This window comes from Gymnogyps californianus, chromosome 1 (assembly GCF_018139145.2).
Source record: "Gymnogyps californianus isolate 813 chromosome 1, ASM1813914v2, whole genome shotgun sequence".
Lineage (NCBI taxonomy): Eukaryota > Metazoa > Chordata > Aves > Accipitriformes > Cathartidae > Gymnogyps > Gymnogyps californianus.
The window spans coordinates 6576340-6699564 of NC_059471.1; the positions used below are offsets into that span (position 1 = coordinate 6576340).

Below are 123225 nucleotides of genomic sequence, written 5' to 3' on the forward strand. Positions count from 1 at the left end.
CCATGGAACGTCTCCAAATAGCAACTTGAAGTGGGGTGTTGAAATCCTGGTCCTAGCTGAAGTTAGCATAAAAAATACCAGCAGTGTCGAAATTATTTATATCTCTGATTTACAGTATAATTTGGAAACAATACAAAAAGATGATGTATTCACAGTGATATGTGCTGCTGGATCAATAGCCTATAGCAGTCTCAGTGTTTTCATGGTGCGAAGCTTTGTGCTAAAGCTGCCTTATCTCAGAGTCCGCTGCTGTATACATCAGTGATTTATTTCCCCAGCATGGATATGTGGGACTCCAGAAGCAGTTCAGAAGGAGCCAAGAAATACAAACACGACCGTATCTTCAAAGAGCCTGGCATTATGAAGGAAGCAAGTTCTACATGTGCAAGTGCTCCTTCCACACACACAGCAATGGCATTATTCGGGTTCAGCTTTCGCCAGATGTCCTTCCTCTGACACTGATTTTCCTTACGCATTATAAACAGATAATCCTACTTATATATCCTGTCAAGCAGACAGAGCCGAGTATCATTTGTATACCGCTTCTGTTAAAGTTGCCTAATAAATATTTCAGTGGCTTCACGGATGAGGGACAGTTCCAAGACAACTTCTCAGGAGGCACTTCTGGGAGAGGAAGAACATTTGTCTGCTGGAATCCTGTGGTTTCGCTGCATTATTTGCTGCTGTGTGTTTGGGAAGGAGGAGAAGAGCCCTGTTCTAACAAGCAATGAAAGTTGCAGATAGCTGGGAGGCTGTGACTGCACTTCGGCAATGCACAGCAGGAGGGAACAACTCCAGTAGCTGCTCCTCGTTGTCCGCCACTGCGTCTGGGTCATATAGGTAACCAGGCTTACAGAAGGCACGTTAAGGAATAGCTAGCCAACTTTCATGAACAGAAACATTAAGTAACTTCGTACAAAATCCCAACAAGCCAAGGACACAGCCACCGACTAAGTCCAAGAGACCTGAGAAGCATTAGCTGAGTCGCGAAACAGTGGGAGGCTGATCTTGAAAGACCTGAACACCACCAATTTTTTGTGCTTGCCGTGATGTACGTTTGAGAAATTTTTGGCAAGCTTTCAAATAAAAATAACTGCGAGGAGAAGCACGATCGCAGCAGCTGCGCAGCACCAAACTCCTCGTTCCCTGTGAACAGATCTTTCCTTCACACTTCCATTGTCTAAGGTGACACTGAAGGGGTTTCCACAAAACTTTCCAAGCTGAGAAATACCTCCTTCAGGGCGCAGACACCCCGCTTGCTCCACGCGATTTTACACAGCGCTTTAACCCGCCCTGCTGAACCCGAACAGGGGCCCACCAACCCTCCCACCCCACCCACCGCTGCCCGCCCAGGGGGAAGCGATACCAGCCCCCCCCCCCCTCCGGCATCGCCCAGCTTCGGCGGGCCGTGCCTGTCCTCCTCCCCTTCGCCCCCTCCGAGGCCCTCGGCGCTGAGGGGACGGAGCTGTCGCCAGCTCCCGCCCCGACGCTGGCCCCGCAACGGTCCCAGCCCGCCACACCCGCGCAGGGGCGCGCGCCGCGCCACGTGACATATCCCCCCCCCCTCTCCTTCCCGGCCTTGTTGCACCGAGGAGCTTCGCGCGGGGCGCGCCGGCGAGGAGGGGCGGTGCGTGTCACGTGGGCGGGGCGCCGGGGAGGAGGAGGGGGGGGTGTGTGTCACGTGATGCGGGCGGCCCGGAAAGATCCGAGGAGGAGCTCCGCCGCCGCCATTTTCCTGCGGCGCCCAGCGTGTGTCCCCTGTCCCCGGCCGAGCGGAAGGCGCGCAGGGGGAGGGGACGGCGGCTGGGGGAGGGGGGTGGGAGGAGGAGGGGTCCCTGCTCGGGTGACAGGTCCGTCCCTGAGGGCGGAGCGGGGGCCGCCTGCGGCACGGCGGGGTGAAGAGTCCGTGCAGCTCCATCCCCTGGCTAGTCCTCCCGTCCCGGCCCCTGAGGAGGGAGCGGAGCCGCTCTCGGTTCCAGCGCCGCCAGCAACCCGCCATGTCCGGCCAAAGCCTCACCGACCGCATCACGGCGGCGCAGCACAGCGTGACCGGCTCGGCGGTCTCGAAGACCGTCTGCAAGGCCACGACCCACGAGGTCATGGGGCCCAAGAAGAAGCACCTGGACTGTGAGTACCGGGGAGGGATGGCGGCCGAAGGGCTTTCCCCGCGCGTCCCGCCGGGCTCCCCCCTGTCCCGGGCTCCTGTGGAGCGGCTGTGGGGCTGCCTCCTTTCCCATCGGCCTCGCAGGGACGTGAAGCCTCTTCAGGCGGAGGAGCTCTGTGTGTTTCAGCATAGGACATTCTCCTGGAGGGGGTGGGGGGGTGGGATCGGGGACGTGGCGATGGAGAGCTTGGAGCGGCAGTTCGGTGTATCTGCTCTCCAGAAGGGGCCTTAGTAGCTCTTCCCTATGCACAGGGCCCTGGAGAATGTGAGCTCCTGAAGGACAGGACTTGTCCCATAACCCTTGGAGAGAGAGAACCACGAAGGCCAAGCAGAGGAATGGGCTGTAATTTTCTTACTAATTGATCTCATTTGTATTTTGCTAGGGCAGCACTCCCCTATTCTGTAGAGGAGGTGCAGGAGTTTTAAGATGGAATAGCTGATCAGTTATCTTAATTCTTTCCCAGATAGTCTACTAGGAAAAAAAAAAAAAAGCAGCTTCTCTATCATTCTTGTAATTCTTCCACAAAGAAGAATATGTGAAATGAGTGCTTGAGGGGCTGATCTCTCTCAGTAAGGGTGTTCTTGTTAGTCTTACCTTTCTAGTCTGTCTCCTTCACTTGGGAAGATGGGCCTCAGAGGAATTCTTTAGACCGTCAGTACCTGAGCTTAACATCCCGTACAGGGACTGGCCATTTTTCAGCTTCTATTAAAAACAGATCCAAGGTGGGAAGGCTTAAAAGGTTTTCTATCAACTCTGTTCCATCCAGGTGATTATGAAGAGAATGATGAGCACTGAAGTTCCTATTAGTGTGTCCCCCACTAAGCTGTAAGGTCACAGGACTGAGGATGTTCTTGGCTTGAATACCTGATTATCTTGCATCTATTTATTCTAGGCCTTTTAAGGACCCTTCTCTCCCCTCCTCTCCCCCCCCTTCACTTCCCCCAATATGTAACGAAAGATACTGGAGAGAGATGTGTGGCTATGCCTTCTGTATGCGTGCTTTCTCCTTTCCTCCCACCCACGTCTGTGAGGAGAAGGTTGGGTCTTCATGTGTCTTGAATTTGTGCCTTCTGAGTTGCTCCATATCCAAACGAGGAGACCAGATGATAGTACTAGGATTAATTGTACTGTAGTTATTTCTTCCTTCCACCAAAACATGTCTGACTTAAAGGTTTAAGAAATTCTTGTTCTTTGAGTACCCAAGAGGGATGTGATCAATTTTTTAGGGTAGCCCCAGAACAGCTGCCTCAGTTTCTTTCTGGTGTTTCCTCTTCCATTTCATCTCTTGCCTGAAAACTGAGTAGCAGCTTTATTATTTTTGGTCAGCCCAGGGTGTCAGAAGGCTGAGGAAATCTTTGGGCTTTAAGTAACTTAGTCTCAGGTAGAGAAAACACCTTGTCATATGGCTTATGTATGAAGTCGTGGTGTACTGGATTTCACACAACAGAAGGGAGGCTTTCTGGAAAAAAAACTTTGTCAGGTTTAGCCTGGAATAGTGCTAAAAGTACAGTTACAGTAATAGGGCATTTAGCAGCTGAATTATTTCATGGTATAAGCTTTATGAAAAAGAACATCAAACTGACCAGACAACTGCTCTTCAGACTGGCGTGTGTATACAAGGGTGGTGTTCTGAACACAGTTGCTAGGGGCCATCCTAATTGAGACCTATAGGATGCTGCTGTAGAAGGATGCTTGAACTTCCTTAGAAAGCTATCTGGTAGTTGCTGGATGAGGAGACCATTTCTGTATTTCTCTTGTCTACTCTAGACTGTCAAAAGTCCCAGTTCCTGCCTCTTTCTCAGAGAATTCTTTTATCAGAGCAAAGCAAACTTGGTTTTTTAATTGGTTTTACTACTAGTCACTTTTTTTAGTGGTTAAAATAGATTATGGGTAGATAAGTTTTGCATGCTGCCCCTAATATGTTTGTTAGGAGTCTCTGTTCCTGGCATCAGGAAATGACACACAGTTTCGTATTTTGAAAGTTTTCTTTGTTCATACCGTTTATGGTTATATGTTTAAAAATGAATGCTTTTTGCACAAGCTGTGACTCAAGCCCCACCTCTGAATTATTTGCACATATCTTCCTTTTACAACAAACAGTTAACCACTAGGTAAGTCCTATGAACTGACATCTCACTGTGAATGACAATTAATATACCAGCCTTCATAGGTGGCATGCTTCTTAAATGTTTTTCTAGTTAGTGCTTTTTGTGATAATGACAGTTAAAACTTACTTTGTTAAAGGTTGTGTCCTGGATGAGTTGATGAGCTGAGTTTTCTAATACTGTTCTGATATGAAGTCTTAGTTTTGTAGCATTTTCTGTGACCATGACATACATTCTTGTTAATGTGGTATTTGTGTTGCTTGCACAGATCTCAATATCTCTGACTGTCTGGTTTCTGAAATTTTTTATTAAGCCTGAGCCATCATGAACACATTTAAGTAGCTCAGCCTCATGTTAACTCGTACAAATGTGGGAAATCCAACATAGGTACCCGTGCACATGATTATTCCTATCCTTATTTATCTTGCCGTTGACTGTCTATGGAGTTCCAAAACTGAAGTGCTCCCCATCCTAGGCTTGTATATTCCCTCTGTATTTCCCTCAGTGACCGTTACCTTAATAATCAAAGAATGTAAAAAGGCATTCTTAGCCAATAATGATAAAAATATAATCTACTCCAAAGAACATTCTTTTTCTTCTGTTACAAAACTTAGTTGCTTGTTGGGTTTGAGGAAGAAAGAATTACAATTCTAATTTACAAGTGGACATGGCTTATGATAGGTAGCAACAATCATCTAATGGTCATGCTCTTGCACTCAGGATATGCTTTTTCTCCTGTTTTGGAGGTCCAGTCTTACAGCTGGGATAAGGATTCTCTGTTTTGTAATCTAGGTGCTGCTTTTGTAATGATGGATTACTTGTTTTACAGTAATCAGACAGGTTTAATAGTCTTGAAACCCTCAAAGCATAGTTCATGAAATTTCTTTTACAGAAAACCTAGTTTCACTAGGACTTTGTCCTAGTTTTCACACCTCTGAGCAGCGATAGCTCAAAACTGGTTCGTGGATTTAATGTGTACACTGAGATTTATACAACCCTTTTTTGTGTTTAGCTTTTGGTTGCTGTGTTCGGTACTGTATAGTGGTGCTAAGAACAAGTGCTTTAGGTGCTGGAAACTTGTTGCCAGGTTTCACTCTTTTTTTACGTGATTCTAATAGGAGGAGTGTGTGTGCTTGCATATGTATGTATGGTGGATAATTCATATTAGGAAAACCAGAAGATACATAGTTAATGCCAAGTCAGAAGTTTCACTAGGTCAGTTCAGTGAAACTGCTGTAGCAGTGATATCTCAGTAGCATAAAAGTGTGTACGTGTGCATGTTGTGGAGTGTAGTTAAAACAGCTTTGATGTGAAACACATTTAGGGTTGGGTTCTTGAATGAGTATGGCATAGTAACCCTATCTGCTTGTAGCTAATGGAGTAGTGCTCTTTAAAGGAGAATGTGGATGGATGGCTTGGAAGGAAGTTGCAATGCTGTAATTATCCATTCTTAACAGGAAATCTCTCTATAGTTATGCCAGAGTGTAACTTCCTTGACTTCTTATTGTGAAGAAAAGTCTGTGTTTTTAAGGAAGATGGTAAACCAGCACTCTGCCCTGTGTTGTGTAGATGTTTGTGAGAAGCTATGTAAGTGAAAGTAAACTTAATTGAGCTTGTTGGGAACTTATTTCCCATGTCCCTGGTGTCAGCTGTTTTGTTTTTTTCTAGAGGCTACTATTAGTACAAATAAAAGTCCAGCCAAAGACTTGCTTTATGTCTGTGCTGGGGACAGCTTCCATTTCCAAATGAGACAGTACGCAGAGGGTGTCTTGCAGAACTGAGGGACGAGGATCATTGCCTTTCCTTGTATCTCACAAGAGATTTGTAGTAAAGCATTTTAAGTGCTTGCCTGCCTTTACATACTGAAGTGTAAGTGGGTTGTTTCAGTGATGCGGTGAGTTAACTCCTGATGTCTGTGGATACTACTGTGTTCTCCAATAGAAATAGATTATCCACGTTCCTTTTATGGTATTGTAGTACTTCACCAAATTCATATTTTCTTTCTGGTTTTGGCAGGATTACCTGAAGTTTCTCGTGGCTTTGCTTCCCATTTTATAGTTGACTTAAATTTCCGGAGGCAATCTATTGTTATTTTTGCTTAGAACTGTTCTGTGTAACTGCAATTATTTCAAATACAGATAATTGCATTATTACAACTTTCTTTTGAAGTATTCATTTTTCTCTCTGAGTTCTTCCATGATTCCTTTATCATTTCTTCCTTAGCCAACTTTTCCTAACTTCTTACTAGAATTCCTTTGGAATATTTGTTTGTGCCTTTTAGTAGAGTACAAGAACTATGATACTGCTCTAGACTGCCAGAGGGCCAATTTTCTACCACAGCTGCTCATTTGCAGAAAGAATAGCCATTTAGTTCTGCAGCTGTTGTTTTATTTTACTTAGCCTGAAGCAGTATTCTACTTCGGATGAAGTAAGAGGCAGGAACTAAGGAGGAGAAGCTGTAGGACACCTGCAGTCAGCTTACTGTGAATCTTCATACTGCCATTGTCTCCCATCAGCTGTGGTTATTCAGGTGTCATGTAACTTTGGGCTATAGCTCTAGTTGTGATTTTTTTTTTAATCTTTTTTTTTTTCTTTTTAATGGTGCCGTCATCTCTCATATCTTCTAAAAGTGATGCTTGGAAGAGGCATTCTTTTGCAGTTCAGCCTGTGACCTAATGATCTATTTCAGTCTTTAGTTCCTAATCCTGAGGTCAGTTTTTGATCTGTAGATGTGAAAGTTTTAAGCTGTTCCTAGTGACTTGGCTCACAAAGTAACACTAGTTTGCATAATAATACAAAAGAGATGACTTATCCAACATGGAATTTAAAGCTTCCCTTTTTTGCTTTGTGTATGTTGCCTTATGTAAAGTACATGATCACTAAGCTACTGATGATGTTGGGAAAGTTCACTTATAAAATGTTACTGACATCTTGCTCTCCCTGGAAAATGCAACACATTTTCTGAAGCAGACACACCTTTTGTATTTGAAAGCTTAATTTTTTTAACAGCCTTCTTTAAATTTAAAGTTTCTCAATATCTTTAAAATCTTTCCATTCACTAATTCTCAAACATCAATTACTTCTTTAAAATTAGCCCACTGGTCTACTACTGGTCGGATATGCGCACTTTTATTTTCTGTAAAACGTGCAGAAGTGGTTCCTCAAGCATGACAGAAGAAGTCAGGTAAGTATTGTAAATGACTTGTTTATAAAATCTTGAAGTCCTGTAGTGGGACAGTTATTAAACATTTCCAAATAGTTCATAATACAAGTATAAAACGATAATCTCAAGTATGTGTTCTTACTTCTGAGTACTTTAGCAAACTCTTCTGCTGCAGCAATGAAAACTTTTCCTTGTGTCAAAGAACTGGGGTTTTTTGTCCGTCAGTATTTGAGTTTAACCATTTAGATTTCCTGCTGGTTGAAGTCTTAATGCTAGAAGTAGTTGTAATTTGGAGCTGAATGTTATCTTGCAAAGGCTTAGGTAGGAGAGAGATTTTATTACTGATTACGTCTGCACCGGATTAGAAGTAAACAAGAAATAACTGGCCAAAAAGCTGCAACCAAGTGGAAAGGAAAGAAGCTGATGTTGATATAAAATTGTTGGTTTTTGTATTTTTCTTGCTCTTCTAGCTGTTTTCTCCATTGTGAAATGTGATCGTGAGCAGGCAGGGTACGAACTTTTGTTAACTAAGTATCCTTCTAAACTCGAAGTAGAAATACTGTTGTACTTTGGATTTCACCCCTAGCTTTGCATCAGAGCTTTATCAATTAGCTGGTAGTTTCTAAACCTCAAAATAATGTTCATAAATTCAGTGCTAACTCGTGGTACTCTCAAGTCTACTAATGGCAAATCCAAGTTATATGTGACAAATCAGGTATTGAGGTTTGAGAAATTAGGGAAATAAGCTGTATTTGTGTGAAAATAACTTAAGGAAGTTAAGCGTTTCATAAAGACTTAACAAATACACTGGATTTTCTGATTGTGACTAAACATCTCCTGTGTTATTTTGCTAAAGGAGCTTTATTAAAGTAAAGCTTATCTGGATCATTTGCAGTATTAAACATGAGTGAATTAGGCTTTTGTAAGTTTTACCTCAAAACAGAGGGTGTAAAATAACAAGATCTACACCAAAATTTAACTTGGGAGTCTCAATTCTTAGCATGGAGCATCAGAAAATTTACTGAACAGTGGTGGCATAAAGGGAAATCCTGTGGTTTTATTTTAATTCATGTCATGACATATACATGGTCTATAAAATAAAAAATACAAAAGGTGGGTTTTATACTTATTCTGAGCTCTCCTATATAATTTCCTTCAGACCTATGTTAGTTTACTGAGGAAGAGCTCTCCACATCAACCCCTTTTTCCCTTTCTCCTGAAAAGACACTTTTGAAATCTTCACTTAATGTTCTTTATTGCTTCTTCCCAAGCAAGCAGTCCTTCAGTCACAACATCCGTATGCTCTAGCAGCGATGCCATTCTAGCAGCAGTGATTCTTTTGCTTATGTAGGAAGTGATAAGTTTGCACAGGTTGAAACTGCTCTGGTATTTCACATATTTACTCTACATATGGTACTTGCAATAGCATGTAGCTCAGCTATTCCAGTTGCCAACCGTGTACTATGACATCAACAAAGTATCTCTATTGTTTGTAACTTTTGTCAATTTTTAATAGTTCATTTAATACAATTTAAAGCACAAATTATGAATCCTTAATAACACTGTTTCCTAGACAAATATTTAGTGTATAAAAAAAGTTTTTCCACATTAATAGCTTGTAAAAACTGATTTTTTTGTTTATCCTGTTGAAAAAGGTGATAATGAAATTCATATCATTCCTCAATTATAGTTTTGTTCAAAAAAAACCCCAACAAAACAAAAACAACCCACTGGTATTCAGTTGCGTGGCATAAGTTTCTAAAATTACAATAGTAAACTGGATTTCAAGATCCAGAGTGGATAACATACAAAGTTTTAGACTAAACTAAGGTTACAAACAGAAGTAAACATGTTTTAAATTTTTTTTTTTTTTTTTTTTTAGATTTTTCTATGCCTTTAATCTGGCAGTAAATCCACTCAGAGGAGCAATGTGATTTGTTGCTCTATCTGCCAAATCAGAAGGTTGAGTGTCTTGGCTATCAAAAGGTAGAAGTAGGTGTCTTCATGTTCTTTGGTATTCTTATGGGCTGCTTGTAACTTGCTTTGCTCTTGGCGATGTTTGGATTCTTTTGGGGTGGATAATGAGCTGTAATGCGATATGGCCATTTTTCTGTACCTGTCTCTTGCTTTTCAGGTGTGTGCTTTTTTGTTTTGGGTTTAGTTTTGTTACGTAGTGTTGTTGTCCCTCTTTTCACCCCTTCGCCCCCTATGTTCAGAAATCACATCAGCATTTTACCTACATTTGTTTGCGGTCGCACTTGGTTTATTTAGCTGATATCTCCGCTCTTGCTGACAAATGGGTTGATATTTAATTGGAAATCGGGTCACACTTGAATTTGATTTATCCACTTCCCTTCCCTGCGCCCCCCCCCAGTATTGCCATCATAGTTGCAGCCATCATTGCAACCTATTTCCAACTTTATGAATTTTTCTGATCCACAACTCTGTGTATTCTTGACCTGACCTCATTTTGATATGAAATGTTAAAAGTTATTTAAACTATTGTGATGGTTAAGTCACCATACTGAGAATGGTGGTGTAATTTGATTGGATTTAATTGCCTGTCCCTTTTTCTATTTGCCAGAAACCATTGGTGTTCATTATTTAGCAAATATACTGTTATGAAGAGATTAAAAATAACTTTCATTTAAAAATCAGTCTGTTAGGAATATTTACTTCATTACGTATAGCAGCTACATACAGCTGTAGTTCACAAAGCAATTCTTCATTTCTGTGTTGATGTAAAGCTAGCTTCATAGAGTCTAGCTTACTCCTGAAAAGTCTTCATCTTTTTCTTCTGTCTTACAAGAGGTACTTAAGTTTAATATTTACATAAGTGATTATGTCAATTTGTAAGTTTTAGGGGTGAAATTCAGGTGTTTTACTTGCAATTACTTCTTACTCATCATGAGCTACAACTAGTGCTGTTCAAATCATAGGTGCAGATAAACAGGAAAAAATGCCTTTCTGAACAACATCCTTGTGTTCTTTTGTCCTCTTGACAAACCGAGTTTGTTTACTATTTAGAAATAGACTGTAATCCTTAGGTAAATTTTAATTTTGAATTAATTCTTAGGGTGACAGTCCATGTCACTTTGCTTTCATTGATATAGACATGCTCTAATTAGCTGGTTTTTATTCAAATTACTGAATTTGGATTTATTATCCTTTTAAGAAAATTTTCTGTAACTTATCAATAACCTGTGTTAAATTCAATAGGAGTTATTTCTCCCTGGAGTGCTTGCATTTCAGTCATGAGTGTCACAGTACAGCATTGCAGAACAAAATTTAGAGTATCAAAAATACACATGAAATGGATTTTAATCATAGGAATGAAAGAAAAGTCAATGGAAACCAAATATGAATATTTTTGCATTCCTGAGCTGTAGTTATTTATAATAAGGATATGAAATGCATAGTAACTTGCTGCATTTGATTAGCTGTCTGGTGGAAAAGCTCAAGATGCACAACTCCTAGCTGTAAACTGTTTGGAACACAGGGACTAGCACACTACGTTGTGCTTTGGGGGAAAATGATGGTCTGGATACAGACTTTTATATTTAAGTTCATGATAGTTAATAGAGAGCTAGCTCAAACTTTCTTCCAGACCTGTTCAATTGGAATGCTTTGCCACAACAGTAGCATCATTAAGCCTATCAAATGTAATTGAAGCTAAAACATAAATTAAGTAAACTTCCTAGCAGATTACTTTGCATTAAAAATATGGAATACTTGTAGTTTGTTTCAGTGCTGAATTTGGCATGTAAGTGGATGGAAATCCAGAGGAGCTTTTGTGTTAGTTCTCAAATACCAGGGAACAGCACAGTTAGTTCAACCTCTGATGTTTGGAATTGCATTGTTATGAATTTGAAGCTCTTGCATTTCCAGGGGCTGATTTTCTGTTTTGTTTTGTTGTTTTTTTGCTTTTTGTTTACACACAGTTATTTTATGAGGAGACTTTCTTCAGATTTAATTATCTGTGAGTAAAATACGGTGCATTAGAAGAGATACTTTTGTCCTTATTTTAAACTGTTAATGAGGAGCCTTTGTAGAGCGGAATGTGGTCAGCCTCTTGGTATGTAGTAGGGCTGACACAAGATGTTATAACACCTAGTTTTACTATAGCTCCATATTCTTTTTAGCTCTCTGAGGTTTTAACCAGTGAACAAATCTTACTTTGAAGCAAATGGAATAACTATATTTTGCATTGTTAGAGCTTTTCTTTATGAAACAATTCCATTTTAAAGATAGAATCTGGCTGAAGTCATCTTTCCTTTTACTGAGGACCAAAAGGCAGATGTTATTTACTTCTGCGCTTGGCTTTAGTTTATCTTAGAGGCTGTTTGTGATAGGGACCTGTCTTTGTGCATGGTAAATACAGAAATTCCTGTCTGAAAGCTGTGGGATACGGAGGAGTTCTTTCTGTGTACAACTTCCCTTACCGGTCCAGTTTCAAACTTACAGGTTTGAAGCTCCATGTTTGCTCTTAACTTTGTGAAACTTGATAACCACATGGTCACTAATAAAGTGCTCATGAACGATGTCTAAAACTGGGGGATGATGGGAAGAGCTGATCTGGATTTATGAAACTCAGACATAACAGCATTGTTGTAAGAGGGTGAGTTCCCCTTTGTAAGGTCCTTTGCTTTATCTACTGAAAATAAGTAAAGCTTAATGTATGGTGCTGGAAAATACAACTTCATTTTCACTCTCCATGTTCAGTGAAGACCATTCCTGCTCCACCCTAACCTGTGTCACAGTATATTTTAAAACTTTCGCTCTGAGCAGCTTTGACATGGGCTGTAAAGGATGGTTTTGATCCTTTAGCTGTTGTGCCCTTGTAAAAGGGTGCTATTCAAATGTGCGTTGAAGCTGTACTTGGGATCAGCTAGGATGAGTTTTGCTTGCTCAGGGAGCTCCAAATATCTCATGGGAGATGTTATTCTAAATTAAAGAAGGAAGTAAAAGCTAAATTAGGCAGGCATTTCTAACATTTCTATTAATAGCATGGAGGATTTTAGCTGTTCCTTTACTTGACTGCCTCCCTTCATGGGAAGAGCTGCACACTTACAGTACATGAGTGTCAGTTGAAACAGTTCTGTGAACATACCTGTGTTTTGATGGGGGAGAAGTGATTTTTTTTAATTTTTTTTTTTCCTTTGAGCTCCGGTGCTCTGTTTTATCCAGTTTGCTAATATTTCATGTCAAAATCTGATCCTTTTTTGGCCAAAAGAAAAGGTATGAAAGTGGCTGTTAGTGACAAATCTCCTTTAACAAGTTCACTTTAAGTGCAAAATGTGAAAGAGATGATATGGAATTGATGGGGCTTACATTAAAATGGCTGCAAGAAGTATGCTAGATCCCAGGTATCTTGAATTTTAGTTGCTTAGAAAAAAAATGGTAATTTAGAAAGTGGTGACACTTTTTTAACGAAAATTACTAGACTTTTGATGTCACCAAATATGTTAGCATGGAAGGAGCAGCTTCATGTTTTTTGTTATGCTGCTTTCTCCTGTTCCTTCTGGGAAAACTGAAGATTAGTCCCACTTAAGAGTAGACAGAAGTCATATAGAGATGGCTGGTATGTAGAAGGCCTTTCACATAAAGAAATCACTTGTGAGATTTAGGGGAAAGAGCAAGGAATAGAAGGAAAGCAACACAATTTCATAATTTCATGTCTAGAATTCATTTCAGACTTTATACTATCATCTCAGTCCGCATGCTTTGTTACGAAGCCGACTATTTTTCTTTCAGTTTTTCAGCATAGAGAAAGATAAATCTCAGACACATTCTGCAAAACTGTGTATTCAAACTGTTTTGTATAACATCAGGGACTACAAAACTTAGCCTGTTTGATCTCTGAGATACTAGCCCAAGTACCCGACTGTGTAAACCTGTGCTGTCTTGTGTGATTTTCTGCCAGTCACTTTGTAGGAGAAGGTTGGTATTTGATTTTTCATTCAATGATAAATATTTGAAGTTTGAGGATTTGCTGCTTTGCACAATGGCATAATTTGTTAGGAATTTTTTTTCTTTAAGAAAACGCTTTGTATGATAAGATAGGCAAATAATTTAAATTGCTTGCCTCCTTGGTCTGTTAACTGAGATTTGGTAAGGAAAGCTTTGCAGCAAGCTTTGGGCAAGTGTTTTTGTTGCCCCTGCATTGTCAGTGGGGAGAGAACTCTTATGGTAAAATCTTGAGGGTTACTAGTTTGGGGTTGACCAGCTTCTTTTATAGAAACTACAGAAAAAAAAATGCGTTCCTCAGCAAAACTCCCCCATGAAATCTGTGTTTTGTTGCTTATTAGCAGCCTGATTTTCTTGACTTTGCCTTATTTTCCCCCCTTTTCCCCTTTTCCCACTTTTGTTGGGCTACTTATGTCATGGTTTATAAGCTCTTCAATCAGAGCTACAGTTTTCATTAAGACCTGTTAAGCTCCGTTTAGTCAGCTAAAACAGTAAGCGATCATCTGACAGGGCACTGCTGTAGGTATTTCCTGAGAGATCAACAGAAAAGTAAGATACACAGATTTTTCCACACAGAATAGGAAATTTTGCATAGCTGGATTGTGGCATGATGTGTGTAAAGTTTATTCATAGTAAGAATCTGGGCTGAAGCCTACTATCTGAGGAGTTTTACTCCAGTGGGTGAACATCGTGCTATTTATAAGGAAAAGCATATAGCACTGTCTTGTAATAAATAGTACTAATTAAAAACAAAAAAATCTAAATAATTTGGACTTCCTTCTGTTTCTTATGTGCCAGAAAATGCACCACTTATGTACTGGGCTTTTGATACTTCCTATATTAAAATGAACTCAAATTACTTCAAATCATTTTTGCATCTTTATGGTGTTGGAAGAGCATGATTTAATAATCATACCCTTTTAGGATATGGCTTAAACTTCTTTGGTGTTAGGTGCAAAAGTTTCCCAGATTTTTCCCTTTATCAGGTTAAACTCCCAATTTTTGCTACTCTGTGTGAATATAGGAAAAAGCAGTTAAATGTGGTGTATTGGTTTTTTTAACCAATATACTGCAGGGCCTATAATAGATACTGTTGCACCGTTAGAATCTCTTTGACAGTGCAGCTTATTTTGTACAACAAGCTAGCATGAACTCTTGACAAAAGAAGGCGTATTTCCACAAAATGATATGTCTGGGGTTTTTTTTGCCAGTAATTAACCAGACAGCCCTTTACTGTAGGTGAAGCTGTAGAGGACGGTATCTGCCAAGAAATATGTCCTACCGTGCATTTAAATGTTTTTACAATTACATTGAATTTATTGTCCTATATAATTTCTGGTTTGCTGGGGACAACAGTACCATTAGTGTGCTGCAGACATTACACAGTCTGGGAGGCTGCATAGTAGGAGATGTGTTTTGACATGAGTGCTTTCCAGAAACTGGAAGACCTTTGATGTAGAGGAGGTCGTAGTCCGACCAGAAGACTTCGCTGTGTTGAGGTGGATATACACATCTTCATCTGCAGTTTCAGCACTGATAGAGGTAGGCGAGTACAGAGGCATAACTCCTTTAACTCTAATACGTTTCCTGACAGCTCCCAAAGGCATTCAGGAAAAATGTGCTATTCTTGCTCTGAATTAGATTCTGTTTAGAAGGAAATCTAATTTCCAAAGTCTTATTTTAAAATGGGAGAGAATAACAGATACTACAAACAACTTTGCTAGAGTAAGACTTTTGAGCTAGTGAAATGAGACAAGTATTGAAGTAGGAAAACCTCAGATCAGGCGGCTTTGGTTATTTCTTTGGTTTTGTCTATTAAACTGTCTAATTAAAGATGCAGCACTGCCGTTCAAAGGGAAAAAATGTGAATTACATGTGTATGATTAGTTCTAAAATAACAAAGATCGTGAGAATTTTTTTGGCTTGAAAATCTGTTTAGTGAGGTGTGGTGGCAGGAGGTCAGACTGGTGTTAACGCTTGATGGTGGTTTCAGTTTCACTGCGCTGTAGAATAATGGTACACCACTACTACAAAATTACTTTCTGATGCATCTTTTAGAATAAAGTGATGTGGAAGTTAAACATCTAAGGAACACCTAAATTACACTTATGTGAATACTTTGTATATTTAGAAGATACATATATTTAGATTTAGAAACTGTGCTAGAGGTGTTCACTGACAAAATGTGCTGTGCATGATGTCAGGTGTGTTTTCTCTGTTTGTTTTTCTGTAATGCAGGATTAAGGAAGTCACAGATGTTGGAAGGTGGCATAGGCACTTTGGCTGCCTTTGGGTACACTTTCTGACAGGTTTGATCTGAATCCCATATGGACCAGGTGAGCTCTGGGACTGGAAGCTTTGAAGACAGGCCATTTAGCTTTATCACAAACGGTGGCATCAACAACTATGGGACTTTCTCCCACTAGTTGAGATCAGGAGTTCTTTGCAGGACTGAGGAGGGTTAGATACTGAAGTGAACTCTAGTTACGTTGAAGGCCCACCTTCTTCAAAAAAAAAAAAAAGCCGTCTTGCTGCAAAACAACTGTAGAGTTGTGCTCATTGAGGATTTTTTGTTCTGCAGTGTCTGCTGTTGACAAAATGGTTTCTGTGTTCCAATAGGCTGGGCTATAATAATGTTACTGTACCACTGCTAGCAAGCTGCCAGGTAAGGGCGTTTGTTAGTACTTTGCATGAGTCTAGGAGGTATTCCAGAGCAATCTGCAAGGATTGGTTGCATGCTATTGGCAGTACAACAGCGGCTTGTACAGGTGTTTCACAAGTCTTGTTTTTAGCACACGTCCATTAGCACAACTTCTTTTTATTGTATGGAGGTGTAACAGCTATGGAGTATTTACAGACTAAGTTCCTTTGGAGCAGAAGGAAAGGGCTATAAGTGCATACTATAACCAAAAATTTGCAGTATGCAAAGGCAGATGGCTTGGGCACTATTCTTGTCAGAGAGAAACATAGAGAACAGCATGATAACATATTCAATGTGTACATGGTGATGAAGAGACCTGAGGGTCAGTGTCTTTGGCGTCACATACTGATCTCTCTCAGCTATCTATAAACCATGTTATGTGCCTTCTCAGTGCACCTTAAGGTAAAATTACAGGATAAACTTGCACGTATGCAGACTGTTTGCTTGAAATAGCTTCATGTTTGCAGTAGGAGATAAAAGTGGTGTTAAAGCTATACAATTGTCGAAGTAATTAGTCTTCATCAAAATAGAAACATTCCACCTAATGCAGCTCACTGTGCTTCCATCCATCCACTGTGTATGACTATCCACACTATAAATATTATATTGGTTACTTAAATATTTATTATAATATTTAATATAGTAATTTAATATTATACTCTAATATATTAAACTTAAATATTTATTTCAATATTGAATCAGATGGCTGTCATTCAAAATCAAAGCCTGCCCGGCCACCTGTCCTAATGTAGTCTCAAACAGCGCTGCTCATACAGAACCCTTAAGGTATGTACCTGCTTTCTAGCTCGTTAGAACCTAAAGAAGTGGATGCATCCTTAAGTGTTTGCAGTTGTGTGTTCTGAAAATACTGACTTAATGTTGAACAAATAACTGTGCATAATTTTATTCATGAATGCATTGAAACTAGCATATGATCAGTGAAAAAGAATATTTGTTTCTCCCTGGTTTAAACAGGCCAATGGGTTAAATACTCAGATTGAATGTACTGCTTGTGCAAGAATTGTCATGTTAGTTGGCTGATACAGGCATTTTTCATCTTGTAATCAAGAATCACCTTTAGAATATGATTCATAGGCTCATTATTAAGCACGTTTGTAAAGATAGGATCAAGGCTCTAAGTTTACAGATATTTTTCAGTGGGAATAATGTGCTAGTGTATGTGTGGGAGCTAATACTTATTTTGGACTAGATTTCATGATAAGATGCTTTTAAAAGGTACTATAGGAATTGAATGTAGAGCAAAAGTGTTCAGTAGTTTTAGCATGTCTTGCATATTTCTCAGCCTTAGGGTGCTGAAGCATTAGTTGATTTGTTGTCTGGTTTAGAGGAAGAACTTAAAGTCTTCTCTTAAGAGTAATGCAGTGTTGATAAAACTTGGAACTTTGCAAGGATAATGCTTTAGCAGAAGAAGAATACTTTGCTACCTGAAAAGCTGTCATAAGAAGTGTTACTTAAATTAGAGGGGGAGAAAAATCTTACCTGTATAAGTAATCTTATACATCCATCTCTTCTTCATATGAAATACAGGCAATTAGAAGTTCACAAACTTTTTGAAAATTGCAAACAATGTATACATGGTGTGCAGGAAGAAAAGTTTGACAACAGTGTTTGGCAGAAAATTGTTTATCTTTGTGACCTGGATCATTCATGCTGATAGGTCCCCCCCTAGTTTAAATTTGTTAAACTTGGTATACATGTTTCAGTTAAATAATAGTGTTGCATGTGGGAGATTGTAATTTTTGAGAGGTCTTTCAAACTGCTACCGTGGTATGTAGAAGAACAATGTTATCGCTTTGAAGTATGAAAGAATTCAAAGTCAGGCTTTCACATCCTCAGCCAAGACAGTTCTAGTGAGCCATGGATTATCTGGTGTAGGCTGAGCTGACAGAAACCTCCACTGGTATGACCATTAGTTGGGGATCGCTGTTCACGTTTTGTGCCCAGTATAGCTGTGGACTCCTTTTCTTTGGACTTTTTAGCTTATATTCATTGAGCATGACTTCACCGTATATAAACAACATCACTATATAGATGTGCTTAAAAACTGTCTCTGCATGCTGGATTTGTAATAAAAATGTGGGGGTTTTTGTCCTGGAAAGAGCTTATAACTCTTTAAAATGGCATACCAAGAAAGCTGTGATGAGAAAAACACCAGCAAAAATCCCTAGTGGAGACGTAGCTCATTGTGTCAGAACACTTCTTTTGCAGAAAGATGTGGAATCACTGATGGTTATTAATCTAAAGAATTTTTTGCCAGTGTGCTGCATCCACTCCAGAGATCCATAACCTTTAATTTCATAATAATTAACTTAAAAACATGCCTGTCTAAAAGGGGTGAAAATTATACTGGGATGGCTCAAACATTAACAGGCCTTTTTTCTTTAAGCTTCACAAGAGAGGTAATTGTGACCAGATATTTAGTACAGTTATTCTTTACAAGAGGAAAGGAATGCTTTTTTTTAAATGAAAACTGTGCTAAGGAATATTTGCTTACATTAGTTGAATTCAAATTGGCAGGACCTGGTAAACATCTTCTAAAATGAAATTTCTTATTCTAGCTTAAATAATCCCTTAAATTTTTGGCAGCTGTGTAAGAAAATGTGAATACTGAAGCACAGCAGACAAAATGGAATTGTAGGGAGAGGAGAGGACCTGGAAAATTAATCTTTAGACAGATATCTAATATCTTTTAGATACTTTTGTATTGAGTAATATTTTAAGATTTTAACAAGGATAATTCTCTCCTGTTACAACAACTGATCTTGATCGGTGCAGGTAACAAGCGTGTTTTTTCACGTGTTTTTTCTGCATGACTCTCAAACTAAGTAGTGCATGGGAGAACTGCTTCAATACAGGCTGCTTACATCATTTTGCCATCAAATTGGAGGATATTTAAAGTGGAGAATATGTCCGTATCTGGTTCTAATGATGCTTTTTATTAATATGTTATTCCAACATAATAGTATGTTGGAATACACCATGTGTTAACAGAGAATAGCATTGTGCTGGGAATGTTTGCAGCTGCTCTTCTGACCAAGATTAGAAGACAAAGTTACGCTGATAAATTGGAGTAGTACTCCTTGAATGCTTGCAAGTGCAAAGTTCTAAATGGGTTAGGAAAGTGTCAAAGTTGAGTATAAAAGGATTATCTGAAAGTGCGGGAGCACTACAAAAGGCTTTGGCTCATTTCATTTTCATTATAAACCACCAATGTGAGGCTGCAGGAAAGATGGACGTCCTTCCATCTGTCTATAGAAGAATGTATTCTGAGCCAGAAAGTTGTTTCCATTATATTTGGTGCTGGGGAGCTTCAGTATCCAGCTTGGGACACTATTTTTTTTTTTAAAATATATTAGTGAAACTGTAGAGAATCCAGAGGAGATCAACTGATTTAAGAAGACTGGAAAATTAGGAAATATTGAAAGAAAAATATTTATTTTGTTAAGAAAGTAGATAAGAGAATAGCGTTTTGCCATTGTGTTGATGGCTTTTATGCAGAGGGCAGATATTCTGTCTCCACTGAGAAGGACAAGAGGAAGTTCCTTTTTTAATCTGCACCATAACATCAGGCTTTTGGGATATAAGGTAGGTCTAAGGAAACTTGGAATTATGGACATGTGGAGTAACCACTGAAGGCCAAGGCAGACATCTTTGGAGAACAGCGGATGACTGTAGTTGGACAGTTGAGTAATATAATAGCTCATTGTTGCTGAAAGTGGGAGGACTTGTCCACTTCCCTTTTTCCTCTTCTTTTGCATGTCATAATCTCCTCTTCTGTAGGGGCTTTTGCCAGTTTTGGTCTTCTGTGAGCCATTTTTTATCTTGTAGGACAATGGAAAAACTATGCGGGGTTGCGTTCCCTCGTGTATTGTTCCCTGTCATCCCACCCACCACCACTTAAGTTAGGTTTTTTTTTTTCTTTTCTGAGCAATTAATATGGTTCGGAGAGAGGTACAACAGTGCTGGCATAACATAAGCAATGGAAGTGTGTGGCTGTTAGCAGGTAGAGACGGGAATGGGACCACCCTGTTTTGTGTCAGTGAGCTGTCATGAAAACATACCCTTTGGGTAATTATGTCTAAGATGAAGCAGGGGAATTACATGTTAACTGAGGTCCTTTCCAAATTTTATTGATTTCTGTGATTTGATAGCGATTGAGATATGGTAGGCTGAACCTAGGTTATGAGGGACTTTGAAAATAAAGTAGCTGGTGTTTGAAATAATATAAAGGGTAGTTAGCTGAGAGAGTCAGAAGGAAAGTGTAATTTAAGGCTCACTCTTGCTTCCCCATCGATGGTTCTCCTAGACTGTTCATGTAACCGTCCTCACCTGTTCTTATGAATTTGTGTTGGTCTAAAAAACTAACTTACGTGATGATGTGTTAAACTTGCATCAAGATCTAGGTGAATTAAGCTGTGGTTTGTATTCAACTTGAAGAGTAGAAATGTTGGGGGAACGAAGGAATGAGTTAGCTTGTAGCAGTAGCCACATAAGCCAGATCCATTAGCTCCAAGTTTGTTCAGTCGTGAGCTTGATAGCCTTTTCCTTATACAAAAAGGGAGACAAAGAGTCGTAAAACTGAAAAAGCTGGTTGTCACTGATACTGGTTCCACAATTGGATGTCTTTGAGAATTTGTTCCTCAGAGGGATCCAGGCTCCAACAACCTATAAGTTTAGTCAAGACTATGCAGTAGCTGAGCAGAGTTTAGCAAACCTGGTTGGTCTAAATGGACCCATTTCAGATATGGGATTAGAGTAGATGACTTCCAGAGGTTCTGCCCAACATGAATTATTTTATAACTCAGTGATCCTAAATATATATAACTTATTTTATTTATTCTGCTATGATGATGTGACAATTCAGATTACTTTCTTAAACTGAGTTTAACAGAATACCAGCAACTCCTTTTGTCTGAAAGTGTAATGTGATGATGCTTGCAGGATGAATGGAACAGCTTAAAACTGTCATTTTTTCCAAGGAGAAATGTATCTGATTAGATGAGCAGATAAGAGGAAGGATCATGGTGTTGGTATATTCAGTTTCTAAACTGCTCTAACTTGTTTATGTGCCGTCATGGTACACTTAACACTTGTGTAATTGTGCCTGTAACTGTTTCTGGATTAATGAGACGAAAGTAGTTGCAATTAGAGTATTGTATTTACAATATGTGGCTGGAGCTTTTGAGACAAAATTTAGCAGTATTTTAATGTTAGCCTTTAAAGTGTGATGGGGGTACTCAGCAAGTTTAAAGGTAAGAAATGATTTGGGAAACAATGTTCTGCTATGTCTTGAGAAATTGATTCTGTAAAGGTAGCTTAGCCAGACTTGTCATTTCCGCAGTATTTGTAACTGTGGAGAACTTTGAATAATCATTATGAATGGTGGATCAAAATGGTAATTTGGCACCTACCTGTATGTGGGAATTAAGATAAAAAAATTAAAAAAAAGAAATCTTGTTTATCAGTGTGACTTGCTTATTGGTTTTTGAGTTGCACTTCCCTTGTTTTTAATTTCTTTTACTGTTTTGTTTATTGATGCTTTGTTTGCTGATGAGTTTTGGTAGACAATCCTAATGTTACTCAGAGAAGTCTTCGTTGAAGCAGTTGTCCAGCTGAACCTGTTCTTACTCTGTTTTTCACAGAATGTATCTTAATTGTTTTTTACAGTTCTCAAACATAAGAAGTAAAGGTTAGTCAAAGAGTTGCCGTAAATCTAGACAGTTAGAGATACCTGAGGCAATAATACTGAGTTCACAGGGTTACTGATAGAGATTTAAAGTAGTTTCGAAGAGTTGCAATTAGAAATTGCAGTTTTGGGTAGGAGAGAGAACATGATAGTCTTATTTGAATTGGAAGAAGAAGACAAGATGCAACTTGATGAAATGAAAATATAAATTGTTGGCTGTAGTACAAGTTATTCTACATTATATTAAACCTGCCTTCTGCCTTTTTTATCCTACTTATCTAATATAAATAAGATTAAATCACATTCCTTTTTAAACATGGAAAGCCCTGAACAGAGTGGGTCTTCTCAGATTTCTTTAACTCTTCCATAAATTATTTCCTGAGTCACTGTATCTAGCTCTTCGAATAATGTTGTATGCAGAGGAAGAATTTTCAGCTGGAATTTTTATTGTTAATTCTAAGAAATGTGTGGTCCAGATTTCCCTGTCCCCCTTTTGAGGCGGCTTGAGTGAAGCCACCGGGAAGTCTGCTGTAGAAAATTCCTTCTAGTAAAGCAGTTTGGTACAAATGGGTTTATTCAGAAGAGAAACAAAACTAAATTTAGAACAAATATTGTTTCTGGCATATTTTGTTTTGAACTGCAAATGTAGGTATTTTCTGGTAATTGTGAAAACATTTAAGTATCACTCAGTTTTCAAATACATGCTGGTTATATAATATTCTTCTGTCAGATTAAATGTCATTTACTGGCTCAGACTGAAATTTAACATCACTCTCTTTCTAGCTTAATCACTTAAGTATGCCATTTGGGGTTCTTTGTTTTGGCACAGGCTTCATTTGCAGTTACCAAATGTATCTCATTGAGGAAGAAATAAATTTTTAAAAATTATCAATTTTGCATTCTTGAATTTGTGTTCAAAACTACTTTGATTATTGTTTTTAGAGAGATTGTTTGGTTCTCTAATGAAAATTACTTATTTACATCTGGGAACTTTCTAATCCTATTTTCCATATTTAAATAAGGACATCACCTGTGGAAGAGGTGGGAAATTATTTAGAAATTTACCATCTGCATGCATTAAGTTATCTGGGTTTAAAATGTCGGTTGGAATGTGTAGAATCAGATTTGAATGTGTCAGGGTTCACAGTCATCAGCACTGTTAATCTGTAGAAGTAGATTTTAATATTAGATTTTACAGCCGACCTCTGTATTTTGTTCTTGTTTTAGTGTTTCTGATTTCTTGTGTTTTTTATGGCACAGCTAAATCCTCTAGTGTTTAAATATTGAAAAAGAGTACCTGTTAAATGTTCTCTAAACTTTTTCAAGGGGTTTTGCTAGAATTCATAAACTTTTCAAATAAAACTGGTATGTATTTGTGAAGTAATTTCAAGTTTTGGAAGTTTTTTTGAAAAATATATTTTTGAAACTGGATAAAATTAGAATAAGAAATATCTTAAGTGCTTGTTACCTTTGTAATCAGCTTGTCAAGGTGAGTGGAAAAAATAACCACCGTAATCCAAAATATTTGTTGTCATCAGCAGCCAGCTGAAAAACTCTTCTCCTTGATACTTGATATTGGACATTTGAAAACAAGGGGCTATCTTGACTTGCCTTCTGTTCAGGGTAGGAAGATGATCTGTTATGGAAATTGGAGGAAAACAACACTACTAGAAAAAATATCTAATATAGAGAGATTAGGTAATTCTAATCTTTCATGTTAGACTTCACACAAACCACCCAGGCTAAAAAGAAATTTTTAGTTCAGCAAATGACACAATAAAAACTGACCATGGAAAACTCTGCAGCTGCTGCAGTGTGTGCCTAAATTCAGTTTCTGCTTCATTTGAGATTTGCTGTCAAATGTTCCATTAACTTAACTGGAGTGTCTGTTTGTTTGTTTGTTTTTTCCTCAATAACACCTATTTTCCCTATTGCACAACACTTTTCCATGTCCTCCTGGAAAGGAAAGATGTGGCGGGCATGTGTGCCTTGCCAGAACCTGTGATGGGACTATTTAAAATCAATGTGGTTACATAGATCGTGTTAGCTGTTTTGGGGGGTGGGGGGAAGTTAATCCCGAACCCGTAAAATTTCTTTAGAAGTAGTAAATTAAACTTTACACCACCACTAGTGCTTGCTGTAACTGTATTCCTAACACAAAATCGAAGGAGGGAGTTTTTTGTCTAGCAGCAAACTTCCTATCGGTATAAACGCCATCACTTCAGATCGTTAACCAATTTGGTGCAAATTTGCTGACTTCTGATCTTTGAAATTTTTCACCAAATTCTTAAAGACAGTTGACAGCGTTAGCTGCTGCTGCACTGTGTGTCATTATGTGGAAAACAGTTGTGTCTCTGCTAACATTTTCATCCACCCCTTGGTAATGCCTTACCTGTGGAACTGTCTAACAGATGTTTATATTCAGCGTTTGCATTTCAGTTAAGATTACTTGCCAAATGAGGGAACACTTCACATTTGTTGCTCTGTTCCAGTGATCAAATATTGGTCTAGAGTGAGAAGTATTAACACAAGAAAATGAGACCCTAACATAGTGGAAAGTGGTATAACTTGGGAGTTATAAGATATGAATTGAAATCTAGACAGCTCAAGAAGGGAATTGAACTTGAGTCTTAGCAGAGCAGATGCCTATATGGTGGTTTTATGTTTTGGGTTTTTTTGTTTGTTTTGTTTCAGCTATTGGGTTAAGTGGAGACACCAAAATTTTCCTCACTGTACGTGATTTTCTGAAGTGTAATAAAATGAAAGTGTTTCAGCTTTCAATGTTCGGTCTTGTGGAGAAACTGCTCCCCTAGAGGGAAAAAAAAAAATCCTGTATCAATAGCTTTTTAAATCTCAAGAGCTTTACTGAAATCCTTTTGTGTGGCTGTAGGTGAAAGGGGAAAAGATTGATCATAAGCAAATGCACACTCTTGGGTAGAATTAAATATAGACACTGTCCCATATTCCACCATTAATGATTAGCCACAATGTTCCCTTGTGCAAGTGGAATGTCAGTCACTAGCATGTTATCTCTTCAGTTTGAAAGCTAATCCATACGCTAAATGGATTGTGTTTTATTGAACTTCTCTATGTGGACATAATTTCATAAGAATAATTACTCAACTCATTCAATAAATGTTTTATATTTCCTTTTATATTTAAAAAAGAAATGGCTTTGCTATGTGTTTTGGCTTCAGTTATAAATTTACCAATTAGGTAAACTTGATCTGATGCATACTTGGCTTATACTTTGGATCCATCAGTATGTATTTAAATTCTAATAATAATTTTTGGCTTTCATCCTGTGAAGAAAAGACGAAGTGTTAAGGCAAATGAGAGCTTCCTGACGACTTCATAGAGTTTGTTGGGTAACTTCACTTCTCCTCCTGGCATGCTGAACTTTTGGTAGTTTGTATTTTAGAGTATTTAGATGCTGACTATTCTGGAAGAGTAGGGTATTAAGAATTTTTTGTGAAAGTTTTAATTTGTGTGTGATTATATATGTATCTCTTATAGTATTTTTCTTGTGTGGACATTGAGTTTATCTGAAATAAAGCAGAACGTGCTATCTGAAAAGTGTGTAGTCTATTCGGAATGACCTTTAAGCTTTGACAATACCTTGTGGTAGGGCAGAGATACGTAACATGCACATCTGCCCAAAGGTAATGATACAAAGAAATTAGCTATTTGCTTAATTTAATAGGATGGTACTTTAATAATACTTTAAAAAAAAATAATCAAAGAACTATTCATCTATAGGGCTTGTTATTGGGTATAGCTGTCTAAATGTGTGTTTGTGGAAGATCACAGAATAAATTGGAGACTGGACCTGGAGCTAAGTATGTGCATATTCTGAATATATAAGCTCAGGCTGTTAACATATGGTTTACTTGATTAATCATCTGTCGTGTCTTTTGTATGTTGATTTTATGCTGGCTTGGGAGAAATCAAATATTTGTTTAACGTGGTGAAGGTATACATGCCTGTCTTTAATCATGCCTTGTACTTTTAGTGTTTGTTAGTTTCTGAAGTTAAAATATACATTAAGGCAAATTTTGCCTCTTTTGTTGTTCAGATGGCCATTTCCATCTTGAATCTTGCACTAAATTGCAATACTACATTTGTGACACCAATTTCTGTGACCATAGGTGGATGTCAAACACAGGCCTGACTCCTGTAAGAAGCTGTTTTGGGGGACACTGAGGTTTTTATAACAGTAGTAACTCTAGCAGGTATCAAAAGAAAACATGCCATCCGAGCAAAGCCACTCACACATTGGATAGCTTCAGTGTGAAAACTGGATCCTTTAAACAGGAGCAGTAGTAAACTGATATGCTTGTCTTGTGGAGCTCTTCTTTTTGAGCTCTGTTTTTAGTATCTTCTTAAAAATAAATAAATTGGGCTAATTCTTAGAATGCAAACTTATTTAGTTTCTGGCAGGACCTGTGACTTATTTTTGTTCTAGTTGTAGTTAGTCTGAATATTGTATATGAGCTGCGTCCCAGGATTGCAGTACTTGTTTCCTAATTATTTTCCAGTCAAATTCATAAAACTGCAATATCCACAAAAGTGTGAATGAAGAGCAGAGTGCTCTTATTCTGAAGATTTTTTTTTGGTCCTGTTTTAGACCAAATTTAGCCAATCTGGAAGAACTATATATTGCCATATTTTCACTTAATTTTTTTCATCAACACTGAGGTAATGAGTTCCTTCATTGCAACTGTTGACTTGGAGATGCTGTTCCATAGGTCACTCATTCTGCTGTAGCTTCCCAACTTATGAAGGCATTATGTAGTCTAGAATAATTTCTATTCCCAAATAATTTCCACATAAGTGTTTAAAAAACCTTATTTTGCAGCAGTTCATCCGGGGCAAGCTCAACTGCTGAATCTTGTGCCAGAATTGTCTTATGTGTTTAGTTGTTTTAGCAAACATGAATTCAGATTCAGTGAGATATAGAAAATGGGCAGGTGACTACTGGACAAAGCAGTTTAGCTGTTTCAAGCTTTTTGGTGTTTGGCTAAAACTTATTATATGAGAGGTTGAAAGAATTTCATCTGTATCTGAGGGAATATATGAATAAAGAATTAGCTAAATGGGATGTCATTTACCTTACTCTCCCTTTATGTTTTTGGTTTTTTATTTCGTTTTGTTTACTGAAGAACATAATGTGTTTAACTCTTGGCAGTGTCTGTGCCTACTGATGTTGGATGATTAATATTTCAGTTACCTGCTTACTGAATGGATACTGTCTCTCGCATTACTAAAAAAACCACAAACAAAAAACCCAAACAAACACCCAAACCACCCCACCCCCGACTATCAGCATGTTGGAGAATATAACCAATTATGTGCTCACTCTAGATAGCATTTTTGGTATGATAGATGAAAAAGCAATAGTTACCAAGACGGGAGTCTGTCACAGTTGCTTGACCTATTTTGGAGTAACTAGGGGTGTGGGGCACACTTTCTTGCCTGGAAGATTTGATTCTTGTAAATATTTTCAGGTTGATACTTATGAATAGAAACATTGTTCAAAATGAGAGGTGCAGGTAAACCATTGGAAATAATCAGATACTGTATGTATGTGAAGTATGTAATTCTGGTTTATGTTCAGTCTGCTTGTCAAGTTACTGCAAATGATACAGTCTGAGTTAGTGAAGGCTATTTTCAAGCCAAATTTTTATAATCTTACTGTGAATTAATATGGGTAAGATTCTGGGAAAAAAAAATATTAAAAACTTGTTCAGGTTACCCAGTGGTTCTGTTTGTGGGAAAGTAAACCAGTTTTTCGTAGCTTTGTCTTAGGAGGCTGCTTAGTGCAGAATGAGGTTCTGCACAAGGAGTTAGGTCACAGGCACATGTTGAAAGCACACGTGTTCTCTAGGATAATTTGTGGCAGATGCCTTTGATGCTTTATTATCTAGCCTGCCTGCTTCATGTTTGCCATGGGTCAAGACTCACATGATCACTTACTATGGGTTGGCTAATCCACATCTATATGCCTAGTGTCGAGTAGATGCTGTACTTCAAATCAACATCATAGCTTTGTAGTAGCTGCTTTGTGTAGATGATCGCTGCTTGTTTCTTGGGTATGAATCTTCAGTCTTGCTGTACTTTTACTATACTTCTCACCTTTAGACTTCTCTCACCTAAGAACCATCAATTGTGTAAAGCAATGAATCACTTGGTTCTTTAATGAAGGCCGAACGGTTGTAAAGACTGTAGATATCTTGGTTGGGAGTGCAAATAATTCTTTTTCTTACCCAGAGTATTATACAGTATTTTACTGCGCATTTTGTACTAGTTAACTTCAACAGGGTTAGGCAATACAATTGCTGTGGTACAGGTGCAATTGCAAATCTTCAGTGTTACTGAAATATCTATAGACCAAACCTTTGTTATGATTCCTTGCAAGATCTTTGCTTTGTTGGAAAAAAGCCATAAATCCAAACAGAACTGAATTATGTGAAAGTCATTTAGCGGTAAAAAAATTTAACTGTTATAACAAAAATAGAAGAAACTAAACAATATTTAAAAACAAACGAGAACTGTTTTCTAGGAAAATCTAGCTTTGACATCTCTGCTGAAGTTTGGTTTGTGATTTAATGTAGGTAGGTAAATGGAGTTCTTCAAAGCATAAGTCGTATCACTTAAATAGGTCTAAGGTTTTGGAATCTTTAGAAATACGCTCCTGTTGGACTACTCTTTTGGACTTTAACTTACTTTTTAAGTCACTTTGGTTTTGCCTGTCTCCATTTTCTCATTCTCTTTCCATAGACAGTACATAAAATTGTAGATTACTTTAGGTTGGAAGGGACCTCAGAAGGTTGTCTAATCAACCGCCTGCTTAAACCATGTCAAACTTTAAAAGATCTGGTCTCTTACGGGCTCTAGTGCCTGACCACTTTCATTGTGGAGGTTTTTAATTTCTTCATCTGATAAGAATTTCCCTTGTGTGCAGCATGACTGCTACCTCTCATCCCTTTGCTGTGAACCTCCAAGAAACATCTGACTGTGAAGGTATTGTTTATATTCCCACTCCCTGCCTTCTGTTCTGCAGATGGAATAAACCCACCTCCTTCAACCGCTTCTTGTGCATCATATGCTCTAAGCCCTGGCCATCCTGATGGCCTTTCTCTGGGCTGTCTCCAGCTACATCCGTGGATATGACTGCGTATTCATTGCTGTCTAAGCTTCTCTCGTACAACTCTCGCAGCCAGCTGTAAGCTTAATTTAAAATTCTTGTTGCTAACTGCTGCCTTCTTTGAAACAATGATCAACATTTATTATTTAATATCTGGATGCTGTGTGTCTTATGCTGTGGAAGTTTTAGCAGCTTATAGGTGGTTTGTACTTCCGAGGAGAGTTTCTTTTTCAGCTGTGAGGTGTTGTGGGCATTAATGCAGAAGGTCAATAGAAAGAGTGACTTTCCTTTCTCTAGTATTGATGGGGGTAAGTATTCAATCCTCCTCCTTCTCTCCTATGACAAGAAGATCAAAGATGAAACAGTCGTCACACTTTCACCAAGGGTTATCCTTTTTTGTTTGCTTGATTTTTGGGGGAGGTTTGGGGGTTTTTTTTGTTCTTTTCTAAGGTTAAAGCTATTCCCCTTAGTGCTATGCCCTTTGGTTATATACCTGCCTGTGGTATTGCTCATACCATACCCAGTAACTAGCAGTCTTGAGATATGTTGCTTTGGGCACTTAGGTTTCAAAATACATAGCTAGTATTTTCATAGGTGGGTGTGACATGAGTTGTGTAAAGTGTAGGATGTGAAAATAATTATATATTTGTTCCTCTCCCTTAATGAAGGGTGTCTGTGGAAATAGGATAAATAAGCAAGAACACTGTATGTGACAGTCTTCCTGAACAGGCAGTGCAGCAGTGTGGGATGCAGGGTACTGTCTTCTCTTCTGCTGTGTCTGTACTATGCTTCTTATGCTATGGTTAGCACAAAAATTGCTGATCTAATTTGGATTTAACTGTGCAAATATTTCTTTATTTAGCATTGCTCATGCAAATACTTTCAAAGAAGCTTTTAGATAGATGTAACTTTTCTGAAATATATGATGTAGGCACTTTCGGGTATCAGGACATAGCAGATTATTAAGCATCTGTGTTGTTCAACCTGCATTTTGTAGACAAAGAAACTTCATGTTTTGCTAAACTTAGTTTGTAGTAACTGGTATCGCAGTGACTCTTTCCCTTGTTTGCATTTGCAAATTTACTTCCTTCCATTCAAGGCTAGACTTGACTGTGCACTTCTCTTCTTGCCTATGTTCTCTCCCAGTTGGCTACTAGTTCTCCTTCCTAGTGTGCCTGCCCTCTCTCCCCCTGCCCCCCAAGTTCATTCATATGCGTTTCACATAAACATCAGTTCTGTGAGGGATGATTTTCTGCTGGGTTACAGAGCCTGTTTTCTTTTACACACTGCAACAGATACCAAAACATGATTTGAAAGTCCAGTGGCGTTTCAGAAAACACCTCTTCTGGCACAAAATATCATCTAGAATGGATATAACTTTTTTAGTAATGTTAGATAGCGGATTTTCAAGTGGTACCTCTTTCTTTGTTACTGTTGACTGTTTGGCAAATGTTGCATTTAAGAATAGAAGTTCTCACTTTCTAATATGCACTTGCACCTCTTATGCCAAAATGTATGACTTGACATCCTGTGATGCATATACCTTTGTATTTAATAAGGATTCCTGCCGGATAGCCTTGCACAAAACTGCTTGTGTTATTACTTCGGTGGGAAGACCTGAAGATCAAGAAGCTGCAGGGCTTGGTTTTAATGATCCAGTTCAGAGCATGTCTCTTGCTGACTAATATCCTAGCATTGTCTTAACAGCCCCAAAGCATCATCCAATAATAGATAACCGTGTCTTAAAAATGAGGTCATGAATGCCTGTAGTCATCACAGTTTTACCTGTAGATAAAGGAATGGCTAATCTCTCCATCTTATTACATTTTGAATGTGGAAATCATTTCCTGCTTGCTTCCTTTAATACTTAAACTTGTAAATAGCAGCTTTTTCAGTTCTCGCTATACTAGTTCTGAGTTTGTGGTAGCCATGCTTACCTGCTTCTCTGGCTGAAGGGAGGGTCCTGTCTTTCAAGAGTCCTTCGTGATGCATGATTGTTCATAGCAAGATATAAAACTGTCTTCAAAGGTTAAACGTTTCAGATTAAACGGATGTTTCCAGTTAGTCTTAGTAGCCTGTAGACAGGCAGGCATCGGGCTTACTCGGGTCTTGATCCTTACTGAGCTACGGCCTTTGTCAGGGCTGTCAGTTTGAGGGGAAATTACTGTCTTTTTTTGGGGGGTGGTAATAGTAGAAAAATGTCATCAGTACTATGTTGCATTAAGTTAAGCTTCATATTAAATGCTAGTAAGCTGTGTTATATCACATTTGAATGTTAATATAGTTGCTCCTGTTGTATTTGTCACTATAGCATCATGATCTTAAGTCATCGTTTCCTTCATCGGCATTTGGAAATAAGTTACTGCATTATTATATATTATTGTATTGGTTGTATTGTAAGTATGGCTCCTCATGGTTATACAGTTGTGATGGTAGCAAATCTAGAAGAAAGATAGACAAGGTAACTTTTTTTAACAACTCTTTGAAGAGTCACTAGATCTTGCCTACTGGAAGTGCAGGTTGAACAAAAATTGGATAGCTTTGTTTTAGCTAGCCAACCTTGTGTTTTGCTGTGCTCCTAACCATCTTTTCAGTTAACAACCCACTTTGTTTTAACTAAATTAATCTGTCAGCTTCTGGCATTGTAGCTAGAGGCTCCTTTTTTCACTTAACATTTCCTCTGCCCTTCTGAAGGTGTTGATTGCATTCTATCAAGACTAAGCAGTATTTGAATCTTTTATTACTCACATTGAACCAATGTCTAGAAGGGTTTACTGGTCCATTAAGAGGCCAGAAATCTGAGGTTACAGTTAATTCTAGTCATAATCTTCCAGTAAAACTTGATTAAATGGTAGCATGTAAGAATTATTTTGCTGTTTAATGCTTTAGATGTTTGAAAGCTGGGAGTTGTTAGTCAGAGATAGTGTAAGTCATTATGGTACTTCTATTCCAGGACCTTCTAGGGCAACTGCAAAAGCAATTGAGGACCAGGGATCTTGGCAGTGAGCAGAGTGGAGTTTGTATTACAAGGTTCTGGTAGACCAGTGCCACGGTGCTTTTCAAGAAATTATTTATTTTACTGGAAAGCCCCTCAGTTTTCATAGAAAATATTACTATATAAAATGAGTGTACTGATATTTTTTTTGTATGTTATTGATCTTCCTTCACACAACTCATAATAATAACAAAAATTTCTGTGTTGCAGATTTAATCCAGTGCACAAATGAGATGAATGTGAACATCCCACAACTGGCAGACAGTTTGTTTGAAAGAACTACCAACAGCAGCTGGGTAGTGGTCTTCAAATCTCTCATCACAACCCATCATCTAATGGTGTATGGAAATGAGGTAATACAAAAAATGAATTGTCTGAGAACAGTTACAGCACTTCATTCCTAGAAATGTCAGCTAAATGCTTCCACTAATTATCTTTGTAAGAAAACCTTTATTTTTACCTTTTTGTGTCTAACTCTGCATGAACACAGGTCTCATTATATGTTTGTCTACTTAGTTTGTTTCTACTTTAAAGTTTGTAATTCTAGAATCAAAAGTAAGTGTCCTGAATGCTGGAGGTACCTTTTTTCTGTGGTGTTATTCTAATAATAAAACGAACAAACAAAATCAACAGAAATTAACTTGAATGGGATTCTGAAAGCTGAAAATGGAAGCATTTTTAGGTTCATGCTCTAGCTACTCCTGATGGTCTTTTCTCCCAGATAACTCGATTCTGAACTGATTTCCACCATCACTTCCTAACCTTTTGCAGTGGAGACAAATGTGTGCCTGTGAGCTGGCTTTAAGTGTGAACATCTAAATAATGCCGAATACTGTAGAACAATTAAACAAACCCCCAATTTACACAAAAAGGAATAAGCTCATTTTGTTCCACAACTTGAATTCCTATGGGGCCTTATTTTTCGAAATACCAAGCCAAGCATAGCAGCAGCTTGAATCTTCTGCATTTAAAAAATCAAAATTATACTTTTAAGGCTTTCTTAGAAAGTGTTTGTAAACATTCCTTTATACTGCGAACAGTCAGTATAATGTAAGCTATATGAATTTTTGAATTAAGAGGGATACCTTTAGAAAATTACAAGTAGGATTTTGTAGAGAGGACCAAAACTCTCCATTTCAGGTTGCATTCAGAGTTCTTACAGGTCACATAACTGCTTCCTCTGGCTGACTGGCTGGATTGTGGGGGGTTTTAAGTTTTAAAAAAAAATAATATATGTGTGTATATATATACACACTGGTTTCTCTTGCAGATTAGCTGCAGACTATTTCTGGTCTTGGTGAAAATCTATTCTTTGAAGCTGAGTAAGCCACAAGAGGGCAAACTCCTCATGTTGACTTTAAGCATTATCACTGGGATAATTGACACTTTCCAAAATAGAGTCTATACACTTTTGCTGTGCTTGCACTTTGAGTCATACAAATTTTAAACTGATGCCAATACACTTCATAGTAATTAAAGGTATTTCATGGGACCACTGTCTGAAATACTTTCCATTTTAAGAATAAAACTGCCAAACAAATTTTGCATGCCAGATGTGTTACAGAAGTAATGAGGGTAAGATTGCTGCTCAAGATGAAACTTTTCGCAGCTAGAAATAGTACTTGAACAATTAACATGGAAATTGAGTGCTTATGAAAATGTCTAGAAGTCTATAGAGAATCTGTAAATCCCTTTGTAAAAAAACTGAAAAGTGTTTGGTCCTCCAGCTTTTGCTTAATTCATTTATGGCTAAGTACTGAGTGCCTTTATTCTTCTCCAGTCTTTTTTCTATGTAGCCTATGTATCTGTGCTAATGAAAATAATTCAGGAGCACATGTTACACTAATTGGAACTGTTTTTCCTCTGTCAAAACGTTATTGCAAGTGAATGATTGGTTTATTTTTGTAGAAGCTCTCTATACAATGGTTTGTAAGGCAAAATTATTTTTCCTACTAAATTAAGATGTGGTGCCAGTGATCTGAAATGTGTCTTTACAGGATGAAAATAGCATCATTCCTTTTGTGAAACATAATTCGGAATTATGTGTAACTAATGAGATGTACTAAGTGTGATATTGTGTTAATGTTTTATATGGATTCTTATGTTTATTTAACGTTTGATTTATAAGCAAACTAACATTTACATTACCTTATTTTCATATTTAAGCTAAGTACCGTTACAATTGTATGCTGAGCAAAGATACTTTGGCTAATTCGTAAAATGAAATCAACTGTTATAAAATTGAAGTTAGTGAAACAATTGTGAGCGTGTAAAATGAGAACGTATTTGGGCAGATTTCTTCAGAAGTTTCCAGTTCCATATTCTGGCTTAAAATAAACAAAGTCTTTCGGTCAGAGGCCTTTATGCAGTATCTATGTGACTTTGCTTTGTTCACAAATTTTTGCATAAAAAATAGTAAGTAGCTTCATTTGAAAGTTTAGCTGAGTTTTTGTAATAGTTTCTGGATTTGAAATCAATCTTAAAGTATAAAAGCTGAATTTCATAAGCTGGATAAAAAGCGTTTCTAGTACTGTTACCTCAGTTCCAGCTCATTGGTAATATAGTAAAAGCATTCCAATTTTTCCTTTCATCTAGCGTTTTATCCAGTATCTGGCGTCCAGAAACACGTTGTTTAATTTGAGCAATTTCCTAGACAAAAGTGGATTGCAAGGTAAGGCGTCTTTTTCATTAAAAGTTAGTAGTGTGCCAGGGGACAGTAAATACAACTTCGTAACTCTAATGGACTGTGTCATTTAAGAAGTAATTTTTCTGTCTGTTTTACCCCAGACTGCATTTCTTAATTTAAAATGCTGTTGTGGCATGGCAGAAGCTGTCTGCTGGAGGAATTTGTTGCATCCTTTAGGAAAGGCTTGCTTATAAATGCTTCTAACTTTCTTAGCTAAACAGATCTGACTTAGTATTCCTGCTAATTCTGAAGAGATTTCTCTGTTTGGAGAGGTATATTTTGATTAGTAAGTTAAATTTCAAAAAAATCCATCATATGTACATCAGATACGGCATGTCAGCGAGACAAGAACTGTGTCTAAAAAATAAAAATAAATTAACTTTTTGGGAAATTGCTTGAAGATCTTTCCATCCATCTTTGAGACTAATTCTATGGGCAAATAAGTTTTTGTCTGCTTCGGATTTTTCAACTGAAATACCCTTCCAAACTGTTACGCTGCAGTTCAGTGCAGTTCTGGTCATACATGTAGCTGTCGTCTTTTTTCCTCCTGAGGTGGTTTTTTACTTTCTGCATTACTTTGTATATAGGTGCTTCTACTTTTTGCCACAAGTGTACTAAAACAGGCACACAGAGTGGCTGCCTGGGCACAGAAACCTTCTCAGTGATAACCAAGGGTCTACCAAATTGCCTCATTTTATTGAGTCTTAACTTCCATGGTCTCAGTACAGATTATGAACAGATCTTTTTCTTGGTCTGTATCCTTAGACTGACAGTTGTCAAAATATTTCCTCTCGCCACTGTCTTAACCTAGGAAAATTTCTGTCATGTCTTAATCTTTCCTTCAGTGCCTTTTTTTTCCTATTCAGTTGTAAATGAGAGCATGTGTTGTGAAGTTGACGCAAATGTCTTCGTGAATGCATCATGTGACTTTTTTGGTAATAATTTCTAACAGAGTATGAGAGAACTTGCATAAAAATACTTTGTTTTGCTTTGTAAGTAATTTCCTTAGGAAGCGAAGCGTAAACTTCTACATAGTTCAGGTCTTCTAGATATTTGCAGTATTGTCTGATTTAGATGGTGAACACTATGACATACGTGGTTCTTTGTAACACAGATTAAGTACAAAATCAGGCACAAATACAATGAAGCTGTCTTGTGCTAATATCTTGCACTTTATTTAGAGTAAGGTTCTTGATATTTAATTGACTAAGTAAGTAATAAGCTTCTGAAACTTGTTTTTTAGGTTATGACATGTCAACGTTTATCAGACGGTATAGTAGATATCTGAATGAAAAGGCAGTTTCCTATAGACAAGTGGCTTTTGACTTCACAAAAGTAAAAAGAGGGTAAGGACTGTATTTTGTTTTGCTCATCTTGAGGTTTTGTCTTATGTCCTGTAACTGAAGTGGAAAATACCAGTGTTGGCTCCAGCTTAGTACAAGACAGTAATGTCTGCTTTTCTCAATTGAGTATCTCCCGTGACACGCAAAGGCTTAACTGCCAATTTATGTATATTGCAAAAATATTTTACTTCAGTTGTTGTAATTTTGCTTCTTTAAACATTGACAGTTTAATATAAAGGAATGAAAAATGGTATGCATCAAATTATATATCACAAAAGTGGCAGTTTGGACAAATCTTCCACGATACATCACAAAGTTACTTTGTCTTGCATGTAGTATAGGGGACTATGCAATTTACTTGTGCTTCTAGCTCTGGAATGTTTAAGTGACAGATGTTCTGTGAAACACCTTGCAGTCCTTCCTGGTGTTTCTCTGTTCTTGTCCCAAAACGTCTGTATGAAGTTTACTACCTTTGTAAAGGCAGTGCAATTCATGCTTTTAACGGAACATTGTAGTAGATGCTATTCTGAGTTTGTCTACAGGAATTAAACTTTCCCCTGGAAAGTGAGGTCCTTTAAGAGAAATCGGTTGTTTGAGACTAGGTACCTGTTTACATGTAAAATAACACAGTGCAGAGCACCAGTAATTGCGTAAATTGCATGTTATAGTGAACGATGGAATTAATCTGGAGATCTCTGCCATCAGGAAGGCTGGAGAGCGTGTACTGGTCATGGCTGAGAATCTTTCCATCTTTCTCCATCATCTTTGTATGCAGTGCTTTTTTAAAGTTTAAAAACATAATTTTAGTTTTACATTTGGGCATCCTTTATCATCCATACACAGGATAATTTATATTGATGCTAAAAACTTAATTCTTAACCCACAAAAATCTCAACTTTAAACTGTTAAATGAGTTAACTGCAGTAGTGGGCTGTCTAATGGTATCTGGCATTAGTATTACAAAGGCATTTGAAATTGGCCTGAGATCACTGTCCAGATCTCTTATGCCTCCTTGCTAATACTGTACAGTCCATTTGGTTTTGAAATGTGAAGCTAAAGTAAAGTGGAATGCTTGGGTTCCTTTTGCTCTTTCTGCCTTTGGAGATGGTTGGAGTCCCAACAACACCAAACACTTAGTCTTTTCCACATATAGGATGTGTGTGTGGTAAGGTGGCTGCAGGTACACCAGAGATACACACAATTGTTTTATAATCAGGTGGTTTAGGCCTCATGAGGTGAATTATTTAGCTCACAGCATGTGCCTGGAGGTCCTTCTGTGAGCCAGCAGGAATAACTGTTCTGGTGGCCGCAATCTACCTTTTCCACACCTCAGTTTTTCTTAGGGGCTCTGCACGCATGCCCTGCCACTTTAGGTTTATTGCAGTTGCTGTTTGCTGTTAGGAGGGAGTATGCAGCACGAGTAGAAAGCTGGAAGCAGCGTTCTCCCCATTGCCTTCAAGCCTGGAGAACAGCCACAGCCTTCTCTGTGCAGATGCACTGTGAGATTTGCACTTGCAGGAAACATTTGGTTTGCTGTGTGCATGCTGATGAACTGCAAGGCTGTCTGATTTGTCTTACAGAAAGCAGTTGTTTCTTGTCACTGAGGTGATTTAAACTCTTCCTTGGTTGTTGCTTTTCTTGGATATTTTTGGTCTTAGTCTATTTAATCTGGACAATTAATAAATCAAATATTGGTAGTCAGCTATTAAAAGGAATTGTCATGTAGTCCTTGTAATCTTTCTGAAAAAGCTTGAAAAACATATTGCCACAGTTGTTCATTCTTTCTTACTGCTTTTAGTTGAAAATCATCCAAGCTAACACAAAATAATAATCAAGTGATTGGAAAAAGCATAGGTAAAAATTTGCTTCGGAAATAACCTTCAGAGCACTTTTTTGGTTCCCTGATGCATCATAGCTCTGCTATATTTCTGAGCACTATCAGTTTCATTTCCTCTGAATAAAAATTCATCTTGGATTCATATTTTGGCGAAATAAGTTGTTGCTTTTGTACACTGCAGTTATTACAGTTGTATTGGCTAGACAGCGTTCTTAAACACCAAAATGCCTGCTTTGAATGGCAATGATTTAAATGTTTTCTCTGACCTATTTTATTTTCTACATTATGTTTCTCACTAACAATTGCCTTCAAGATTCAGGTGAAGAATTCTCTTTTGTTTTGCACAACAGGGCTGATGGAGTGATGAGAACAATGAGCACAGAAAAACTCCTAAAAACTGTACCAATTATACAAAATCAAATGGATGCACTTCTTGACTTCAATGTAAGTTTAGCAGCATGTACATGCCAACATGCTATTGACTTTGTTGTACAAACCTGCACAAGCTTGTAAAATAGGTCAAGATTAAAGGTCTTGAACTTGGTTCCATGTTATCTGCACAGCTTAAAGAGCGCAAATTTTGTTCATGGGTATACCCCCAAGAAAGCAGCAAAAAGAAATACGATGCTCACTGGAGAGAATGCTTTGTGCTAAATTACTGTTGTTTGTGTACATTGAGTAAGAATAGTTTGTTCCTTTAGAAGTTGATTATTTCTGCCCTCTGTCTTCAGTTATGTTAGTTAACGTTAACATTAGTTAACAAAAATGTCTGCCAAAATGATTTGATTTAATTCTGTGCTGAGAGATTCTGTGTTGATTTGCTATGCTGCTACTTTCCACTAATAGCCAGTGAGAGCATTGGAAAGCGTGCCTTGGGACAGAGTACTGGAGTTCAACTAGAAGTTTTCCAATAAGGGATCAATTCAGTTAAATTAACTTTTTTCTGATCTTCCTAGGTCAATAGCAATGAACTTACAAATGGTGTAATTAATGCTGCCTTCATGCTCCTCTTCAAAGATGCCATTAGACTGTTTGCGGCATATAACGAAGGGATTATTAACCTCTTGGGTAAATATAACTGCTTTCTGCAATGTTAAACTTTGGGGAGGGAGCTCAGTAAACAAGCGCAAAGAGCTGCTCTTTTTTGAGAAGTTGAAATAGTCTTACTGTAAAACATCAAAATATTTCTGTTATTTCCAATTCAGATTTATTTCCAAGGTTTTTCTATCCAATTGCATTTTCCATTGCATTGTATACAGAGATGGATAAATTTCTGAAAGCAAAGCCCATTCAAGATTTTCTTCACTTCATTTTTTTTGCACTGCTTTGTTGGGTTTTTTGGGGTTTTGTTTTTTGTTTTTGTTTTTTTTGTCTCATTGAACTGCATGTTATTGATGGGTTTTTTTCTTTAAGAAACAAGACCAGGTTTTGTTTGTTTTTAAGTGGAATAAGTTATGGTCAGTTACAAATTTGCAGTCACAGCATCTGTGATTGCTTGGCTATTGAAACTTTAATGTTGCTTGGTTTTAATGATTGGTTGGTTTATGTTTCTAGAGCATATCTTATATTTTAAGGGGAATTACAAATTCAGGGTTCCAAGCCCTTTCACTTGCACACACTGGAGATGCAGGGGAGCCTAAATTTGGGAAATAATTGAGTTGAAAGTAATCTGTTGATTTGCTTGGTTTGGTTGTATTCTGTGATTGGATCAAGCTACCTGGTTGCTGTTATTACCCAATGCTTGCAAAATAGAGAGCAAAATCCAGAATTAGTCAGTAAAGGACAGTCATGCTTCCAGTCTGAAGCCCCTGTCTACTACTTTTCCCTCAGTAAGAAGAACTTGCAGTTGCTTTCACTCATGTTTTGAGTGAAGCTTAATATAGAAACAGGCCTTGAAAGCGCCATTTCAAGGAGGGTGGGACCCTCTCGCTTTCAGCACTGGTGTTTTGTAATCAGTTGCACCTCATTGTAGATCACACCGTAACAAGAGGCATCAGTCTGGCAGAGAATATCAAAATCTTGCCTGATATGTGGCCACTGGAATAGAGTAGACGTTTGACTGCCAGATTGTAAAATTGCCTTTTTTTTTTTTGTCCCCAAGAGGATGAATTTACATTTCTCTAGGTGACCTATTCTTAAACTTGATTGTCCTCTTCAGGGTGGTTATGCTTTTGTGAGATCTAGTACCTGCAAGGTAAGGTGTAATTGCATGCATGCGATCATTAGCTCATGTTCAACGGAGCTTTTGTCATTTGGTGCAAGTTAGGCATAGTGACTTCTGCAGTTAACATAATAAAACAGATCTGCAGGCATTTTCTGTTTGTCTTGTTTTATATGCTTTTACTTTGCATATCCTTTGCACAATGCTTGATTTCTTATTTAATGCAAGTATTCTTACTGTTTATAGAAAAATACTTTGATATGAAAAAGAACCAGTGCAAAGAAGGCCTTGATATATATAAGAAGTTCCTCACTAGAATGACACGGATCTCAGAGTTCCTTAAAGTTGCAGAGGTAAACTTTAGTCAGCCAAGCTTTGCCCTTTATTTGAAACAGCTTATAAAGTGCTTATTTTCTCGTAAAGCAGATACTTATTCCTTCCAGCCTAATTGCAGTTCCATCAAGGGTCATCTCATCAGTCTCTACCCTGGTGATTAGTTCATTTGAAGACTATATTGAAAAACCTGACTACAAAATACTTACTGGTTTACCTTTTACTTAAGGAGGGTGTATAAATATGCATTTTAAAATTTCCTCAGTTACATAATAATTGTGAGCTTTCTTTGAAGACAAACCTTGCTTTAAACAAATAAAGTAACTTCATGATGATCTGGTGCTTTCTATGATTCTAGCTGTATTCTAGTTTGAAACCCACAATTCTGCCATAAGTTTTAGATGAAATAACAGCTTCACAAATAAGAAATTGAGACAAGTAGATGAACATGTGATTATTTTTTTATAGATGTCTTGGCTATAGGTGCCTTTATAGAGGAAAAAGCAGTTACCTTGCAAAATGTTTTGTTTGTGGTTTTTTTAAATGTATTTAGTCTGTTGCATTCTTGTATCTGAAGCATTGCTGAATTGATGTCCTAGTATTATAGAATTCCTCAGTTGAGATGTGCTCCTGTTCTTGTTTTGCTTTCCTTCACTATTCATATCTCTCTTAAAAAAATTAAGCCATAAAGCTTGGCTTGCTGTCTGTCCTGACAGAATACCTTCAGCCGTCTTTGGTTGAAAGCACTGTCAACTGAAGTTGAGAGTATTAATCTTTCTATTGTAACAATATATATCCTGCTGCAGAACATCTTAAGTTTGATCTGCATTTTAAAAAACGGTTTCTTTATAAAACTTTGAAGGTGCTTTGTTTTAGCAAATATATGCTCTATATCAGTAGGTCTGAGAATTTACCACATAAATTGTGGGAAACTTCTCTAGCCTTAAAATTCTGAAACATTTGATTCTTACTCTGTTTTATTTCTAAGGTTGTATCTGTTAAAATGTCTCTTTAACATGCCTACTTCAAATGTGTATACATTTAACAGAAGAATTTATTATAACCAACCATTATAGAGTTCAGATTGTAGAGATTTAAAATGTATATGGACAGGTTTGTGCTTTTTACATGACTTCATCTTAATGTTGTTTGCTTTTTGAGCATCTCTGCCTTTAACAAAAGCAAACAGGTTCTGAAGCTCATTTGTTTTTATTACAGCAAGTTGGAATTGACAGAGGAGACATACCAGATCTCTCCCAGGTAGATAAACCTATTATGTATTTGCCAGTACATGTCTGTTTTGGGGTTGCGTAATCAGAAAAACTTGGCATCATGGCATTCACTTATGCTTTCTTGCATACGTTGTCACCAGGTTATTTCCAAGTTTGTGATTAAATCCAACCTCTGTCAGAGTCTGGCTTTTATATGCAGTGATCCTATTGTAAAATATTATAGATCACTTCTGTCATACTCTAATTGAGTTTTAAGACAACCTTATTTCTATCATGCTTGAAGACGCAATTTAGATCTGTGAGTTCACATAATGAAACTTTTACATGATATTATGAAGCTGTGGGTTTTAGCAGGCTTGCTTTTGGCTACATGCCCATTTAAATCATTGTGAAGGCTTGCAGAGCATGCACATAGAAATGACTTTAGGTACAATTTTCTTCTTAGTGTCTCTTGAAATACTGGCTGCTTCCGATTGTCTGCTTGCTGTTTCCTAGCTGTTAATTTTAACGTCTCTTGACATATTTCAGTACTTACTGGTGAGTCATTATGACAGAGTAATGTAGTGAGGAGAGTACATCACCTGATACTTTAAGTAATTAAATATGTACAGGATGCCAAGATGCAGTATAAGTATTCTGAGCTGTTGTACCAGTTGCCCTACAGTTGCATTTTCTGAAAGTCTTTTAACTACTGATTTGCTTTGCCTTAGATTCTTCAAATCTGTTCCCGAATGTCTCTTTTTGCAGGCACCGAGTAGCCTTCTTGATGCTTTGGAACAACATTTAGCTTCTCTAGAAGGGAAGAAAATCAAAGATTCCACAGCTGCAAGCAGGTGCTTATGCCCTTGTCCTTTGAAACAATCATTCAATCGAATGTTAAATCCATTATTTTCGATTTCATTATAAACTAAGGTTTGTGTAGGCTATGTATTAGCAGTGATAGAATAGCAAGTTATTGTATCTTTTGCTGAGTACTTAAGACAGCTTCTTCCAGGTCAACAGAACTACAGTCTAAGGAGCTGCAAGCACTTGCTGTAGGATCCCTTGTGTAGTAGTTATACTTTCAACATCTAATCTTGAACTTCTGAAGAGAAACTAAGGGTTTTTTCACTTACTGCCTGCAAATGTTCATGTTATGTTAATAATAAGACTTCTGTAAGGTACGCAACATTTATTTATTAATGTCCTTAGACTCTTCTATATCAACTTTAATCCCTTTTTTGTCAAAAGCAAGGAAATGCTTCCAGAAGGCCTTACATTAAGAATGGATTTTTAAAGTAATTGGGGATTAAAGCCATAATGTATATGGTAAAAGGCATTCACTGATTTTGAGTGCTTGCTAAAACACAAAGTGCAATTTAGAGAAGTCCTCTAGGCAACTAACTTCATTGTTTAAATTCTAAAAAACTTAATATTGGGGGCGAAGACTTGCAAAATTAAATAGCATTTCTTTATTGCACATTCAAAAAATAAGGCAGTAATATTTTATATGTTCTTTTTTTATGGTAGTGACAATATGAGGGCTTAGCACCATTTTGTTAGCTACTTCTCAGAATACTTGCTTTCTTTTGTAAGATTAGTTTGTTTTAAAAGTTCAGTATTTGTGTTAAATCTTTTTGCACACTCTTAAACATGATGATAAATTGCAAACTTTTCCTCTGGGATATACTAGTTGCATTGATAGTTTCTTAACTAAACCTGTTAAATTAGCAACAATTTGAGTTGGAGCCCAGATTATTGGAGACTCCCGTGTATCTACAAATAATGCCATCTTAGGCAAACAGGAAAAGAGCAAAGGCTTCAAACATGAATTCTGTGATGCCGTTTGGAGGGGAAACATTTAAGGAGGAAAATCCAGAATCTAGTGTACAAGAGTAGATGGCATGATTTCCAGGAGTTTTCATTTTGCAGTTCATATGGCGTATCTTTCTAAACTTACCACTTTGTATTGTACAGTGTAAGATATAACCAATGGTATGAAGAGTTCAGAAGGAGACTGGGAGGATACAAGCAAAGTGTTCTCTAGGTGATCTTATCACGTGTCACCTATTAACAGCCAGCTTTTCTCCGGTCCAATTACTTTAGGGCTACCACCCTTTCCAATGCAGTCTCTTCCCTTGCAAGCACTGGCCTGTCCCTCACAAAAGTTGATGAAAGGGAAAAACAAGCCGCGTTAGAGGAAGAACAGGCTCGCTTAAAAGCTTTAAAGGTAGGCATACAGAATTTTTAATTGAAAACACTTTTCCTGTGTTCCTGTTGATAGCTTATTAAGGTTCCTAAAGGAGCAAAGGGAAAAAAGTTATTAATACTGAACACGTACTGTTGGCAGAGTGCTGGAAGTAGAATCTTATATACATATACCATACAACTTGTGGAGGGTTTGTTAAAATCGTTTCTGAAGGATTTGTGGCAGCACTGACTCTTGTAATTATAAGTAGCTGACACTAGTGTGTGGAATAAATGAAAATAATTCTTTAGTTCTGCTTTACTTACCTCCAAAGTCATATACACAAATGTTGTTTCTGGATTTCTTATGCCAGCTCACTTTCCCAACAGGAGCAACGTCTAAAAGAACTTGCAAAGAAACCTCATACCTCTTTAACAACTGCAGCTTCTCCTGTGTCAACTGCAGCAGGAAGCATAATGACTACACCAGCCATTGATATTTTTTCTACCCCTAGCTCTTCAAACAGGTATGCTTAATGGTGTTGCTTCACTGTCAGATGCGCTGCAGCTAGGATTTCCTCTAAATTTCTGCTGCAGAGTGTACGTTGCAGAAGGTTGGTTGGATGTAGAGTTCATTAGTGATATGATAAGAAATGATGTTTTGGGTAAAGTTGATGGGAAAATAACCTATTGCCATAAATAACATAAAGTGTGCGTTTTCATCATCCATTTGTGGAATAGTTTCTGATACGAACCAACTGCTGACAGCCCTTGTAGCTGCTGTTAGTGAGCCAGACAGTTGGAACTGTAAAACACACACACTTTGTACCCAAAGAACCTTACAAGTTGGAAAAATCAAATAAAAATTCAGTTTGGGAGGTCATAAAGATAATACTGAATTTAATGTTGCATTTCTAGATCTTTAAAAGTAGAGTGGTAACAAATTTTCTCGGTAGATTTTCAGAAAAAGGAAAGCCTGAAACACGGTTCAAAAGGAGAGGCAGGTTTTGCAGTCTTGAGTTGTATCTTAAACATCTCTGTCTGCAAGGAATTGCAAGGATAGTGCAAGACTACTCACTGTACACTAATCCTGATCTTTGACTAGCAGGAACTGTTGGTATGAGTAGGTGTGTGATCTTCATTCTGTAAAATACCTGTCAAATCAAGCAGTAGCAGAAGGTACAGTGCTTTTATCAGTATAGAAGGAAATAGCTCTCTGAAGGCATGTTTTTGCTTTGAGTGTGATCCTAAACATAAAGGATTGCTTAGTTCTTCTGTTAGAACAGTAGAATCTTATGTGAGCTCTTTTAAAGTAGTCAGCACTTTGACAGCCGTCTTTCCCCATTAGAAAGCTATTGCAGGAAACTACTTGATACCAGATATGTGGAGAAGAGCTGAACCACATATAAGCTCCATATAAGGAGCTAGAGAATCTGTCAGTGTTGGTAACTGAAAGACTTCCTTGAAAAAATATTTTCTTTTAAATTGCTTTTTAGAGGCCAAAATCTTTGAAATGGGCATAAGCTTTGAACTAGTAACTTGAATATCTGATCTTGCTTCTTAAGAGGTCTGAAACATAGAAACATCTGATAAAGCTTCTTCAAACAGCCAGAAACGCTACATAGTGAAAACAAGAGCATTTCCTTCTAAAAAAACAAATGCTAGTTTGTCTTCATGTTTAAATTCAGTTGCTGGCAGTATGACTATGAGCAAAGAGCAGATTTTACAGCAGGAGCTGCCATGAAGGGGATATGTTGGGTCATAAGTTCCGTTGCTTGCTGTTAGATGCAACGTGTCTGATTAATCCCTATCATTAACTTGAACAAGCTTTACCTTGAAAATTATCTTGGTTCTGCTGCTCACATTAGAGCTGTGCCAGACCATGCTGCTTTTTAATAGGAGCAGTAGTGGCAAAATGTGATTTCAATCACTGTTGAAACAAAATAGTAAAAACTGAATGATACAAGTGGTTGGGTCAGCAAGAGAATATACAGAGATCTAGGATGTTGCTACTAGCCTTTAAACTCTTGTGCCAGTCTCATTTCAAAAGATGCTTGGATGCCATAGTGACTTAGCTTCTGTCCGTAGTAGCAGCCGTACGTGCAAATTTTGGTTCATTTTGTGTGCTAAAAAGTTCTGAGTGAACACCAGTACCCCATTTTTTTTTCAAGAGTAATTTAAAGTGTGAAATGAACTCTCTGCAAGAGGGTGAATTTTACTGTTCCTGTTTGACTCTTGAATTCATTGCAGCAGTTGTATTTAAGACTTCACTCTTCATTTCCATGTGATGTTCTTAGGTCTCAGTTTGGTTTTGAATAGTCTGAAATGTGCATTTAAATGAGCTTTCATTCACACGACTGTGTGATCAAGTGTTTCAAGGCTGCTTATATTTTGCTTTCCTCAAAGTTCTTTAATAGCTCATAGATGTAAGCCACTTTCTCAGCAGTGGTTGAAAGTGGAAAGATAAGAATTGTGGACTTTAGATGTAACATTTTGGTGGTGCAGCCCGTTAGAGTTCATTCTGTCAGTCTGCCTTTGTCATACTGTAGGGCTTTCATGAGGTTATTTTAAAAGCTGCTGAAGATTGCTGAACATAACATGTTCTAGCCCTGATGTAGGGCTGTGAGGAAGATGAGAAGACTGGTTGTCTTCCTGTCTTAGACAGCTTTGACAAGTCACGTGGTATAACAGAACTTAGCTTGCTAAATTAACACTTTTCCACAGAACTGAAAATGTGGAGTTCACCAGACTTTCTGATTTTGGCTTAGTTCTATCCATTTTGTAACAACCAATTTGTAACAAAGCTTTCCTTACTGTTGACAGTCGGTAGCATTTGCCTTGTATTGAAAACTGTGATGTAGTTCAAACAGTTGTATTAATTTATCTTTGTAGCACTTCAAAGCTGCCAAATGATCTGCTTGATTTGCAGCCAACATTTCATCCGTCTGTCCATCCTATATCTGCTGCTCCACAAGTAGGAAGTACCTGGGGAGGTAAGAATTCTGAATTGGATTAAGGTTCTAATTGCTGTGGCCAGATTCCTGTAAATGTTTCCCCTAGTCTGTGGGCTGTTTCTTCCCTAAAGACAGAGATCTTGCAAAGACAAGCTACAAGCAGATGAAGAGAGTGGAAAAAGTCAAATCTGGGTATGGATTAAAATAATGTAGGAGCATGTGGTGATTACAAAGAATTCTGATACAAGAGTTCTTAGTAGCAAAGTTACTTTAATTGTTGACCAGCTCTGTCAGCCTCGTAACTGCTGTCTTCAAGAGTCACATAGCAAGCTACAGAAACTTAGCTGTGAGAAGTCAGTTCTGTGAAGATGTCTGCCAGATAGCCCATGTTGCATACACGGGAACTTGAGTACAGAATTTTTTTAATACACGTTTTAAATTTTGTCTAATGTTAAATCAAATTTGCGGGTGATAATAGAGCAGAACTATCCATAGTTGTCACAACTGCCTCCTTTCAGGCCTCATCCAAGAAGGCAAGAAAAGCCATAGTTCTTGAAAACAAAATAAGGCATCTCTTTACAAATTCTCTGCTGTATTTCATTTAACTACAAAGGCAAATTAGCAAAAGCTGTCGTTGGATCTCTTTAAGTGAAGAGACAAAATTTATAAGGAACTCTTCCCTCTGGAATTTACTTCGGAGTAGCCAAATTATGGTTCTGCCCAGTTGCTAGGGTGGGCTGAATGAGATGTTAGATTATCGTATTGATACAGGCAAGTTCTTAAACCAAGGAGGTAAGCAAGAGCGTTCTAGAAAGTCATGAATGTTACTTCAAGATTAGTTTGAGTGTTAAAGCATTTACTCATTTACTCAAAGCTGTTTTTCTCTTTGCTGCTTTGCAGTGTTCCAGAATACTTCTGATATAGGTAACATATTGCCTGCTTGCACTGTTGGTTATACTGGTGGAGGATTAAAAATCTCTTATAAAGATGTTTCTTTTTACTTTTCTACATAAATGACACTCAATAAAATAGTAAACTCCTGAGCTATGTGGCTATTTGCAGATTTTTTTTTTTTTTTAGAAATCAGATGCTTGCAAAAATGCTTTCTTTTATGATGTGAAAAATTGGGAGTTGCTGCTTCAGAAAGTTTTGTAGGCATCGGAATAATCCTGTTCTGAAATTTTACTTCACTATTTCTTTTTATGAGCTATAGCTTTTCCTAAACATCTTTCCAGTTATCTAATATATCTTCATAATAAGCAGTGTATGTATTCTACTTTCCTGTTTACTTTTTGCTGTGTACTTTGCGTTTTGTGTACCTTCTCACATTTGTTTGTAGGGAAATAACACACAATTTTGAGTGACAGAGGCAATACTAATATATGTGGTAGCTTCAAAAATAAATAAAAGTAGTTTACTTGTCCTTTAGTTTTGCTGAGCAGAGCATCTTTTGAGAAAGTTGCAGTGAGGAGTGTATTGAGTTATGCATACAAATTCCGATGTTTAATAGGCTTAGCATTTAGAAATGGAGAAATATGTTTTGGCTCATCTTGTTTGCTTTCTGGAAAATATCTTCTCTTTCAGCTTGTCCTATTTGTTTCATGGGTGAGAGATAAAAGGGGAAATTATCTTCCTCTTGAAGGTCACATCACAGTCTAGCATTTCTTTATTAACCTGAAAATTGATTCTCAACATCTGTGTTTGTTCAATGTTGTGTTACTCCTGGTGAGAGTGTTCAGTAATAGTCATCGATATATCTGCTTACTATTGACACATTTCTAAATACTTCTAAGATTTAATTAACTGTGAAGATTTCAGATTGTCTGCTAAAATTTTAGGCTAAAATTCTGGGATCACCATTTTTTGTGTTACCTTTCATAAAAAAAAACAAAACCTCTTCAGCTTTACAGACATGAACACTCACTTCACATAGGTGAGGTAGATAAGAAGTGCTTTCCACATTTTACAGATGGGGAAATCTGAGCAATTAACTGACTTGTCTGAAGTCATACGGCAAGTCAGTGGCAGAGCCAAGAATGGAACCTGAACTATTTCCAGTCCTGTGCTCTAACCACTGCACGGCATCCCTCCCTTAGGTAATTTTCTGACATGATGATGTTTGTATTTGGTGTATATGGTGACTTTGAGAAAAGTATCAAACCAGCTACAAGTTGCAATGGACTAACATCAGGTGCTGTTAAAAATTTTATGCAGCGGCTCTTAGGTGTGTAATAAAAGGATAAATGGTTACAAAGGCGTTATAGTTGGGTTGCTGCCTTTTTGTCTTGAGCTTCCAAAAATGTTAAACATAACAGGGTTAAAAACTCCTGGAGGACGGGTTCTGTAATTTTATGTTTTCAGTTTACTTTTTTCAAACTGTAAGAGGTGTCGCTGAAAAGCCTTTGTCACTGTTCTCTCAGGTAAAATACTTCTAGTTGGGTAACTTAAAGGTAGAAGTTTGCAAAATTCAAATTACTCTCTTTCAAATGCACCTGAATCATTAATGCCTAATGATAGCCTGAAGGTGCAGAGTGATTCCACTGACACAAACAGATGCCATGTGTATTCAAGGATGAAATTGGGCTTTGGAAACATTGAGGTGTTGCTGTCAGGAGAGACAGCAATTTTTAAAATCTGAATATGCAAGGATATAAATTACCCAAACCCAATTAATTTTCAGTTACCTTTGTCACTAGCATTGGCAAGTTTTGAGACTTGGACAAGATTGAACACACTGGCTAGAATTAGAATGAGGCAGATGAGCGAAGAGTGTGAGAACAGATTACATTTCTGAGAAAATCTTGATAATCTAAAGTTGTATTGTGTTGTCTTACTAGTCAAAATACATGAAGCTCCATATACAATGCTGGGATTTGGGAACAGAAAGTAGTATGTAGTAACTTTCCTGTTGAGTGCATGTGTAAAAATAATTCCAATGAACAGCAGTTTCAAACAATTATGGTTAAAACCTTTTTGTCCTCTTTAGCTTCTTTCATATTGTTCTATCTGAGCTGTTTATTGGGATTGTTCGGAGACCATCCCAGCTGTGTCTGGTATATTTGTCAGCTATCAATTTGTACCTAAACTTCAGAAGCAAAACAAATGTATCAGGTCAAACTGATTATTTCCACACTATCTGTTTGATTTTTTTTTTTTTTCCAATTACAAGGAGAACCAATAGAATCAGAAGAATGTGAAGCAGCAACACAAAAAGCAAGCAGGAGCTGATCAAAGGATAATCTGACCTGTTTTACTGTCAGATCTGTTTGTTCTAGAGCTTCTAGAATAGCATTCAAAGCAGACAACAGTTCTAAGCAGTACCTGAAAGCAAGGACTCGGTTTCAGGTGACTGGCTGATTGGCATCTCCACAAGTGCATTAGGTGGTAATATTACTATCTAAAACATAGATAAGACAATGCAAAGTTTTGTGTTACTTTTATATATGACAAATACTATATTAGCTTATTCTGCTTATCCTTTATTTAGTGTTTGACACTGTCATTTTGCTGACTGAATGACTTAGGAAAAGGCTTTTTAAGGTACTTCCCTCATTCTTGCAACACAGCCAAGCAATTTCGGAGAGAAGTCAGGTCTTACTGAGTAAGATATCTGGAGTTCGCAGGAAATGAAAGCGTGTATTAAGCCTGCAAAGAATAATGCAGTTATGGGTTTAAAATTTAATTTTCCTTAGGACTTGCATGTGACTGAAATCTACATGTTATCAAGTGATGTGGGTTTTATAGCTAAGAATCAGGGGGTCAGATTCAGGGAGAGAAAATAACTTACACTTTGAAGCTGCTGCACACATCATGGTAGTATTTACAAGAGTTGTGGATAAATCTGTAATCTAACCAGGTTTTTAAAAAAAAAAAAAAAAAAAAAAGCCAGAAACTGAAGTACTCAAGAAATTTCTCCTATAATTATTATTCAGACATTTCTCTAGTGGTTTTGCCTAGAAGAGTAAGTTGCAGTTCTAGGCACTGTGATAAAACAAATAGGGCTAGATGCAACTCTGGCTGATCTCACTAGTGAGTTCTTGAGTTTTCCATCAAGGATTTGTGTGCTTTGAAGCCAGGCAGCTAAACCACAATACTTGCTGACAGAAGGAGCTGTAGTTGCCTTGCCTATGCTGTTTATCTGTTGGATCCTGGAGTACAGGAGAATTTTAGCTTGGCAATTGTATCCGTCCTCAGGGAACCTCGAACTCTCCTATGTGCCTCGGGAAGTGACTCACATAGATCCACGTTTCCTTCATTCCCTAGTACAGTCCAACAGTGTTTTTTAATAAGGGACGTTTTCCTCGTTGCTGCTCACTGACTGTTGTCCCTCAAAGCAGAGCAGGATTTTGCTTGCTTGCAGCTAATGGCATATCCACAACAAGTTTGTTGCTCCTCATGCCCCAGGTAGTAAGGAGAGTGCTTTTGTCATAGAATCGTAGAATGGGTTGGAAGGGACCTTAAAGTTCATCCAGTTCCAACCCCCCTGCCATGGGCAGGGACACCTTCCACTAGACCAGATTGCTCAAAGCCCCATCCAGCCTGGCCTTGAACACTTGCAGGAACGGGGCACTCGCAATCTCTCTGGGCAACCTGTTCCAGTGCCTCACCACCCTCATAGTAAAGAATTTCTTCTTTACATCTAATTGAAATCTACCCTTGTTCAGTTTAAAGCCATTCCCCATTGTTCTATCACTACACAGCCTTGTAAAAAGTCCCTCTCTGGTTTTCTCATAGGCCCCCTTTAGGTACTGGATGCTACCTTGTCCTGTATGCTACCTTGGTGTATTCATAGCTCTTGAAAATTTCATGATGCCCAGTAACAAAAAAAAAAATCCATAAACACAGTTTGAAGAAGAAGGAAAAGTACAGCTCTGTTGGCTTTGTTTGTTTGGGTTTTTAAAGCTATCCTCAGGATGGTATTGCATTGAATCCTTGCTTAGCACCTGGGGCTCTGTTATGCCAAGAGGCAGTCTCCGCTCCAGAGAATTTGTTGCAAGCGTCAGGACATGACTAAGTGAAGCAAAAAGTGATCGTGTTCAAAGAAGAATACCATACTGATTTTCAGTATAAAACACACTATGGAAGAAGCACATTTTATAAGACCAAGATGGTATTAATTTAAAAAAAAAAAAGTAAATGTGTAGCTAATATCTGTAATATTTTTCTTGAGCAGAGAATCAATAATTCTGGACAATTTGAAAATTAAACAATTAGCTAGGTCATCCCAAGTTTAGAGATGTCAGGAGAAAACTATACTTCCTGGACTCTTCTTAACTCTTACTCTTCTATACCTAGGAAGCAGCATGTAACTAAATCCATCTCCCTTTTCTTCTTTCTCTTGCTCTCTGGAATCGAACAGATCCTTTTTCTGCTACTGTTGATAGTGTTGATGATGCCCTTCCAAACCTAAATCCTTTCCTTACAAAAACTAATGATGCTGCTCATCTGTCTGTGTCTTCTGATGTATCTACTTTCACCAGTAGGACACCCACACATGAAATGTTTGTTGGTAAAGTACCATTTTAAACTCATTTCCTATTTCCTAAAAATTTTAACATTATTTCAGTTTCTAAAGTATATTTGTGGGGCCTTTCAGAAACTAAAAGCTGGTCATTTGGGACGGATTTTGTGCTATGTTAGAACTTGATTTAGTAATTGTGCCATGAAAATGGCGTTAAAATGCTTGCTTGGCTGCCTAGATGGGATTCTACCTGATGTAAAGGAACTTAGTTATAGTTAAAGCAGTTGTTTGAGTGCAGTTTTACACAAAGTCTCTTATGCTTAGGAATTTTAAGGTAAAATACTACGTATGCCTGAGAATGAAAAGAAAATGCTGCTATTTTGTTCCTCAGGTTGAAATGTTCTTTTTAATCATAGAAGCTTAATCTAATTTTTTTGGTAGTGGATGTTTTTCCCCCAGTCGTGTTGACATTAACCAAACCGGTAAAGCGAAGCACATTCTGGTGCATGGTCTACTCAGACTGTTTACCTACTAGGCAATAAACTAATGACTCACCTTTTTAAAACTGTTGAAGTCTTACTTTGGAGGTGATTCAGCATGGCTGTCATATTAGAAATCCTTCTAACATTTCTGTGGGTGCAGCTACATAGTAATTTGATTACTTTTCAATAGGAAGAATTAAGTTAGCTTTCCCAGACTAAAAAAATCAATTAATTACATGTCAGTTCTGCTCTTAAGCAAAGCTAAGTTTAAAGATAATCATGCTGCACCAACAGGGCTTTCTTTTTGCAGTTTGAACCCCACTAGAATTGATCACAGAAGAATCCAGACTCTTATAACAAAGAGCTCTTTGATATCTCTGATACTTGTTAACAGAGATAAAACAAAGGGATCTCTTCAGAGATATTCATTCCCCCTACACTTTGTCACCTTAGCTAACTAGTTTCCTAGCTTGTGTTTGGTTAGTGGAGAGAGAAAGCAAGCAAGATCAAGCACGAGAACTCTTGCTGTGAACTTCTCTCCACAAGTCCCAGGGTGGATTAGTTGGCTGAGGCAGTAGTATACAAATACTTCAAGCTAGTACTACTGCGTAATAACCTGGCCTATGCTTCTAATCAGTCTTTCTCATGCTTCCAATAAAATTTGTATGGTTCATGTGAATGTAGAATGATTATTTGAGATACAGCTTTTTTTTTTTTAGTAGGGTTATTATTCAATCAGATTGGTTTCCTCTGTATAATTTGTTCTGCAGTCGTACAAAAAGTTGCGGCAGCGCAGGGCTGTGAACAAAGAGCCTGGTGGGTTTTTGTGGCACTCGCTGGTTTGTGTAGCATTCATCACACGACAGTCCTGAAGTCACTGGAGATGGGTGGCATTGATACATTGCATTCCCTTCCAGTGTCTCATTCTCTAAAGATATATTTAGAACCAAAGTGCGACCTCCTGACAGATTGATATGTGAAATGTAAATGCAGTTTTAGCTGTAGCACAAACAAGGTGCTACGATAACGTGAATGTGGATTTAAAATAACTCTTTCTGGTTCTTTAGATCATTACAATCCATTTACTGAACTAAATCCCTTTGTGGCAACCAAATACGAATCCACTATTGGGCTGTATCCTTATACTTCAGGTATAAGAAAAATGCCTTGAAGCTTTTACACTCACTTTTTCCAAGCGTGTAAAACATGGCATTTGCTTGAAGAAGAAGAAAAAAAAGTATTTATCCTAATGTAGCTGTAACTTTGAAACTGTGCTTTCCCCTTTTGTGTTATAGATAATGTAAACTTGTTTCTTACTGTATGTCTGATGTGTATTGATTTCATTCCATTGGTTCTATGTTGTTAGAGTATATGTGGATTTATAGACTGACCTGAAATTAAGTTTTTGAATAGCAGATAAACAGTATATCTTGGTTCTCTTTCTGTAACTCTCCCTCTTCTCCTTTCCTGGCTTTCTCTCTTGTGTGATATGCCTTATCAGATTCTTTTTGTGGTCCTCAAGCTTACCCTAATGCTTCTCATTTCCGCAATGAGCCTTCTTCTGTAGCTGGTCTATTTGGAGGTAGGTAATGGGATACAGCCTTACCACAAACACAGACATTTGAATGTGTTGTGTGCCTAGAACTAGTAGGTATGTTACTGGCTACAGAAGCGTGTTGTTATAGCGGCTCCAGCTTTCATTCATGTGCTTGTGCTAGGTGTGTTGTCACAAATGGTATATATTTTTTTCAGTTTGTGCTAAACTAAGGCTTATTTAGTCTAAACATGAAATGAGTATCTCCCCATTTCAGGATCTCTTGTAGCTTACATGTTGCTGCATACCACACAAAAGGCTTGCATGTTATAAGTGTCTTCTCATCTTATTCTACCTCATTGCTTTTAAGATAAAGGGATTGGGATGTTCTTGCTGCTTACGGCATTTTTGTTGATATATTACTCTTAAACAGTGCACTAAACTAGTACAAAGCTTTGCAACAGAACATGAGAAAGAGGTATCCGCTGCATTAAATTACTGGCTGATCATTTGTGCAGCTGTGTAATGTCTGTAGGGTAACCCAGTACTGATGCCGGTTCTGGAATACCATCCTGACAGTTGCTAGACAGGCTGTGGATTGTGACAGATGATAATCTATCTAAACCAGACTGACTAGGGAGCGTTAACATTGTTGCTATGCAAGGTTTAGGAATACCTTCAATAAATGGTTTGTGGAAGAGTTAGTTCTTAAAAGCACCATAAAGTGACATTTTGGTTTAGTGTCTTTGAACAGAAGTCAGCTAGAGTCATTTAACGAAAGGTTAAATACTACATATGACTCTGTCTCCTTTGTTCGATACCCAAAAAGCAGGATGATTAGTTTCTGTCAAGTCTTGTTGGTTTATTCCCTCAAAGGAACTCCATTAAAAATACTGACCTTTGCACCTTTCAAAACATCCATGTTAGACCAAATGCCCTGGGCTGGTGGTTGAAACCGGGAGTAGGATTTGATCTTTTTCAGAGGCTGATTCAAAGGAGTCCTATGTATTGTTTTGTCTTCTGGCTCGTCTCGTCTCGTTAGCTTCATACAGCTTGAAACTTCCTAAAATGTGAGAGCAGGAAACTCAGCTTGTTTCAGTTAAGGCCGTTTTCTAAACAAAAATATGAACTATTGTAAGTCAAGTTTTCTATTGGTACAGGCACGGTTTTAAGAGTTGCAGGACATCCCATCAAAGGAATTCCTATCCGCAGTTCAGAGTCTCTGAAATGGCTTATTACAACTTGACGGTATACTTGTCATAAAGATACTCATTTTGTTTTGTTGTTTATTTACTCCCTATCTTTTCCCACATTACTGCTTCCCATGTTTTGCTGTATGCTGTTTCTTTGATTTGTTTTTAATGAAAAGTACATTGTTTAAATTCTTAGAGATGGATGCTTTTGAGTTATGAGTTGTATGTTCCTTTAAGACAAATAGGAAGGAACGGGTAATCCAAATTTCTGTGAAGTTTATGTTCAAGGATAGGTTCCTCTAGTTATTAATTTTTTAGGTGAAATGTGACTTATTTCAGGAAAACAGTAAGATTGAAATGAGGTGCTGTCACAGCAAGCTAAATGAAATCCAAGAAGTATTCTTGGTCAGCTATTTCTGCTCACTGCTTTACTGCTGAAGTATTTGTGATCCTTTTGTTTCTCTGTATCATCAAAATTTCTGTTAGAAACCAGAAGAGCTAGTTTTCAAGACGGCATCGCATTTTTTTGGTGCTTTTCAAATAAAGTAATAATTACTTCTGTAATTGCCTGAATATCAAGATGATGTACATGCACACTTGCGTGCATGATCATATATAACATTAAAAAATACAATTTTAGAAACAAATCAGTATTCACTTCCATGTTACTGAACTATCAACTTCATACTGTCGAATACTGTCATACACAATGCTTTGTACTGCAATAAATTTTCACAGTATTGAAAAAATTGTGTATTTGGAGAACACTGCTTTACAGATATATAGAAGGAGACAAATGGAGTGAGTTCAGATAGGAATAGGAGTTGAAACTTGGCTTTAACTCCCCATAGCTTGCCATAATTACTAGAAACTTACCTGCAAGACGTGGTTGCCTGCAAAATGTATGTCCAAAAATAACTAAGCGCTATAAAAATTATTAGTATTAAGAGTGTCTAATCGAAGGCATTGTTAATCGGACACCTTGGGATGGTTTGGCTCTTGCTCCAGTTGTATCTAAGAGAGCTGCTTAACTAATATAAAACATGGAGGGGATAATCTTCAGGCAGGTAATCTTGAAACAGATTCTGTACCCAGCCAGCTTCCTTTCCTGGAGAAGCATGGTGATTATTTCCTCAATAATTTTATTGTAAATATTTGGTAAAAGAATAAGGAAGGTGTGTGAATAGTGAGTTCAGAGATGTAGCAGCTGCGGGGAGGAGGAGTGTCTTTTATGGCCTGTCTGTCCAGTTTTTGAGACAAAACCTTTCTTTGGAGGAGTAACTCCAAATAAACTTCAAATAAACTGCTTCCAGCTCTTTCTCTTACATGCTTCTTGGTGTCAGGGTGTAATCTGGACCTTTGAGGTATTCCTAGTCTTTCTGTGGTACTTAAATAATCTACATATTTATTTGGTTTGTCTTGCATAAAGAAGGTGGATTCATGGGAAATGCTGTCTAAAAACATTCAACTTCTTTCTTTTTACCCACAGGGTTCACTCCATCTCCTGTTGCTCAACCACAGCCATCAGCTGGCCTTAATGTTGACTTTGAGTCTGTGTTTGGAAACAAATCTTCTAATGTTGTCCTAGATTCTGGTGGTAAGACATTTACTAAAATAGATGATGTATGTCCTTTAACTTTTTTTTTATTCTTGAGGTATAAATCTCTGAATCTGTATTTACTCATACTGCTGTGACAGTGTTCCAGCTGAAGAAAAGAAAGCTGTCTTTAAAAGGTCAATAGCAGCATACTTCATCCAGTTTTTCTTTATTAATCAAATAGTTTTCCCTTACACACTATTTCTATGTGCACCCTGCTGAAATGTTCACATTGATTTCCTTCACTTAAATATTTTGTGCGTTAAAACTTCACACAGTGAACAGCCTTCATTTTTACATGCTGTCAACTGAAATTAAGTCTGTATTTGTACAGTGTGGTCAGAAGAGGTAAAGTTGCGTCTTAAGTTTATATATCTGTGCAACACATTTTTGGCACTTCTTTGCCTACGTGTTACTCTTTCGATGTTAAGATTACTTCAGAAAATGATAAATTATCAAAACATACACAGTTAATTTGGATTGTAGTCATAGTTAGTACTCTTTCTGCTCTTGTGAGCATCTGGAAAGTAAATACTTTCTGGTCTCCTGACATTGGACTGTTGACATCAGATTGTTTTTGGGCAAACCAGTGATCCACTAAAAGCAAATACATATGCGTTTTTATAACATTGAAATACTTTAGGTATTCTTTATTTTGTTTTATGTTTTGATTGCTTTGCAGTCATTGTGAATCCATTTCATGTCAAATTGATGTCATGTAGGTTAAACTAGTAAAGTGAAATCTCCTTTCTGTAGTAAATATCTCCTTTATCAAGAGGCATAAGTTTTATCCTTCTTGTATAGTGTAGCATCACTAGGTTAAATTTTATATTTGAGCCATTGTGTTGAACTTGCTGTCTATTTAATTGAATGTCACGACATTCACAGGAGGCCTGTGATTCAAATCACTTCTTTTATGCTTATCGTTCCAAGGCTTTGATGAACTAGGTGGTCTCCTAAAACCAACAGTGGCCTCTCAAAACCAGAGTCTTCCAGTTGCCAAAGTACCACCTAACAAATTAGTGTCAGATGATCTGGATTCATCTTTAGCCAATCTTGTAGGCAGTAAGTATTGAACCACTAACGTATAAATACTTCATTCTTTTAAATGAATAGAATTTCAATAGTATCTTTTTCTACTTTGTGACAGATTTGGGCATTGGAAATGGAACTACTAAAAAGTGAGTATGCTTAATCAAAAGTTGAGTGTTTTGATTTTCTTGATAGTAAATTTTTATGAAAGTACAGGTTCAAACCTGTGCTTAACAACATAACATTAACCTTCAGAGCACGTTTGGGATTGTACTTTGTTTCTCATACAAAGTATAATGAATTGCTGAGAGCTCTTGGAAGGTGACTGTAGACTGAGTGGTAGTGACAGTGATAACAGCAGGCAAGATGTCCTCCTGTCTCTGATTCCTTTCAGGCTTTGTGTATATTTAGGAAATGAGTTCATCAAAATGTTTCTTTGTAGTTGTAGGTAATCTCAGCACACTTTATACATACTTTGTGTGATCTGAGTGTGTGCAGAGCTGTATTAAAGACTGTGAAACTACAACCTCTGACTTGTGGTTGACCTTTAGACAAGTGAATTTTGAAGCAGGGCGTATTCTACAATAGAGACCATCTGCTCTAGCAGCAAAGTTGAGAATAGGATTAGCAAATTTCAGGCTTATGGGGACCATCTGTTCCAACTCTGAAATCATTCAGAAATCTAGCATGCAGTTGCTTCTAACTAAACTATCTTGACCTAAGGAAAGTCAGCGAGGCTAACTTACCTATATTGGGGAACTTGACTGACATTAGGTAAAGCTGAGGTGGCTCGTTTTGAACATCTTACCTTACTTTTCCTAGCCAAAACAAGCTGTCATGAGACCTTTTATCAACTCCTTTGCTAAATGCGTTTCTTCGCTAAGAAAAGAAGCCACATTTTCAAGAGGAAACAGTGTTTACCTGAGGGAGTTCTGTAAGAAAATCCAATGTTTTCTAACAATTGTTTAAAAAATTTATTTGAAGTGATGTGAACTGGACTCAGCCAGGTGAAAAGAAACTAACAGGTGGTTCCAACTGGCAACCCAAGATTGCACCTACAACTGCGTGGAATGCTCCGACATTGGTAAGCAAATACTAATTTTGAAATAGTGAGTTGCCTGCAACTTAGATATGCAGGCTGGTGTATAACAGAGAAATTTGAAAGTGATCTATAGTTGCAGTAAAAGAGCAGTAGAAAATTGAAGAAGCGGTCAGTTTGAGATGTGTGCTGCTTGGATTTGTTTTTCTTAGCTGTGCGGTTCTAGTAAATAGTTTGTGATGTGACATGGGCAGGTTTAGCATAAACTTTCAGTAGTGTTTGACCAGCCTCTCTCATGGCAAGATAGCAGCCTTTGTGTTTCACTCAACTGACATAAAACCGTGAATTCCAGTGGGGGGGTGGGGGGGCACTTTGCAGTCTAGAAAAGTAGAAGTGTGAAAAGTATGTTCTTCAGGTGCACTGGTACGTCAAGGATGTATACATTACAACTCAGCCTGCTCTGGGGGCCGAGAGATTAATCCTCTTGATACTTGTAGAGGTGTCTGTGCAGTGATGTGGGCTATAGCTTTCTTAATGTACGTAACTACTGCTTTCCTGCCCCGATGTGTGCAATTGTTTTTAATGCATGTCAGTTTTGGTGATCAACTTCATAGTGTCTATTGTAGCAGGTAGTATTGGCAAGGATTTTGGGGTAGCGTGTAGAGCGAGGGCTCTTAATTACATGTCAAAAAAAAAAAAAAAGAGGTTAAGAGTTTACGTGAGTAGTTTTCACAATGCTAACAGAACATTTTTGCGTGTGAATCCTACTCACCCTTTCACCAATGTCCTGGAGAACTGTACGTGGACAGAACAGGTAACAAACCGCCCCCAAGGATTTATTGCATCTGACTCTCTAACTGACTGGGAGAGGTTGAATCCGCAGTGTAATAATACAACGTTGTGGATTTGGAAAGAGAGAGTTTGTCTCCCTGGATCCACCACCTCTTCCCTACTGGCTGTCCCTTATCAACTCCCTACATTTATGTAGGGAGGAATGTTTGTGGACCTTACCGGAGGGTGTGTAAATATTGAAGAAACCGTAACTACTCACCTGCTTTAATGACTAGTGGTTTGAGTTTACTTGTGTGCTTGAATCTGTTTAATAACTCATGTCTTGTAGATACATCTTCTTGTGATAAAGTCATTACGTTTAACAGCTTTTATTATTTAGAGATACTGTTGAGACACTTCTCTTCCTGTGAAACTGTTCTATTAACATAAAGATCTTGAAACAGAAATCTAGGGGGAAAAAAAGTTTGTTTTCCTCTGCTGGCCTATTTATTGTGGAGTTGCTGCTGCTTGCTAAACAAATATGCTTTTGAAAATAAGGCTTTCTTGTCTTTGGAAAAAAGGCATATACCAAATAAATGGACTATGCGAAACAATTACAAACCTACTAACGGTGACAGTATCACAGGTGTACGTTGTCTCAGTAAATGACTTGGATTACAAGAATGTGTTGGGGTAAACATTTAATGTATTTGTGAACTAAAATGCTATCTGTGTATATTCCGTTGTGTAAGTATTTGCTTCTAATCCAGTGTTATTGCATTATGTAATTGTTCTCCCTGGGAAATACAGAATGGCATGCATTTTCCACAATACGTAAGTGAAACAACCCACAGCCTTTTTGCAATCGACTGGCATGCTGATATTAACCACTGCTGTTGCAGAATCTCATAACCTTCTTGCTATTTACACATTTCTCATTTAAAAATCTTTGGTGTGCCAAAAATTGAGCTTTTCCTAGCATACACGAACTTCATAGGTGGTCTGCAGGCTCTTGACTCGAATGATGGCATGGGAAATACCAAGATTATTTTTCCTTGCTTTAAACTGTACCATTTGCTGCCAGAGAGCTGGGGTGTGTGTCTGTGCTGCCTTTAATGCACTTGGTGAATTTTGAATGAAGATAAAAATGTTTGTGTTTGAATAACTGCATGAAACCTCACGGGCTTCTGTTATACTTGGCACTTTATCCATGTTTACGGTAGATCTTGATTTTTTTAATTTATTTTTTTTTTTAGCGGGGAGAGACCAATATGTCATTAATGCTCATATGAAAAAAGAAAATCCATGCTGACAGTTTACAAAGGGCAAGCAATAACCTGTGCTTGCTGTCTGAGGAATGCAGTCTTTCATTTCAAAGGACTTTTTTTTCTTTATGTCAACAGTAATATTGGTCTTTCCCTGTATTCTGTTTTTATTGCAGGGTAACTCTGTAACTAAAGGATGGTAGGTCCATACTTGAGCAATCAAAAATAAATTTAGTCAGCATGTTTGTGTGTGTATAGGTGTGGATACACAAGCAAAACAAAAAAAAAAAGTAATTTTCAGGGTAGCTTTGCCAGCTGTGTGAAATATGGATAGTACACAGTCTAGATAATTCTCCATCGGGGAAATCTGTTCTGATGGCAATTGAAATGCCAGTGACACTGGCTACTATCTATGAAAAGGCAGCTGATACCTTAGAACTGAATTGAGAAGCATCTTTGCTGATGTCCTGTTCTTGATGTTACAATTTATCTGCTTTAATTAATCCAGTATTCTGAGTATTTTGTCACTTCCCTCTTTTCTGTATCAATCATCTGTGTACCGAGAAACGTATATGGTCTTTGTCTTGTCATGAATAGTAATCCCCACAGCAATGGCATGAAAATTAGACTGTTTTTTCTTAAAGGAGAGACTAACAGGAGGTGGAGTGGATAGATAGCAATTTATCTGAATACTTCTAAGCACCAATTTATAGTCTGGGGAGAAAAAAAATGTTTTTTTGTCCTTGTAAGAGTTAATACTAATTTAGAAAGTGGATAATGAAACTGTAGAACAAAGAACATGGTTAGGATATGAAGAACTGTCTTTATATTTTTGTTTCTAAGAGTTATCAGCTGTTTTTTTATGTATATGTTGCCAAGTTGTTTACAAAATGTAGCTTCACCTCAGGTTTTGTCTGTTGACAGCAATCTTACTGTAACTTCATAAAAGTTAGGTTAAGGGTAATATAGACATATCTGCAAAGTACTAAGAGGACTTTTAACCTGTTCAAATTCACTGTACTAAGTGGGTGAGTGAGAGGGAATGCAAGGTGGATGTTCATGTTAGAGCTAAATTTATATTGAAGCATGGTAGGAGAATCCCCATAGCATGTACATCCTGGCTAAAGAGAAGAGAATTCCTGTAATGTCGGCAGAAGCAATGGTAATTTGGTCTTGCAGTCTCTAAAATTCTCTCTTAAGGCTCCTTGTGCACCGTTACTTCTGATCTTGAAATATAAGTATACGCTTCATGGGATTAAAAAAAAAAAGCTTCTGCTTCCTGAATTTTCTCTCTCAAACTTCTCTGTGTCTCATACTGTGTTCTTTAAACAGGATGCTGAGAGAACGGTAGCTTGCAGTTTAGTTTAGTCAGCCAGAATCCTAACAGGTTAAAAGCAAATGTGTAATTACAGGTTTGCCAAGATTGCCTAGAAACTTCATCTTAGGTGTTGTATTCCATCTGAAATAATTTGGATACGCTCTTAACGCAAGACTGCAAATCCTAGTCATTCTTTGCTATATTCATAATCAGCTAAGTGCTGCAGTTGACCCTTAGAAAGCAATGTCTTACCGGTATGCAGCTGCTCTCTTCTCCTCTCAGTTCACCACTGTTTCTCACACCAGGCACCACCTGTAATGGCATATCCCGCCACAACGCCAACGGGAATGATGGGCTATGGGATGGTGAGTGGAACTCCTGCAACTCAAAGAAGCCAGATGCTGTATATCATGTGATTGCTGATAGTTTGGTAGCAGTCGTTTTTCTGAACTATTTCACTGAAGACTGAATTTCAGCTCCTGTTGGTTTATTCTTCACCAAATCATTAAATCCTGGTTTTCTGAACTGCTTCAGTCGTTTTTGTCTGAAATTAAGTCTGCCCTTTCTTAACTCAGTTTTTCGTCAACTTTTTAAAATTAAAAGTGTCTGTTCTTGGTGGGCTTTATTGGTGTAGAAATAAGTGTATCATAGAAATAAGCGTATCATGTGAATATAGATAGCTACATTCACAACAGGAATGTTTTATCGGTGAAGTGAAACCTTCCCTAAACACTTGCTCCCAGCCTGAGCAAAAGGTATCTGTAATGATCAAAGCTACAAAACTGCAAGTTTGTGACACTGCTGTGTGTTGTGGTGTTGGCTGAGAATTGAATCTCTTAGTGACACACCGGTACTGGAAGACTTTCGACATAAACCTGACCTTGCTGCTTGTTGCTCTGAAAAGTTGTTCAAATTTTTGTTCTTATCTCAAATTTTAAAATATTTCTGAAATGATACACCTTAACTCTTTATTAGTATGGTTTTGATGTAGCACAGCTTTTCTGAGTGAATAAAAGGGGAGAGAACTTCATTAGAACAGTTATTCTGTTAAATGGCTCACAGATTAGTATACTACAAAGAAGCTAAATGTTTCATCATATACTCAAATTAGATTAATGATTTCTAACTTGTATATGCTCAGTGAGTGAACTGCAGAAGTGGCCAACTGTGTTCTTAAGGGTCTTTTGGGAGAGTCTCATGTTCCCCGTTACCCATCCATGAACTCCTGTAGTAAGTTCTTGTGCAAAGTTGTCGTGGTTAAGCTACCGTTAGTGTTGATTCAGGCTTGATCTACACAACTTTGTGCTGATGGTACTGGAAGCATTTTCTTAGTTATTTTAATTTAGCAGCTGGGGAAGGTAACATATTTAGTGTATAGAAAGTAATCTCGCATGTTTCATAAAGCAGCTTTCATCGTGGGGTTTAAATGCCAATGTGAAATGGAAACTGGAATTAATAGGAGCCGTCGCTCTGTTATCCTGAGTTGCTGTTACCTGTTCAAAGGCGTGCAACGTCTGAGCAGATGGGTGAGATGGGCCGTTACAGAATGACCAGTAGGCTTTATAACGCATCCTGAAAACTGTCCTGGCTCATTCAAACTTTACTCAGGACACTTACTGCTAGGAATCTCTGAAATGTTGGCCCGTTTTACAACCCTTGTCTTTAATTTTTCCTAAAAGCTGTAGTAGGTACCAGGGTTCTGAGCGTGGCCATTTCTAAGTGGCAATCTAGTAGCAGGCTTTTCCCTTGGTGAGGGCATACTGGGACAGGCAATTTCGTTAATACCTTAGCGTTCCCTGGCCGCTGGTGCCTGTGTCTTCATTGCGGCAGCAGTTATTTTTAACTTTTTTGTAGGGTGTTTTCATCAGGGGCAGCTTCTTGAACGGCTTCACCATGTGATTGCCCAACAGCTGGTTGGCACGATAGGAGGAGTACCAGGATTAGTCAAGGAAAAGCTGCTTGGAATGGGGATTGCTTCAGTAGGACTGCTGCTGGGTATCAACCCAAGCCTGAGGGGAGTGCCAAAAGCAGTGCCAGAGATGGGTGTCAACATAAAATAAATAAAACCTGACTTCTAAGACCATTAATATATGTTAAAGTCTTAATTTGGCTCAGCCAGAGTGTCAGTAACACTTTAGACTTTGATTGCATAATGACTTAATGTTAATTGTACATATAGCTCTCATTTTCAATTTTTCTTAAACTGTCAGCTCTGCGTTGGTATCTGTAAAACTGTTCTTGTGCTGTCAAAGGCAGCCAGGGAAGTGTTGTCAGACCTCAGTTTTGGGAGCAAGAGGACCAGCACAAATGCTTGCGCTTAAACAAGTATTTTAGTGTTTCAGATCTCTGCAGCAAGAGATTAAACGGGCTCAGTTGTTATTGAGAGTATTCCTTGAAAAGGCTCTAATGTTCCTTTCTAGTAACCTTTATTTGCAGAATATTGTAGAAAGATCTTATACGATTGCATATTTCAAATATGACCGAGACTTTTCACCCATTTACTGTTTTCCTTTCTTTCCTTAAATACTTGCAATGGATTAATGCTATGTGTCATTTGATGTTGTCTGGATTTTTTTTTTTAGCCATCACAGATGGGAGGCATACCAGTAATGACACAGCCAACTTTAATATACAGTCAGCCAGTCATGAGACCACCAAACCCTTTTGGCCCTGTACCGGGAGCACAGGTGTGTATATTCAGAATCGTTGGTGCTAGGAACAAATTACAGCTGGGTCAGTTTCTTTAAAAGTATTTTAATATTTTCGTGGGTTGGACAAACGTATTGCACAAGCTCAGGACTTCATGTAAGGATTGCTGCCTAGCTTCTTATATCCAGGTTGGCAGCACCAAGTTTCTTTTGCAGAAGCAAAGAGGATAGAGTTTTAAGGCATTGTTTTTCTGGGAATGTGTCTGAGATTATCCTCAATGCTTTAGTGAAAGGATAAGAATAGTTAATGTCTGTGCTGTTTGCCGAAGACAGGCTTCTTCCCCAAAGTTTGTGTTCTCTGCTGCTTTACCTCTAAGCGAGGCTTTGTGAGATTGTGCTATTACAGCTTTTTCCTAAGTATATGTGGCGCTGTTCTTTGACCTGTTACACTTAAAAGTATTAGATTAGAAAGTAACCAAGTCTGGCAGTAGCTGTAAACTTTTTTTAAGGGTAAGCTGCATGCTTATATGACACCATTTTGCAGGGGACAAACGGTGTCTATAGCCTTTTAAGTCTCTGAATGTTATAGACGGGTTTGAAAAGAACACGGTCTCAAACCTGGTGAAACTTCAGCCCAGCACCTGGTTGTTAGTACTGACTACTGTCAGTGGGAGGCACATGGCACGTTCATCTAGTTTTAACCATTGTATTCTCCACAGGTCTTTGTATTCCTCCATGTTTTTGCGAAAGACAGTATTTACAGCATAGTGAAGATACTCAATAGCTATACAAATCTGTCTGGCCTTTCCATGTTAAGTGTTACATTCAATGGAGTGTTCCTTACATTGCCTGGGTTTCTGCTTCTCGTGATATGTTGTGTATAGATTCGTTACCTAACGTCGTGAAATAAGTGTGCTGAAGGGTTACTCTGAACGTTAAGAACTGACTTTATTAATACTGGAGTTAAATACGTACCTTTTATTGTTTGTTTTGCAAACTTCTGTCACTGGGAAGATTCTATCTGAACTCACTTTTTTAACCCAATAACCATCTGAAGATAGTTTTTTGCAGTAGGAAAAACATTAAAAAACAACAGGGGGGGAGGGAGGATGGACAACCTTGAACCCCTTCATGCTACTTTCAGAAAATATTGAGATTGTTAAGACTTTGTTGTGTTTGTAAACTGTAGTCGGGGCAGAGCCAAGTTTAGCCGGCAGATTGGAACTCCAGTGTTAACAGTGTCTTTTTACTTACTAGTCCAATGTTTCTTTGTCAAAGTTCACGCTGTACATCGTGACTCTATTAGAAACATGTAATATATTGGGACTGTATTTTGATCTTACTGTAAAGAGCTCTGTCTTTATGGGTGACTGTTTAAAAACATGCGTGTATAACTTCACTTAGGTATACGTTGGTGTATGTGTGGGTTTTGGGACTAGAGTGCGGAGGGAAGAGAATTCAGCGGTAGGTTGGAAGGGAAAAGACCCTCAAACCTTTTCCAACGCCTGAATCTGATCCTTTAACAGGAGAGGCTATGCTGGGTGCTGCCAGTGGGCGCTATGTCTGCTGTCGTCTTTAAAACAGAGCCTTGAGGATAGATTTTTTTTTTTTTTTAATTTTTTTAAAGGCGTTATCTGAAAGGGATGCTGCTAGACTTCTTTAGCTAGAAATGCAGTTTTCAATTGACTTTCTCTTGGACTTCTGAGAGCTGCTTTGCACATTCACTGTCGCTTAAGTGATTCGGTGTCTTTCACATGGGTTTTATACTATTTCAAGGGGAAAAAATGTGTGTATGACCCTTCTTAAATAGAGAACAAGTTAAAGGATCCTCAAGGATAAGAGGTTTTTTCTGCAAGTCCCAAAAATCAATTTTGAAATGTCCCTTTAAAAAAAATATATCTGCCTACCTGCCTGATTCAGTTATAAACAGGTGGGTAGGTCTGAATTAGCTAGGTGAGCCTTTCTGCTTCGTTTGACACTGCAGGGCTTGGTCTAGGTTGAATCCCAGCTCGCTGTCATAACAGGAGAAAGGAATTAGTCACCAGTGAGGGGTGGAGAGCTATATTTATTGTGCTCATCTGACAACATGTTTGGCTCCTGTGAGAATTAATTTGATAGAAAACACACCCTTTGAATCAGCATTTGCTGTGTGACCGGGACGGGTTTTCCCTGAGACACACAGTCGGCGTTGCTCGCAGGTGTTGAGTTTTCAGAAGTCTGACGTCAATAAAGCAACTTAAACGAAACAAAGGCTGCATGCGAGAGCTGCTTCCCTATATACGGCAGAGATGGCCTTTACTAATGTATAGCCATGGAGGGGAATTACAATATTATTACACTAAATTTACTGTATGCTTAGTCTTGAGGTTCTTCTGAGAGCGTATTTGTCTGTTTAGGTTTAGCTAATAGTCCTGTTGTGCCAGAAATAGAAATAGGAAAATAAAGAAATAAAAATGTGTGTTCTTGGGGTAAGTAAACAAATCTTAAAGAATGAATAATGGTTGTCTGAAAGGCACACAATTCAAACTGCCTACGTCCCACGTGGGTCACTCTGAACACCATTATTCTAACACAAGTTTTGTCCACGGTGTCATCACTGCCAAAAAGTAAATTGTTTTTAATATTTAAATTGAAAGCACCAGATTATATCACTTAGCTCTAGTCTGCTGATAGATTTTGGTTGCTGTCTACAGTAAAGAAACTTGAAGGTACTTAAAAGCATAATGACAGATATGAAGTTGTTGCCGAAAAACTATATTGCCAAGTTGTAGCGTGTTGGGAACTCCTCCTGCTTTGTACACGGACTGGTAAAATAGGCATCTCAACATTGTCCAGCTTCCTTATAATTTAAACTGGTGTTCCTAACTTGATACTCTTAAGGATTTGTCTTAATAAATATACTTTTCCTACCTCTAGACATAGCTATTTTGCCTCGCTTTCAAATGTTCTGTTTACATGTATGCAACTTTATTTCTAATTCTTGCTATCAAAAGCAAGAGTAGTTTGGTATTTTAAAGGCAAAATAATTTGAAACTGTTGAGAATGAGAATAGAACAGTTGCTTCTTTGAAAATCTAGGTGCAGAAGATATTTGTAGTTTTAAAAGAAACTGGTGTGTACCTTTCTTCTTTGAAATCGCTTCCCTTGCATTAGGGTCAGTATTTCCCACTTGAGAAAGAAAATAATAGTTTTCATCATGATAAAATAGCAGGCTTTTCTCCCTGCAAAATATTATATCATGCTACCCAGAACAGTGAGAATGGTCGGAGCTGTTTGATTAAATTTTAGCTGGCGGGGGGGGGGGTGGTGGGGGGAGAGTGTGTGTGTGTGTGAGGAAGGGACAGGCTGAATCAATGGTCCACCCAAGGTTAAAGAGTAGCCAGAGTGATGGCAGACGTGATGCAGTACAGCAAATGCAGACTATCTCAGACAAGCCAGATCTGAGTGATGTACCATTAACTGGAGTGTAACTACCCATTGTAAGACCTGAGTGTCCTAATGCGCGACAGCAGGGCTTGAATGTTCACCGCCACCAAAAACAGGATCGTGTTGGCTCATATAAAATGGTACAGTACTGACAAATCAGCGGTGTGCCTTTAAGCGTTACATATTCTGGTCTGATTTACCCCTAAAAGGACATAGCCTTAGGAGGGGAAGCAGCTGGGTAGTGAAAATTTTAAGATTTAAAATAGAATAAAGAAATTTCTCAGCCTACTGCTGGCATCTGTGTGAATTGGAACACTGCAGTTGTTAACGTCGCTGAATTGTACAGATAAAGTAGTAGGAGTGATCGCCTGGTGGTGATGAAGAAAAGGTAAATGTGCAAATGAGTACGTTGGTTCTGTGTTGTTTTTTTTTTTGTTGTTTGGGTGGTGGTGGTTGTGTTTTGGTTTGGTGGTGGCTTTTTTTTTTTTTTTTTTTTTTGAAACTCGAAGAACAGGGTATGAAGTTCAGGACAGACTTATGCCAGAAAGTAGTCTTTACAGATGCTCCTTTTGGCACATTAATCCTAAAATATATGCTAAACCAGCTTGACAGACTTGTTTAATGAGAAACCAGTATCTAGCTAACGATGGGAATCAGCACAAGACTTACTTGCGGATGGGTGGTTCTGTGTTGCTGTGACTCCGGGGAGTTTCTGTCTTTGTTGCAAGCAGTGAGAAGTGACGGCTGCTGTTGGAGGTGAGGCTGAGCTTTGGGTCGGATCCAGCACAGTACATTGCACTTCAGATTGCACAAGCGCTGGGCAGTAAGGAGGCTAAATCCACAGTTCTAGACGTATTAGTGCTAGAGAAACTGATGGCCAGTGCTGCTGTTTTAAATGCTTCTCCTTAGAAACTGCTAAGGCAGCTTCTAGTTTTGAGATATATTTATAAGCAGTATTCTGGATAGATGCAAGGTAGGAAACTGTCTAACTATACTTTCCACTTTTTTTTTTAGGCCTCCTTTTTAATAATTAGAGGAATCTTGTTAAAATATGTATTTACTGTAAGATGCTGTGTCTTGTCTGAATTTGGCTGTGGCATCTAGGAAGTACCATTGTCAAGTTTTTTCCCAGTATTTAACCTGAACAGGCTTCCTGAAATTCCACCTCTGTTTCTGGTTACACGCTGATGTTGCACAAATAACAGAGCTCTGAACCTACCGGTCTTCCACACTGCTTTCAAACTGGGACATTACTTTGGACTTGAGATCAATTGGAGATTTGCCAGCTCAATTTAACAGGACTTTTAGCATGTGACTTGAAGCCATTTGACCGTGAAGAGGAAGAGTGTCTCATGAAATCAAGTTGCAGCAGGCATGCCTTGCTGAAGTTATGACCCCGTTGGACTTTAGTCTAACATTAACTAATCATTAGCCTGGCTTAAATCCTGGAGAGTGGTGGGGTGTGTTGAGCTACAGCTTTCCAAAGGGAAGAACTGAGTTTAAGAGGGGAACTTCTGACATCCTGAAACTGCTTCTCAAGCACTTCCCATTCTGTCTCATGACTCTTCCATAATCTGTTTATGGGGACTGGATCCGAGTGCCCCATTGGGAGTGGCGTTTCGGGACGGAGATAAAGATTCCGACCCAGACAGAGAGTACTGGTCCTGAAAGAACTTCGCCTCATGCGGTTTCTGAGATAGACATTAACGTGAAAAATTGAAATTTGCAATGGCAATATTTACACTCTGGGCACTTCTGCAAGCAGTTCCCATAAGCATGTTCCCTGTCACGCGTCGGTTGGCAGGCATTCGGTGTTTCCAAAGGAAATAACGTCTTCATACGGTTTTTTGCAACGGGCATGAAGTGCAAGTATGCACTGGCGATTAGTGACTCGATTCTGAGTGAACTGTTAGTGATGGAACCTGAAATGGAGAAAGCAGACTGTTATTTGTAACTGCAAAAACATGCAAGTTCTGTGAGGGGGTAGGGCAAATAGAATGTAATAAAGCACCATTTGTAGCTGGGAAAGCGCTAACAAAGAAGGAAAACAGCTAAAAAAAATAAATCAACAAATAGCAGATACTCCTGCAATTACAGCCTGCAGATTGTTGGTCCCTTCCAGCAGCAGCAGCTGGAACGCCAATATTACCTACTTGTAAATTATGGGCTTTATATGGCTGAATTTGTAGCATGGTGCTTTAAATGCATGGCTATAGGATGTGATTTTTGTTAGTATAGATAGGATAGACTATCAGTCTCAGTCTTCAGTTCTCACCTAAAACGGCAGCAGTTGACAAACTCTCATCTGTTGGTTTTGTTTTGGTTTTTTTTTTCCCCCTACCCCCAGAATATATCCTGTGTTCTCCTTCTAGGCCCCAAATTGACAATTATCCGTTGTCTGCTCTCCAGCTTCTTTTTATACACACCCTTACTTTGAGAGGAAAAAGATGCTGAGAGCTGTTTCTTCTGGAGAAGGCATCTGGAGAGCTGCCATGCTCTGGCCAGACCCTCAGTCTCATCTCTCCCTGCCAGCACGCAGTTTTGCCAGTAAAGCGGGGAGAGTGCTAACCTGTTTCACAGGAGCGTCAGGCTTAACGTTTCGTATCTTCTTTGGAAGAAAGCCGCGGTGAAAGTGCGAGGTTATCTGCTTATTTGGCAAATGCCAATTGAAGTTTCCTTTCTTGGAGGGTCATGTCCAGCTTGTTTCTGCATTACACCAGCCATTGAAGAGGCTTTCTGTTTTCCATATGACCAAACACCTTGTTTTAATCGTTGATTTCTGCCAAGTTTGCCTCTTAACCTCCCCTTGTCCTTTCATTACACGTTCAGCTTTCATATTCTGTCATTCTGAGACCTTTTTTTCTTTTTCTTTCCCTTTCTCTGTCGTCTTTCCTACTAGCTGTCTGCAGCATCCAGCCCTTCCAGTCAGAGTCCTCACAGAGCCTCAGGAAAGGATCCCTTTGCAGAGCTCTCTCTCCAGGATTTCTTGTAGAACAACTTAGGTATTGTCCATTATTCTGGGGAGATGCTGGTTTTTTCGTGATATAAACCAAAATTAAAGTTCTAATTCAAGTTTTATTAACGTGACTAGAACTGTTTCTGAAGAAAATAAAAACAAGTCATGTTGAGTTGGAAGCATTGTGGAAGTGACTTGGAAACTCGGTGTACTGAACTGCAGCGCCCCATCGAGTCCATCGGAAATAAAGTGTGATAGTTCCCTTCTGCCCTGCAAGAGCCAGCACACGTGGTACTTGCTGCAGTTAGGGAGAAGGAACCGGTGCTACCTGGCATTTACCATTTCATGAGGAAAACGTTTAGGGTTTGTGGTTAGCAGCAAGCACCTGAGTGCTGCTGGCAGTCTGCTCGTGCACCTCGCCGGCTTGCTTGACCAAAGAGTTCACTTTTATGCAGAAGGAGGTACTCGGTTCATGTGTGCGAGGGTTCAGTTTTGGTACACATGTGCACTGGAGTTCTTTTTTTTATCAATCGGGGCAGGTGGGAACTAAATACTAAAGTGAGTGAGAACATGACAAAAGTCAAGAATACTTAGTGTAAAGAAAGAGTAGGCTTTATTGCACACAGCGTCTGCTTTTCTTTGTGCGCTTCCTCTGGTTCAGCATGAGAAGTGACCTTGAGTTCTCTTCATAATGATGTTGGTCTGTGTTACGCTGCCACTGGTGACGCTACTGCATGGATAAGTAGGGGGGTTTATTGTTGGACAAGCCCGCTTAATGCAAAGAGATGTTCCAAAGGCTGGTGTAGTTGGAAAAACATCCTGATGGCTTTTGGTTGTTTTCTGGCCCTGATTTTGTAAAATTTTTATTTCTGTTCAAAACTTCAGATCTTGGGGTAGCTTGGGCATTTGAAGAATGGACATTTTTGAAGAAAACACGGGTTTATAGTGAAGTCCTGCTTCTGTTGGATGTTAACGCGAGGGTTTTTAATCTTTCCAGATTCAGTTTATGTAACTGTGTTAGATGGAAGAGAAAGGAACGTTTCCAAAAAGATGTGCTCACCAGTAAACCCCCACTTCCAGGAGAAAACGAACTTCAGTCTCCAACTCTCCTCTTCCATTAAATGATGCAGTGAAATGATGAAGACCAATGAAGGAACCTGGGACAACTCCATAAGAGAACATCCATATACAACACAAAGCCAAGAATTGCCATGAATTAAGACTAAGATCTATTTTTTTGTCCTGGTGACTAACACGTCAATACTTTCAGCTTCTAATAATATCCGTAACCGGTAACATACAAAGAGAAGCTTTTATTCTGGAAATTGAGATTGGTGTTTGGAAATGCTGTCTGGAGCGGAGATGTGTCCTTTACCAGAACTCGAAACGAGACTTTGGGCAGGGGAGGGTCAATCCTAACTCTTAATTCTGCAGTTACCTTTTCTTCAGTCCTCACAAATGTAGGCACAGCAGTAATGGAAATTAACTTTTTTTTAAGAATTATATATTCAGTTTGCAGTAGACATTCCTTATGTATTATTGTTTGTATTTATTTATGATTATCAATTTAACATTAATATTGTATCAAAAAAAACCTCCTTATGAAAATGAGTATGGATGTATACAGTATGTCTGATTTTTATCCACAAAGAATGAATCTGATTCAGAATGCTTTTCAGCTGACATACAGAGCACTAAATATTTTAAAGGTCTGAATCTAATGAATTCTCAGTATATATGGGAATTAGGGAAGAGCTGTAAAATGCATTAATCCTTATAGTCAATTCTGTGCCTAGGATTTTGCAAGGGAACAGTTAACTGACTAGAAGAAGCACTACATTTTTAATTCAGCATTAGTGCGTTGGGAAGGAACTTTATTGCTTTGTGCTTGGCATGTCATTATTTTTACATTTGACATTATAAGGCCTTTCCAAAATGAATGTGAGGAATTGCTTTCACTTTAGGACTTTCCTTCTTCTCTGTAAAAAAAACCTGAGGTGGCGTGTGTTGGGGGGAAAGCCTTTTCATTTGGCTAGTGCCACGTTTATGATCTTGTACCTTTTACACGTAAAAAAGGGGAAGTAGCTTCCTTACATACGTCTGGTGGGTATTTAGTTAACGAAGAATTCAAGTAGCACTGTTGATCGGTGCTTTGTGTAAATACATCATAACTTTTGGGTGGAGTGGGGCCTTCAGAAGGATAGTCAGTGATATGAAAGCAATTCTGTACATGAATTAAGCATACTTGCTGCATTGTCTCTGCAGATTCTATTTTTGTTTAAAATATTAAAATGTATGTTAGCAAAAATGGGTGGATTTTCAAATAAAATGCAGCTTCCACAGAACTTTTGTTACAGTATGAAAGTCTGAGGTGCTTCTTTTCTTTTTGCTGCTTAAAATGTGCACTGATAATTGCTTTGTTTACTTAATAAAATACCAAATGTATTTCATATGTGCATATTGTATTACAGGAAGTGCAGCCCTGTGAGTCTGTGAATGACGTGATGTATGCAACATCTTCCTGGCGGTGCTGTAGTAGACGGCCTTAGTTCCACTATAATGAGTTGTCTCATTAAGAGCGGGATTCCTTACTTAATATGATATTTCACGATCTTCTAGTTTTTCAAAATATTCATGGCAATAAACTTGTACTGTTTATAACTGAGCATGAAGCATAAATATGCCCCCGAAATTATTTAGGTCTGTCTTCCCTAATCTTCCAGCAGAAGGTAATGCCAGAGCAGCTTTGATCAGTTTGCTGAGACCATCATCTGCAATTAGACACTAGTTTTCATCACAGGGAGATTTGGTAGAGGTGGAACTTCCCTCTTCTTAACTACCTGAGGCTTGCCCTGAAGGATGTACATCATAAAATGATTAGTACAGAGCAGTAGATTTAAAATTTCTTTCTAAAAGCATGAATAAAAAACCCTGAACCTGTTACTTGTAGAGTATATAATGCACAGGCTCGGATCTGGGGAGTTTCACATACAGTTTACTTAAATCTTGACGTTCCTACAAATGAGGCTTTCAGTGTGGGACCGTACCGCCAGAGAACTACTTCTTAAAAAGAAGTTTTTGCTTGCACTCAGAATATCAAAAATGTGAATTGTCTGAATCGGCGGTCAGCTGAGCAAAAAGCGCACATTTGTGTCCTGTTAGCTAAATCGGTAACTACCAGAGTACAAACTGTTCTGAAACACACACCAGAGCTTGTGGGAAAGGTTAAGGTAGCGCTTCCTCCTCCTCCTCCGTAGCCCAGTGTGCTGGGTTATGATAAAAACAGACATCCACCTTGTCATCTTGTTAGGTCTGTGATGCTCTCTCTGCACAGTGGTTTCAATCTCTGTTTCGAGGCTATTGACTGAGGGTAGATCTGCTTGCTTAGATCTTCTTGATCCCTTGCACCCCCTTTGTGGGGCTGGGGGCTTGAGGTTGCAAATGCTGCAGGTGCCACAAATCCCCAAACCAACCAGCCCACCTCTTCTGCGGGGCTGATGAATTCAGCTGTTAGCCTTTGCTGCTCACTCACAGTTGCTCTGTTCTTTAACCCAGCTGCTGTGCGGGTTAAGCTTTCGCGTTGGAGGCCTTGCTAATAAACCTTGCTTTTGGTTTACTCTTCCGAGACAAACTGGCTTGAGAATTTTCCTGAGGATTGTTTTCCCATTTACTTTGTTCCTAATTATGTTTGCTTTCAGTATCGCTGGAATAACACTCAGTTGTAGCTTAATTTAAAAAGCATAGCTGATAGACATGTTTCTTTTGAATTACTGGCTATTTTCAATAACGGGGGGTTGTGAAAACCCGATTCTCTTCAAAATTCAGTTCAAAGGCTGTCTACTCTAGAGGAGCGAACTCTGTCTAGGAAAGCTGCCTGCTCTTAGCAAGCCGTGGAGGATGTAGTGCTTTGTTAGAGGGACGTGGTTCCTTTTGCAGCTTTGTGAAGGAAACTAGTGTGTCGGAATTGTCACAATATTTTTTAATCAGAGAATTATATAATTAAAACAATTGGATTTACCTCTTGAGACAATTTCTCTTGCCAGAACAAGAACCTGAACAGCTAGTAACTTCATGTCTCTTCTAAAAGCCCAAGTGTAGAATCTTGATCTGAAGACAAATCTAAATTCTTTTGCTGCTTCTGTTCTTTGTTTCAAAGTCACAAACCAAACTGAACGGTTCTGTGCAGTGAATTGATGCTGACAGTACCTCAGGAAATGTTTAAAAACTGTCTTTGCCTGACTTTACATGACATCGGATGCTCCATTCAGCCAGCTACTGGAATAAGTCGCAGCCTCCCCCAGCTGCCCAACAGCCCTTCAGCAAGGAGAAGGGACAGGGTCAAACCCCGCATCTTTTATTAGACAAAAGGTGCCTGTTGCCAGAGCCTGACATAAATTTTGTAGTGACATAAATGAATTGCAACTTGAAGGCCATGACATAATTGAGATAAAGATTGTGGCAGAAAAATGAGAGTTAGGTGCCAAAAACACTGGGAAAGATTGGAAACGCCGATGGGAGCGGAAGACTGACAAGATAATGGAAGGGGTAGTGAAGAAATGTGCTGAATACGGAAGAAAAAGCAATGCTAATGGGAGCATATGTAAACTAATGAAGAGCTTTCTCCTTGGCCTGTTGGCAATCTTTTGACTTGACCTTTGCAGCTCGCTCACGCTGCAGCGGAGAGAGCAGAAACAGTCTTGATGTCTTTTGCTGAATTTGCCCAACAAGAAAAACCTGAGTTACTGATGTTTTCCGTGTTCAAACGGGAGAATGGAGGGACTCGGCTGATCAGTATGCTACGTCCTGGCTAGAGCAGGAGAAAGAGCAAGGAGGAGAGAACCCTGAGCAGGTTTCCCCGAAGGTGTAACATTGCTGCCACCCGCTTGGCACCCTTTTGTATCTGAAGGCTGAGTAAATACTATATCCGTTTCACTTGTGGGAGATGACTTGCCCAAGATAACAAATCAGTCTATGAGTTGAGTAAAACATATTTTTTTTTTCTTGCTTGTCAGCTGATGAAATTTCCTGAGGCAAAGATCAAAAAGCCTTGGAACAAATAGCCAACTTCCTTAAAAGTTCTGTTGCGTGAGCTGATAAAGGTACTGAAAATGCGTTGGATGCCAGCATACTGCTCTGGGTATCCGGCAGCTGCGGTGTGCGAGGAGAGCTGGGGTCTGGGGTTTATTTTCATAGCATGGATCTCCGCTTTGTTCACAGCGGTTGCTGCTGAACTTCCCCGTGCCAGCTACAGCAATTGCCCCAATATTGTTTTTCTAGAAAAGCATTATTTGATACAATTTTAGCCTCTTGCTATACTTTAATCACGGAAAGTGAGGAAAAGATCCAGCACCATGTCAAATCCCAGTTTTCCACGGCTCAGTGGAGATGTTCTATGGGCCACGTACAGGAACAGTTGTCGGCGTGTTGTTACCGTGTCACGTCCTAAAACAACATCGTGTTTGTGGTAGTCTGCAGAACATGAGCTCTGAAGTGTGCTATTACACAGACACATCCTCACTTTTACAGTGGACTCAAAATCCAAGGGAAAATCTTTTTCAGAGGAACATCCAGCTGCAAAACGTCAGTGGCTTAAGATGCTAATACCATTAGATTCTCCGTTCCTTGCTTGTCACTATAGTGTAACTTTTCAGTCCATTAGCTTCTGCCTTGACCTTATTCTGGCAAACTCCTTTTAGCCCACAGAAGCAGAGCATTTAATAACTTCTCTCTCAGAAAGCAGCCAAACAAGAACAAATGCTGCAGAACAAGCCTCCGACCCTCATTTCCCAAAACATGCAGGTCTGAACCTGTGGAAAGATTGCCTTGTTATATAACCTAGCTGCATCGGAGGCTGCAAACCTCAAAAACCAGACCAAAAGTTAAGTAACTTACATTCCCGGCAGCTCAGGCTGGGGAGAGATCGTACTTGCGCAGCCAGACTATAAAGCAATACAATCCAGTTGCTTGACTCTACAGGGAAATTGCTCAGCGAGGGTTCAGACCAGCAGTGTGCTGAGGTAAGCAGCTCCTTTAATCACTGGAGTGGATACAGGCGAGCAGTACACCCCACCCCACCCCACCCCATTGTGCTTTTTAGGCATTTGAGGGATTGATGTTTCTCAGTTCCAGCACACGGACTTCAGTTCTATTAAAATGGTTTTTATTACCACACACTTACATGCAACTTGGGTGATGCTCATATTTCTTTAACTTTGAATTTCCAGTGAACACTTGTGAGGTTTTTTCCGTGTTGAAACTGCAAGTTTCTTAGAGTCGTGTGCCAGTTAAAGACGTAACTCCAGCTCAACCGAGGCTTTGCTGGGATTATAGTTGTGGGGACACATGGACACTTGCCTGCATCTTGTAGCCTAACTAGTGCCCTATAGTTGTCTTGCGCAACAGAAACACAGTAACGAACAGGTATTTTGTAACGCTGGGAATTTAAGTGTGACTCCTATAAGTTTTGTCCTGACTGGAGTAGTGAACCGTGACTCCCATTGTTGAAGTAGGAGTTGGAAGCATTGGCTGTGCTGCCAGAAAGTGGACTGATCAGCCCTCTGTTTTACAACGTGTTGCTCATTTCTGAGAGATTTTGCCAGCGACAAAATTATCAAATCCAGATGCCTCATTTGCTGAAAACTTAGCTTTCTCTATATAAAAGCCTCACGCTGGCCTTAATGCTAATCCTATAGAAATCAAGGGGATTTGGGACACTTCACTAAATATGTTTTGCTACAGGCTGTTGCTTCTGGCTTGCGCAAGCTGCCTGTGGCTTGTACCCTAATTAGCATGTTTCAGATTTCTTTTTAACTCCCTCTCACCCACGCAGGCATTTATGGTAAAAGGCTAAACAGCGACTTGAAGAGGAGAAGTTTCTTTTTTCCAAGGTACAAGTTTATGTTGTCCTGCCGTATGTCCTACACATGGTGGTATGCGTTATGGGCATAAGCGAAGAGAAGCCTAGAGATGGGCCCTACATTTACATCACTGGGAAATAATATAAATGCCCTTTGGGGAGTGGTGGAAAGAAGGAGAGGCCTTTCTTTACCTGAAAAGCTGCTCAGCATAAGCCATATTCTAATTCTGCGACTAAATGAAAAGCTAAACTAATCACTGAGCAGAACTAATCTCTCTTTCAAGTAAGCCATTCCATGGGGCTTGCCCTTCACTCAACGAAAGGCAGTGTAGCCGAGGGGAGGCTTCTGTTGTGCTGAAAACGTGACCATCTCGCAAGTATGGATCCCCATTCTCTCTCGAGGGCTAGGAGTCACCTCAGTCTTGTGGTAACTCGGGTTACAGCAGGGACAAGTCCAAACTCATTTAACTGTTTACTACCTGGCAATGCAAGTGAGATTCAGTCTGAGATTAGGGCTCCTACCTTTCTATGTCTGCTTGTGAGCCTGGTTTCTGAGGAGCTGTAGTCAGTGGAGCCAAGAGAACAGTTTGTCTCACCTGCAACTCAAGGAGACACCTGCTGGGCAGGAATATCTGAGCTCGCTTGAAAAATGAAAAATGTTTGCACTGAAGTGCAGGATGAGACGCTGCATAGACACAGGTTGTTTAAAAGGTTTAAGCTTTTTAAAAAGCTTTATTCCAAACAGCTGATTAACCTATCAAGGGTTTAAATCAGATTATGCAATGCTTTTACAAGTTTCTAAATAGGAAATGCATAGGTCAGAAGCCTTCTTGTGCCTGTGGGAAGTAACTGCATTGTGTACTCCTGATAAGGTGTCCAAGATGTGCAATGAGAGTGGAAAAAACCCCCGCTGAATCAATGCACTAAGATACATGTTCATAGAGACTAGCCACAAACCAAAGATACAAAGATATAGATAGGGTTACACAACATATTTGGCCAATTCTAAAAAAAAAATAAAAATTTAAGACTTTGATGATTTTTATGCTCTGGTTTAGTTTTTTTTCCAATTAATTTTTGGTTATTTCAATTTATTTAAGTAGGGGTTTTATGGAGACAGATAAAATGCATTCAAGCATTCAAATTTCTAATTTGAATTATGCTTGGATAAATGAGATTCTGCTTTAGCAGAGTATTAAGTATTTTGTAACAGGTCTACATTTTATGGCAGCCTGCATTTACCCATTCAGTGTCTGATCAAGTGGGAATTCCACATTTGACAGACTGCAAGTGGGGGACCACAAAACTAAATATTAACTTGGATCCTTTATTAGATATACGTGCAGCTACCACAACAGAAGCCCAAAAAGCGCACAAGCGGTCTCACAGTGGTAAGGAAAGCAACCTTTCAATTAGCCATCTGCACACAGACATACCTCTCATTAAACTTCTATGTGTAAATCATGATTCGGGCACTCAAAAATAGTTTCCACAAAGCCCAGTGCCACACACAGCTTGAAGAACAGAGCAAATATTTAATGAACTGAGAATGTCACATTTCTATGTTAACAGCACAGCTTGTCTATTTTTAACCAACCTTTTCTTTAGATAAGGCCTTGATCATCTGAGCTGTGATGTGCCTGTCTGATTTACCAATAATGCCATCTTTGTGGCTCCTGCTTGGCATTTCTTCTGGTTCTTTATGAATAGGCATGGCTCTTCCAACCACACACAGCTTTGTCTCCAGAGGACCCAGTTTTAAGTATTCCTTAAGAAAAAAGAATATTATTCTTCCACAATTACATAGAAAAGCAGCCATTCTTCAAAAAAACCCAGCAACTTTCCTTTTAAAAGCAACTGTAGAGACGCTGCCCTGGTGTTGCTATGTTTGGTAATGTCAGCGTTAATGAGCTTGGTTTACAAGCCAGCTCATCTTAGGAGGCTGCAGCCCTGCTGCCCTCTTCTTTTCCTGTGTGTTTTCACCAATAACACTTTCTCTGCAAACCAAATTCTGCTCCCCAGTTCAGCTCTGTGAGAAGAATTAAACTAATCCAACAGCTCACTATTGCCAAAAGAGGTCGAAGTCCAGCGTCTGTGCTGGCTCTGGTTTTCTCCAAACCTCTGAGTCAATTCGGTTGACTAACCCAACAGAAAACTAATTCAAGAGGAGGAAAAAAGACAAGTTTTTCTGTTGGGTTAGCGAGTGAATCGGCTACAGAAAAGGCCGATGTGCACTACGGGTTCCCTAAGGGCAGGAGCAGGACCGTACAGGCAAGGCCAGGGAGAGGGAAGCAGGAACCCTACAGTGCAAGCTCTTGAATCACCTCTATTTAGGAAATGCTGTCATAATAGTTGCTGATGCGACTCCACTGTTTGCAATTATACCTTCGTTGTTATAAAGTACAAGAATGTCAGCAGCACCTGTGTCCCTCAGTGGGGTGGGCTCTGCGGTGCTAACAGCAGGCAGAAAGAAGTAAAGCTAATATTCCTCTCCCAAGGCAACAACTGCAAGGAAACGAACACCTGGACAGATTTTTTTTTTGTTAAATATTCAGCTTTTCTCTGTAATGACTCCTCAGGACAGAGCCACTCCTTAAGTTAGTCTCTGATCAAGGCAACAGGATGATTTCTCTGAACGCAAGTTGCAGGGTATTAATGAAACTAATGCCAAATTTCTAGAAAAAGAGTTGTTGTTGGGGGGTTTTTTTGGTTTGGTTTTTTTTTTAAACTCATTGTTGAGTAAGTTTGAATAGAATATTCAAGAGTAAAGAAACATTATGGAGAAGTATCTTTACACAGCAAGCCCTGCAGTCTGCACCACGTCTATATCATCTTTAATTTGCAGTAGAAATCGGTGATGTAGAGTAATATAGTTTCTAACAGTAATTAGTTCATTTAGAAATGTATTCAAGTTTTCATAACTCAAGAGTGTAGTATCAAAGGCACCCAGGAAACATCTTTTTGCAGCCTAGGCTCGAGGATCTCCTGAAGCAGGTGCCACCACCTCTTTCAAGAACCACACAAACTCTGCCTATTTACATATAACCTGTACCTTTTTATTTTCTCAACCCCTGTATTTTGCACCCAGGAACACATTCATGGCTTTCCATTGAAGGATTAAATGACTTGTTGATCCTTTACTGCTACTATGCAGCAGAAGTTCTAAAAGGACCAGCATCCAAGCAAACAAGAATCTGTGCAATACCATAGAAAACTGTCGCTTGGTGACATTCAGAATTCTTTCTAGGGGGAATTTGACACTCACGTATGCTGATTCCTAGGACACCATTCAGTTGCCGAAACAAAGGGCATTTCTGATAGCACAAGACACAAAGGCATCTAAAACATCCATGTGAGCCTGACCTGCATGACAGAACCTATGCTCTTTTGGCCCACCATCTGAAGGACAGGGGGTGTCCTCACCATCTCAAATAGCACCAGATGCCTATGATTAAGCATCTGAATCGTACGCTAGGTAAAAGGCATTGGAGTTTTTTCTGCCATAACACCACTGGGAATAGAACGCTCCTGGCAGTAGCTCATGCTCCATACTGAAATACGTTTGTGTCAGTGAAAGACCCGATTACTTCAACTCATACCTGGAAATGTTTTTCATCTTCATACAACAAGCTATCAAGAGTTGGAGTGAATGACTTTTCCCACAGCTCCTCATCACTGCCTTGAGGCTTCTCATTCTCTGCTTTAGACTGAATCTTTGGAAAGGCTTTTTTTTTCTGACAGGGGCACGTGGCACTTCTGAGGCTTTCATCTCCATCTGTCTTTGCTTTTTAAAGAGAAGAACAATGATGTGTATGTAATTGTTAAGCTTTATGATCAGAATTAGTACTTGGTATGAGCATTGCCTGTAATCTTTAATGTGGCTTGGCCGGTGTTATGTAAAGAACAACTTGGTAGGATTTTTAATTGGCAATCCAAGCCAAATGTTGATTTTGCTCACTGATTTTTCTATGTTTATTTCTGTTCACAATTTCTGATCAACATCGGGGACTGAAATTGACTGGAAGTTAGAAGTAATGGGTCTGTAGGATGGGGCAGGGGAAAAAAATGAGCTTTTATCAGTTCAACTTAAATCCTATATAGCCCTGAATAGTTAAAAAAATAGGAAAGGCAGCAAAAACAAGTATAAACTTTTTCTGTATCCATGTATGTATCTCTATATGTACGTATGTACAAGTTCCTGAAACACAGCTAGTCTACTTATAATTCCCCTGAAGAGCCCGCATTTGCAGTTGACTGATTCTCAGGCTGATAGATAATTCTGGACATGGACTGCCAAGTTATATGTTTGCCAGGGACAGTGACTTGACCCCAGCTTATTGGAACAAAACCGACTCCTCCCAGTAACTATTGTAAAGGTCTAGCAAAGGTAATAGAGCTGAACTGTTCAAAGTAAACATATATCTAATTCAGAAGGCTTCGTCAACATGTTTGCTGGTGCCTGTTTGCCGGTTCCAGAAAGGCCCACCTATGGCTGGAACTGATCAGAACTTCAACAGACTCGTTCACGTATCCATAACTGTATGGCTTCAATTTTTGCAACTTACCTCTTTGATTTAATTTTGTCCTTTTTCCCCTCTCTTTCTTCTACTCACACAAAGATGTAAAATACAACATGTGATACTAAGGAATCTGTAGAAACTGCCCGAAACAGATAAGCACACTCACGTGGTTCTTCTTGCCTAATGGTATATCCTTTTCCTGGGCACACCTACCAGAACAGATGGAGATTCAGCCCAAAATTCAGTACTGCTTACCAAGATTTTGAGTTCTGGTTGAGCTCCATGCAGCTTCATCTCCTCTTGCTAGGGATTTATTTATAATTTAACTCCGGTGTATCTCTATGAGCTGAATGACTGTAAAGTGCATGTACACGTCAAGTGAAAGCCAGTGTAGAGTTCAAGAGTGTCCTCTCAGGGACAAGATATAATGAAGTTATGATGATATGGATCAGTAAAGAACTGATTAAGATATGAATCATACCTTCATAAAAGATGGCCGATCCTGTCAACCACATTCCAGGCTAGCTCTATATGCGTAATTACATTCAACAATCTAAACACCAATTTCAATTTTAAAACTGTATTACAGGTAGATTGTGGTTTTGTCTTCTTAACGCAAACTACAGTCTATCATTGCTGTGGTGGCTGCAATTAAGTGGGAAATGAAGCGTTCACCATGTCAAACAGGCACTTTGATAAAAACTTTAAAAGTATGTAAATGTTCAGTAACTTATCAGTTCTTATAAGCTTCTGGCATGTGCATTACCTTCATACTCTCTATACTCTACTTTGTTCATTTCATCCTTAGGAAATTCATCTTGCAAGCCAGCAGCCTGGGTAAGAAACAAATGCCTATGAAATTAAAAAGATAAAGTGAAACTCATATTAGAGGTCTGAATTTTCTCTCCAAATTGTCCTGTGCAATCTTTTGGGGTGAGGGGGAGGGCACCCTTTCTGAAAGCCATTTGCTGCTTAACCACAAATGCAGAATAGCGCAATGGTTTAAAAATGCAATGGAGGCAGCCAGGTAGCTTAGTGGCTAATAAGCTGCTCTTTTTTATTCTTAGTGCCTAAGTTCAACTATGTCCATGAGACTAAAAGAAAACAAATGTTATAGTCTCCAGTCAGTCCAAGATTCAAACCACAGCTGGCAGCTCTCACTTAAAAGCAGTCCAAAGTTTGGAGAGGAGAGAAAAATGGTCACTTCTTAAGACTTGGAAATTTTTTATGCAATGTGGCTGAAATCACTGAGCTGGGACTGGAAAATGAAGATGGATCATTCCCATTGTTACATTGTGCTTTTGATACCATTAGTGTTGACATTTTGCAGCTAAATTAATCTTTCTCTAGGGAACAAGTTAAATAATTTCAATATAAAAGAAACTAATACTACAGACACCTCTACAGACAGACCTATCCCAAGGCCTCTTCCTTACTCAGTACCAGGTCATCTGTTTCACTTGAGATTGCAAAACCCCATATGTTTGCATATTAATCTTCACATCCTTAAACATTTTGCCAATAGTAAAGGAAAAATCTATTACTCAGCATTTGGTCTGAGAAGCTGGGTCTGAGATGATTACAACAGAAAGAAACTATTTCCAAGCCCCAATGGTATCCCCACTAAAAGAAAGTGAGTGTTGCTAGGTCTTAGTAGATCATTAAAGAACACAGTTTCTTCCCTGAATTTTGGTATTTGGGAGGTTACAATGTCACTGTCATCCTTCAGAGACACAAGTCCCACATATACTCAGTCAAATCCTGCCTCCCCTCAACTACGAAGCTACCTTGGCTTTGTTGTGGGAGAGCCCAAATAGCTCTAGAGGCAGGAGAAGGCATTACCTTTTTAAAAAAAAAAAAAAAATCACTTTTGAGTCTGTAAAGGCATCATTTTACCTGGGTACTCTCAGATTCTGAAGTCTGCCATCAATCAGTTTTGTCACTAAACCGATATTTTCTTCTTCCAGGAGCTGAATAGAGGCTTTCAAATCACTTACTTCCTTTTGGTACATCTTTACCTTTTGACAATTTAAAAAAAAAAAAAAAAAAATCTTAGAAAGACTATACCCATTTTGGAAAGCTTTCATAGTAGCTATCTTAGTAGCGCATACCTAGAAAGACTGCAGCTGTATCAGCAAGACTGCACATTTGGTGGAGAAACATAGTGACACGTTTTCAGGCAAAGGGAAGGCCTCTCTGGTTCTTTCACAGCTTTTTTAGAACCCTTTACTGGTACAACTCTGTCAATCAATCACAGCCACACATTTGGGCTATGCAACCCTGATAGCAAAACTTTCTCATGGAGCCAAACAGGTCTGGTAGACAGAAGCTCTGGATTTTTCTTTTTTGCTTTTGCGTCAGAGCTTTGAGAGAGAAAAACCTTGTTTGTAGAGTTAAATTCAGGCTCTGGCTCAGCAAGTGTTGCTTTTCTAATTCCTGCCTATACAGAAAACCTTCTTACCCAGAATTAGTGAAACTTTCAGTCCAAGTCAGCCACGAGATTGGCTAAACCCCAGGTTCTACTTTCTTTTGGACTGGTAATCACCCCATATTGCTATGAAGTTATATTAACCAAAGGATACCAGTTATTCAGTTCGCACAATTCCTCTCACTTTTCCTGAAGTACAAGCAAGTTCTTACCCCCTTCACTGGGAAGTGGAATGTACTATGGGACAGATACCTTCCCAGACGTCCTAGCCATATGCACATGTTTAAAAGCAGTACCTAGTGATCTGAATGCATCTGTTCTCACCAAAGCCAAATTAACCCAGCTATAATCATCCAAATTTGCAGTTAAAAACTAGCTCCCATTTCTCCCAGGGATTAAAAAATGACAGGACATTAACCAGTAACAGGATGTGGCTTGGCACGGTGAGGTGATGCAGCTTTGCACCATCTTGGTGTACACAGTAACCATGGGAAAATGTGAATGAAGTCTCCAAATCTGTTCAAATTTGGAGGTAACTAGTTTAGGGCTGTTTTGGTACGTCATTTTTCAGTTCAGTGGCCAAACTGAAAAAATGATAAATTTTGAACCAGGACGAAATCGAAATTTTTGGTTTATCTCCCCAAAAGAAAATACTGGAAGAGTCTGTCAGCTACATATAAACATTAGCATGAAAGAAAATATTTCATCTGTATAAGAAAAGCAGAGAAAATGAATGGGTGAATTCAGAGGACTGGAGAAGTTAGTGATAATAGTTTTGTTTTTCAATATTTCATATTCAAAAATAATTCAAAGCACTAATTCATAACATAGGAAATGTCTAGTTGAGAGGAAAGAAACCCAAATCCTGCAACTCTGAGGTGAGGGCCTGTCAGGACATAAGAGTACTCCAAAGTGGATCTCCCTTGTTGACACTGCCTAATGTGTGTAAAATTCGTAAGTGTTCAGTGAGACAGGGAGATGGGAAGGGAATTCATACTCATTCAGTGACAGGATGTATAGATTCGAGCTCCTGTTTGTTTACACAGATTAAAACATTAATTCTTTCCTATTGACCCCTACCTCATTGCCTCAGAAGCTGTGGTTTGGACACCCTCCCTGGAAAGTTAAAGATGTAGGCTCAGAGCTCATTAAGGGGAAGAAGGAAAGCCGTATCCCTACATACTGGCAAGTATCTTAAACTAGTAAGTAAAATAGAGAAACCTCTGCCAGGTTTGTTGAAATGGCCCTGAAAAATAATAAGTTCATTTATTCATTTCCCAAAAAGTTTTGCTCAGTTCTAAACTGTGTGGTTGTAAAGGTGGGGAAGGGTGTTTCCTCCCTCCAATCTCTTGCTTAGATTTGATCGCAACAAAGAACCTGTATTGATTGGAACAAACACAATCAAACCTTCACCATGGAAAAATCAGTTTCCTAAATTTGGCTCACAAAAAAGTTTTTTCTTGACAAGAAAAGTTACAACTATCTAATATATAGCTCTAAATTGCCATTAAAGGACAGTATAAAAGCTATCAAGTAATCAATTACAACTATATACAATTTTGATTTTCCTCTCTTCAGTGTACTGATCTCCAGGGTTTCTTTATTATCTCCCATTTAAAGCTGTCTCAAGCCCTTTCTCCAAAAAGGTTTCCAATGTCCATATCCATTTTCTTTCAATACAGCAGCACTAGAACTTTAATGCAATTCAAAACTACACTCTTCAGATATTGACATGGTTGAGCCTTTACATGATATAGTATCCCAATCTCCATAGATATAAATACTTAATTGTATGGAACGTTGTAGTCCTTCATATAACTTCTTGGGCAGGAAAAGGGGTCCTTCGTTTGTGAAAGTAGATGTTCACCTTTTACCTTTATTCACCAAATACACTGTTTGCTACTCAGGATTACAGGTTAATTACAGGAAAATTGCTCTCCTTTTCGGATGAAAGTCTTCAGAGGCCCATCACTGGAAACAGTTATGACTAGGCCATGGTATTTCAAACCTGAACTACCATGATAAACTGTACGCAAGTGATCCTCTTACCTCTTCTTTTAGCCATTCATTCTCTTCAATTTCTCTGCGACTGTTTTTGTCTAAGTATCTTACAGCATTCTGAGAAAACACAATTTAAGATCATCTCATCTGAAAGCAGGACTTTGACAGTGCTGCATGCTATAAAGAACATTCTGCTGTTTAGCAGGAAAAAATTAAGAAACATCCACACAACAGACCGTAGCATCCTCTGAGGGATTACAAGGGGATTTAGTCCGCAAGGCCAGCTGTTTCTTCTCCACCATCCTGCCTACTGCAGTTTATATGTCAAGCAATTTACCAATATTTTAAAATTTCCCATATTAAAATAGGACATTTCCTTTTTGCCTAACAAGTTCTGCTATGTTCTCACTACTGCTCAAATCTTCCTGTTTTCAGGAAATCAAACCTTTAGGTATTAAAAGACCCAAGCAAAATCACAAATGAGGCAGTCCTGATCTATGACAAGTGACTGACTTAAACATGTAGCAGTCTATGCTAATGAGCCAAGGCTACAATTTAATTATTGATGTCAGTAAGCGGAAAGGAACAACTGAGAGGGAAGATTCCCCTGCAGATCACCATAAACACAGTCTTTTGGATTATGTTCTCACGTGGCTGAAAATTCCAGCACTGAAGTCAGGGAATTTAAATAGCTAACAGGCCCAACCAGTGATTTGTACTGAAGTATGCTTTGCATTTTGTAAGTGTAAGAAGTCGTCACCATAAATACTTTGTAAATCACGTTTGCAAATCAGAGCTGGCAGAGATGACCAAAAAAAAGTCTATGTATCAATAAGCCTAAATTTTACTGTAGACTGCACTATTTTGGCATTTTAAAAATGTTTTACTTTACAAGTACAAAACAACTTTTTTTTTTTTTTCCAAATTGATATATATTTCCATGCAGACAATCTCATTGTGTTATTGGTTTTTGAAGTCTATGCAAACGTCAAAATCAAGGTCACAGCAAAAGTGACATGTTCTTGCAGAAGTCATATCAGTGCATGGTGCCCCAGTTTCCCATACCTTGTTTGTAAAATGCCCTCGCATCTACTCATTGTTAGTCTGATGTAAAAAAAAAAAAAAAAAAAAAAAAAAAAAAAAGACACGTGTGTATAACAATAACCAATGCCATGTTTAGTAAGAAGATTTACGGTTTATTTTACTATCAATTTCTTAGAAAATTTGCAAGTCTTAATTCGAGTTAAAATAATTATTAATGCAGAGTACATGAATCCTAACTATGATGCAGTTAGGACTTCTAAAAAAGGCAGATGGAATACCTCAGGGGCCTGTTCCTTGCTTAACTTCATGTGCCTCTCAACCAGTCTGTCATTTTCTTCTTTCACTGCTTTCAAAGCATTTCTATAATATTCTTCAAAACAAAAAAAGAAAATCAGAAATCATTATTTGACATCAATTTCTCCTGACAACAAATAGATAATTGGCACGTTGTTCCTAAACTGGAACTTGTCAGCCAGCATCACATGCATAGATGCTCCACAGAAAAGGATTCAAACATCCTTCTCCACAGAAATTCTCCTCCTAAACCCAAAGGACAGTAGTGTTAACTACCAAACTAGAAATCTGAAGTGGCTTACACATTTCTGTTGGCAACTACAACAGCTGAACAATTCACTGCTAACTGAGCAGTGAGCTGAGCAATTCTCTGCTAAAATATTGGTATCTTAACATTAAATTTTGCCTCTGTCAATACCAGAGCTCCTGGAATCATGCTTAGAAAACTTATTTTTTTAGGTATAGAAGGATATTGGATCATGTTATGCACGTGGCATTTTTTTCAGACAGTTATTATACAGAGCCTAATAAATTTTCTGACTTACCTAAGCCTTCCAGGGGGTTCTAATTTGACAACAGGACAAAATGGAGAATGTTGCAATTGCCTCAATGATTTGCTTTCATCGTTACTTGTGGTCATTATTTAGAAAGTGTGTCTTATGTTGAACTGAATTTGTTTGGGTTCAAGTTCTAGTCACTTGCTATTTAATTATTTCATCCTTCCCTTCAGTTGTTTTTGTGCTATTCTAAACAGCCCACTGCTGCTTGGTATTTTCTCCTTTTGAAGGAATGAATGAGACTGTAGTAATTTTCTTTGAAGGAAGGCACTTCATACTTGTTCCCGAGGCTTGAAATTCAGCCTAGCTCTGCACTTGTGTTGCAGACAGCCTATTGCTGATCTGGCTGTAAATGAATATCTAGTCACGGACCCACTGTGGAGTCAAAGGCAGTCAAATATGAAAGGTGCATTAGTTCTTAATTTAACACTGTGGAAGCTGGCCTGCCTTAATCAATCCACCATCTAGACTTGGCAGAATGAAATGGAAGTACTTACATACTATAATTAATTCATCTTTTCATTCTTTCAGACAACTAAACAACCTGAGTTGTACTGGGAGAATGAAGAAAAGGAGGAACTGTTCAGACATACTTACTGTTTCTAAGGAGGCTATTTTCTCTAACTCTCACTGCAACACTGTTTTCCCCACACCTCACGTAAGTGTATGGCTCTCTTTTGCTTCCTCTCCCCTCCAGCAATTTTGTTTAAAATGTCATCTCCAGACCACATGAACTGTGCCAGCGTCAAGCCCTTCAGTGTTACCTACAGAGACAGAAACCTCTTCACCTGTACTTATTCCCTAAGCCTCTTACACATTCGAGGAGTGAACAAGCCCAATTGGCTGCCGCATCACTCTGGAAGCTTGTTAGATTTTTTAATTTTTTTTTTTTTTTTTTTGTAGGCTAGAAGAGTGTACTCCCCAGCCACTTTGTAAGTTCGATTTTAGGAAACTGAGTAAAATAGTATGCTAACATCCAGTACTGGCAGCATCATTTTGCAGTATGTTAATTAGGCAACTGCTATATGTACCTCTGAAACAGTCTTTCTATAAATACGCTTCCGTTCGATCACAAATTTTTGGCTCTGTACCCTGTGACATGCAGGAGGTCAGACTGAATGTTCCTACTGGCTCATTCTGGCTTTCTATATAAAAGCTCGTTCTCTTTTTCATTTCATATTTCAGCAGCTGTATAACAAAATTTTAAATTGATTAAGAACACAGAAAATGCATAATGAAAAATATCAACCTCTCCTGAATACAGAGATGGATATCTGACAAGCTATCTGGCAATGTAGAAAACACCGTGCAGATCTTAATCGTGATAAAATATGTTTCAAGAGACAAAAAGATAGCTAGCTGGCTCTTCTCCACAGTAGTTGATGCCTGGTAATGGTTGGCACAGAATATACAGAGACCCTTAGAGCAGTGTCACGGCCTGTTACTACCAGCTGCTTGGCTGTGGTCATGCATACTGAGAGGGACATAAAGGAAGAAAACCAGGACATCCTTCTCCCGTTAGAAGCATGGGTTATGTAACAGAAAAATATTTAAATGATTTTAAAATAATGCAGTAGTAAAGAAATCTTTGTAAAGCACTCAGCACCAGAATACATAAGCCCTCAAATTAATTCCACTGTTGTGTCAGTATTGAAACAGTTCCCAGTATTTGTATATGTCTGTACTGGCAATTTTGCAGGGCCTCATACACAAGACTATGCAACTAGGAGGCAAAGTTCAGACCACTGGCTAAACAGCTCCCTCTAGTTCTGCATTTAAACCAGTATGCTCAATTGAAACGACTCTGTTCCAAGAATGAGCTCATACTACTTTCCTGTCAAAGGAGTTTTCAACATGTGAATTGCTTGTAGCACGATGAGAAGCAACAAAAGCAGAGTCAACATTTTCAAGTATGACTGCTAAGGGAGTCATGTGTGTAGGCGATCTAAATACACGTAGACTTATTTTTAGAAAACCGCTGTCCTTCACAGTAACATTTTTTAGAAATGAGTTGCCTGTATTTTACAAGAAAATCATCAGAAGACAAGCTTATCAGCTTCTTTAAGTGTTCATAATTTCTGTAACTTTATCATTTTCTTTAATAAAGAGACTTTCACAGAGAGAGTGAGTTCTTCCATTTTATAGGATTATGCAGCCTAGTTTAGGTGCACTGTCTTGGAAAAGTTGATAAAAGTTACTATAACTTGACATCAAGCTAAATTTATAATTTAATTAATTCCCAGGAATAATACAGAAAGAGCTTGTAAGACTTGCATTACACTAGCTGGAAACTGACCTGTAGCCCTGTGAAGGTCATCTTTGACTTCCTTGATCTCTTTTTCCAGATTCATAATCTTGTTGGCCTGTGTTTTACTTCCTACATTTTTGTACTCCAACCAATAATCCCTCTCACCCTGCTTTACTGAAAGTCTTTGGTCAGTTTCTTCAATCTGGGAGTGCAGATCTATTAAAGTAAGAACATCAGAAGACAAGTTCATTACCAATGTCTTGAACTGATTGATAGTTCATAATTCTTATGACTTCATCAAATTCTTTAATAAAGGCCCTTTCACTGGGATTGGAGAAAGAAGGGTGATTCTTCTACACTACAATACATTACAACATGATGGCCTCACATAGTGTCAAGGGCCACCATCATTGCTGAAAACAGCTTGATCTTATTCTGCCAAGGAGAGACAAGAGTTCTCACTGAAATGTTGTAACCAAAGACACATGTATCTCCCACTGAGAATCTCAGGGATGGCAGCCAGAACTTTCAACAATCAAACCTAGTCATTTTTGCTGCCATCAATAATTTTTTTTTAATCTTCCAGTGGAGCCAGTGCATAGGGCTTTCATGAAGTTCAACTGAATGGAAAATATCAAGCCTCTGTTCTTGCACAGTAATACACATCACTTGGAAGGAACAAAACAGAGTCTAATATTCGGGGTTTGTTTCTAGAAAAGACCCACTTCTATTGAATTTTAACTCAACTTAATTAACAGGTTTACTTACAAGCCTTCCATAATGTCGTACTAGGCTTAGAGAGCTTAATTTTGAGGAAGAAAAGTTTTATGTTTTTGTGGAACAAGGAAGTTTAATCTCTATTTAAAATGCAAAAAAAGTACTCAATCTCAACTGTGTAAACTGCAAACCACACTTCCATGAATCACAACATACCTTTCAGAAGTTGTTCTTTGTCCTTGACGTATTGCCATATTGCTTTCAGTGACTCTTCCACATCATCCCTAGTTACAACCTCCTTTTCATCTTGTTCTTTCTCCTCCTCTTCTATTTGTCTTAGTATACGCCTGATGTGTGCCTGCTGTTCTTCCTTCAGAAGGTCATTCTACAAAAGAACAACAGAAGAAAAGGCATGTATTAAAACATTTTCAAATTAGTCTTCAAAGTTACAAACTTCAGTAATGAAGAAAAGTAAAATCTGACCTAGTGCCAGGATGCACTGCAAAAACACTCAGCTAAACAGCTATTCTTCACATTCAGAAAGGATGGAGTGGAAGGGAGAGTTTGCAAGTCTCAGTAGTTTATCAGTAACTTCAAGACCATTACAAGGAAATGAGAGACAAATGACTGCTGTACTTGGTGCAGCACATGAATAGCCCTCCATTGCCTGGAAAGGAAGTTCCTTGTGGGTCAATTTAATAACAATATTTATTTTTAGGAGTTATTTACTTCACTTCAACATATTTCATGACAATGTACCACCTTCATGTAGAAATGTTGTCAGACAATCAGGTCACTTGCGTATAACCACAGCAGAGAGTCTTGTCAGAGCTGGAATTAGTTATACCTACTGATTCCACAACTGTGATTATATCCCCTTGCCACGACCCTCTCAAGTGACACTCAAATTATCTGAAATTACTGATCATGTAATGTTTGCTCCCAAAGGATACCATAAAGGAGCAAATAACCATACCAGCCAAACTGTAACAGTAACTATGCAGTAGAGAAACTCTCAAACATTCCCCACTTCTAGAAGGATTAACTCTAGACCACTCAGAAACATTAAGGAGGAAACAAAGAGTGGAGCTCAAAGAACTGTCAAAACATGGGTAAATTAAACAACTAGCACTTCAAGCATGCCCTGAAGTACCTTGCACAGTCTAAAATATGAAGGAGTCCTTGAGAGACCATGAACTAGCAGCAAATTGGGGGAATAACCGTAAGAGACTTCAGATGTCTGCAGAGAGAAGAGCCAAATGCCACTTTCACTGATAGTTAAGGTCACAAATGAAACACCATCCAGGCTTCAAGACTGAAAGAACGCCAAGGAAAGCTAAACAGAAAGCAGGGCAAGTATCAGACATGGGAGGGACAGAGAGACATTGGTTTTTTCGATGTTTCATTGCTATAGGAAGTGCAGGCTGCAACATTGTTTAATCACATGATCCAGTTCAAGGATTTTTAGGCAATTTGAATTCATTTCATTAGGTGACTGTATATATATCCACTTTCAAAGTTCACTGCTCTCAGCCATCAGATGCCATATTAGGGTTCTTTATATACAGTTCATATATACAGTTCTTTAAAGTGTCACTCAGGTGCGATCAGTAGTTACATAACTTTGTTCTAAAAATGACCCAACACAACTCTTAACCCATAAGAAAGTGAGTCTTCATCAAGCAGTGCTACAAATTGCACCTAGACAATTGTGTGATGCTCCTTCTTCTTTGTTCAGTTTTCATTGTAACTAAGTTTGCAAGAATAATTAAACTCTCATAGAAACCTGTGCAATTCCATTACCTCAGAAGTGAATCAAAGAAGGTCAGCAAATCTCAATACTTGGTTAGATCTGCTAATACTACTGACAAAAATGAAGTTAATACCGTTTATTCTTTGTGCGCTGAACTATTGAGGAATATTTGCAGGACTGTTTAAAAAGGCACATCTGAATGTACTTCAGTAAAGTTACCTACTGAAAGGGGGCTGGCTGTCCGATGTTTACTGCAGAATAAGATTAAATACTTAGGCAGTTACTGAGGGTCTCATATGCATTGGAAAACACCTTCACTGAACTCACTTTACCTTACTGCTGTGTCCTATTCTGCAATGTTCGACTCCTGCAGCTTCTTTTTTGCATGGTTATATTTAGGACATTTATGCTTTATGTCACATTTAATTCAGATAACACTTTAACTTTTAGCACATAAAGTGACTCACTAACTAGTTTCACTGACTAAGAAATTCACTGCAATGACTAGTTTTAGTGAATGTAGTATTAGGATTAAAAGAATAAAATTGAATCTGTGAGTTAAAATATCACATATAAAATGTGTTGGGAGAAGGATGGATGGTCACTTACTCTTTCATGATATTCTTTGTTCTTTTTTTCCACTTGTTTCAGATCAAACAAAACTCGATCAATTGCTGTTTCTTTTGTCTCAATTCTGTGGAGAAAGAGTAAAGAAAGAGACATTGTTACAAAAACAGAAGAGAGAGGGATGTTATTTAAGCTAGATTAGATGTAAATACTACTGAAATGTTTATTTTTGTATCATATTGCTTGACTCATTTGGGTAGATACCACTGTCCACTTACTACACATAAAGAAATGATTTCCCGTATACATCTGGACCTTCATGTTAGTTTGGATCTCGTACTCCTACTGAGAAACAGACTCCCTGATTATATTGTTCCTTTGTAACCACTAGAGAGGATTAAGCCGGTTTATTCTTTCTGGATGTGGTTTAGCTGACCTATCGCACAGGTCTCTTTTAGGACAAGATTATTTGTGCTCCAGAAACATTCATTACTCACCACTCACTATAGAGGAAGCCCAGGCAACTCACTCAGACATAGGTCAGATGAATCCCAAACTGGAGAATTAAATAGGATTCAATTCTTCTGAAAATGTGGTTTGTTGAGCTTCATAAACTGCATTTGTACACCAAGAACTTGTTAGCCTTTAAGAAGCGCTAAGGGACTAGGGACTGCAGCCTGAGTAGTATCCTCTAAGTATGTTTATACATTTTTGTCAAAGAACTAGCTCACTGCTTTCACAATTTTCATAGACTACTTGTCATCCTCTTTGCCACAGCTGTAAAATAAGTATTTTTTTCTGGCGTTCTCTCTTCTAGAATGAGAAATGCTGGATTGCAAATGGTGTCTATTTGCAAAAGTCTCTGTAATCTTTCCCTCTGTTCCCGGAATTCATTCACCATACGGCACAATAGAGGCAAGTATTACAATTATCACAATATCTTTTACTGTTTCAACAGCTATTGTTCCTTGAGTTTTTGTTTTTGGTTTTTTTTTTCCCCCTCCTTATTGTATTAAGTTGTTTTAAAAGATCATTTTTTCCTGGCTAAGTTTGGATCACTCCGTCATGCAAATTGCAGGTTACTAGATTTGCATCCTCTGGTGTCAGTGTGCTCCAAGGTATTCTTCAGGTTTTCCATTAAGAACAAGGGTATTAGTTAGAGAGACTAGAACAGAGATATGGGGGTATGGTGGTGATGGCTACAGCAAAAATATATCACTTATTAGACAGAGGTGACAGCTTGGCCACACAGTGTGACCTCCTAAGTTACCTGCCATTTTAAACCATTTCTGTATTTTGAATACTGCTGCTGATCTTAATTTCTGCTACTTTAAGATTTTTTTTTTTAAGTAGCAATCTATATCCATCACTTTGTTAATGTCAAAAATTTATATGAATAGAATTTGCTATTTTGTCTCCTACATATTGGAACCTTCCTCTTTAGGTTATTTTTCTACGGTTTTTGTCAGATTAAAGCTACAAAACAGCTAGATTGATGATTCCTTTGATACTATTTTTCTCAACTATGTATGCTAGGTTTCATCTAGATGATTTAATCATCTAGAAACAACACTCCTCTCCAGTATAATGACAGTTTTGTCAGTCATCTATAGGATGTCACTAGGGCAAGTAATTCACGGGATTGTTGTTCCTAACCAATCCTGAAACAGAAAACTGTACTGAAAATGCAAAATAACAAACTCGCTATGAACAGCAACCATTCTCCAATATACAGAAGAAAAAGCAGGAATGGAAGTTAAATAAATACTACACACTTGATAAATTCTAAAGTGGCATGTGACAGATATTCACTTGTATGATTATGCTGCTTTGATCAATCAAGTGGTACAGAGAAGTTATAGATTACAGAGGTGAAGAGAGAGAAGGAAAGAGAGAGCAAGAGGGAAAGAGGAGAGAGGGAAAAAGATAAAGACAGAAAGAAAAATACTTTTCTTCCCTTTTTCCCCTACTGTTGCTGTAGAAACTAAATATCCTGTGTCAGTACAGCACCCATTTCAGTGGAAGACTCTTCAGACAAATGAGTCATTTGCTTGGATATTTGAATATGCATAACAATAATTTTATTAGAAAGTGGTACGGTTTTTTTCTCAGCCTAGTAATACAGTTTGCTTATTTCTTAGCAAAATAGATTGGTTGGTTTGTTGACTTTTTGGATGGTATTTATTTGTGATATGATTCAGCTAAATCTGGTCTGTTTCACTATGGAAACTTGTACTCTCTTCTTTGTAAAATGAAATAGAAAATCCCACATAAACTCTGTAAACTCCTATAGATGTCACTAGAACTATATGTGGTTGCTCTTCAGTTTGCTTACCCCGCTTTTCATTTCTACACCAAGGCACTACTCCTTGCTCCCTAAATGCTGATAACTGTTGAATATTGGATGTTGTTGAGGTTTTTCCCTTTCAATTTCTGTCTCTGATAAAAGTCACAGAGCTTAATTTTTCTCCTTTTAATCATCTACTCAAGAGATCAGAGATCAAATAAACTGGACTATTTTGTAACTACTTCAGATATTCCCCTCTTGGCTCTTATTTTTCTCTGCTTGATTTTAAGAGACCTTTAAGTTATCCCTCCATTACTTTCAAAATAAAACACTTTCCTTTGTGCTCCACTCTCAGCTGCACCAAGGGAGCAAACTGTAGGTCTTGAGGTTCTGGCTAGTGACTACATACCTCTGTGAACACCAAGGAATCCTAAAAAATACAGTCAAATGTGGTCTTGCAACTTCATCAAACTTGCTTTTGATTTTGCTGATCAAAAGCTTGCTACTAACAGACAAAAATGTGGGGGTTTTTTGTTTTTAATAAAACTCTTTTTCCCAAGTTATAACCTAACGGCATAAAATTATTTCTGACCTATTTAAATGCTTTCTTATAGGTATAGTTTAAAAAGTGTGTATTTCCGAAATAGTCTTGAAAACCCAAAACAAGAACACAAAAGAGCAGTACACAACTGCCACAGTCAATCAGCTCAGGCTCTGAATTGGATGAGTTGTCTTTGTTATCTGCTTTATCCATTCACATATTCTATATGAGTGAAAAGTTTAATATATTAAACCTACTGAAATTCTAGTAAGGCTTCTGGGAAAGCTGATTCAGGTTCTGTAAGTTGCTCTTCTGGTTTCTCCTCTTTCTTCTTTTCTTCCATGCTTGTTGTTGTACTTGTGCTAGAAGTTAGATCTAAAGGGAGGAAAGGGCAAGCAGAAAAGAAGGGGAAAAAAAAAAAAGAAAGAAATGATTTACAAAATGTCATATGTTCACCAGCCTTTGTCACTTGTGACAAGTTCCTAACAGTTCTGAAATAAGCAAAACAAGATTTTTTTTTGACAACAATAATCCTGCCCAGGGTACCACTCAGGCCCATGTTTTGGGGACATCCTGAAGTGTTGTCCTGAGTAAAGATATGTTCGTGAACAGTGGCCTCTATCACTAGTTACTCAGTGCATCCCTTGCTGCGGGCTGCGTTTTACATTCTTGCAAATCAAGCAAGCAGTTGTTCCTTTTCCAGTCCTTTGTCTCTGTTTCTTTATCATGCTTGTTTTACCGAGTCCACTTGTTAATATGCATCTCTTTTCCTCTCCTTCTGTTCTCCTAGCACTATGAATATTTGCCTTTCACTGCAACTCTGATATCCGTTTTCATTGTCAGAGCTGGAACAAAACCACTCTCTGAAAGGATATGCATGTCAGCAGTATTCCCTGGATGTGTTGTCACAACTATCAACCTCAGAATTCAACTGACAATGAATAGTTCTGTAATGGAACTAGTAGCATATATTATATTAAATAAAAAAGTCACAAGAAAAGGGCACTTATGAAGATTCCTCACTTTTAGTGGTCACATAATCAAATGCCAAAACCAGATTAGTTCATATAACATAGGAGGTTTTATTACTGAATGAGTAGAAACAGTGTATATAACCTGTTTTCATATTAAACTGCTTTTCTGAATTTAAGTTCTGAATTCTAACAATTATCACTCTAACAGCTAAAATTGATAACAATTTACTCTGTGACTAAATACAGCAGGCTGGAGACTTTTCCTATTAAAATGAGCACAAGGAAAACAGAAAAAAAAAAAAAAAATCAGTGGAAAGCCACATAGCAAGCCTGCCAAATCAATGTAAAATCAAGGGAATGAAGTTAAACCAACTATCGACAGATGCACTCTAATGTATACGCTGGCGCACGCCTTCTCACTGCATTCACCATACCCTGAAGCAAGGCAACGTCAGCTTTCTGTATACAAAATAACTTTCTACCCTAGATGAGTAGTTGATGCCTGCAGATGAAACAAGTGAGGGTGCTGAGGGCAGGCAGTGTACTGTATATTGCAGAAAGACGTGTAAAAGGAATGCTTACTGTGTGGCAGCTCTACATGGTAAGTGAAAGAAAGGGTAAACATGCCTTGGAGTCTATATCCCCATGCAGTTCCTTAGACCTTGGAATATCTTTTTCATAATGTTTTATCCAGAAGAATTTTACTCCCACTCTGTTGGAAACCTGCTTGTGCAGATTTTGTCTGTTCTGCTGCTGAAAAAAAGTTCACACTCATAGGGACAATTGTCTAGAGGTGTCAATCACCGTCTTTGCACCACCTGATTATTTATGTCACAGATACAGCTAATTCCATTCACAGAAACCTGGGAAATTCTGACTCCCACCAGCAATACCTTGAACTTCTGAAATGTCCCAGATCAAAGTTTTAATGGTTGCTACACCTTGGTAAAATATTTCTACTGTGGAACTTCAACACAATCATGCCTGTGTCACAGTATCACCACATGACTGCAGTAAACCTTACTGACATTTACCATCCAAGAAAAAATCCTTTTGTACCTGAGCATCCATTTGAGTCTGAAGCCATATTAAGTCCTTAATATTCACACACAACCTTTGCAAATATCAATTCAATACAATATTTTTCATGAAACTTTTAAAAATCCTAAACACATGACTGTCGTAAGATTGAGGTTTTAAAAAAAGACCAAGTGAATTAAGAAAAAATCTCACTGAGACAGGAAGTTAGGTACTTTGGCTCCCATAGACCCCTTTGAAATTTCCAGCCCAAATGCGCAAGTGCAGTATACATTTTTTAAGTATAAAAAAGAATCTCTCATCCTTCTTTGGTGCACAATTAACTGGACTGGTATTGATTCCACTTTCACTTGAGCATTTATTTTACTGATTTTCCTCAGAAATGGAAGATCACTGCAGCAATCCCTAACTTTTTTTTTTTTTAAATTATTTCTGTCCCTTCCACTAAATGGATAATCAAATCCCCTGCTTAAAACTGGATACAAACTGAAACATTTTGAGCAGCAGTACTTTGAAAAGGTTTTGGGTTTTTTTTGGAACTCCAGCCCCAGGTGAGTTCCGGTGATATATTTATGAAATTCTTCCTGTGCAGGGAGCAACAAGAAAGCCTCCAAGCTGTACAACAAGGTAAAAAACCATACTATAATAATAGATTTGCTGGATTTTGTAAACCATATATATAGAAAATGTAAACCATAAACATCGAAAATACACACACGAGAGAGAAGGGAACATATTCAGGGGAACTGAGAACTGACTGCAGGTTTTAAACCAGCAGGAAAACATTTGCAGAGGACAAAATCTAATTCTTCTCCCAAACAAATAAATTATGAGGCATAACTCTTGACAGACCCCCATTATCGCTACCAGCACTTTCTCAATCAGTAACTACACTGCCATTACATCCTTAGAAGCAGCAAGCAGATCCCAGACACTGTGACCCAACTACTGTGACTTTCCAGACACTCATTGCAGAGGCCACCTGTATGGCGGCTCACCACTCACATGAGCTCAATCACTATCATCGGTGCCATCCACACCAGTACTTGCTCTCACATTATTACCCCTGTATCTCAAGCAGCTGCATTATCAGTAGCCTCTGCTCCCTCAGTCCCCATCAATAATTACCTCTGCACTCTGCAGCTGCATGGTAACCCCTGTCCCAATCTCCAAAGCAGGCTAACAATTCCCTCTGCCCTCAATCCCTTCCTGCACGTCCCTTGCACATACTCCCTGCCATCCGCTTCATCACCAGGCACCTCAGTGGACAAAGCTGGGCCACCCCTCACAGTGGCCAGAGCCTCCCTGTCCACAGCCACCAGACCCCACTGGTACTGTCACTCTGTGCCTAAGGCCCCCGCTACTGTCCCCCACCACCTCTGAGCACCCACCACCAAAGAGTTCCCTACACGGCCAAGCTTTGAAGTATCTCCCCTCACCCTGCCACCACCCACATCCAAGTCCCCCTCATGGCCGCGGGCACCTGCGCCCCCAAGGCCTAAACGGCCACCACAACCCCCCGGCACCCAGCCACCGCCGTACCCCTGCCGCACCCACACACTGTTTCTACTCCCCGGCCCTTCCGCCGGCCCCGCCGCTCCCGGCCCGGCTGCGGGCGGCGGTCACTCAGGGCCTACCGCGCACCCCGCCCGCCGCGGCGCCACCGCGACGCCGACGGCCGCCGGTCGCCAAGGCAACGGGAGCCCCCGCCCTTCCCCGCCCCTCGGCGCGTTCCGAGGGGCAGCGGCGCCCTCTGGCGGCGGCGCGCGGCATCTGCCGCCGGGGAAAAGCCCGCGAAAAGCGTCTCGCCGTCCCTCAGCGGGAGAGCGTCCCGCACCCGAGGTGTGAGGGAGCCATGGCGGCGGGGGGGAAGGCGAGACACTTCCCAGCCTCTCCTACAGAAACAGTCAGGTGCAGTGACAGCGTATGCGCTTTGTGGTTCCTGTACTGGCACCCCACCTTAGGAAACGAGAAAAGCAAACGTTAACAACAGCACAGGGGTAATTTAAGTCCTGAGAGGGATTTCCCTATGGCAAAGGTCATGGGCCAGCCAGAGTTTCACCCAAATGGATACCAATGGTGGCAGGCTTAAAATCGTGAAGTAAAATTGCAGCTACCGTCAAGAAAAAGAGCATTTCCAAGCCCTGCAGTGGTAGCTGCAGTTCCACGTCAAATGTGAGCTGGGTCAACCATGGCTGCAGAGCTGCTTTCTCAGGAACAAGCTCCCCAAGCCGTCCAAGGCACTGAGACGGAGCAAGCTCCTCCACCCTAGTAACAGGCAGCCGTACCCTACTGCCTGTAACCCTCTTTGCCCCATACACCAGTGTTCTGCAAAAAGGTGCGTCCCAGCAGTGGGGACAGGGCATAAGAAGATGGAAAGGAGGGCTGGAGGCTGATCCCGAACTACTGCTTCTCTCTTGCTGGCCAGCAGACCTCCATTGGTTTTGGATGGGCCCTGTATGTCGTCCTCCTTCACGGGACATCTGTGCCTGAGCCATGTAACCCTGGGAGCCATACTCTACTACAGAAATAAATTTGTGAATCACTAAAATGCCTTTGTCCTCATTCTTGGGTGAAATTCACATTCACCTACTTTGTTCAGAGTTTTTGGCCAGTCCTGTGGGAGCTTATGTTATCCTATGACAAGTCCTGTTTGATATAGCCCAACAGTCTCTGTAATTAAGGCATATTCATTAAAGCAAGGACAAAACACTTTTAGTCCTATAGGCAGAGATCATAATTTGCAATGCATCTATATTGAGGACAGTAGGAGGATGCTGTTTATGTTCATTCAGTGGCCCCACATAACTGTTCAGATAAGAAAGCAAAAAAAAAGAAACAAAAAAACCCCAAATCATAAGAAACTAGTGACTTTTAATTTCCTTCTCCTATATTATGGATTGAATGATGCTATTAGGACAGAGTAGCCAGCTGACACATAAGCCAGGCATTGAATAGAAGGCAGGGAAAAAGAAAGAACGTCTTAAGTCAGCTGGCAAGGATAAACACAGCCTTGACCTTCGTACTTTGTAGCACAAGATCTTTAACTTGGACATATTTAAATCCCACTATGCCAAAAACTAACAGTGCTTAAACTTGACTGTGGGCAACCTTTGCCTTATTCTATTTGCATGGGCAGACAATACTTACATCTTTTAGAAAGTCTTGTCTTACATCCAGAAAGAGAAAATATTATGGTAAGTTTGAGTCCCTATTTTGCGGGTTAAAACAGTGTTGCCTGGATCAGGCAGTGCTTTCAGCTTTTCTTTGACCTTCTGTTAACAAGCTTGAACATGGGCGCCAGGAAGATCTGCTCCATAATCTTCCCGGAGCCTGAGATTAGGCTGACTGCTCTGTAGTTCCCTGGATTCTTCTTCTTGCCCTTGAAAATGGGTGTGACATTTGCCTTTTAATAGTCATCAGGAACCAATATATACAATATATGCAATATATATAACATATACATAAATAGAAATATGTATGTATAAAGGAGTTAGCTAAAGGGAACTGGGAAGAGAAGATGGAGGAGAGATATAGCTTAACATTTCAAGGAAGGAATTTTAAAACACCTCACATGTGCCCCTGAATCCAAATCTGGTTCAGAATTGAATGCTGATGAGCATGGGACTGCCATTTGAGACAGACCTGGATGACAATGCAAGGTACTCTCACTGCCACATACTTTACACAGGGACCTTTTCCCCCCCCCTTCTTTTGATACAGTTCTGGAAAGGTGATCAAAAGGTGTAAATCTCAACTTCCAAGACTGGGAAAAATGTTCCTTCCCTCAAATGGGGGAAGATTAGTTTTGTGACAAGATTTACCCTTTGTTCTGCTATGTGGTCGGAAATGTGGCCAGAAACTGGCTGGACTGTGAAGTGGTGAGAGTTGCTGCTTCTGTTGGCCCTTCAGCAGTAGCTGTGATGCTGGAGTTCACCTGCCTTTCTGAGTAACGATGGCATTCATTACAGAAGTGCTTTTGGGAGGAAGCAGCTTGTCTATGAAAATGTCTGGAGCTGGAAGGTTGGTGCTACTAAAGAGTGTGGAAATCCTGTGTGTGTGGATTCCAGCTTCCCACCTCTCCCATGAGCTGGACCTGGAGAATTCCTGTTGAGAACAGCTGAATCCCAGTGGCCTTTCAGTCTTATGAAAGAAGAGAAATATTCCCTCTCCTCTCAAGCAAGCCATTTTTCTCCAGAGGAAGAGGGGAAATCATTCTCTTTGGGAAGAGGTGGCTTGTGTCTGGGGGATGCTGAGTTCAGCAAAGTTCAGTTGGAGCAAACTTCAGCTCAACCAGGCCATCATCAGGGCTGTGGTGGCTTTGACGGGCCTCCTTCTTCAGAGAGAGTATCAAGGGCATGTATCTGGCCAGATGTCCTGGCTGACAGAACAGGGTATGAGTCTTCTGAGGATATGTAGGTTAAAATTGCCCCTCCTCCTTTACGTTGTCTCCTTGGCTGGGGAAAGATGTCACAATCTTCTGCTGTCCTACGCTGCCTCTTTTCTCTGATGCCCTGTCCCAGACCTCAGCCTGGGTATGAGACTGAACCCAGGGAAAGCTTTCAAGCTTCCTCAAGTGTTGCTCTGCTTGGGAAGCCAGGGAAGGCATGACTGTTCTGACCTGGGATTTCACAGTCATTGATGCATCTTCCTGTGTCATTTCAGCCCTCCGCTTATTGCAGGAAGACAAGCATCCTACTATGCAGCAGCTCAGGTCCTGAGGGACAACTGGGCAGACCTACAAAACCTTCAGAGCAAGGAAGACGTCATCAAAGAGCACCTCCCCCAGGAAACTGAGGAATAGGAAGACCACAGAGGCAAGGAAACAGCAACCAGGCCACAAAGAGTTGGCTGGCTGTGTTACCACAGAGCCAGTGCAACCAGCAGAGAAGAATAAAGCATTGCGCGTTGAACAGAACCCAGGGGTGCTTCCTTGGGACCCAGGGTCTCTTGGCAAGACCTTGTCTGGAGGTGCAGCCTTGGGCCACTTCTAGGAGTTTCTACTCTGGTTTTTATGTTGCCTAACCCTCAGTGGGGGCTTGCCCAAGAAGAGCCTGGGGAAGATCTGAGGAGGGAAGGAGAATCCCTGTTCTGTAAGTTGTTGTAAGTTGCAAAATATCCAAGAGGTGTTTGAATAATCCAGTAAGCATTGGAAGTCCTGTTCTGCTCTTTTTAAAACCGGCTCCTCTGCAAAGCCTGAGATGTGGTGAAGGTGATGAGCTATTCCTGGTGGAGAAACAAACAGCTCTGGCTATATTGAAGGAAGGACGGACCAAGAAGATGTTCTTCTCTCACATGCTCCTCCTGAGCCACACAGAAAGCCCAGTGAGAGTCTGAGGAGGCAGAGGTAGGACCTGGGAAAGGCTCTGAAAGGTATGGGACCTGGGAGCAAGGCAGAAACAGAGCATATAACTCTACAAGTCCTGTATTCCACCAACAAAATGTCCGTCACAGGAAAGAATGTAAGACAGCAGAGTATTGCTAGGACTAGTCTTGAACTGGCAAGTCCTGCTGTATTCAATAAATATTAATATTGATAAAAGGGCAGGGGCAGTATGGACCGTTTGAGCGGTTGCTTATTTAAGTAACTAGAGAATTTAAATTAAACCTTTTGCGAACACCCTCTAGGACTGGAGGAGAAGCCTTCGCTCTTTTGGGGCATTTCTTTCCAGAATTCTCAGCTGTGCACCCTGAGGGAAAGAAACCCAGAAAACACAGATTTTGCCAAAAAGTGGCAATGAAGAGCACGTGTTTTCCCTCTCAGTGACCTTCTAAGATGGGCTGCGGAAGGTGCTGCTGAAAGAAAAGTCTTATAGCAAAGTTCACTCCAGAGAGCTGGTTCCTATTCTGACCCCATCCCTAATGCTGAGTTTCCCACTCAGCTGTCCCACTGACTTGACAACTGGAAGAGAAGTTCTCATGTTTCTTTAAATCTTTTTTTTTCCTGTTTGTTTTTTTTTAACTTTGGAAATCTGATAAAAGAGGGTAAAGCCGCGGTGAGATTGGAAATTTCCATGCAAAGTGCCAGACCATTTTTTATGTATCACTAGTACATGGAACTTGTTTTGGCTCCAAGTTCTGATCAAGTTTAAAACGTCAAATTCACCTTTTTACAGATATGTGCACATGCAGGGCAATTGTCACAGACTAAAACTACATATGGAAAGGACCAGAAAGCACCTAGTATAAAGGGTTTAATGACAAAGGACTATCTAATTAAACATGAGACAGCATTTCTCATCAATTGCAAAGCAGAAACTATCTTGATCAGTCCTTGAGGAAAACTGCAGTTATTCATAGACTCCTTCTCACCTCCTAGAAGTCATCAAACAGTGAACTGGGGCTTCATGTCTTTTCCTCGATTGGGCATTTGAGAGCAATCTCTAGCAATGCTGCATAATAGCTCAAATTTAAAGATGTCCTGGTCAGTGGCAGCAGGACTTAGTTTGTTTTGTCTTGGAGCAAAAAAGCAGGAAAACAATCAGGCCCTATTTGTGCACATTTGCTCTTTAAAGCCATCTCTTTCATGATCATTATTATCAAGCCAATCTCTTTCTTACCACAGAGAGCATCATATACAGCTAAATTACCCACACTGTTTCCTTTCACAGTTTACACCTTCGGTATACATTTTCTTTTTACGTTTTAAAAGAATTTTTAAATTATTTTTTAAAGATTTTTGAAGACTTGCTTTTTAATGTTGTAAAGAAATGCCTTCTGTTGGTAAGATGGCAGAGGATTTGCCTCTCCCATGTGACATGGCTCAGCAAGGAGGTCAGAAGTAGTACCCCCATACACACACATGCATGCAGAATAGAACGCCACTCACCGCGGCCTGCCCCCCCCAAAAAAAAGGTAGAAGTGGAGTTTAGTAGAACACAGGACAGACAGCGCTCAGCAGGCACAGGGCTTGGGCAGACAACCACACCGACCAGCCCTGTGAGTGGCCCCTTTTATCCCCTTATCCCTCTGTTTTCCCATGCTTGTTCATCTCCAAACCACCTTTATCCCTCCTTTTTCCCCACCTTTCGCTCGTCCCCTGAATATCCCATAGTAGGTCTTGTGCAATCTGAAAATCCTCTTCCCTTGCGACCCTCAATGTGTCCCACCCCCCCAGGCAGTGATCCCCCCAGTCTGTAAGGTACTGAGGCTCCCCTGGAACAGCCCTGGGAGGGGTCATGTCTCTGAAGGGATTCTTGGGGCTCCCCCACCTGCCCTTGTGCCTCTGTGCTCCTTCATGTGTTTGAAGATGGACCTTTGATGCGCTGATAGCTCCTGTGGTGGGCTTGGGAGCAGCCAGGCAGGGTGTTTCTCAGGCTCCCCCACCTGCCGTTGTCCCTCTGCCTTCCTTTGTGTGTGCAGAGAAGAGCCTTTTATCGCATAACCTAACAGTGCAGAAGGTTTTAAAGGAGAAAAAAAAGACCTGGGGGGCCAGGATCCAACAGAAGGATGCAAAGCAAAGGGTGACGTGGTCAAAGCCACCAGCCAGGGAAATATCACTACAGCAGTGAAATCAGCGGCACCTCAGTTAGCTATGATTGGTGTTTGTTAGTTCACATCAGGGAGTGGCTGAGCGTGCAAAGGAGGTTGAGATTCTGTCTGGATGAAGCTGGAGGAAGGAAAGCAGTATCATCAGGTGGATTTGCTTCACTGGAAGTTACTCTCTCTTCAACTAATACCTGCCATTCTGTAACCACACTGAAGCACTCATTTATTTTTCCTTTAATGGGAGAAGATGGGATGAATTCCTTTCTGCTTTGGATAATGGCTAGAGAGAAAGACATGTTGAAGGGTGAAAGAAGAAAGGTGATCCACTTTCTGAAGCCGATAGGAATACCACTACACAAAGATACCTGCAGGTTTTTTTCTTAAAGGTGTCATGACACTTTGTGTTGTACTGCAATCGAAAACATGCTTATATCTTTTTATTGTTCTGAGAGCTTAACAACTCTGTGACTATGTATGGGGAAGACTAAGAGGAGGGTTGGTAGGGCCCTTTGGTCCTCTTGGTGCCTCCTTGAGAGTGCTCAGGCTCAGTTCACATGAAAAACAGCCACTCCATGCTTATGCAAAAAACCAGATTCTTCAGATCTACTACACCAGTGCAGAGCAACTGTGGGGACAGGCTGTATGCTGGTTGCAGACTCTTTCCATCTGAAGTTACTGAGGAATCGGTCTGAGGGTCCTTGCCATGCATGTCGTTCAGATATTTTCAGTATCGTAAACACTCAAGCTATGAACTGGGAACTGGTCTGAGCTGGGACAGCCCTTGCATACACAATCCCACAGATTTCATCTGAATCCATTTCAAGAGCAAATCACTAAACTAAATGTGAGTAGGAGAGAACACACATATATTTTAACAGACACAGCACACACCCCGTACACAGTTTCACAGCTGTCACTTGTCACAATGCTAGAGGCCTCTGCTATCTGGAGCTTCCTAGCGGCAAGGACCTGCATTTCCCTAAGCTTGAGACCAAAGTCCTTGATTAAAGGGGGAATTTGTTTGGGCAATGGGTACACAAGACCCACCAGTTCTGGCTCTATCTGGCAGGGGCCAAGCATACCCACAGCTGCCAGCTGATACAGCATGCCTGGTCTAAAAAGGCTCAGTTTTACCCCTGCCTTCCATCTTCTTCTTTGGGACTGCTGTGAGAGGGGGAAAAAAAAAAAAAAAAAGAGAGATTTAACACAACAGAAAAATACGTTCCATGTACCAAGAGTGCCAAAAGGGCCCCCACTTCTAATTAACGTACCAAACGATGTTTCTTGATCTGCACTGAACAGGAGTTCAGTGTGGGTTTGAATAGATACAGCTTAGTATGCTGCATTAGGATGAATAAACAGGATATGTGGATGAGAGATGCTTGAATGAAAATTATTGCGGGGAGAAACAGAGTTTTAAGCTTTCACAAGGTCTCCAATTCACTTTGATCCTTGTGAACTGAATGGAAGCCTTATTAAAGGTTCATTAAGCCAGAATTTTACTGGATAGTGCATAAAGCATGCTCTAGTCCCTAATTTTGTCATCAGGAAGGAAGAGGCACATATAGAATACATGAAATTGAAAAGACATGTAATTTACCAAACCTTTATACTAACGCCATGTATACTAAATTTTCTCTAAAAAGCATTAAATTGTTTCACCATATCCAAGTTTGAGTAGCAAGTGAAAGAAAAGAATTTATGGTTAGCAGCAAGCCAGTGCTGATGATCTAGGATTTGGGGACTGAGGGGGCTCAGGCTGGGAACACAATGGGGAAGCGCTTTAAAACCAGGCTCCTGCAAGTTAGGCCAGAGCAAGCGCCTCATGGGCTGCCTACAAGGCACAGCAGGCCCCACTCCCGGGCACTCCAGAGACTGAAATCCTCCAGCTGCCCCAAAACAGAATTAAAATATAAAGCATGAGAAGAACATGCATAACAGGAAAATACCACCACGCCAGCTCTGCACATGACAGGGGGTCGGTGCTGTCACCTTGCTCCCGGAGGGACTTCAGCTTCAGAAACCACCTTGGTGCCTGGGTTGCTGAGCAAGACGCGCTTCAAGGGGAAGGTCGTGCTGAAAGATCCTATGAAATGGTGGCATGTGTATTTTGTGCCACTAACTAAACAGAAAAGCACTTACAGCGGCTTCCTGGACAAACAGATGACTGAAACCTCTGTTATCGCTGCCTGTATCTTTACTGCAAACAGGGGCGTATGTTCACACCTCTTACGTTGCCTATCACCAGGTAAAGTGAAATGCTGATCATTTTACCTCAAGGCAGCTGGTCAAGTCAAGCTGATATTCCCCGCGTGGACTTTCTGGGAAACGCCCGCTTTCCGCTGTGGAGCGAGCCTGCCTCCGCGGGCTTCTGCCTCAGAAGTGCCGGCTCAAAGCCGCGCCCGAAGGCTCCTGCTGCACCGAGGACAGAGTTTCCCCGCCCCAGTCCCTCAGAACGCCCTCTCGGTGCCACAGGTGACACGAACACGAGCGCGGCTCCGGCGGGGGCGGCGGAGGGCGGGCCCGAGGCGTGGGGAGCCGCCCCGCTCTGAGGGAGGCGGCGCCGCCATTGGCCTGGCGGCGGCGGGACCGGGGTTGCCTCTTCCCCGCGCCGCCGCCTCCCTTCCCCTCAGACAAGCGGGGAGGCGGTGTGGGGCAGCGGCTGCCGGCCGGGACGAGGTAACTGAGGCGGTCTCTGACCGGAGGGAAGGGCTGGGGGAGCCGCGGAAGGGGCGGCGGAGTCCTGCGAGGCTGAGGCGGCGGGGTGCCGCGCTGCCCCCGGCTCGCTGAGGCGGCGGGAGGGGTGAGGCTGCCCTGAGGGGCTTCGGGGGGTGGGGGTGTCCTGCTAATGGCAGTGACTCAGAGACAAAAAAAAAAAAAAGGCACATAAACCACCCGTGCCCGCAGTGCTAGAACAGCGTGAGGATGAGTCTGTTGGCAGCTGAGGAGTCCCGACTCCAAGCTTTCGGTAGCTGGGCTGCTCCGGAGGACTGCTCCGTGCCCCAGTGTTTTTGCTGTGGTCAGCTTGCAGGGCCCGCTCGCCTGAGGGTGGGGGAGACCTCACAGGTGTCTCCCCTGCCCAGCCCCTGTTATTAAGGCCAGAGGGAAGCGCTGCTTGTCAGCGACTTTCCTCAGAACCCGTCTCGAGAGCCGGTGTGAAGAACTGCAGCCTCCTGCCTGCAAGGGGGCCCGGGTGCTGAGACATTCCTACTCTGCTGGAAGGAGCTCCTGTCTGGTGGTGAGAGCTGAGTAACTGTAAAAACTTACCCGCACCTAGCTTCTGTAGAGGCCTGTTTTGATAAAAGGACTCTCTTTGTTTAAAGAGGGTGCATAGATCTCAGTTGAGAGATGTTAATGACCTTTATGTAAATAGTAAACACTTTCATTTCGAAACAGTAAATTAATTGCATCTTTGACACTGTCTCTGGAGTGACTTGCAGAATTGGACCTGGCCCTAAAGTCTGATGCACTCCGTTGTGCCTTTCCTATGTGAGCAGAAGGATCTGTTTGTATGACTGCCATGGCAGTATAAAGGTCACTTGAATCTGGGGACAGATTGTCAAGTGGCAAGACAAGTATTTTTGAACTTTCTCAAAAATGTAAGGGGAGGGGACTTAAAACATGCTTGACAGGATGCTCTGAAAAGAAACTTGATTTTCTCTGATAAAAGAAGCAATCAAAGTGTGCAACAAAAAATATTTGTGTGATATACATATATCAGAGAATTGGAACTGTCTGTGATGGAGTGTTTAAAAGATTAATGAATCAAACCACTTTACTAAACTTATATACAGCAACAATACAGCTTTCCAATCATTAGTTCTTAATTACCATCAGTCATTACCACTACACTTCCCAAACAGTTCTTAACCATCACATCTGTAAGTGGTAGTAAACCTAGGAGTATATAATGCTGTGGAGCTGATGCCCTGTATTTAGCACCGATGACTACAGTTCTTGATGGTCTCAGTTGCTGAAGTCAAAGTAAAGCGCTTGAGAGCTCTTTGGCAAGAGAAGCTGGAATCAAAGTGAGCATTTTGTGATTTTCATAAATTACCATCCTTCTTTGTTTATTGTTAGTGTTTTATGTAGCTTGCTGCCTCCCTGGAAGAAAGGGAGGTGATCTCATCTGCCTTTGACATAGTTCATATTATTTTGGGGAGTAAGGCTTAATCTAGTTTTGCTAGGCATCTTTCTTATTTATTTTGCAGGATTACTCTGGTTCCATCAGACATATCTCCTCTTTGTTCTGCAGGTTTATTTTGGTTTCACCTGACATCTTTCTTGCCCACTCTACATCCTTTGCTCTTATCTTGCAGATTCTACTGTTTGCACATGTTTTCCTGTGCACTATTTGGGCAAATATACTGCAAGTCTCTCTGCATTTGCAGTCATGTGTCATTTATATATTTATGCATTGCTATGTTATAAAATACTACTAATGTTACAGTGTTACAAAATGCTTATACACTGTTACCAATTACCATATTTTAGCGTGCTTATGTCTAGGTTTAAGGCAAGGAAATAATAAACATCTTGCTTAGTCTGCTTCTACCTTATGGGTGCAGCAGGCCTCTGCTTTGGCTGTAAGGCACGTTCTTGAATTTTGTGAAGCTGTCGTTGGACCTGTCTCATGTTAAAGAAATTTCCTTCCAGCATCTCTTGCAGCCCAGAATAATGTATTATCAGTTTCACTGTCAGACTTTTAGAATTCAGTGACATGGGTCTTCATGTTCTTGTTTACCAATGCTGACAAAGGCCATAGTAAACAACACTCCATTGCCCCCAAAAATGAATGACAGAAAGGTGAATTTGTCTTTTCTCTAAAGCACTGGGTAGAGACCATGGACAGATATATTCTCTGGAGTAAACTCCCATTATTCTGCAGGAGACATTTGCCATATTCCAAGGTGGAATTACTGCTCCAATTTAGTACTTAGAGAAGACCTTTGAAGTTTGCACGGAAGGTGAGATTTTAACTGTTGCATCTAGAAAAAAGGCTTAACCAGGAAGCTAAACAGTGGGATGAAGTCAAAGGAATTACTTGTTTTCTACCCTGTATTGTTCCCTGTGCTCATGACAGAAAGGAACAGAACAGACTTCAAACAAAAAACCTGATAAGTAAACATTATTTGCAAGAAAACATAAAAGTAACTTGTAGTGTCTCAGTAGGGAAAAATGTTTCATTTTATTTTTCTTTAATTAAAAGTGATGGTTCTGTCCTATGGAAGTCAGTCTTTATTCATTAGTGACTTGTTTTGAAGCATAGTAAAGAATTTTTTTCTCTGCACAGAAAGTGCTCTTCATCCAGGATGTCTGACTAACAGATAACTGCTAAAAGCAGTAGGTAACCTTGTGGTGCTTAAAGTCCATCACCTGTTGCATTTAAAGTCAGCTTATTTAGGTTGCTCGTAAGTCAATTTAAGGAGGCTCCTCGGTTTGGTCTTCCAATGCCAGAACACTTACGCTTTATCGCATGTCAAGCCAGTGATGTTGCATTTGCTGTATTAGCAGTCTCCAGTTCTTCAGCTTATTTGGGCATAAAGTGAGTGACAGCTGATTTTTAGCAGATTTATTCATGCTTCATTCTTGTGGTAGGGAGTCATTCCAATTCACCTGGGTACAGCAACTGGCTGTGCTAGATTCTTACTTCATGGTATAAGGTTTCCTTGCTATATGTAACTTGGCTCTGTTTATTGTATTGAGAGCGGCAATGAGAAGAGATATAATGTATGTGTGAGGAGGAAGAAAGGAATACTTCTCCTCTCTTCTTATTTTATAGCTCTTTATCTGGATGATAATGCCAGACTATTTTTGACCGGAATCCCAGTCAGTATCCTGTGCGTATACACTAAATTAATGAACAACTTGACAATTTTTTTCCCTCCATCTTGCTATACTCCTCTTCCTCTGTAGTATAAATCTTCTAAAAGTAAATTTTTCTTTTCTTTCTCTCTCCCAGTCAAGGAAATTCTGCATTTCTGTCTCTGTCTGTCTCTCTATATAAATGTGTGTGTATAACTAAAAATAAAGGTAAGAACAAAGGAGATGTTTATTTGCAGAGTAGCTAGCAGAACAATATCCTAGACTTATTACCAGATGCTTTTGTTCTATAAAAGAATCAAACTGAATATTGGTAAAGTCCGTACGAAATTGCCTGCCCAGTGTTACTAACAGTCTGATTCTGACTGATAAATTGACAGTGATTTACTTCTGTACAGGCTGGATGGACTACAGTTAAGACTACGTAATCTCAGCCATGTAACTAGAGCTCCAGAAGTAGATCAGCATTTTCAAGAACTCCTGGTTAGAAATGGTTTTAGACAATCAGCTTTTTAGATCTTAAAATCTCCCCCGTGCTTTTCTTCTCTACTGAATTTAAATGGCTTATGTGATTCAAAAATAACATTAACAATAGAACATCAGTTATGAAAAATTAAGGGTGAGGTCCAAAAACCCTGTGTAATTCCACTTTAGGCACCGTCAGCAAAAGGTGTGTCTCTAAGTCCTAGGCAGAAATCTATCAACCAACCAGAAGCAGTGAGCCCTTGACCTTCTATTCTGGTCCTGCCCACAGAAAACTGTTATGGTCTTTTTTTTTTTTTTCTTTGACCATGCTGAATTTGCAAATTGCCTATATTCCACCTGGGTATTGCATGAGTATGTAGCTCTTTGAGTTGTGGGTTGGTGTTTTTTTGTTGTTGTTGGTTGGTTGTTTTTTTTTCCCTTTCCTTAAGCCTGGGATAATTTATGTTAGTGGAAATGTCAATTTTGTCTTGTTTCACAGTGATTACAGTACTTCTCTGGAGACTGAGACCTGAATTAAAAATTAATACCCTTGGGTTACTCTCCTGTTCCCTCTGCTCTACTAGAACTGGACTGCTGTGTAGCCAGGAATGCAGGGCTGGCTGGATGAGGAGGAAAGTCAGGAGAGAGCGAGCTTGATTTGTGATGTGGTGGCCTGACTGAGAGAAAGTAGACCTGGGTTTCTGTTTCTGCTTGCAGGGTTGTGACATCATTTTAAACTAATAGTCGTTCTGTGAGACGGGTCATTTAATCCTTGGTAGTGCAGGCCTAGGAAGTGTTAAGTGAACCAAGCGAAACCTTCAGAGACTGTTGTACATTTTGGTAAACAAGGGGATGTGAGTTTGAATCCTCTTGGGTTAAGTGATTTTGGGGGCTCTGGTTTTGGCTGCTTCCTGGATACGTGCTGTAGCCGTTGGGCAAGACAGAGCTAACACCTTGCATAGCTATGCTCTTAAAGAATGAGCCACTCCTGCAAAACTAAATACCTGTTCAGGGACAGGCATTATACTCCAAACCCCAGCCTCACAAACTCTAAACTGATCTTGCTACCTGTGTCTTGAGAAACAATTTCAATGACAATCTTCTGCTCCCTCTTTCCTGTCGCTGTGCTATTCAGCAGCATTTATAGGGCAAATCCCATTCATGCAGTGTGATTTGACACCACACTTCACTGAGTGCAACTGTAGGCTGCTACAGAAACTGTTCCCTGCTCTTCACTTCTCATGTGTAGCAACTGGGTTGAGCTCTCGCCGTGCCCTTTTAGGCTCCTTGCATCATAGTGCATCTTGCTTTTTGGTGCCTGAGTGCTCTGTTTGGATCTGGCCATAAGTATTCAGTGGAACAGTACCAGCCAGGGAAAAGACTGGGTTTTGGATGATATAGCCTAGCCCAGCAGTGCAAACAATCTTGAGTGAAGTTTTCATGGCTGATTAGGCTTCCTGTTATTCTTGCAATTTAATATCACTATTAAGGAGGACTGACATTGCTGCTTGCTGGTTTCAACTTAGCCAGAATGAACCTGCTAGCAGATGGAATATTCGTATTATGGGACTATCCGTTAAAACATCATTATGCATGGGAAGATGAGTGATTTTCCTATTAATAGGGAGCTATAGTAAGCTTTTTAAATGTAGCTATTAAAAACCCAACAATAACCCTGAAATAAAAACTTCATTGCAAAGGTTAAGTTAATTTTGGTGGCTGAGATGAGACCTGATTCTGACTATTCTATTTGCAGACTGTAGGCTAGCTTTTTTCCAACCATTTTGATTTCTAACTTATCTGGAAACTTCGCCAAAGTGCTTTTTCTCCCACCTCCCTCTTTAGCTTACTTATTGTTTCTATGACTGCAGGACTCCTAAAGAACATTCTTTTTCCTCTGGCACCCGATTTCTGCTGGTAATTGGATTCTGTGTAAGGCTCTGTTTTCAGGTAGGTGTGTGCCTCAGTTACTGTAACAAAGACTGGATTAATTGACATAAGCTTTCTTAGCAGCCTTCCGATTACATAAATTATTAGGTGGGTAATTTTAACTTTAAAAACTTGCACAAGTGAGTGTCTAAGGTCAGTGGTTAGTCAGTCATCTCATGAGAAAGGACAGCCAAAGGGCTTGTTTTGTTCACTGGCTCTTTGTGCACATTAGTTATCAGTTAAACAGAGCTGTAGTTACAATAACAAGGTTGGTAGCTGAAAAGTACGGGGGCCTGCAGTGACAAATTAGAGTGATTTAGGCGAGTAAGGGATGATTTTGTTTCCCACAGCTACTTGTTTATACAGTTAATCGTGTCTGAGAATGATAGAGTGCCTTTTGCAATGTTCTGCGTGATCTCAGTTTTGTGTTGGGCTACATGTGAAGCTGTTCTGGTGAAGCTGAGATCAGTGGCCTCCCTCGGGGAGGCAAAGACGACGTAAAATGTTGCCCTCTTGATTTGGCAGTTTTGTGCTCAACCTGTACCACGAAACTGTATTGTGCACCCTCCTGCAGAGGAAATGTGCTACCACCAGTGACCTGAGCAGCTGGCTGTGACAGTGCTTTAGAGCAGCTTAAAGTGATGCATAAAAGGGGTAACCTATTAACCCATGGGTTCCTAGTTTTACAAACAGTGGAGGAAAATCAGTCTGTCAGTGATGGTGGCTGTCCTTGCTCAACTAGCTCATCACCTCTGCTCAAATGAGGTGTGATAGTGGGGACTCTTAAAGTCACAGGGATGCCACAGATACTGACTAATGGATTCCCATAACAATGAGATAAAAATCATCAGAGAAGTCATGTGGACAGGCTTTGAAATAAACCTTTTTCAAAGTTTCTTCAGAATCTGAATACTTAAGAGTCTTCCAATTGGTGTCCAAGACTGAAACTGCTCTACAAAATGTCTTACTGTCAGCTCAACAGAGTAAACATTAATTTAAGTGAACGCAAGTCCATGTTTGCTATTTGTAACACTAATTTCTTTTCATCAGTGCTGCTAGCCCCTTAATAAAGTCCTCGTTAGAAAGCCTGCATTAGCAAAGAGTCAGGACTACACAGTGACTGTGTAAACTGCAGCTCAGTTCTTCACTTTCATATAGAAAAGATTATCTAACCAAGATGCAGGAAGTGTGTCACTTCCCAGTAGCCACTGATAGGAAATACTTGTTAATTAGTCGCACTGTTTTGCACACTTCCATTCTTGAGTGATACAATTTCCAGAACAGGGTCCTAGCTAAAAAGTACCCAAGTACTTGCTAAACGTAAGAGAGAAAGGAAGCAGGGTAGAGGTAGGACAGTTCCCCTGATGTCTCCAATATCTAAAATTGTCAACACCTCTACATTGGGAACATTGTAACTTGGAATTGCTTAATGCTAAAATTTGCTAAAGCCAAGAACAATACATTTAACAACAGGGATTTTTATCAATTCCACAGCACTACTCTTTGACCAGTCATATCAAGGGAATTAATGTAGAAAACATCTTACAAGTACAATGAAGACTTTGTGAGCACCTGCCTAGGAAGAAAACAAAGTACAGTACATCACTAGTTATATGGTTTACTGAGGCCTATAACTGCTCACAGAATCTGGGATTTTTTTAAGCAAAGAGGAGGGGAATATAGGGTTAGTCACTCTTTTGAAATTCCAGTAGCACAGGAAAAAATACAAACCAGGCAGAGACTCCTTGTTCCAATATTTTTGGGAAAGTTCCTTTCAGGTTTCTCATATGTACAAACATCTAAGTGAAGGAAAGCCTAAGCTGAATGAGGGAGACGTATACTCGCAGCACAGTCTGCCTGGGGGAATTCTGTCACTTTAGCCTTTTTTTATTATTTTTATTTTGCCTTTTTTTAAAGGACTTCCTAGTACATAATGGATGTTTTTGTTTGACTTGCATCAAGAAACAATGCTCATTGGCCTAGTGCAGGGAATGCCAAACCTCAAACTAAATACGTATGGTTTTTGGAAGAATGGGGGAAGGGAAGAAAGGGAAAGGGATTCGGCAGCTCCTGGTTATATGCAAATGCTCTCTGTGGGACACTGCGGGTGAGAGGAAGAGCAGGCGTGTTTTCCACTCTCCAATAAAAGTTTGTGAGAAGGGAATGGAGGTGCTGTTGATCCCTTCTCACTTTTATCTTCCATACTGAATCTGTATATTTAAGATGGCAAGTCTCCAGAAGAAGAGGGTGAGCACTTCTTTCCCATGAAATGAAAGAAAGGAAGCCATTGGCATCTTAACAAAACTTTTTTTAAGGAATTAATCAATTACTTGCATTATGAGTTTCAGGTTTGGGAGGGGGGTTGAATGGGAAAATCTATTGGCTGTTCCTTGTGGAACTTCCTTGCTAGGATTAGAATCTGTCTTGTAATTATGTTGGGAAAACATTCTGAAAGAGCCAGCCATTAAATGCAGAAGTGTGTCAGATAAGCATGTGTATGGTCAGGAGACAACACTTCCCACCAAGTAATCGGTTTGCTTCCAGTCTCTCTTAAATGTTGTAGTGTTTTACTTAAATCTATTTTCAAATAAGATGTAAAAACGCTCGCTTAAGCTGGACTGTGTGTGGGTCTAATGCCAATGCTGACATGAAGAAAGTAAGTCACAATGGGAGCTTGGGTCTTGTGAGCCCCCCACACTTCTGCTTTTGGGGGGAGTCTAGTCCCTCTGTAAAGGGAGATGAGAATAATTGTTACACAATAGACAGTGCTCTGCCTTCAGAGATCTAGAGGATTGAGCCACCTTCATTATTACATTTCAGGTCCCTTACCCTGAGAAAATATTCTTTGTGTTGTAACTCTTGATGAAAAGAATTAGTAACTAGAAGAACTATTATTAATTCAAACAATGTGCCTACTGGGATTAAACCACAACAAAGTGCCAATGGTATGATGTGCAAGGAAATACAACTAGATTTGAAGAACCTCGGAATTTATGCTGAGATATGCTGATGTTATTGATGTTAACTTGCTGGAATTGCTGTAATTTTGAAGCTGCTTCAAAATTCATTTTTTTGGAGTAGTTTTATACTTATGGCAATGTGAAATAAATGGCATGGCATCTATAGTTAGCCTGACAAATAGTGGTCACAGGGAAAAGAAAAATTTAGGTGTGTTTCTCTGAGGCTTCTCTTTAATTTGTGAACCTCTTATTCCAGAGACCACATCCTCTTGTAACCACTGGCCTAATGACTGTATACCATAATAGGTATAGAGATTGACATTCTTAGGCACTGCTGCCAATATGCAAGCCCTATGAAAGAAATGGCAAGCTGCCATATGTGATTAGAGAGATTAGGCCACAACCAAAGCAAATTATTCTTTTCTCTTCCAATTTTTAGTTGTTAACTTTTATCCTCTTTCTGTTATTAACATTTTGCTCTCTTGCTCAGAGTAAATTCTTTGTAAAACAGAACAATTGCCTGTATAGTCTTCAAAGTGGTGAAGATCTTGACTTCTTACCAAACAAGAGTAAAATTAAATCACAGGCAGAGTTATGTGGACCAGCAAAGCAGATGTTCCTAGAGAAAAGTGGAATTTTTCTCAAGTGCTTGTATTACTCTAGCTGCATTTCTTCTTCTTCCAGCTGGCTGAAGATCATTATACAAGGCTGTCAGTGAGAATATTTTAAGATTGCAACTATTTTGCAGGTTAAAACCAACAGGGATCATTTTGGTACTGTTGAGGGAGGGTAAGGTGTGAGCAAGGCTTGTTGTGTATCATATTTCTAATTTTTTTCCTCATTGTGGCTGTTTTGAGCAGCTGTCTGGTCCTATAATTGCAGATAAATAGATTCTTTCCCTTAACTGTGTTGTAATGAATATTGCACAGGAGAACACGTGGGTTTATTACTGGAATAAAATGAAGCACTGCTGTGTTTGTAAGAGCAACTTCAGCATTGCCTTATTATAGATATCTTCCACTTCTGTAAAGGTCCCTGTCCCACCAACACTCTCCACAACTAGCTAGATAAGAACTTCTCTACCTCCCACTGACTAAACATACATGTTGGCAAATACTGTTCTCTAAGTTAATCTCTGGGACTGTTGGAAATATGATATGCTGTGTACACTTAGCTGTTACCATTTTGAAAATGCTCTGATAACACCTCTTGACAGAGCAGCTGGATTGGCTACAGATATGCATATCTTACTGGATGATCCCTTCTGCCCCGTCAAGAATTAAAATGACAACAGGCCTTCTTGTGTTTGTTTTAAGTTCAGGTCCTTACCATTGCAAGCAACCATGTTTGAAACTCTTGAATGATGATTTAAGTCCCTCTTGAAAGTTAATAGCTATTATTTCTCCACTACTCAAACTGCAATCCATAATCCTCTGATCTTCTGCACAAATATGTTCATGACCACCTTAAACTATTTGTGCTTGTGCCAACACTGGCATTTAGCTTAATTAGCTGTTCTCCCTTCATGGGATTTGCCTCATGTATTTACAGAAAAATTATATTCTCTAAGCCTAGGATGGTGCTGAATGACCTGTGACTGCACTGCTTAAATGTCAGTGGAGAATCAAATTTGTTCAGGAGAGTGTGATGGTTTGTTTGTTTGTTGTTGCAAAGCTGTAGCTTGTAGGGCTCAGTCAGAGGTACCGTTACTGCCTAATGTGACCTCCCAGGGTGGCAGGGGCCAATTCTGCAAAGCTCTTATTGCTCTTGGTGTTCTTCTTGGCTTCCTCGCTTCAAAATAAAGGTTTATTGTTTCCTGAGCATGGGTGTAGGCCAAACTTAGTTACTTCTCTTCTGAGAATGAGCTTCTTTGTAGATGGCAAATTGTTATATCACACAATTCCATTTATCTGTCTTCCTCAGCTTCCTGTTGCCTTATGTCTGGACTTCCAACTCATCCTTGTTGCTAGCGCTGATATGTTGTAGCAGTGGAGAAATAAAGTAAGGAAAATGTGTAACTTTCAAATGCGTAAAACCAAACCCTCTAATTTTTAAGAGCCAGTAGGTTACTCGTAACTGAATGCTTTATGGAATGAAGATATATACAGATGAGAGCTGCTGATCAGCCAGGCCTGCAGGGTAATTGTTCAACTGAAAGAGCTGGCACAAATAGGGGTGCGAAAGCAGCCAGAAGTGTAGGATTGGCTGTCACCTTCTTCCTCTTGTTTGAAGGCATTGGCTGCAAGACAGATTCTCTGGAGCAAAGCTCTAGCAGCTTAGGTCTGCTGTACGAGGAGCACTTGAAAAGTAATTTTGCAATGTAAATTTAGGACATTATGAGATTTCTGCATGCAAAAGGAAATCTTGTTGGTTTGGATGGAACAGCTGACCCTGGGGTTTTGCTGTTTGTTTTCTGATCCTGTTGACGAACTTAATGTCAGCCATGGCAAACTACTCCAACCTCTTCCTTGCCTCTCCCTCTTTGCATCCCATATGTATGCACTGAGTAAAAACTTTAAATCTAGACTATGATTGTGGTACCTCTTAATGTGATATCTCATCATGTTTGGAATGCAGTATTCAAATTAACATTCCCCTCTTGTACTTGGGAGAAAGCGGAGAGGGCAAACAGAGCTCTCTGTAGGGTAAACAAGTTTGTGGACAAGGTTGTCTTTCCGTTATGACTTGTGTTCTAGAGAAATGTAAAGCCTTACTTAAAGGAGTTGAGGTGTATAACTGCCTGAGAGGTTTTTGAGAAATTTTATCAGAGAAAATTTTTGGATGAGTGCCTGGCCTAAGTTGTGAGTGGCTTAAGAATGTGTGTGGGAAACTACATTTTGGGTCTTCTTTCAGTTTCTTTTATTGCCAAAACATAGAAGCTTTCATGCATGAGTCACAAAAAACATAATTTCATATTCCTGTTTATTACAGGGATTAGAAGTCCTTTATGAAAGGGAAGATTTTTGTGTGGTTTCACTTGAATTTAAGGATTAAGAAAAAAATCATGCCAAATATCCTAAGACTCACAAATGTTAGTCTACAGCACATGACAGCCTTTCTCCAGCAATCAGTCAACGTGGTATTTCTATCCATTTCCATTATGTAATCCGTCTGATATAGATCTTTTGGTCTTATTTGAAATTTAGGTCTGAAAACTTTCCTGGCAAAGGAGAACTTCCCATTGAACTTGCAGTGGCACCAAACAAACTGTTGAGACCTCTCAGTTCTTTTTGGCATGTATAGGGGCTTTTAAGAGGAAAAAATAGTCAAAAAAAGAAATCAAAAGAATTGAGCTTGGGGTGGTGGTAGAGGGTGACTTGAAGTGGAGGAAGGCATTGATTATTTTTAAATTTTTAATTTTTTTTTATTTTTAATTAGCCTTCGGTCTTGTAACAGGTGCTATACTCTAAGCCAGCAATTTTTACTGTCTGTGCTTGGAATCAGTGCTAAAAATCTTTTGCAGAAAGCCAGCCTTGCAGTAACTTGTATTAGCAGGTCTCATGAGGTTGGCCAAGTACACTACACATAGAAAGAGGTGTTTGAGAAAGAGACTAAAAACTGCTGTGGTTTCAGTTTGTGACTGGCATGGTTCCAGTGACTAAAGACTTATTATCATAGTGAAATGCGATACAATTTGCACTATATGGATGATACACATTAATGGGGGGGAAAACCCCCCAACTGATTATTGCTAATCTTTTTCAACTGCTTATCCAGTGAGATCAGGGGCCAGTTTTTCAGGTACTCAGACATGCCTTAACTGAAGCATTATGTTGTTAGCTTTGCAAAGGAACGTAAAGGGTCTCAGCTGCTCTACTCGGGACCGGGGAAGCTTTTTATCATAACCTAGGGTGGGAGCAAAACCAGCTAATATGATGCCATGTAAATCTGAATACAAGATGATTGCAAATGGATCAGAATTCATGTAGGATTCTCCTCTGAAGAGCTGGGAGGAGAATGTGCTCCAGTTAAGCCAGATATAGTATGTTAAACTTAGCAAAACACAGCTTTGTGAACTGTGGAACCGTGTTATATGATATCTACCAGGAAAAAAAAAAAAATGGTTAAGAGCCTACCAGGGTAGGTGGTATCTTGCATCTGATTGAACACAAAGTGGGAGTGCAACCTTAGTTGCAGAAACTGCACTACAGAATGATGGTATCCAGGAAGTTTAGTGGCAGTGCTGCTTGCTGTGAGGTCTCTCAGCCTGTGTGGACGCTCAGCGCTTGCAAACTGTTGTTCAGCTGGGGAGAACTGAAGTTCTGCTTCCACTAGTTTTATTAATTTTATCATTGTTTTGTAAATGCTGTCCAACTATTTCTTTTAGATTGTTAAATGAATCTAATAGACAATATAACACTTCTTCCCTCAGCCTTGTTTAAACATAAAGACATTGTAAGATATTCCTATAACAGCTTTCTTACAGACTTGATTGACCTCAGGCAAGAAACTTGCCTGACTTACAAGAAAAATCCTTGATGATTCCAGTTCTGAGCTGTCCAGGTTTTGTGGTTGTAACGTGCCTCCAGCTTCTGTGCCTGTTGGCAGCTGTGCACGTGCCATTCAGTCAGCATCCAGGGCTTTGGATTAGCCCTGCGGATGCTGGCTGGTGTATCAGATGGTGTGAAAAGTTTCCACATGATAGTCAAAACAGATATCCGTACCTGTTCGTAAGCTGAAGGAGTACTGTTGTAGATCCTCATCAAATTTAGGATTGTTATGTTTGTTGGTAGCCCTATAGTAAGCACTTTTTAATTCTGCCTAATTATAAAACTGTCATTTTCTAAATACAAATAAAGTTACAGATGGCAGGTTGTTTGACATACTGTTATATCAACCTCATAGAACAAAATCACAATGAGAATCATGGAGAAGATAAATATGGCAGCCAAAGATAACCACATGCAGAAGGTTGTTGGGTGTTGTGGTTGTTGGGGGGATAATCATTAACCTGGCTGCAGCTGCCTTCCAGATCTGTAAGAACTGCTGTTATCTTTAGAGATGAAGTTTCCCTTTGAGTAGTGCTAGTGCCAATATCTTGTTTTAATTTCCTGGTTGAACTCCGTGGCCAGAGGAGCAAGCGCAATGACTTGTTGCATGATCTTAGTGCTCATTAGATCAATATGATGTCAGCATCCTGTCTGCCAGATGGTAGTGTCAGACTACAAGGGCCTAAGGCAGACACACACAAACCTAAAGGATTGTGATGGTAGCTGCCTAATAGAGACTTGTCCAATAACAACATCTGCTTCTCTTCTGTCTCTCACCAGGTTTGTCACTAGGGATGCTTCTGAGGCTTACATTAAGTTCAAGCTATTTCTTTCTTTTTCTCTGGCTTCATTACATCCATGG

General features: G+C 39.4%; 2 protein-coding genes across 5 annotated transcripts; one reads left to right on the forward strand and one right to left on the reverse strand.

Moving 5' to 3' along the window:
• The first annotated feature begins 1877 nt into the window (after positions 1 to 1877).
• On the forward strand, positions 1878 to 74048 carry PICALM (phosphatidylinositol binding clathrin assembly protein). Of its 4 annotated transcripts, XM_050903465.1 has the most exons (23): positions 1878 to 2127; positions 32161 to 32303; positions 34546 to 34621; positions 35880 to 35982; positions 38167 to 38260; positions 38773 to 38884; positions 40224 to 40330; positions 41529 to 41570; positions 42290 to 42375; positions 43628 to 43751; positions 44099 to 44235; positions 46601 to 46701; positions 52022 to 52171; positions 53673 to 53756; positions 54107 to 54187; positions 56822 to 56929; positions 57863 to 57994; positions 58080 to 58110; positions 58946 to 59045; positions 60582 to 60605; positions 62660 to 62719; positions 64937 to 65041; positions 71327 to 71442. In XM_050903465.1, exons 1-23 carry the CDS (start codon positions 1998 to 2000, stop codon positions 71417 to 71419), a joined length of 2223 nt encoding a protein of 740 aa, XP_050759422.1. In that variant the 5' UTR covers positions 1878 to 1997; the 3' UTR covers positions 71420 to 71442. The 4 variants fall into 4 exon arrangements, with proteins under 4 accessions (XP_050759422.1, XP_050759430.1, XP_050759443.1 ...); XM_050903473.1 differs by lacking the exons at positions 52022 to 52171; positions 53673 to 53756; positions 54107 to 54187; positions 71327 to 71442 and adding exons at positions 47563 to 47586; positions 72381 to 74048 and having other exon boundaries at positions 1883 to 2127; XM_050903486.1 differs by lacking the exons at positions 52022 to 52171; positions 53673 to 53756; positions 54107 to 54187; positions 60582 to 60605; positions 71327 to 71442 and adding an exon at positions 72381 to 74048 and having other exon boundaries at positions 1884 to 2127; positions 44102 to 44235.
• Positions 74049 to 79759: 5711 nt separating this feature from the next.
• CCDC83 (coiled-coil domain containing 83) lies at positions 79760 to 97566 on the reverse strand. The gene is made up of 10 exons (XM_050903509.1): positions 97454 to 97566; positions 94411 to 94495; positions 92265 to 92433; positions 91380 to 91547; positions 88511 to 88602; positions 87237 to 87305; positions 84656 to 84777; positions 83526 to 83611; positions 81839 to 82023; positions 79760 to 80007 (listed from the first exon to the last, which is right to left on the reverse strand). The coding sequence occupies exons 1-10, from the start codon at positions 97537 to 97539 to the stop codon at positions 79828 to 79830; spliced, it is 1242 nt and encodes a 413-aa protein (XP_050759466.1). The 5' UTR covers positions 97540 to 97566; the 3' UTR covers positions 79760 to 79827.
• Between the last annotated feature and the right edge of the window lie 25659 nt (positions 97567 to 123225).

What these genes read in the sequence shown, in the direction of transcription:
- PICALM (XM_050903465.1), top strand. Translation starts at nt 1,998, where the DNA reads ATGTCCGGCCAAAGCCTCACCGACCGCATCACGGCGGCGCAGCACAGC. An exon ending in CTCGCTTAAAAGCTTTAAAG is followed by an intron (nt 43,752 to 44,098) that starts GTAGGCATACAG and finishes CTTTCCCAACAG; the next exon opens with GAGCAACGTCTAAAAGAACT. An exon ending in CACACATGAAATGTTTGTTG is followed by an intron (nt 52,172 to 53,672) that starts GTAAAGTACCAT and finishes CTGGTTCTTTAG; the next exon opens with ATCATTACAATCCATTTACT.
- CCDC83 (XM_050903509.1), bottom strand. Translation starts at nt 97,539, where the DNA reads ATGGAAGAAAAGAAGAAAGAGGAGAAACCAGAAGAGCAACTTACAGAA. An exon ending in CAGAATCTGAGAGTACCCAG is followed by an intron (nt 83,612 to 84,655) that starts GTAAAATGATGC and finishes TTAATTTCATAG; the next exon opens with GCATTTGTTTCTTACCCAGG. An exon ending in AGAGTATAGAGAGTATGAAG is followed by an intron (nt 82,024 to 83,525) that starts GTAATGCACATG and finishes CTCTTTAAAAAG; the next exon opens with CAAAGACAGATGGAGATGAA.